At 45.8% G+C, this 144179-nt stretch overlaps 3 protein-coding genes across 4 annotated transcripts; 1 reads left to right on the plus strand and 2 right to left on the minus strand.

The window, feature by feature from the left end:
* Nucleotides 1-1121: 1121 nt before the first annotated feature.
* On the plus strand, nt 1122-18245 carry LOC122922980. The gene is made up of 9 exons (XM_044273767.1): nt 1122-1271; nt 1398-1533; nt 1735-1877; nt 8380-8553; nt 8772-8883; nt 9529-9679; nt 10083-10183; nt 15487-15655; nt 16775-18245. The coding sequence occupies exons 1-9, from the start codon at nt 1122-1124 to the stop codon at nt 17745-17747; spliced, it is 2109 nt and encodes a 702-aa protein (XP_044129702.1). The 3' UTR covers nt 17748-18245.
* A 3662-nt stretch (nt 18246-21907) lies between these two features.
* Nucleotides 21908-26866, minus strand: LOC122922977 (caseinolytic mitochondrial matrix peptidase proteolytic subunit). The gene is made up of 7 exons (XM_044273762.1): nt 26702-26866; nt 26107-26208; nt 24566-24637; nt 24393-24489; nt 23248-23435; nt 22724-22829; nt 21908-22384 (listed from the first exon to the last, which is right to left on the minus strand). The coding sequence occupies exons 1-7, from the start codon at nt 26723-26725 to the stop codon at nt 22221-22223; spliced, it is 753 nt and encodes a 250-aa protein (XP_044129697.1). The 5' UTR covers nt 26726-26866; the 3' UTR covers nt 21908-22220.
* A 14156-nt stretch (nt 26867-41022) lies between these two features.
* Nucleotides 41023-74747, minus strand: MISP3 (MISP family member 3). 2 transcript variants are annotated; one of them, XM_044273766.1, is made up of 7 exons: nt 74624-74747; nt 61950-61977; nt 57517-59768; nt 50776-51339; nt 46829-46902; nt 45820-45848; nt 41023-41350 (listed from the first exon to the last, which is right to left on the minus strand). In XM_044273766.1, exons 3-6 carry the CDS (start codon nt 59747-59749, stop codon nt 45846-45848), a joined length of 2874 nt encoding a protein of 957 aa, XP_044129701.1. In that variant the 5' UTR covers nt 59750-59768; nt 61950-61977; nt 74624-74747; the 3' UTR covers nt 41023-41350; nt 45820-45845. The 2 variants fall into 2 exon arrangements, with proteins under 2 accessions (XP_044129701.1, XP_044129699.1); XM_044273764.1 differs by lacking the exon at nt 45820-45848.
* Nucleotides 74748-144179: the final 69432 nt, after the last annotated feature.

A 144179-nucleotide genomic window follows, 5' to 3' on the forward strand; every position in this document is an offset into this window, starting at 1 on the left:
GGTAATAGGATCAGGAGCCGGGTTACTGTAATAAGATGTTACAGGGTAATAGGATCAGGAGCTGGGTTACTGTAATAAGATGTTACAGGGTAATAGGATCAGGAGCCGGGTTACTGTAATAAGATGTTACAGGGTAATAGGATCAGGAGCCGGGTTACTGTAATAAGATGTTACAGGGTAATAAGAGGATCAGGAGCCGGGTTACTGTAATAAGATGTTACAGGGTAATAGGATCAGGAGCCGGGTTACTGTAATAAGATGTTACAGGGTAATAAGAGGATCAGGAGCCGGGTTACTGTAATAAGATGTTACAGGGGTAATAAGAGGATCAGGAGCCGGGTTACTGTAATAAGATGTTACGGGTATAAGAGGATAAGGAGCCGGGTTACTGTAATAAGATGTTACAGGGTAATAAGAGGATCAGGAGCCGGGTTACTGTAATAAGATGTTACAGGGTAATAGGAGGATCAGGAGCCGGGTTATTGTAATAAGGTGTTACAGGGTAATAGGAGGATCAGGAGCCGGGTTACTGTAATAAGATGTTACAGGGGTAATAGGAGGATCAGGAGCCGGGTTACTGTAATAAGATGTTACAGGGGTAATAAGAGGATCAGGAGCCGGGTTACTGTAATAAGATGTTACAGGGGTAATAAGAGGATCAGGAGCCGGGTTACTGTAATAAGATGTTACAGGGGTAATAAGAGGATCAGGAGCCGGGTTACTGTAATAAGATGTTACTGGGGTAATAGGATCAGGAGCCGGGTTACTGTAATAAGATGTTACTGGGGTAATAGGATCAGGAGCCGGGTTACTGTAATGAGATGTTACAGGGGTAATAAGAGGATCAGGAGCCGGGTTACTGTAATAAGATGTTACTGGGGTAATAGGATCAGGAGCCGGGTTACTGTAATAAGGTGTTACAGGGTAATAAGAGGATCAGGAGCTGGGTTACTGTAATGAGATGTTACAGGGGTAATAAGAGGATCAGGAGCCGGGTTACTGTAATAAGATGGGTTACTAAGATGTTACATGGATATTGTACTTGTTAGTAACATACATCCATATTGTTTTTTCCTCCTCTGGGTGATTAAGTTCTGCCCCTATAGGGGCAATCTCGAATCATGCTCCGCTCATCAGGGACGTCAGAGAGAAATGTCCGTGATGTTCTGTCAGAGAATGCTGACTTGAAGAAATTCTGTGAACAGATGAGGAGAGAGGTGCGGGCCGTTCTCAGCAGACATGAAGGCATACTCGGCAGGGTGACTACAGAAGTAAGTCGGATGCTGTCCTTTTCCCCCATAACATCCTCCTGTGAAGGTGCTTACCTATACATGTGTCATTGTAAGCAATCATTATCTTTTGTGTATGTTAAGTTTCACCTTGTGTCTTTTCTTCAGGATTCTCCCATAGTAAACAAGCGGGTTGGTGGTGGACGCACAAGGCCCAACCGTGTTGGAGATGTTGGGTTAACAGGAATCCTAAGGAAGCAATGGAACAGCCTCAAGCAGCTGGTGGAGATACTGGAAGCCCGAGGTGAGGGAGATTATTTCAATAAGTGAATCATCATATTCTGTATGGGAGCAATCAGCAGTCATGTAATCTGGCACCATGAATTGCTTCCTAGTCATACCACCCTTACCCCAACTGGTGTGAAGACTCTCCTGGAGAAGATTAATCGCATAGATGAGAAAACGCGCTTTCATCTAACCTTATTTTTCTGTATGTTCTCTACAGCCGCACAATCCGATGTGACTCATGTGATAAGTGTGACTGATCATGAGAAGGAACTAACCCAGCTGAAGAAGGAGGTGGAAGAGCTTAAAGAAGAGCTAGAACAGAGCCGGGAGCTTATAAGTCAACAGCAGCAGCTCCTACAGGTATATGGGGTGGTGTATGGATGGAGCTCTACAACCTGAGGGGCAGAGTTATGAGTGGGGTGATGCGGGATGATGGGAAAGTGATAGATGTTATAGTTTCTGGTAAGATGGCCATGGCCTACACATATAAGACACTTAAGTTAATTGGCAAGGCGTCAAACTAAAGGAACCATAGTTGTATAGTTCATGGCGGAGAAGTACAGCATTGGGCAGTCCTGGGAGGGACATAGAGATCTTAGTACATAATTCAAGCTTGGCTATATGAGGTTGTGGTAAACATGAGGCCAAGGAGATGGTTTCTCAGGACTTGCACATACAAGGTGCCGCCTCTAAGGCCCCATTCAGTCATCCGCAATTCCGTTCCGCATTTTGCGGAACGGAATTGTGGACCCATTCATTTCTCACTATGTGCGGCCCGGATCCGGAATTGCGTACCCGCACTTCCGGGTCCGCAATTCCGATCCTGAAAAAAATAGGACATGTCCAAAACAGTGGACAAGAATAGACATATTCTATTAGTGCTGGCGATGTGTGGTCCGCGAAATGCAGAACGCACATTGCCAGTTTCAGTGTTTTGCGGAACTGCAAAACACACATGGATTAGTGAATGGACCCTAACTTGTGAGGAAACCATGGGTAGACTATAGTTGGGTGACTCCGGGGACAGAGCTAAGCAAGGCATGTGAATAGACGCACGGCTGCCGAGCTCCTCTGCACCATCGGCTAATTCATCCTGAAAGCGGGCGTGCTCCAACAGCTCTAGATTTACCCCTTGGCCACCTGTAACCTCTCCGGTGCACAGTGGGGCCGAGAAATCGCGGCCATGAAACAGAAAAAGGATGCTAAAGGAGTCGAGAGGGAAATCCAAAATGGCAGGACAGCAACTCCGGGTCGGCAGGGCCGCGTGGCGGAGGTACAGAGACATTGCAGCAAGGCTGGAGAAGTATGCCAGGACGCCGATGGCCCAAACCACCAGGGAGATAAATAAAAGGCAAGTGCAACTGCAGGACGAAGCGCTGGCAGACTGAGGCTGCAGGGTTACACATTAATACATCTAACGGATCTGGCGCCCTGCGGGCAGAAGATGACATGGCAACAGGGGCGCAGGACTCTGACGAACCGACCCTGAAAGATGTTATGCACGCCATTACAAAATGCAGCAAATCATTGAATACCCTCACTGTACAAGTGGGAGCCATAAAGGAGGATGTAACTATAGCCATGATCTGAAAAAATTGGCAGAACGCACCTCTGTTTTGGATGGGAGCAGTAGAAGATGCCACGCCACCATGAAACGAGATTTTAAAGAATATGCACGGTGGTTAGACGTTATTGCGGACAAACAGGATGACCTAGAAAACCGGTCACACCGAAATAATATCGGATTGGTAGGAGTGCCCGAAAAATCTGAAAGGGCTTAATCCTACGGACTCTTTTGAGACCTGGTTAAAAGAAAAGTTTGGGGAGGTTGCGCTGACGCCGCTCTTTGCGGTAGAACGAGCTCACAGGATTCCGACTCGTCAACTGCCGCCGGGTGTACCCCCAAGACCAGTGTTAATGAAAATACTACATTACAAAGAGCGTGATATTCTCCTGAGGAAAGCCAGAGAGATGCCAGATCTTACCATTAATGGGCAGAAGGTGGTGCTTTTCCCAGACTTCTCCCAGGAAATACAAAAAAGAGCGAAATTTGAGGACCTCAAGCATCGCCTTAGGGCGTTAAATATATCCTACTGTATGATCTATCCAGCCAAGCTGAGGATAGTCGCATTGGGGAAAATACAACATTCTACGATGATCCAAAGGAGGCGCTGAGGTAGTTGGATCGTCATGAACGACAGAAGCTGAAGCCATCTGAGATGATAAAGAATATGTTCTTACGTTGATATAGCCTCTGCAAACAGTATGGCGATATGTATGTATGTGAGCATGATTGGAAGGTATTAATGCCAGGATGCGGCATAACAGTTGTCACAAGTCAGGAGTGAGCAATCGAGGGTTTAAAGGGATTATGTCACCAGTTTTTGACCCCCCCCCCCCCCCCACATTCAAAAATATGGTTGTGCATGGAGCCCTTGTGATTCCTAATGTGGTCTTATAAGCTAAATCTGTAGGCTCATTTAGTTTAAAAAACGTTTTATCTAACCTGTCATTCATCTCACTAAGGTGCCCAGGGGGATGCTCATGTCTTCCAGATGCCGCCCGCACCCGCCGCCGTTCGTGCCCAGCTCCTCCTTTGCTGTCATCAGCGCCGCCTGAGAATACTTTGCAACGCCTCCGGCTCTCCCTCACTCCCCCCTCCTTCTCTAAGATCCCACGCGTGCGCACAGGCCTGTGCCTGATGCGCCCGTGCGGACTTCTCCGTTCAGCTTCATTGAGCGAAGTGCGCATGCGCCGGCACTTCGCTCAACCTCCCGATGACCTGAACGCCTGCTCGATGGGCCTATAACTTTAAGGGAGTTATACGTTATCTGTTCAGGCATTGCAACCATGGTAGTCCAGACTAAAAGTGATAGAGCTAAGATTGAATACTATCTATAAGGGGTCCTACATGATAAATACATATAAAATGTATAGATATGGCGGGGACAATTACGTTTTTAAGTTGGAATGTCAGAGGGGTAAAAGACAACAATAAAAGGAAGGTAATATTGGATAGCGTAAAACAATACCAATGATGTTTGCAAGAAACACATTTATCGAAAGACCAGACCTTGCTACTTAGTCCTCGTTGGGCAGGACACTGTTTTCATGCTACTTACTCCACGTATGCGAGAGGAGTGAGCATCCTCCTTCACAGGAATATAACATTTACGTGCCTATCCAGATAAATAGATGCAGACGGGAGATTTGTTTACAATGTACTATATTCAATACCCAATGTGTCTTCATAGGTATATATGTACCACCACCATACTCTCCACGTGTGCTTGGAATCGTCCTAGGTTTTGTAACGGAATTACCGGACGTTCCAGTTATACTATTGGGGGATTTCAATACTGTGATACATGCTGAGATAGAATGAGTGTGGGTTCACAATCTACCGGGGTGTACTCGCCTCATTTGGTAAATTACTCCAAGAGGTCTCCCTGCTAGATTACTAGAGGATGAAACATCCGCAAGCTAAACAGTACTCATGTTACTCTAACACTAACCCTGGTTTCACACCTAAGCGTTTCTCAAATGCGCGTTTCTATGCGCGTTTTTTGTAATAGTAAACGCGCGTTTGACGCGCGTTTGGGTGATTGACAGCAGTGTTGTCCAAAGAGTCTATGGCCCAAACGCGCGTCAAACGCGCCAAAAAAAGCTCCTGTACTTGTTTGAGCGTCGGGCGTTTTACAGCGCGTTCAAACGCGCTGTAAAACGCGAAAATGTGAACCAGCCCCATAGGGAAGCATTGGTTTTCATGTGTTGTGCGTTTTACAGCGCGTAGGAACGCGCTGTAAAACGCTCAAGTGTGAACTTGGGGTTAAGGATCTCTGTCAAGCAGAGGCGGCTCTAGACTTTGTGAGCTGTGTCAACCACTGCACGGAGCGGTGGTGTGGTCAACACTCCCCCTCCATGTATCTCTAATGGAAGACTCAGAGAAGCACAAGAGCTGTATCTGCGGCTCTCCCATAGAAACATGGAGGGGGAGTGTTGACCACCGCAATCATTACCTTGCCGATTTTGAGTAAAAAACAATCGTAGAATATAACGAATATTTGACTAATATTCTACAAAATATTCGTGAAATATCGCAAATTCAAATATGACCCCTGCCGCTCATCACTACATTTGAATACCTTCTCTGAAGAACAAAGAAACCTGCTCGATGGGCCTATAACTATAAAAGAAATGGAAGTAGCTTTAAGTGATATGTCCAATAATAAAGCCCCAGGTAAAGATGGGATACCGGTAGAAATATACATATCTTATGCTTTAACACTTCTGCCTCAGTTGGAGGTCTGTGAGGAAGCTAGAGATTCGGGCAGATTACCGCCATCCATTAACGTGGCCATAATTGTACGACTACCAAAACCAGATAAAGACCTTTTGGAAGCAGACTCTTATAGGCCTTTAGCTTTGCTTCCAGTAGACGTTAAGATATTGGCAAAAGTATTGACGAATCGTCTACATATGGTAATAGTCTCTCATACATACTGACCAAGCTGGCCTTATGCCAAATATGTCCACAGCTGTGAATATTAGGCGTCTGTACTTAAATATTTAGGCGGGCCAGGTCCACACCTCGAATGCGGCAGTAGCATCTCTTGATGCGGCCAAAGCATTTGACAGTGTGGAATGGCGATACCTGTGGTCTGTACTTAAGAAAATAGGCTTTGGCCCTGAGTTCATAAAGTGGATACAATTATTATATGCCAGTCCAAGAGCGTCGGTGAGAGTAAATGGCAATCTTTCATATTCATTTCAGATTTATAGGGGGACTAGACGGGGGTGCCCGTTGTCACAGCTATTATTTGTGGTGGCGATGGAACCGCTGGCTGACGCCCTGGGAACTGGAGGCCCAGTTAAAGGCTTTTAATATGGGAATCTCACGGAAAGTCGCACTATATGCGGATGACTTGCTGCTATTTTTAGAGGATTGGGAAACGTCCCGTCCACAAGCTATTAAGGTCATAAATTACTTTGGCCAGCCATAAATTGGTCAAAATTTGTCATAATGCCCCTGTCTAACAAAGGGAACTCAACCCCGGTAGGTATACCAGACCTCAAAGTCGTTACTCTCACTTCTAAGTATTTAAAAGATATATCTGCTGATACACGAGAATTTGGAGACCTAAACCTGGTACCTCTAGTTGATGGGTTCAGAAGTAAAATGCAAGCGTGGACCAAGTTACCTCTTACTATGATCGACAGAGCCAACCTTATCAAAATGATTCTTGTGCCCCAGTTGTTGTATCTTATCCACAATGCACCAACATGGATTCTTTTATAAGGTTAATGCAATCTTTAGATATGGAAACGAGGTGCCCCGCGCATAAACCTAGCTACATTAGAGACCCAAAACACATGGGGGATTAGCTATACCAAACCCTTGGTTGTATTATATCGCGACCCAATTACAACATATCGGGGGCTGGGGAGATGGTGAAAACCTAAAGAAGGCAGGGAGGATTGTGAAGCCTCTTATAGGAAGACAATGTCTACTATCAGCCTTAGAAGATGGTACTTTCTATAGTAGAAGTAAACCATATCAAATACTAGGTGTGATACATAAAATCTGCTGGAAAGCCAGGTCTATGGCTAAAGTAACTGGATATACGGTATATACGCCAATATGGCCGAACTATATGTATAAAGAAATGGGCAAAGTATCGGAAAAGAGGATGTGGGAGCGGTATGGTCTTAATAAGATGGCTCATTTATTTTCTAATACTACTCTAAAAGAATTCACACAACTAAAACTATAATTTAATATACAAGTCCTTTTATTTATAGTTACAGCTTAGACATGCAATACAATCACAAGGAACACAAAGCATTGCTCCGGCACCAAAACATAGTATTATAGACCTTGCCACAAGTCAGGGGAGCACAAGTGGTGTGATATCCCTCCATTATGGAAATGCAACACAAAAATAGGCCATTAGGATTGTATGGAAAATGGAAGCCTGATATAGGAGATCTGACTGAGGACTTATGGGATGGAGTAATGCAGAGTTTTCTAATAGCGGTGAGTGAAGCGCAGAGGGTGTCACAATTATACTAGATGCACAGGGTATACAGAACCCCGGTATTGTTAAAAAAATAAATAAAAAATGGCATACAGAACTGATGACTGCTGCCCAAGATGTAATCGGCAAAATGCAGACTTAATTCATCGGCAAAACTTAGGAGATATTGGATAGAAATTGTGGAATTAATAAATAACGGGTTTGAAGCAAATATAGATGCTACGCCACTAACGTGTGTTCTAGGATGCGTTACGGTACTGCCAGGTATAGCGAAGAAAAAAACGGCCATTATGCGCATTTTATACCAAGCGAGGAAAAGTGTTGCACAACACTGGATTGATCCACAACCGCCAACAATACAAGAGCTAGTAAATGGGGTGCATACCTTGATAAGGTTAGAAAGATATGTCTACCAGAAGAGAGGCTTGATTTAAAAAGTTTGAGATAATATGGTTCTCGTGGTTAAAATACTAGAACATTATTTGAGTACAATAGTAAGATGAACCAGGTATGGATGATAACTGTACGACTGGTGTGAGAAATGTGACTGAGGCCAGATAATGACAAATTGGAGACCTGTGATTGTATGGGACATGCGGGAGGAGATGTGTAACTGATGTATGGTATCAAAGATTCACCGTGGAGATAAATTCTGGACTTTAAATGGTTGCAGGACTGAAGGGGCGATGGAAGGGAGAGGGCGGGTGAAGGGATATGTTATTAGAACACTAAAATGTTCTTTACAAAACCTTAATAAAAATTATCTGACTTAAAAATAGTTGAGCGACTCCTGTTGAAGGTTGTTTTATCCATGTCTTGCACAGGACCACTTGGTTCCTCAGCCGGGTGAGGGTCAGCAATCCCCTCTGTGGGATGCCTACTTTTTAGAAGAACAGCTGAGATTAGAACAAGACCGGGAGGCCTTTGAGGAGCAGAAGATGGCCTTTCAGGATGAGCGGGAGAAGTTCACGGAGGCAGCTATCCGACTGGGTAGAGAGGTAACTGCAGCATTATTACTCCTGTAACGCTACGGATAAGGGGACGGAGCTAGGACACTGGTCTCTAAACTTTACTTCACGTCATATTGTGATAAGCTAGTCTTATGATGGAAGGTAAGTAAACAATCCCACAAAAACTACGTGATGTGGTGGGTTTTGGTAGGTCTTCCACATACCAGCAAGTCTATGCATTCACTAGTGACTAATGTCTTGCACAGCGTCTCCAGTTCGAGGCCAATCAGGCTCTTTTCATGAAGCAGCAATTTTTGAATATGACTCCTGGTCTTGGGACTCCTCCATGGAAGAAGACTCCACCATGGTCTGCGCTTTGTAAGTACCTTTTTATTTTCTGTGTTCTTTTAGAGCCTAGGAATTAAAAATTTTAGCACATTTTCTAATATACATTGGGTAACCTAGGGCCCCCTGATGTCCTGCTACAAGCGCCGGTCATACTGTGCCTCCAGCTTGGTTCAAACAAAGAAGGGAAGCTTCTCGGCACGCGCCTCTAGTGACTTGCCTGAAGGGGGCAGGCTGTGTGGCTAGGTGCAATTCCATCAGTCATAATAGAAAACGGGTCCGGCTAAGCAGAGATGCAGAAGGGGGGCTGGCTTAGCTATTACACTGATTTTTAAGTTACTTGGGCTTTACTCCATTCACATCCAAAGCTGCTTTGAGTTCTGTGCAATTTTAATAGAAACAGACAGCAGTTTATCTCCACCTGGTGTCAGACATGTGACCTAATGGCTTAGCTCTGAGTAATTTCCCACAATGCACTTCTCCCTAGTAGGAGGAACCAGCAACTTTCCCCAGACTTTGCTTTAGACCTGAATGGAGAAGAAACCTGCAACTCAGTCAGTACAATTAAAATAAAGCACAGTATTTTCAAAGTTACTTCAGAAGCTCTGGTGTGACTACCAGCAGATCATAACATTTTCTATAATGGGTCCACTGATTATGTATTCTCTGTATCCATAGCTGCGGACAAGCCAAAAGGCACCTCCCATAACGCCAAACAGTTTACGCCCAGTCAGTCCCGTGCCAGCAAACTGCACAAAGGGTCTGCAGATCTTATGAGCCCAAGCACTGCAGAGCTGTACAGAGTCCTGAGGCTGGCGCCTCCCAGCAGGTAATAAAATGAGTGTCATGTGTAGTTACATAGAAATGTCAAACACTTGCAAATAGTTTTCTACCATGTTGTGTGAACAGTTCCTCTGCTAACCTATGTGTTTCCATGGTCACAGACTACAAACTAACACATGTAGTCTGAATGTAGTCTGATCCTACTTGTTACCGCACTGCAATATTGCTAACATACAAAGGCTTAGAATCCATACAGATGTAATACCGTACGTCTCATATCTGAGCGTTTGTAGGATTGCATTATGTCTACTCAATAATAGGCAAGACTGATGCTCTGTAGAATACATTGCATTCAGAATTAGATTTATTCTGCTGCTATTGTATTATAGCTTAGTGACTAGTTCTATTTTTGTTTAATTTTGTATACCTATCTTATGGATTTTTCCCAGGACCATGATGTCTCATAGATGTGACAGCAGCAGCCAGCTAGACACTGAGTCAGAAGATACTAGCCAGAGATGGAGTGACAGCCTGTCACCGAGAAGCGATTGTAAGTAGTTTCTAGTTCTACTACAATTAATATAATACTGCCCCCTATGTGCAAGAATATAACTACTATAATACTGCTCCTATGTACAAGAATATAGTGTCAGACGTTTCCGTGGCAGGTACCAGGAGATCGGAGACACTGGCAACTCGTGGGTTAAATTGAAGTTCACTGTGGGTCTTATTGTGTCTGTGTTCTGGTGAATGCCACACCCCTTGCTTCAGGTGTTGCTTACTGGTAAATTACCTTCCCCATAAGTAGCCGCTTCTCACTCTTGGAGGTGCGGTTTATAGATTTTCTTCCTGTCTTCTAACTACCTGGTCGGTTGTACTCTGTGGTGCTTCTGGAGTTGCCAGTAGTTTTCTACTTTCAGATAAGTCTTTTCTTATTATTTTTGTGTTTGTTATATTCCTTGTTTGTTTGTATCTGGACCTGAGACAGACTTCCATTCGTCCATCTGGGGAGGAATGGGTTGTCTCTGCTCCTAACCTCATTCCAGGGCCTTATAGGGATATAAGAGCCTAGGTATCCTGCTTATGAATATTCCTACCTTCAAGGTCTAATCATATTGATAGGTAGTTAGGGCCCGGATTAGGGTTGTGTAGCAGGTCACCTATTCCTTCCCTAGTTTCCAGGCCCAGTTACTGTTCCCCTTTCCTCCTGTTTAAGGCTGCATTCGCACATCCGCAATTCCGTTCCGCATTTTGTGGAACGTAATTGTGGACCAATTCATGTGGAACGATGTGCGGCCCCCGATCCAGAACTGCGGACCCGCACTTCCGTTCCCGAAAAAAATAGAACATGCCCTATTCTTGTCTGCAATTGCGGACAAGAATAGGCATATTCTATTAGTGTCAGCGATGTGTGGTCCGCAAAATGCGGAACGCACATTGCCAGTGTCAGTGTTTTGTGGATCCGCAAAAAACACACGGATGTGTGAATGGACCCTTAGTGTGGAGTTTTTTGCCCACACTGATCGTGACATATAACTACTATAATACTGCCTCCCATGTACAATGTGCGACAACACCCAAGTGTTAATTTATTCATAGGTTTCTAGGTTTGGCACTTTGCTGGTTTCTAAAGAATCATGCTGCGGAATTGTCTTATGGACCATACAAATCTTGGTGATTTATGACGAAAATCCACACTTTGAAGATGGCGCCGGACATGTTGAAAAGCCACTGTCAGAAATGTACCAAAAAGATTGTCTAATATCTGAGGAAGTGAGCTCCACTATTGAAGCAAAAATTGTGGTTTTCCCTCAAAAACCCTCTACCTCAAGATCTAATCCTGAACCGCACTTTGATATGGATTTTGACCTGGATGACGGTGAAATTACATCAGAATCGGACTCTGCTTCTTCCACAGAACACAAGGGTCTACCAGACTTGTCAGAAGAAACAATCTTTGTGTCCTATCAGGGCTACCATAAATATTGAAGAATCCAGAGAAACCCATTCCATTCCGGACCAAATGTTGAGGTCTTGGTGATGCAGATGAGTGGAGAGTCCAGAAAAGAGATCAGGAGTCTCGAGAGTTTTTTTTTAAACCAAATAGCCCTTTATTGAATCAAATTCTGTCCACTGGGATAAAACTCAGAGGGTTGATGCCCCTATAGCAAGAATCTCTAAGAAGTCCTCCTTACCTTTTGAAGATGTAGGTCTTATGAGAGATTCTATGGATAAAAAATGTGAATCTCTTCTTAAAAGATCTTGGGAGACCTGCACATCCATGTTGAGACCCAGCATTGCAGCCACTTACACTGCCAGGACCCTTTCCTTATGGTTATCTCAACTAGAAGATTGTTTCAGGAACACCCAGAGAAGATATTTTATCCTCCCTGCCAGTTCTAAAACGGGCTACAAATTTTCACTCAGATGCTTTGGCAGCTGTAGTGAAACTCTGCCAGTTCTGTGGCCCTTTCAAATTCCGCCAGAAGATCTACTTGAGATCGTGATCAGGGGGCAATACTTCTAAAAGCAAACTGTGTAGTATTCCCTGTGAAGGCGACTGACTCTTTGGGTCAGTACTAGATGATATTTTAGATAAAGTATCTGATCGAAAGAAAGGTTTCCCAGGAGAGTTTAGGTTTTTCCACCAACACCAGTGCTTTCATAACCAAAAAAAGGTAGGCCGGATCAGAAAAAGAGTTCAGGCTCCTGGAAGCCCACAAAAGGCAGAGGTTTCCTGTTTAACCAGGACAAGTCTTCAAAACAGCCTTATCAATGATGCCAGGGGAAAACATTTCAAAATCCCCCCCCCCTGGATTCTAGATTTAATTTATCATGGCTACAGACTAGAATTCGCCCCACACCCCTTCGAAAAGGTTCCTGTTAAAAAAAATATATATTAAAAAAAATAAAAGAAGAAAGACCATATCTTCTAGTCACAAATTCTGACATTACTAGAAAAATAAGTCATTGGTCCAGTACCACTAGACCAAAGAGGGAAAATATTTTACTCCCCAATTTTCCCAATAAAAAAAAAACTAATGGTACATTCGGAGCCATAATAAATCTGAAGGGTCTCAACAAACCTATCACTTACAAAAAAATCAAGATGGAGACGGTCAAGTCAACAATCTGCCTACTACCCCAGGACTATTATATGGTAACGCTAGACTTGGCGGACACTTACTACAATGTCCCCAAACACAAAGATAATCAGAAGTATCTACATTTGGCAGTCTACCTAAAAAATTGCCTGGTTCACTTACAATTTCAAGCCCTCCCTTTTTGGTGTGTCATCTGCTCCCAGAGTTTTTACGAAGCTCATGGTGGAGTATTTAGGATTTCTTCATCAAAAAAGATCCTGTTCATTCCATATCTGGACAATTTTTCTTATTGCAGACGATTCTCCGGAAATTCTACTCAAGAATTTACAAATGGTCAGAGACATCCTTCAGTCCCTAGGTTGGAAACTAAATCTAGAGAAGTCTGATTTGTCCCCCAGCTACAGGAAGATTATTATTTATTTATTTTTTTCCTAGAAATTCTTTGGACTCTCACCTTTTTATGAAGTATTTTCTTCTGGATGAGAAGAGTCAGGTAATAATGAGGGATATCAACTTTTTGGTCACATCTGAAAGTGTCCTTCAGGGACATAATGGTAGTTTTGGGCCTAATGACCTCAACCATACCTGCAGTCAGGTGGGCTCCATTTCAGAGAAGAGTTTTGCAGTATTTTCTCTTAACCGCCTGGAACAAGAGCCAATTCTCTACAGTGGTGGTTAGATCCAGACGATCTGAACCAGTGAGTTCAATGGAGATGGGCAGATCAAATGATCATAACAATAGACGCAAGTGGGTCAGGCTGGGGGCCCATTGTGGGGATCAGCTAGTCCAGGGAGTCTGGAGTCCAAGTCTCCTCCTGCTATCCTTAAACTCCTAAGGAACTTTTACGGGTTTTTTTTTTTTTATCTAGCCCCGAGAGCCTTTCTTCCAATCATCCGTTGGAGGGACGTCAAAATTCTGTCGGACAACAGGGCCACAGTAGCCTATATAAACAAGCAGGGGGGCACAAGGAGCCGGAATCTGTCAGATGGCATTTCAGCTATTTTTATGGGCTCAAACACACAAATTCAATCTCAGCAGTTGATCAAAAGGAAGAGAGAATACCCTGGCAGATTTTCTGAGCAGGAGAAGTCTAAAGTCAGGAGAGTGGTCTTTAAACAAGAAGATATTTCTCGAGTTATGCAACAGATGGGAGACCCCAATCTTGGACCTCTTTGCCTCAAGAGCAAACAGGCAAGTGGATCAGTTCTAATTCCTATCCTACAGGGACAATCCAGTCAGAGTAGATGCATTTTCGGGTCCGTGGCCAGTGTGGATGTTGTATGCCTTTCCCCCAATATCCCTGATTCCCAGGGTTCTGACAAAGGTAATAGAAGACAATTGTTGCTTGATTCTGATAGATCCTTATTGGCCCAAAAGGACATGGTTGCCAACAAGAAATCGCTTTACCCTTTCTTTGTCGGACTTAGCCTGTGGCCAGAAAGATTAGATTCCACAACTTAGACTGTCAGGAGATGTCTTGGCCTACCTGGAAGCTACTAGACCAATAAGAAAGTCGGATCGCCTTCTAATTCAATATGCAGGGCAGAACGAAGGTCAGGGGGCTTTAAAAATGGCTATCTCCCGTTGGTTTAAAATGACTATTGCCATGGCTTACAGGGAAAAGGGTGTCCCTCCTCCTTTGGATCTGAAAGCTCATTCAACAAGAGCAATATCAACCTCCTGGGCAGAAGGTGCCTCTGCTTCCTTTTCCCAGATATGTCAGGGTCCCTCCATATTACTGTGGTCCCTCCCTAATTGTTTTCCTTGTTATTTCCTCCTGCTTGGTGCTGTTGGGGAGGCATATGGAAAAGGGGATGATTACACTTACCGGTAATTGGATTTTCCATTTAGCCTCCACAACGGCACTGGGAGTTCCCACCCTAAGTTGTGTTGCATATTTTGATATTTTTGTTTTTGTTAATGATGTATACCTTCTCATCAGAAATATATATTCCTACTCGGCATCACTTATGTTTCCTTGGATACTTACTGGACAAGGTAAAGGAGAGGAGGCTTGTAAACCTTTGTTTCTCCACGTTGTTTCCTGTCCCTGGGAGGCGGGGTACCCTCCTGCTTAGTGCCGTTGTGGAGGCTAAATGAAGAATCCAATTACCGGTAAGGGTAATTATCATCTTTTTAGACTATAAGATTAATCAGACTATAAAACACACCTAGGATTTGGAGGAGGAAATTTTAAATTTTTTTTTTTTCCATAATGAAAGCGGTCATTAGCATCCAAAATAGACGCACTCTTCACCGCGCCCCCCCCCCCCCCCCTCACTCTTCTTCTTTTTTTTTTTTTTGGGGAGGTAGGGAAAGAGACAGTGCATCTTGTTTTGGATGCTAATGACCGCTTTCATTATGGGAAAAAAAACACACATGGGTTCAGAATTAGGCAATGCAAAGTTAATTTTTTCATTTTTACTTGTTTTTATATTAAAACGCAAGAAAAACAATATAAATGTGGGAGTAGCAGGTCAGTTTTACCGCATAGGGAACACTTTAATAATGAGATCTATAAAACTGACAATGTCCTTGGCACCCCATTGTATGCTGTGATAAATAGTGCCAAAGTGCAACTCTTCTTAAAAAAAAAAAAAAAAAAAAAAAAATCCTACTTAAATGGAAAAATAAGTTGTGGCTCTGGGAAGGAAGACTGTGAAAAACGTTATAATAAAAAAACAAATAATTGGGTTACATTTTTTTTTTGTTTTAAATTTTTTATTTTATTTTTAATTTTTTTTTTAGCTCCAGAGTTACAACCCCTTCCTCAATATGTGATTCCATTCAAACTGAGCATGACACCGTATCTTCGCCCCAGGGCTACTCCAGTAAGCTTGCCTCGCAATCACGTAGAACCTCGCACGCCCACTACTGCGGAGCTGTTCAGAGCGTTGCACCTTACTCCTGCTGAAAGGTAAGAAATCGAATGTAAAATTTAAAAAGGGGTAACCACGAGTTTAGAACTTTTTTTTTTTTTTTTTTTTTTTCACTCGCGTATATGGAGGACTCTTCCCGTTCTGTGGGTCGGCGGCAGCTCATGTAGCACCCGCTTCTCTCAAGATTACTTGCAATTGGCTCTTGTTAACCCTTCCTCCCCCTGCATTTAAAAAGTCCCTCACATATAGCCCCAGAAGATACATATGGTATGTAATAAACCCTAATGCTTTCCTTCTGCATGGTCTAGAGAACAATATATTTCTATGAAATTAGAAATGGGAAGGAATGAATTAAAGGGTTCTGGGACACTTCTGAGACCACTACCCTGGCACTTAGAGGAGGAAGGGAGCAGGAAAGCTACTAAGCATGTCTGTCCACTGCTGAATGCAGGAGAAGGTGGACCAGATGAAGAAACAGCAGGGGGAGCTACTAGAGAAGAATATGTAATGTCCATAAAAAAAGGAATACTCCATTTGAAATGTTTGATTCATGGTGTGGTAATACTTTATCATGGGATAACCTTATTTAAATGACTGGTCTCAGTGGTTACAGGTCTCCAGGTGGCACATCACTGCTGGGTCACGTGCCGCTTGAGGACATGCCTCGGCTGAGGCCAGTCATGGTCTACAACAGCAGACATGACATGAAAAGTTTATAGGATGGGGACAGGGAGACCACTGGAGAGCAGGTTGGTATTTGCTTAAGTGCCACACAATACTTTTTTTTTTTTTTTTCCCAAGGGGTTGTCCAGGAGTGAAAAACATGGCTGCCTTCTCTATGGAAGTCAATGGGACACAGCTGCAGTACTGCACACATCCTGTGGACAGGGGTAGGGCTGTTTTTTTGGGAAGAAAGGACATGTTTTTTTTTTTTAATCCCAGACAACCCCTTCAAAGTTATGTGCAACTTTTTTTTTACATTCAACTTCTCTGCTTCAATCAGTGAGGGTCTGTTAGTTGGGACCTCAGTTGACCTCTAGAATGTCTACCTTTTTGTATGACGAATGTACAGCAGAAAATGCATGGAGACCAGTGAGAATCAACTTTTTATTATGGTTGAATAGCTTTGCTGACTTCTCTCTTCTCTGGTCTTATAGCATACCATCCGGAAAGAGAAGACGTGGCGATGAGTTAAGAAGGTCCATCCTCCATCATTGCCACCGTAGAGCCAGCATCTCCAAGGCTGCGGACTCTCCTTGTTGCAGGGAGAATGCCGGGAGAAGCGAGGAAGCACCACCATGTCCTTATGGTTTGGCCAGGGCAGATTTCGAGATGGATTCTCTGTCTTCTGAAGATAGCCAGCAGGCACATGAAGAAGCGGACATTCCCAACAGTGAAATACTGTCCTCAACTAAAGAGAACTCTGAATGTTTTGACAATGACTCTTTGTATAGAGTGACTCCTCTCCATGATGCCACCCATGTTCACTATGAGGAGAAGGTGCCTCATCTGAAGGTCGACAGCCACTATTGCAATCAAGACAATGATGAAAGATTGTGGCATTGTCAAGAGGTGGATGAAGACAAGTATTCCAACAGGGTCTATTCTAAAGGCATCCTTAAAAGCAAGCCAAAAGAGACCCTCCGTGCTAAAGACCACTGTAGGAGTAGATCTCGAGAGACCCTTCATCCTCAGGATGCGTGTATAAGAGCAAGCAGAAGCAGATCACAAGAGAGACTACCGTCTAAAGACCAGCGTAAAGCTAGATCCAAGGAAGAGCTTTACCACAGAAGTCACCCCTGCCACCAACCCAAAGCTCATTTTGAAGATGACTGTACCGCTGAAAGAAATGAGGGACCTTCCCACTGTACTTCCAACAGGAGAAGGTCTCTGGACTCTCTTCACCACAAACATGGCCCCAAGATCCAGCCAAGAGAGTGCCATTCTCTCCATAAAAGGTCATCCCGTCACCGCAGAGACTCCTTGTATACCTCAGGCCCAGGACGTTCACCCCTCCATTTCCGGCGCTCTTGTCCATCTGTCAGAAATGCTACACCTTGGGCTTCCAGACATGTGGAATCAAACTTTTGTGCGGACCTGTTGACCCAGTTTCTGGATAGCTCCTTTTAAAGAACTGGAAGAGATTATTGGAACTTGTGTTGGAAAATTACTTAATCACTTTATTGCAGGATGAATGCCTTTAATTGAATGAACCCCTTTATTTACAAAGACTTGTCACCTTTTTTCTTAATTTTTGGTGTCTAGGAAAGCACTTTTTGCGTTGGGATTCCCTACCTAAAGGTGCCCAACATTAAACTTGTTAGAAGACCTACATCCATAATGGTCTGACAACTGGAACCCCACGAATTACATGATGGAACAGTTGTCGGCAGTTTTCCACGAGAGATCCTACCTATGCCTCCCCTTGTGCTCCCATTGATGTCATATGAGAGGGCATTGCCCATGGGTGTCCTTTGTACGATTGGTAGAGGAACCCACAGGTACTCTACCTAGTGGTCTGATCATAGTGGGGGGTGAGGGATTGTATGGAACACGTTTTATAGAGCACTTGCCACATTTTGCACCTTTGAGCACATAGTAATTGGTTTGCTTTTGTGTGTCAATAAATCACTGATCCTTTGGGGTTTTTTGTATTTTATATTTTAATATAGTGAACCCTGGTTGTGGTGGGCAAAATCTAGCATGATCATGGGTCCCTAATGGGCCTGTCAGAAGCTCACTTGGGCACTACTGCTGAGCAGGAATAGGTACATGTTCAGAGAGTAATATCCTTTCATGATGGGATGAGTGATTACATATCAAGGAGGTGTGAGATGGCACATGATGGGGGAACGCTCCCTTAACCTCCAGATGTCCAAGGTCACCACAATAAAAATAAAGGCGTCCACTTTTGGACAGTTCATTCATAAGAGAGGTCCTACAAGATCAGCAGAGGGACCTTTAGAAATCAACATGTGTTCAATTCCCCCTGCAGCACCACCACAGGTAAAAAGAAGTATTGCACGCTAACGAACATGCATGGTCCTCCACTGTGAGACTCCTTTTGGGTCTTGAACAAGGTGGCTCCTCTACTGAAGGGGTTATCCAGGATTAGAAAAACATGGCTGCTTTCATTGTCTGCATCACACCTGGCCACAGGTTGCTTTTAGCTACTCGAGCTGAGCTGCAATACCAGATGCAACCCGTGGAGAAATGTGGTTCTTGAAACTTTTATTTTCTGAGCATACAAGATAATAAAATTCTCAATCCTTTAATAAAATGGCTAATATTTTACAGAATGGATGCAGATCTGTACATACAGCTGTCTGGCTCCTTAAAGTGAGCTGAGGCTAGGATGAAGGGCCCTGTGGTGCATACATGGCAATCTGAAGGACTGTAAAGTGCATGCAGAAAAGCATTGAGGCCCACTGTCCCTGTGAACAGTAGGGGTCCCATCTGACAGACCCCCTCACTGCCAATAATTTGGAGGCTGTGTTCACACGGATTAAATTCCCTGCAGGAAAACAATTTTTCATGGCATAATCTGCATTCACTGCTGCCAACTGATTCCTATTGACCCTGGTCCACGCAACCACGTGAACAGCTGTTTAAAAAAAAAAAAAAAGTAGCGTTCCTCATTAAAATCTATGGGGATGGGCTAAAATAGCGATTGGTGCGGCTGAGGCTACATGACTATTGTGCAGCATTGCATCTAAGGATCGTCAGTGGTGTCGCAGTGCAATATGCGATGACTGCAGAAGGTCACGTTTGCCATTTTGGTTGCACAAGACTATGCCATCGTAGACCACAAGACAAGTCATGTGACTTTGCTGCAATTTTGTTGCCTTTTTAGAGCTTTCAAAGTCACATGACAGCAATTTGCAGACTAGTTGCAAATTTTTTTTTTTTGTTATGCAATGTTCCTTGTCGCCGTGTAGCCCGCCTATTCTGTGCATTTGTCGGCAGTGTTTCCGTCAGCCAACGAATCCACCGTTATTTTTGCTAACTCCGCCTGCACACGTGAACGTATATGAAGTGGATTTTGCTGCATTTCTGTGACCAATCCGTATCAAAATCCCCAAAATTGTGTAGCGGATCTGCCCCAAGCATCGCAAAGGATGAAATCTGCACAAAGAATTGATGTGCTGTAGATTAAAAGATTTTTGACCGCAGGTCAATTTCTCCTCTGAGATGATCTGCCCTGTATGGACAGGATCTGAACGCACCGCATCGTAGAGGGCGTTTGTGGCTGTAATTCGGAGCTAAGGCCTCGTTCGCATCTGTTTGCAGATCCGGCAGCCGTTTCTGGCACAGAGCAATCACACCGCCGGATTCCTGTTGACTGCAATGGGGTCTGGCAGTGATATGGCCAATTTACAGCAAACATGGTAAAAAAATAAAATAAATGCTGTACTTTATGTCCAGCTGAAATATTGCATTTTTGCAGAAAATCTGTCAGCACACCATCGGACCCCATTGCAGTTAACAGGGATCCAGTGGTGAAGTAAAGGATCTGGCAGTCTGCGCTGTGCTGGACGGCCTGGCAGATCCACAGACTAAGATGTGAAAGGGGCCGAAAATGCTCCCACGATACAGCAGTCTGCTAAGGCCTATGGGGAGCATCACATCACCCATTGCAGCGGCTGAAGCCCCGCTCACACATCATTTTACAGCTATAAGAATGTCTGAGAACCTCCGCCGATGTACTTATTTCACCTCTTACGGACGTGTGACTGGACCCTAAGTGTTCTGCAAAACATGGACACCGGCAATGTGCATTCTGTTCTGTAATTTGTGGACCGCACATCGCTGGCACTATAATAGAAAATGCCTATTCTTGTCCGCAATTTATTTCATTTTTTTGCGGAAACGGAAGCGCGGATCTGCAAATACGGACAGCACATTCCAGCTACATTGAAAATAAATAGGTCTCCACCCGTTCCGCAAAATTGCGGACGTGTGAATGGACCTTTTTATACCGAGCAGCTATCACTGTTCTCCAACCCATTGTGAATTCAGTCTCATGTCCTTAAAGGGGATCCCCTGAGATTTTCATGTTGCTGACCTATCCTCAGGATATGTCATCGATATCAAATCTGTGGGGGTCCGACTCCCTGCACCCCTCACGCTGATCAGCTGTGGCCTCCTTGCCGTCCATTATATAGCGGCTGTGCTTGGTATTGCAGCTCAGCCTCATTCACTTGAACAGGACTGAGCTGTGCCTAGGCCATGTGAGCAATGAACGTGACGTCACTGACCAAAGAGGAGTCTGAGTGCACAGCCTCTTCATACAGCTGATCGGCGGGGGTGCCGGACCTCTACCAGTCTGATATTGATGACCTATCCTGAGGGTAGGTCATCAAGATCAAAAACCCAGAGAACCCTTTTAACTGTTCTGTTTCCCTGCAGCGCCACCACAGGAGAAACACAGAATTACAGTTATCACTGAAACCAATAGGCTGTGACGCATGGATTTAGGTCCTGACAGGGCTCTAATGTCCCTGCATGAATAAAGCTTTGGGTAATTGGGGTCTGCAGGCGAAACTGGATCAGAGGGAAACCTGTGGAAAGAACCTCACATCCAATCCTGATCTAGGGAAGAAAAAACTAAATTGATATTAACGTGGACCCAAAATATGTGAGATCTTAAAGGGACAATCTGTAGCCCACTTATTCCTTTAAATACAGAGTAGTTTACTTCTACTCTAACAGTAGCTATGCTCAATGTGTATCCCCTTTAGGGCCTCATGCACACGACCGTTGGGTCCGTGGAAAACTCGGCTAATGCACTGTTTGTCGTCCGTGAAAAAAATATGACCTGTCCTATTTTTTTCACGGACAACGGTTCGCGGACCCATTCTAGTCAATGGGTCCGTGAAAAAACACGGAGGCACACAAGATTGTCATCCGCGTCAGTTTTTTTCCTATCACTTGCATGGCAAACTTGACTTAGATTTTTTTTTTTTTACTTTCCTTCATGTCTGGAGATCCTCCAAAAATAAAGGAAGACACACGGAAACAAAAACTGACATGGATCACGGAACCCCTTTTTGCGGACCGCAAAAAAATACTGTCGTGTGCATGAGGCCTTAAAGGCAGTGTCCAGGATTAGAAAAACATGGCTGATTTCTTCCAAAAACAGCCCCTCCCCTGTCCATGGGCAGTGTCTGGTATTGCAGAGTCAATAGGGCAGAGCTGTACTACTGCAGACAACCAGTGGACAGCTGTGATGCTGATTTTGGAAGAAAGCAGCCATGTTTTTTTTCTGTACAATCACCAAATCCAGCAGATTTATGTGGAAATAATTTTATTTTCAGCTTTAATTTTATAATCCACCTGTGACATACAGGCTACAGCCGGGAACGTGAAACTGGAGGAGGATCCCTCTGCACAATTTCACTGTACTGGTGGTAGAAAAGTGGCCGCCTCTTCTCTGCCACCAGAGGGCAGTGTAATGTAGTACACTATTCCCAGGAGACTTGCTGCACCCCTAAATTTTTGGGGGGGCCACATAACTAAAGTAATAATGGTGTCTCCTGTGTGTGAGGGCACGGTCTCCGCTTCAGTGTGATCCAGGGTTGCACAGTCCTGCTGCTCGTCTATCTAAGGCTCAGATGGCGGTGGCAGCGGCGGTTGCGCCTCTGTTTTTCGGACAAGTTCTGGTTCGTCTTCTCCATTTTGAGGGGGGTGCACCAATACCTTGTCCAGGATACCAAACTCCTGAGCTTCGGTGGGGCTCATGTAGCGGTCTCTCTCCATCACGGACTCTGGGGAAGGACACATTAGCGTTATACGGGGAGCAGACAGGAACACTCGTCACATACTGGGCGACATGGAAGCCAAGGAAAAAATCTTCTAGCAAGGTAAGTACTGTACACTGTGTTGCCAGCTAGTTCTAGGAGTGGGAGACCCACCAATCTAATATCCATGACCCATCCTAAGGATACACTGTCCATTTTGAAAGGCTGGATAATCCTACTGACTAGCGAGTGATGAATTCACCAGTCAGTTGACTTCTGTGAAATGTGTACTTTTCGGGATCTTCCACCTCCACTGCTGACTGTACACTTCCACCTACAAGCACATGGCACGGAGTATGTACCCACCGATCAGGGACAGCGGCTGGCGCGTGTGTTTGGCATAGATTTCATTAATCTGTTTCTTCAGCTTCATGATCTCCTCGGCCTGTATGGCGATGTCCGTAGCCTGACCCTAAGCAGGATATGAAGAGACCATATATTCAGCACAACATGCAATGTGGGCCCCACAGCAAAAAAGGGCCCCCCCGCCCGGTGCATTTTATAATATTTCCTGTGGCAAAACAGACTTTGGGACCCTTGCGGGCACCAGGACCTCTGGATGAGTGATAACTCTGCCCCTCTATACGAGGTCTAAGCGATCACCTCACAGTCAGTATATTCTACACCAGGGATCAGCAACTTCTGGCACTCCAGCTGTTGTGAAACTACAACTCCCAGCATGCTCCATTCACTTCTGTAGGAGTTAAGAGAGCAGCTAAGCAAGTGTGCATGCTGGGAGATGTAGTTTGACAACATCTGGAGTGCTGGAGGTTTCTGAACCCTGTTCTATACCACGTCTACCCCAATATACACCCAGGCATGCGACTTACCCTGGCACCTCCTGACGGCTGATGGAGCATAATTCTGGAGTTTGGCAAAGAATGTCTCATTCCGGGGGATCCGGCTGCTAGGAGGAGGGACCCCATACTGGCTGCTTGTCCCACACACCACGTACAGATGGGATTCAGTATATACTGCATGGTGTCATAGATTGCAAGGCCAGAAGTCACCGAGCCCCCTGCAGACAGATAGTGTATAGTTTTATAGTCCCTCAAACAAGAGGCGCGCTGTAATCTGCCTGCGCCGATCAGCTGCCGGCATCACCCACCACCGGTTTGACCATTGATGGACGTTGTGTAGATTACACCTATTGAAGCTTAGAAACTTCATGATATACTTTGTGTTTAAATTCATCACCACATGCACCAACTGCTTGCTGTCAGTAAATAGAAACGGTTTCATTTCCACACAGCCCCACCCTGACCCAATACTTCTGGCAATGGAGGGATTGGTGGAGATGAATAATGCTTTTTTTTTTTTTTTTTTTTTTTAACACTTTCTGACCAATTTTTTTAAAAAATGTATTGACCTGGAAGACCCCTTTAAAGAGATTGACTGGTTTCATGAGGGGTGTGCCTGAAAAAAACCCAGACCATTACTTACCTAGCAGAGCGCCGTGTCACGACTCCGGTTCTCCTGGCAGGGCTCTGAATTTCCCGGTTGCAGTGGTGTCGTCACGGTGACAACTGCAGTCAATCACTGGCCTCTTCGGTGCACTGCTTGAGGCCAATGATTGGCTGCAGTGGTCACATGCTGTCGACATGACGTCACCCGAGCAGCCGGGTCAACAGAGCCCGGCCGGGAGAACTGGAGCAGCGGCGGCAGTGCAGGGCATGCTGGGTAGGTAATGGTCTATTATTTATTTCAGGCACGCCCTAAGTGTTGCACGGTTTCTTCTTGAAACCAGACAACCCCCTTTAAGAGGGGTTTTGTAAAGACCAGATACAACTGCAGCAAACCCTCAGGTGTGAGAAGCATCATTTCTGAACAAGTTTTCAGTCTTTGAGTTTTTGTATTTTTTTAACAAGAATGATTCCATTCACTAACAGCAAGCAGAAATCTTGAAAGTAATGCAAAACGGAACCACAAAATAGGACATTCTTCATAGGACTGGTATATCTGGCGAGCCGGTTACCTGGGCTGTTGATGTACATGTGAATGGGCTTCTTATTACTCTCGGACTGCAGGAACAGGAGCTGAGCAATCACCAGGCTGGATAAGGAGTCATCGATCTGAAAGAAGAAATGCATGGAAGTAAGAAGACGGCGTGCGCTGGAGCGGGGCAGGGGCAGCAATCAGGAGGCTCACCGGTCCCATGACGCAGATAATACGCTCCCGCAGTAACCTGGAGAAAATATCATAAGCTCTCTCCCCGCGACCCTGCAACAGAAATAATATATTACTGTCAGTGCAACCAGCAAATGTTTCCCCATTAAAGGGGTATTCCCATATCAGACGATGGGGGCATATAGTTAGGATACACCCCCATTGTCTGATAGGAGCAGGTCCCCCCTAACTCTAAAACAAAGCCGGCAAAGTTCCTATTGTCCCGCCAAAAATAGCAGAGCGGTGCGCTTGGCTATTTTCAGAATAACTATATAAATGAATGGGAGTGCACTGCGCTTGTGCAGCCACCGCTTCCATTCACTTCTATGGGGCTGAAGGAAATTTTTGGGCGGCCCCATAGAAATAAATGGAGGGCAGGTTCACTTTGCCGGCTGGGCTTACCAGAGGTTGGACTCCATTGTCTGTCAGATGGGAATACACCTTTAAAGGGGTTTTCTGGGATTTTTATACCTCTACATTGTATAGCGGCTGTGCTTGGTATCGCAGCTCAGCCTCATTCACTTCAATGGGGTTGAGCCGCGCCTAGGCCATGTGACCGATAAATGTGATGTCACATGTCCCAAGAAAAGCTGCGAGAAGGCCACTGTGCGCCACTGGTCGTCTGGGACCCGGAACACCCCTTTAAAGAGGTTGTATAAGAGTTATTTCCATAAAACAGCGCCTCGCTTGTCCATGGCCAGTGTGTGGTATTGTAGGCCCTAGAAGTGAAGGGACGTATGGACACCAACTGCACCACAGGGCATCCTTTCCTAGTTGCCTCCATGTGCACTGCAGTCAGTGGCCGCTGCCCACAACTGCCATGCCTATGTGATCGCTGTGCTGGTAACATATTATGCCAGACCCAATTTTAGACACCATTTTATAGCGGCTCTAATTTTGCCAGGATCGGAGGCCACCAGGGTCCCCCTATGATGGCATATGTTGAAGGAAAGAAGGATTGGGCGTGTTGGATTTCAACATGTCCGATCTTTTGCTCCTGCAGGAGAGGTGTCTGGCAGCACCCTATTCCCTCCTTGCCATTGAAAACACTTGCACGCTTGGTCGAGCCAAGCATGCTTGTGCAGGGTAGGGGGGTTGGTAGGGCTAGCTGTCAGATATCAAAAGTGGGCGGCTTAAAGGAATTCCGTTGTCGAAAATTAGAAAAACATGGCCGCAATCAGTGCCTTACCCGTTCATGGGCTGCAGCTTGGATCCACTGAAATTAGTGGGTCTGGTTTGCAAAACCACACACAACCTATCTGACTTGCAAGGATCCAACACCCTGCACCCTCGCTGATCAGCTGTTCTGCAGTAGCTCAGGCACAACAGCGCCATCCATTGTGTAGTGGATGGAGCTGGTTACTGCAGCACTGCTTCCACAGAAGTGAACGTGGGGCGGATACTGATGGACAGAGCTGTAGTTCCAGCTGATCGGTGGGGGTGCGAGGGGTCCGTCAGATCGATCAGATATTAAGGGGGGGGGGGGAGGAAATCAGACAGAACATACACATTTATATACTGACCGTCTGCTCCACAACAATAGGGATGAGCGGGGCGAGCCGCGGAGGAGCTCGATGCAGGGTTCTGACTTGCTGGAGGGCACATACCCCCTTCAGTGCCGGCCTCTAGGGAGAAAATACAAAACAGACAAGTCAGCGGGTATCACCCCCAAAACTATAATCTGCGGTTCACATCTTGGGACTCCCCTCTTTTAGTCTATGGTGGAAAACCATAAACCGCCAAGTTTGGACATGAAGGGCACTATGGCGATGGGGGTGTGGTCACCGTATTTAAGGGCGGAGATTATGTTTGAACAATCCACTATGTAAAAGTGGCCACGTGTATCAATGGACATGGCGAAACCAACCGCCACAAGACAGAACCACGGAAATGGCCACAGCAACTCTAGCACTCATCATATCCTGCCGCAAAGAGTCCCTGCTGGCTCAAGAGAATGCGTGGAACCACAAGTCCCAGCACACTGCTGCTGCTGAGACCTGTAGTTCCACCACTGCCATGCAGTTTTATGTTAGTTATGCCTAGAGGTTACACCTCCTGTCATCATGAGAAACCTATAGCATGCAATGCTCTCCAAGACCCCGGGCTGCCGCCACTCACCACCCCTCTGATAAGCAGCTCCATGCCGTCTTGGTGTCACTGGATGCTTCTTCACAAAGTTACAAAAGCCCAAATGTCACCGAAAAATAAGCGACGAAAAAACATGTATTCAATTATACACGGCAAAATCAACCAAGGCGGCCATGTTTTTGGAGACCGACTGATTAGAAGAAGCAGCGCGTGACCCCGGGAACATGGCTCCTGTGACAGAGACACAAACGTGAGAAGAGAGGTTCGGAGTAAGGAAGTGACGTCCGGAAGTGACGCTGTGAAGCTCACTAGCGCGCCGCCATCAGAGTTGCTTGCCAGTTTGAGTCATGTGATCTAGGGGAGGCGTGTTACTGTGGTAACGGGAGCTGTATACTAAACACCTGTGTGTTTCCATAGGAAGGCATTGTACAGATTACAGTGCAGCACACTTGGGCTATGTTCACACCTGTATTCTGCAAAAAAAAAAAAAAAACGAAGATTAGTTTATTGAACTTCAATCCAGTGGAAACCCTGCGTTTCAGCTGCAGTTTATCCTCAAAATCCATTGTGACTTTTCCTAGAGCAAATCCTGACTGTGAACCTGCCTTTACCCGTGTGGACCCTTATAGTAGATATGTACAGATATACGGCTTCCATATATTGTTACATTACAAAACCATAATATCCATACATTACCAGTGACCAGTACAGCACACATACACTTTCCATACGTGACCAGTACAGCACACATACGCTTTCCATACGTGACCAGTACAGCACACATACGCTTTCCATACGTGACCAGTACAGCACACATACGCTTTCCATACGTGACCACTACAGCACACATGCACTTTACATATGTGACCAGTACAGCACACATACACTATCCATACGTGACCAGTACAGCACACATACACTTTCCATACGTGACCAGTACAGCACACATACACTATCCATACGTGACCAGTACAGCACACATACACTTTACATACGTGACCAGTACAGCACACATACACTTTACATACGTGACCAGTACAGCACACATACACTTTACATATGTGACCACTACAGCACACATACACTTTACATACGTGACCACTACAGCACACATACACTTTACATACGTGACCAGTACAGCACACATACACTTTCCATACGTGACCAGTACAGCACACATACACTTTCCATACGTGACCACTACAGCACATATACACTTTCCATACGTGACCAGTACAGCACGCATACACTTTCCATATGTGACCAGTACAGCACACATACACTTACCATACGTGACCAGTACAGCGCATACACTTTCCATATGTGACCAGTACAGCACACATACACTTTCCATATGTGACCAGTACAGCACACATACACTTTCCATACGTGACCAGTACAGCACACATACACTTTCCATACGTGACCAGTACAGCACACATACACTTTCCATATGTGACCAGTACAGCACACATACACTGTCCATACGTGACCAGTACAGCACACATACACTTTCCATACGTGACCAGTACAGCACACATACACTTTCCATAAGTGACCAGTACAGCACACATACACTTTCCATACGTGACCAGTACAGCACACATACACTTTCCATATGTGAGTGACCAGTACAGCACACATACACTGTCCATACGTGACCAGTACAGCACACATACACTGTCCATACGTGACCAGTACAGCACACATACACTATCCATACGTGACCAGTACAGCACACATACACTATCCATACGTGACCAGTACAGCACACATACACTATCCATACGTGACCAGTACAGCACACATACACTGTCCATACGTGACCAGTACAGCACACATACACTTTCCATACGTGACCAGTACAGCACACATACACTATCCATACGTGACCAGTACAGCACACACTCGGCGTGCTCCCATGACGTGTGGTCTGTATCTCCAGGTGTGTGATGTCAGGAGGTGGATGGAGGAGGGAGCGACCGAGGCGGCAAACAAAACCCTAAAATATGTCCCAGCAATAACAGCACAACAATACTCGGCGCGGCACTGCACACAACCCACGGGGCGGAGGCCCCGAGATAACAGCCACCGAGTCATCGTGTGCTATAAATACCTGATGATGTCATCATAATATAATGTGGATGTCCAGCGTCTCTCCAGTCACATCCAAAGCTGCGGTCAGAACTCTGCTGGTTTGCCTTTAGAGACAGGAATTATCTGTGCGCCCCTTGGTTAATTACTGATGTAAAGGCAGCAGTTTTGCTCTATGCCGTTTGGTGTAGTCCGCATGCTGCAGGCCTATGTGTCTCTATGGTTACGGAATGCGTGTAGTCTGATCCTGCAATCAAGCGTGACACTCATCTGTGTATTGATTAGAAGTAGCGTAAGTGCAGGATCTGACTACACAGGGTCTGTTTGTAGTCTGTTACCATGGAGACACCTTGGTTGCTTTGGATAACACCACTCTAAACCACAATGTAGTGACCTTCTGATAATCTCTGCTGAGCCCGAGCTCACATCCAGACTATACTGCCCCATCTTATAGCTGTGACAACCACTCTGCTCATCAGCTGTTCTGGCCGGTTGTCAGAGCTTCCACCCGTTACTCAGTCCTTTCCTGTGACAATGGTTCAGAAGAAGAAGAAGATGGGGCGGACGTGTATGTTATCTTAGTTCTCCTGGTAACCTTGGCCCTCTACATGGGGCCCCCGAATAGCATAAAACCTATATCACATTTATTTTTATTTATCACTCTTCTTGTATACGTGTCAGTCTGCACTGCAGCTCTGGAGTTCTGTTCATGAACATAGCTTATGGATCCTCCTGGAATAGCCCTTTAAATAATGTTCCCACCATGTATTGGCAGGCATGGCTGGGATTTGTAGTCTCAGGGGGTTATCACATAGTATCTGAGAAAACCTCTCCCTGTGTAAACAGTGACATATAAGGCCCGGGCAGCAGCTGATTCCTAGGTGATAAAGGTCATAGTTAGCAGGGTAATCGCTCTTCTGCAGCAGGACACGTGTCTCCCTCCTGTAGGCGCCATCAGACCCGGCTCCAGTCTAGGACAGTAGAATAGGTGCCGGATTATCAGAGATACAGAATGTACCATCAGATCTGATGAACCCTATTCACGTAGCAGTGAAATGGCCGCCATATACTGTATGTCCCGGGATGTCGTTATGTGCCCACCAGAGTGATGGTCTCTCTGACCAATATTTATTGATATATGGATGCGCGATAGGCGGCGCTGGACACATATCATATAGGGATGCGGGATAAGCGGCGCTGGACACATATGACATAGGGATGTGGGATAAGCAGTGCTGGACACATATGATATAGGGATGCGGGATAAGCGGCGCTGGACACATATGATATAGGGATGCGGGATAAGCGGTGCTGGACACATGATATAGGGATGCGGGATTAGCGGCGCTGGACACATATGATATAGGGATGCGGGATTAGCGGCGCTGGACACATATGATATAGGGATGCGGGATTAGCGGCGCTGGACACATATGATATAGGGATGCGGGATTAGCGGCGCTGGACACATATGATATAGGGATGCGGGATTAGCGGCGCTGGACACATATGATATAGGGATGCGGGATAAGCGGTGCTGGACACATATCATATAGGGATGCGGGATAAGCAGTGCTGGACACATATGATATAGGGATGCGGGATAAGCGGCGCTGGACACATATGATATAGGGATGCGGGATACGCGGCGAAGGTTGAGTGGATTAGGAATATTTGCTTTACTGCTTGCTGTGCATTTCTTTTCCTCATCCATATACAAGTATGTGGTAGCCTGAGGTATACCGGGGGTCTAAGGAATTCCCCCACAAAGAGGTTTGTTTCTCATTATTCTCCTATTAGTGGAGGCTGGGGGGATTCCTCCCCAAAGACACCACACCATGTAGCATTAGTACATGGTATTTGGTAGCACACACACCATGAAATCTCCTGTATGAGTCTGGTCTGGGGTCCTAATAATTTATATTAATTCGCTCTAGTAGATAGAGTAAGCGGACGCAGTACAGAGGCAAAAGACAAGTTCTTAACGCAAAACTTCAGTGTTTATTCACACTTGAGGCAAATGCACAAAACAATGCGTCACTTTGCAGTCTTGGTGTTACTTCACACAATTTGGAAAGTACATATAAGACAAGTCACCTTGATGTCAGTTCTGCCTCCAGCAGTCCACAGGCTTTAGGGGACCTGTTTCCTCGGCCCATGGGTCTCTGCCCTCCAACCTGGCACCAAGCCTCAGATCCCAACACAGAGATCCTGCTGCTGAGCCCAGCTGCCTAATTAAGGACAGCCAGGTGCTGCAAAAAACCCGGAATGGCAATTAAAATCTAGTCCGGTATTTGACCCCACCTGGCTGCAAATCAGCCCAGCAGCACACGCTGGGAGGAAAATACCTGTTTTCCCAGACCATTCCCCTCACTGTGTCACACTGGTCTGGGGTCCTAATAATTTATATTTATCTGGTCTGGGGTCCGAATAATTTACCTATACATGTTCTTGGGGTCTGAATTTAGAGGACTGGGGTAAGAGTTAATTTAGGGGTACTGGTCTAAGTTCCAAATTTAGGAGTCTAGTCTGGGGTTCTGATTTTATTTAGGATCTCGTCTGGGCCTAGACTAATTTAAGGGTCTAATCTGGGGTCTGAATATAAGGGTCTGAATTTAGGGTGTAATTTGGTGTTTCCATTTATTTAGGTAGTCTGCAGGCAGAATTTATTTTCTGTAGAGGGTGGGAGCAACTACAGAAATGAGGAGCCAAAGATGTCTGGGAAGCAAACTTTGCATTCGTCAGGAGAAGTCATCATGACACACTGGGGCGGATGGAGAAGAAAAGGAAAAAGAATGATTACAATTAGAGAAAACATCACTTGTGAGTCACTTTATGTAACTGATGTGTATGCTGCATGTTTTAGAGTGGTGTAGCGGTGCAGCGCAATTATATTATTAGGACCTGGTATCTAACAAAAGACAACAGCAAGATGGACTAAAGTCAGAGAGATGGCTGGAGTCAGGGAGAGGCAAGATGTACAGGCTAAAGTAAGAGGGGGTCATTTACAAAGACCAACATTTTACGTTGCTCTTTGTTTCCCCCCTACACTGGCAAGTAAGGACCTAATTTATGACAATGTCTTGTCCCCCACCACTGCCAAGTAGGGAGGATGGCCCAAAAAAACTGGTTCTTGCGACTTTTTTAATGCCTAAAACTGGCGTGGCACACTTAGTAAATTACCCACATAGTCTGTAAATAGGGAGAAGTGTAGAAGTGGTGGGTGCAGCTGCAGTCTCTGTCAGTGTGTCTGTGAAGCTGCATGCTGTGAGAGGGGAGAGAGGGGCTTTGGTTCAGATCGCACAGCATACCTCTGTCATCACACTAGTATGAACGCACACAGCCAGGAGCACGGAGCAACAATCCTCCGCTAGGACAGATGGAGAAAGCCCAGCTCCATGCATATGGTACTGGGTGAATACACAGGGCCTTTCTGTCACTCATTCACTCTCCATCTTCCATTATTGTTGTGCTTTTGAGTCAGAAGTCAGAAGAGCCTGAGGACATGAGCTGCATCTTCACTCCTAAATTCTACTAAATACCCTGAGCTCCCAGGGGTGAAATATCTCCATTCTTGTCATCACATGATATATTTTTTAAAAGAAATAACAGTCTTTAATGTTTCAATTTTAAGAAGTGTGACCATTGAGAAGACAATGCCAGAGTAGTAACTCTACTAGTGTTACAATGGCAGTTTATGTTCTCCGCTGTCCAATGTGCACAGGCGCCGACTTCCTGTGTGTGAATTAGGCATTTAGGCAATTTAGCACTGCTAGGGTTAATCTTCTCCTACTCTGTGAGCTGCTGCATGGATGTGTCCAATTGCTAATCAGCCTTCTATATATTCGTGGCTCTGTCCTTCAGTCCTTGCCTGTGCAGTTGGTCTCTACAGATCTTGCTAGGTCTCCCTAGCTAGAACCTGTATTAGAGGTATTATGCGTTTGTCTGTCTGGTTCCTGACCTGCGCCTGTTCACCATACTGATCCTGTGCCGCCTGGTCTGACCTTTGGATTGTTTCACGGATTTTCACAAACTCTGCCAGCTCTGACCTCTGCCTGTTCCTGATTATGTATACTGCCTGACCTCTCTGTGCCTTGCACTGGTGTCTTTGATCCCCGTGGGTCAGCTGCCAAGTACATCAGGACTATTCCAAGAGGTAACGGGCTGGTGGCTCACCTGCCATAAAGTCCAGATGCCTGTATAGAGGTTAAAGGATGTAGAAAACTTCTTTCCTATAGATGTAATGGATGTGCCCTTGTCATGGTCACAGCCCTGGGTATATATAGATCATGGGAGAGATCTCTGTATTGCCCCACGCCTGCCGCCGTCCCACTATCTGGGGTGGGCACGAGCGCCGCATTTCTCGGCTATCCTGGTGGCCGCTATACTCCTGTCTTCTATGTTGGAGGCCACAGCTAGGCCTCTTCTTGTCTGCTTTAGGGTGTGCATGCATCTTCCTGCTCTTAAAGGGCCAGTGTGCAATTGTTTCAAATCTTTGACAGCCAATGACTTGTCACCATTTGCTATTTAAGGCACCTTCCCCTAGTGGAGGGTGCCTGAGCTTTAGGTTCCTAGCTTGCTTGTTTCCAGTTGAGGTAAGCTTTTCTGTTAGTTTGCCCATGTAACTAATTCTGCCTGTTTATCGGCTCTGAGTCTCCGATGTCTGACTTCATTTCTGCCTGATTATTCTATTGAGTCTGTGATGACTGCCCTGACTTCTGATTGTTTTATGGATACACACAAACTCTGCCTGCCCTGACCTTGGCCTGTTTCCTGAAATAAGTATTGTCTGATCCCTTGGTGCCTGAACCCAGTGGGTCTGCTGCCAACTACACCAGGACTATTCCAAGAGGTAGTGGCCTCGTGGCTCGTGGTTAAGGGTGAAGACCAGGGGACTTCCAGGATAACACCCTTATAAATGGTCCAAAGCCAAACCAGTTAGTTGGCTCAGTGAGTCCACTCCCACCCTCAGTTGTCTTTTTTCTAAATTAAATAACCCTTAATTTTCTGGTTCTTGTAGTCCACCCATTCCATTTATTATTCCAGTTGCTCTCATTTAAACCCACACACGCCTTGCCATAAATTAGGAGAATGCTCTGGCAGCACAGAGGGGAAACAAAGAGCGGTGTAAAAATCCAGTCTTTGTAAATGACTCTCGTAGGATCTGAGTAGAAGAGTAGGTTGAAAACCAAATAGATTGCTAGAGGAGAGTATGATTGAAAGCAGTGGTTGGCACTCTGGAGTGGTACACATGGTCTAGTGTAACGAGTCTCGACTTGCTCTGCTCAACTCTCCCGGCACTCCCCAATTTCAGACCATAATGTCTGATTGTTTAGTTGTCGGTGATCCGGACCTGAACGACAGATACGTGTTGTCTTAATTCTTCCAGAACAAACACCAGGCAGGCTGTATGTGAGTTCAAACGGAAAATCACTTTATTGAATGCGCACATCATACTGTTATATTCAACAGTTTAAGCACCTCCCCCAAACAACCACTCCCTATTGGTCCCTTGTAAAACTCCCTCTAATTGGCCATGTAAATGAGGGCTTGGAACAGGGTAAGCAGGGATTGGTCCGAAAGATTGGCTGGAAGGCGGATGGGTGTGGCCATGCAAATGAGGGTTTTCCACAATCACAGAGATTCAAGCCTAGGGCAGGACAGAGGACCATTACAACCGTTGAGGCATGTGAAGTAAAGTTTTGCAGATATCAGTGGTTGGTACTCTTGAGGAGGCACTCAGGAGGAGTGGTGAGGGTTAAGGTAGGGAATCCAACTAAGAATTGAAAAAATACCAAGAACACAATATCAAAGGGTATGTACAACCGAGCAATGAGCACCATGAAGGTCTCATTTTAATCAGAGACTTCTGTATCCTAGCCATGGTTTTCTCCTGCAGGTCAAGTAGTGCAGGTTAAAGAAGAGTTGAGTTGTGAGACAAGTTCAAGAAGAGCTAGACATTCTTCACCTTTGGAGTAGCTCTGGTCATTAGTGAGCTCCAGGTCTATTCACTCTTTAAAGGGGTTATCGAAGCTTAGTATTAGGTGTCGTACTATGACCACCAGCATTTGTAGCATGCCAAACACTGGGTGCTTTGGGTCAATCTTCTACAGTACGTGGTACAGCGCAAGGAGACTGGACGGAACGTAAAAGGGGTTGTCCAGGATTGGAAAGATCATGGCTGCCTTCTTCCAGAAACAGCACCGCCCCTGTCCACAGGATGTATGCAGTATTGCAGCTCTGCCTCATTGACTCCAGTGGAACCGAGCTGCCATACCAGACACAACCCATAGACAAGGGTGGTGCTGTTTTTGTAAGAAAGGTGCCATGGTCTTTCTAGTCCTGGACAACCCCTTTTACATTCCTTCCAGACTCGTTTCCCTGTACCACATACTGCAGAACATTGACCCAAAGCACTCAGTGTTTGGCATGCTACAGACGTTGGTGGTCATAGTACGATACCCAATACTAACATTTTGTTGGATTGTTTTTAGTCATTGATGGTTCTGTTTTACCGTCAACCAGATGAGATTCCCATGTAGAAACTAGTAATTCATAGCATGTGCCATCGCTGCCCAGATACTGTCCTTGCGTGCTGTAAGTGATCCTGACCTGTTTGGCCACATTTGAGAAGATCAATGGTTCTGTAGAAAGGGCAAATGGAGGAGGCAAGTATTGAAAGCAAAAACAGGGAGTGTCCCGTAAGATACATACAGCAGGGTTGGCACAGGAATGGGACAATCATTCTTTGCTGTCACAACCTATATATGAGCTGTCAGACCGGGCGGAGGCTGTAGTGCATGTGAGTAATGAGGATATAAGCCTCTCCACCTGCTATATATACTGCACTTCTCAGTAATGTCCTCTACAAATACATCGCTCCTTCCTGGGGACCTCGCCCTCTCAGCACACTTATCTCTCTGTGAAAACAAGATGCTAGGTGGACCCAGAGGTGGAATTGGGCATTATGATCCAGTGAACCTGCTGTGTTTGATCCAGTCGCCTTTGTTCTTGGCTTAGGCTCCTGGCTCTCGGGGCGGAGAGTCATCTGTTTGACATGAGATTAGGGAATGGTGACTGAACACTTCTGAAAAGCCCAGAGAAAGGAAACCGTGGAAGAGAAATTGGGTCAGAGGAACAAGTGATGTCACTTAAAGGAGCATTCCACCTCACGTTATCTTGTGATATGTTATAGGCCTGGGGCTGGGGCCAGGAACATGTCTGATCCTCCATTTGCCTGAGCTGACTAGATGAATGATCTCCAACCTCTTCTTTCTAGCACAACTGTTACTTCTCTTTCACACATTAGTGAATCGCGGATGTCTGCTGTCCATGAACCGTTTACGTATCCACTAACTTGAATATGTTTATTCCACTGACTGTGGATCGGTGGTGACACCACAGAATCCCTGCCCTATTTTTGTCCATGATTATGGTTCCCTCACACACATTGTAGTCTATGGGTCAGTGAAAACCATAGACATAACACAATTGCCATCCGTGCTTGGTCCATAGCTAGAAGATGATCTGGAAATTAGTTTTCAGCCGAGCAGAATATGGATGAAACACTGAGGGCAAAAAACGGACACACGGACCAAACACCGATCCTACACGGATATCTACTGACCATCTTGTCACATGTCATCATGGACATAGAGTTGTTAAAGGGGCCTTACATGTTGTAGTCTTTGGTAACATTCCTTCCACCATCTATATCTGTTATTACATGATCGGTCCTGTATATATAACCAATCTGTTATCAAATGTCTACTTCATCTTATTATATAACCCCTTCATCCTATTCATATCCTGCATCTATCACTGACCTGTATTATATGACTCCTCTATCCTATTCAAGTCCTGTATCTATCACTGACCTGTATTATATGACCCTCATGTCCTGTATCTATCACTGACCTGTTACCATGGTCATAACCCCTCCATCCTATTTATGTCCTGTATCTATAAGTGACCTGTATTATATGACCCTCATGTCCTGTATCTATCACTGACCTGTATTATATGACTCCTCCATCCTATTCATGTCCTGTATCTATCACTGACCTGTTATTATATGACTCCTCTATCCTATTCATGTCCTGTATCTATCACTGACCTGTATCATATGACCCTCATGTCCTGTATCTATCACTGACCTGTTACCATGGTCATTACCCCTCCATCCTATTTATGTCCTATATCTATAAGTGACCTGTATTATATGACCCTCATGTCCTATATCTATCACTGACCTGTATTATATGACCCCTCCATCCTATTTATGCCCTGTATCTATAAGTGACCTGTATTATATGACCGTCATGTCCTGTATCTATCACTGGAATGTTATTGTATGACCCTTCATTCTATTACTATCTTGTATGCATCACATCTGTTATTATATGATACCTTATACTATAACTATCCTATGTCTATCACTGATCTGTTACTGCTTAACCCCTTCCTACAATTTTCCTGTATTTCTCCCTCATCTAATATTGCATGACCCTGTCATCCTATAACTGCCCTGTATGTCTTACTGCTATATTACTGCATGACTCCCCAATCCTACTATTGCTCTGTATCTATTACTGAGCTGTTTTTACATGGCTTTTCATCCTATATTTGTCCTGTATATATTCCTGATTTAATATCTGTTATGCAAGCGGGTGTGGACCCACTGCGCCACTGACCGGCTATACCCTGGAGGGGCGTGACTAAGCAACTACATGGTCTTCACTAGAGCCTCTGATGGTGAGGATAGGCTTGGGCCGTTAGGGTAGTTGCCAGGTGCCACTCCAGAGCAGTCCCCGAGTCAGTGGCAGCTGACTAGGGGTTCAGAGATACCGGTGCAAGCACCAAGGGGAAGTACGTGGTCAGGAAGTCCGGGGTCAGGACTGGCAGCGATCAAGCAAGGTCCGTAAACAAAGTCCGAGGTCAGAGGCAGACGGCAAACAAGCAAAATCCGAAAGCAGGGTCCGGTACACAGCAAAGCATAACTTGAAAACGTACAGAATAGATTAGTAATATTCCTGGTGGCTCTACTATACCTCAGTGTGGAATAGGTGCACACTCCTGAAGACACACGCAATGTCAAAGAAAAAACTGGAGTGTAATAGTAAAAGTGAAAATAGGCTGGCACTCTCTATCTGGCTCTGTGTGGATACATCACGCAACTATGTGATACAATAAAGAGATTCCATTATTGAAATCACACATAAAACACAAATGCTAAAAGTAAAAAAAATAAAAATATATATATAGAATACATGAATTTAAAACTTAAATTAATTACATGACATACGCAAATGATGTATGAGGCATCACAATACTGTATATGTGGTAAATGTTCTCCCTTCAAGCAAAAGTGGTTCAAAGGGTTAATCTGCGCTCTTAATGGTAGTAAACAATGGCATAGCTTTTCAATGAAGATTTATTGAATAGTTCATCAGTAGAAGGTTTGTATACTATGTTGCCAGCAGATCGCCAAGATACTTTATGTTGTACAAATGTTATGCCACTTGCAAAGTGACTGTATATCCAATTACTGTTAAAACATATACTTTACCGCCCGTAGAGACCGCACTGGACTATGCACATCCGTCCGCTGTCTCTGCCGGACAGGTTCAGAGCGCGTCCCTCGTGGCGTCAAGCAGTGGACTTTCATACGTTTTTAATTCATGTATTCTATATGTTTTATATATTTTTACTTTTAGCATTTGTGTTTTATGTGTGATTTCAATAATAGAATCTCTTTCTTGCATCACATAGTTGCGTGATGGAACTTGAAAAACACCTTCACACTTGGAACTAGACAAGCTAGTGACCATGAGTTGCTCAGGCGCCTTCCTGGGGCAGGAAGTGCCTTTAAATACTTCCTGCAATCCAGCCATAGGCTGGTGAGACAGAGGGCGTGCACATGCTGCCTCACAAGGGAGGAGGGACACACCCATACAGTACAGGTCCAGCAGGAAGTAAACTCTGGCATGGAGCAACGGTTAAGCTACCTGCTGCACGGCGCATGGCAGCAGGAGGGAAAGAGGGAGCCCGGCGGCCGTGACCACGGGTATGGGCAACAGCGCCGGCACAGACTGCTGGGCTAACAGTATCACACAATTCTGTATCCTGTAACATAATTAATACTGACTACAAAAATAGTAAAACAAAATTTGACATCTTCTCGGTTTCCCCGTTATTGCCCATTATTGCCCATTATTGTTCACATTTACTGGCTTTTGAATTATTTATAAATCTATGTTTTCCAGCATCCATATCACCCATTGTAAGAACTAACTTCCAACACCCATATCACCCACTGTAAAAAATTACTTTGAGCACCCATATCACCCATTGTAAAAACTATCAGCACCAATATCACCTACTATAAAAACTAACTTCCAGCACCCATATCACCCATTGTAAGAACCAACTTCCAGCACCCATATCACCCATTGTAAGAACTAACTTCCAGCACCCATATCACCCATTGTAAGAACTAACTTCCAGCACCCATATCACCCATTGTAAGAACCAACTTCCAACACCCATATCACCCATTGTAAGAACCAACTTCCAACACCCATATCACCCATTGTAAGAACTAACTTCCAGCACCCATATCACCCATTGTAAGAACTAACTTCCAGCACCCATATCACCCATTGTAAGAACCAACTTCCAACACCCATATCACCCATTGTAAGAACCAACTTCCAACACCCATATCACCCATTGTAAGAACTAACTTCCAGCACCCATATCACCCATTGTAAGAACTAACTTCCAGCACCCATATCACTTATTGTAAGAACTAACTTCCAGCACCCATATCACCTATTTTAAGAACTAACTCCCAGCACCCATATCACCCATTGTCAGAACGAACTTCCAGCACCCATATCACCCATTGTCAGAACGAACTTCCAGCACCCATATCACCCATTGTAAGAACTAACTTCCAGCACCCATATCACCCATTGTAAGAACTAACTCCCAGAACCCATATCACCCATTGTAAGAACCAACTTCCAGCACCCATATCACCCATTGTAAGAACCAACTTCCAGCACCCATATCACCCATTGTAAGAACTAACTCCCAGCACCCATATCACCCATTGTAAGAACTAACTTCCAGCACCCATATCACCGATTGTAAAAACCTAACTCCCAGCACCCATATAACCCATTGAAGAAACAAAAAAAAAACTAACTCCCAGCACCCATATCACCCATTGTAAGAACTAACTTCCAGCACCCATATCACCCATTGTAAGAACTAACTTCCAGCACCCACATCACCCATTGTAAGAATTAACTTCCAGCACCCATATGACCCATTGTTAAAACTTACTGACACCCTCATTCAGTCAGCTGAATGGATGCAAACAGTCCACCATGATGGATCCATGCCTTGGCCTTTCTTTGGTCAAGGAATTTCAATAAAAATTGTTTATTGTTCCGACAGAGCAGACAATTATCTGGAGGGGCCGCTCCTTCCTGATGCCTGCTCATCAGTGGAGGAAAGAGTTGTATTTACCTCCACTGCCTTATGGAATGTCCAGTATTTTGTCCCACGATTAGCCTTTTTTACTTCCAGTGAGTCGTCAAGATTATTTAGCTCCACAGAACCACAATGATCTCCATATCAAGAATACCTGAGCCAGTGGGGGATCTTATCAGGAAGACTGACCTTCCAGAGTTACTCCAAGAGCAGAAAGTCTCAAAGCATCTCAGTAGAGCATCCAAGAAACTGAACCTTCTCCAGTGCTCCAGACTCCACAGTAAGGAAGAAAGGCTTTTATGGGAGAGTAGTTGGACACCATTACTGGGCAAAAGTAGCATCAATACTCCTCCATAATATGAATACCATGCCAGTGCTGTTAGTGTGATGTTGTTGTGATTCTTTGCCATCTCAGGACCTGGACAACTAACCATCTAGGAACCATGAGTTCTGTTCCAGTTATTTGTCCTTAAGTGGACTCTGTGGGTGGATTGTACAAGAGTAGTCCAACACACAAAATTCAAGCAAAGTAGTGCTCTGAACCCCATGGAGATGTTGTAGACCTCATGCCCATGTAAAGCAGGCAACTACTTCATTTTGATGGACCCTGTGTAATGTTTAATTTCCCCTGTGGGGCACTGTAGAACAGGTTTCTTCACAAATTACAGCTCTGGAGGTCCCAGCAATGTCTAACGAGTATGCATTGTCCTGTATACAGTATTTCTTGTTACCTAGAACATATGCAGAACATTGAACATTTTCTATCATTTATTACAAATAATTTTTTACAGGTTACAAAAGCTTGATTGGCAGATTAGATACTGATCATGTGATGCAGGAGGCATAGTCAGTTGTTAAGGTGACATCTGATGCACTAAAATGGGAGTTGAGGAGGAGGACGGCAGTCTGATATCTCATGTGTAAGAGGAGAGGTAAGGAAGTATCATCCACATATCCCAAGTTTTGTTTACTAAGTCCTCTCCTAACCTCTCCTTATTCATCATCCTTGGGATTGGGGTTTCCAGATTCCCAGCTCTGGATGAGAGCGCTGCGCTGCCGCCGGTTGCGTGGACTGTTCAAAACCTGACAGAGGAAACATAAAATACTTATTATAAATATGTCATAAGACCCCTCATGAAATAGAACAAATATCTATACTACTAGTGACATAACTAGGCTCTGATACTCAGGGCCTGTCCCATGGGTCTCCCCAAACCAGGAATATTAATATTATTATGTCACTAAACATCAGGATCATCATTATTAAAGGGGTTGTGCCACTAATAAATGTATCCCGCCCAACAGATATTCCCCAAATACCGCCATTTATCAAATCTGCCTTATTCTAAGTTATTAGCCTATCATTGCACCCTGTGGCAAATCAGTTTCTATTTCAGTTGCTGTTGGTTACATCCTGTAGTGGAGCCTTGTAATACGTCCTGATTGGACATGTCAAACCAGGAAGTAGGATTCAAGCATGGGGGATAAGAGAAAACGGCAAATGAGGTAAATGTGAAAAATTTGTAAAAAAAAATCCAAGGAGGAATGGGAGCTAGAGAACTTGATGAAAAAAAACTTTACAGTGAAAAGTAGTTTATGGCACAACCCCTTCAATGCTAGTATTTACTAGACCAACAGAAACCAGAAACATTATTAGCAAGCCACTAGACACCAGGGATATTATTAATAATAGGCGTGAGCGAATCAACTTCGGATGAAACATCTGAAGTGGATTCGCATAAAACTTTGTTTAAATACTGTACGGAGCGATTGCTCCGTACAATATTAGAATGTATTGGCTAAGATGAGACTTTGTGAGACTTTGGGTAATTACTTCAAAAATTAATATCTACTGTTAAAAACCCTTTCCCGAACTCAGTTTCAATTCCAAGTGGTACCTCCAGGACTGTTAGTAATAACCCAGTAGACACCAAGGCTGTTAGTAATAACCCAGTAGACACCAAGGCTGTTAGTAATAACCCAGTAGACACCAGGGCTGTTAGTAATAACCCAGTAGACACCAGGGCTGTTAGTAATAACCCAGTAGACACCAGGGCTGTTAGTAATAACCCAGTAGACACCAGGGCTGTTAGTAATAACCCAGTAGACACCAGGGCTGTTAGTAATAACCCAGTAGACACCAGGGCTGTTAGTAATAACCCAGTAGACACCAGGGCTGTTAGTAATAACCCAGTAGACACCCGGGCTGTTAGTAATAACCCAGTAGACACCCGGGCTGTTAGTAATAACCCAGTAGACACCAGGGCTGTTAGTAATAACCCAGTAGACACCAGGGATGTTAGTAATAACCCAGTAGACACCAGGGATTTTAGTAATAACCCAGTAGACACCAGGGATGTTAGTAATAACCCAGTAGACACCAGGGATGTTAGTAATAACCCAGTAGACACCAGGGATGTTAGTAATAACCCAGTAGACACCAGGGATGTTAGTAATAACCCAGTAGACACCAGGGATGTTAGTAATAGCCCAGTAGACACCAGGGATGTTAGTAATAACCCAGTAGACACCAGTGATATTAGTAATAATCCAGTAGACATCAGGGATGTTGGTAATACCCCAGTAGACACCAGGGATGTTGGTAATACCCCAGTAGACACCAGGGATGTTGGTAATACCCCAGTAGACACCAGGGATGTTAGTAATAACCCAGTAGACACTAGGGATTTTAGTAATAACCCATAGACACCAGGGATGTTAGTAATAACCCAGTAGACACCAGGGATGTTAGTAATAATCCAGTAGACACCAGGGATGTTAGTAATAACCCAGTAGACACCAGTGATATTAGTAATAATTCAGTAGACACCAGGGATGTTGGTAATAACCTAGCAGACACCAGGGATGTTAGTAATAACCCAGTAGACACCAGGGATGTTAGTAATAACCCAGTAGACACCAGGGATGTTAGTAATAACCCAGTAGACACCAGGGATGTTAGTAATAACCCAGTAGACAGCAGTGATATTAGTAATAACCCAGTAGACACCAGGGATGTTAGTAATAACTCAGTAGACAGCAGTGATATTAGTAATAACCCAGTAGACACCAGGGATGTTAGTAATAACCCAGTAGACAGCAGTGATATTAGTAATAACCCAGTAGACACCAGGGATGTTAGTAATAACTCAGTAGACAGCAGTGATATTAGTAATAACCCAGTAGACACCAGGGATGTTAGTAATAACCCAGTAGACACCAGGGATATTAGTAATAACCCAGTAGACACCAGGGAAGTTAGTAATAACCCAGTAGACACCAGGGATGTTAGTAATAACCCAGTAAACACCAGGGATGTTAGTAATAACCCAGTAGACAGCAGTGATATTAGTAATAACCCAGTAGACACCAGGGATGTTAGTAATAACTCAGTAGACAGCAGTGATATTAGTAATAACCCAGTAGACACCAGGGATGTTAGTAATAACCCAGTAGACAGCAGTGATATTAGTAATAACCCAGTAGACACCAGGGATGTTAGTAATAACTCAGTAGACAGCAGTGATATTAGTAATAACCCAGTAGACACCAGGGATGTCAGTAATAACCCAGTAGACCCCAGGGATATTAGTAATAACCCAGTAGACACCAGGGAAGTTAGTAATAACCCAGTAGACACCAGGGATGTTAGTAATAACCCAGTAAACACCAGGGATGTTAGTAATAACCCAGTAGACACCAGGGATGTTAGTAATAACCCAGTAGACACCAGGGATATTAGTAATAACCCAGTAGACACCAGGGAAGTTAGTAATAACCCAGTAGACACCAGGGATGTTAGTAATAACCTAGTAGACACCAGGGATGTTAGTAATAACCCAGTAGACAGCAGTGATATTAGTAATAACCCAGTAGACACCAGGGATGTTAGTAATAACCCAGTAGACACCAGGGATGTTAGTAATAACCCAGTAGACACCAGGGCTGTTAGTAATAACCCAGTAGACACCAAGGCTGTTAGTAATAACCCAGTAGACACCAGGGATTTTAGTAATAACCCAGTAGACACCAGGGATGTTAGTAATAACCCAGTAGACACCAGGGATGTTAGTAATAACCCAGTAGACACCAGGGATGTTAGTAATAACCCAGTAGACACCAGGGATGTTAGTAATAACCCAGTAGACACCAGGGATGTTAGTAATAACCCAGTAGACACCGGGGATGTTAGTAATAGCCCAGTAGACACCAGGGATGTTAGTAATAACCCAGTAGACACCAGTGATATTAGTAATAATCCAGTAGACATCAGGGATGTTGGTAATACCCCAGTAGACACCAGGGATGTTGGTAATACCCCAGTAGACACCAGGGATGTTGGTAATACCCCAGTAGACACCAGGGATGTTAGTAATAACCCAGTAGACACTAGGGATTTTAGTAATAACCCATAGACACCAGGGATGTTAGTAATAACCCAGTAGACACCAGGGATGTTAGTAATAATCCAGTAGACACCAGGGATGTTAGTAATAACCCAGTAGACACCAGTGATATTAGTAATAATTCAGTAGACACCAGGGATGTTGGTAATAACCTAGCAGACACCAGGGATGTTAGTAATAACCCAGTAGACACCAGGCATGTTAGTAATAACCCAGTAGACACCAGGGATGTTAGTAATAACCCAGTAGACACCAGGGATGGTAGTAATAACCCAGTAGACACCAGGGATGTTAGTAATAACCCAGTAGACAGCAGTGATATTAGTAATAACCCAGTAGACACCAGGGATGTTAGTAATAACTCAGTAGACAGCAGTGATATTAGTAATAACCCAGTAGACACCAGGGATGTTAGTAATAACCCAGTAGACAGCAGTGATATTAGTAATAACCCAGTAGACACCAGGGATGTTAGTAATAACTCAGTAGACAGCAGTGATATTAGTAATAACCCAGTAGACACCAGGGATGTTAGTAATAACCCAGTAGACACCAGGGATGTCAGTAATAACCCAGTAGACACCAGGGATATTAGTAATAACCCAGTAGACACCAGGGAAGTTAGTAATAACCCAGTAGACACCAGGGATGTTAGTAATAACCCAGTAAACACCAGGGATGTTAGTAATAACCCAGTAGACACCAGGGATGTTAGTAATAACCCAGTAGACACCAGGGATATTAGTAATAACCCAGTAGACACCAGGGAAGTTAGTAATAACCCAGTAGACACCAGGGATGTTAGTAATAACCTAGTAGACACCAGGGATGTTAGTAATAACCCAGTAGACAGCAGTGATATTAGTAATAACCCAGTAGACACCAGGGATGTTAGTAATAACCCAGTAGACACCAGGGATGTTAGTAATAACCCAGTAGACACCAGGGATGTCAGTAATAACCCAGTAGACACCAGGGATATTAGTAATAACCCAGTAGACACCAGGGAAGTTAGTAATAACCCAGTAGACACCAGGGATGTTAGTAATAACCCAGTAAACACCAGGGATGTTAGTAATAACCCAGTAGACACCAGGGATATTAGTAATAATTCAGTAGACACTGGGGATATTAATAATAACTCACCAGATTCCAGGGATATCAGTAATAAATCACTAGACAACAGGGATAATAGTAATAACTCAGTATACACCAGGGATGTTAGTAATAATTCAGTAGAAACAAAGAATGTTATAAATGACCGCCAAACAAAAGGGATTCTAACAACCTTCTACTCAGTGGGTTTATTAGTAATGCTCTAGTAGTCGCTAGGGATATTAATAATAGCCCATTAGATACTAGGGAGATTTATAATAATCCAGTAGACACCAGGGGTACTATTAGTACCCCACTAGACCTCCAGGGTATTATTCAGTAACCTGCTACACTACAACAATATTCAGTTATGACCCGTAACACACCGTGGATGTTGCGCATTAGCTCACTAGACGCCAGGGCTGTTTTTACCAAACCAGTAAAGATCTAGAGACCGATCAAAGATCTCACCAGGAACCACTTCACCACCGAAGATATTATTTGTTCGAGGTGTTGGCTCATCTCACACATTGGTGGCGTAGGATATGTGTCCAATGTCAGATAGGTGTGGGTCCCACCTCAAGCATGGTCACCCTCCATTCACTTCTATGGGACTGCCAAAAATAGCCAAACGCCTGCTCGATTATTTCCAGAAATCCCATAGAGATGAACTGAGAAGTGGCCACACTTGTGCTGTGCTCCTCAATTCACTTCTATAGGAGTGCTGAAAATAGCAAAACGTCGGCTCGGCTATTTCCAGAAATCCCATAGGGGTGAATGGAGAGGTGGCCACGCTTGTGCTCCTCCATTCACTTAGCCACGATATGTCACCAATGTGTGAGATGGGCAACCGCCACTAGACTACCAGCCATATGATTAAGTACAAAGGCCAACCATAGAGGTTCAATACAATGCATGGGATGAGAAGCATGGTATACCAAGGGGCTTGCCTTAGAGGGTAACACTAACAATGTACTGGGCCCAGGCCTCTGATATTTTAAGACCCTAAGAATGGCTCTTCTGCCCCATCATAAGTCTACATTGCCCTGGCCTGCATTACCTGCTGCTGTCCATTCATTTCAGCCTCTTTGTTCGGCGGCCAGTTAACCTCTAGCCTCCTCCAGTTTGGACGCTCTGAAACAGAGAACATGGGTCATGCAGTTGAGTCAGTGACCTTTACAATAACATCCCCTCCTCCCTGGTTGCACAACTAAATTCAGCAAACACTCCACTTAATATTAAACTATATGCACCCTTTACTGTGATGGCAATTTCTAGCTGCAAATTATACAAAAATCTGTATTTTATGGGGTTCTGATCCAGGATTATGACTCATTTTAGCAAAGTGTCACATTCAAACCACCCAGAACCGATTGCCACTGATTATCCCAAACTCATCCCTGACTGCCGAGGAAGCCAATCTATAGTAATGGCCGGACTGGGAAGCGGTAGTCTTTAGGGGAGGCTATCATGACGGGGGGTTGGTTTAAGGGAGACCGGCGGGGGTGGTGATTGGGTAATTCAAGTTAAGGGGCGGGAATTAGGGGGTTAAATAGCTGTAGTTGGAGAAGAAAGGAGCCATTTTGCTTGGAAACGTGAGCTGATAGCAGCGTTGTTACAAGGCACTTACTGTGATGGAGCTGGGGGCAATGTCAGGAGAGCTGAGGGCGGCAGCAGCGGTACGTGGAGACGGCTGGCTGCAGGAGCAGATCCAACTGTTGCTAAGGGGGAGGCTGAGGCATCTACCTCGCCTCAGCCACCTTTATTACGGCCGGGGCGGGCCCGCCCGCCGGCGCGCCTCAGTCCAGAGTTGCCCCCCCCTCAGGCTCAGCGCCGCAGACAGAGCCCTTCGCAGGACCTTTCGCGCCTGCAGGCCGCGGGTACAGCTTCAGCCTGCGCGCCCAGGCGTAGAAGGAATCCGTCCAGTAGGCGGAGCCCACACGCAGGCCATGTCAGGTCTTCCTGGCCAGCGGAGAGCGCCGGCAGGGGATCTGGAGGAGGAACGGTGGGCCCCCTCCAGGAATGTGGTGAGGAAGGGACCCCTCGTCGCGACCAATATGATGGAGGGAACGTGGCTGTGGCAGGTCACGTGGCAGGAGGCAGCAGGCCCTCAGCTTATTTACAACAGGAGATGGCGGGCTCCGCCTCCTCTGAGGCAGTGAGTGAAGCTCTGGGTTTCCACATCCCTGGTTTCATCCCAGCCAGGGGACATCCATTGCATTTCGCTTTGCCTGGATCAGCGCAGAGGATCGGACCTCAGGAGGCAGGATCTACGGTTGATGGGGTCAGAGCACCCAGGCAGCCAGGTGAGATGCTATGGGGACCTTTAGTTCAGTTGGTGGCTAGTTCGACTAGTGGGGGGGTTGGGGGACCCCAGAAGGATGTGAGTAGAAGATTAGGGCAGTTGTTGGGGGGTTTAGCGGGATTGTTGGCAAATTGGAGCATGGGGGGGCCACCCCATTACCAGCGTTGGGAGTAGGGGGAAGCCCTAGTGGGTCCGGGGGACACGGCGTCTGTTCAAATGCAGGCGGGGGTTCGGTAGAGGAGGAAGTGGTACGGGTAGATGATAAAGCGAAGGGAGAAGTCTGTATTTGTTTTGAGGGTCCATTGGGGCACATTTAAAACAGGAGGGAGCGGATTTGGAAAGGGGAGTATTTGGATATATCTTCCCTTCTCCCCTTGGAAAAGTTCAACCTGGACAGAGCAAGGAAGGATGAAGGGAAGAAAGAAGATGAAGAAAAGCGTAGGCACCGCTTAATACCATGTAGGTTTCCAAATTGGTTACAGGCGTTAGCGATATTAGCAAGCGTGATAGGGGAAAAATCGTCGGAGTGTTGCTTGGTGCTTTTTTGTTTTTTTAGACGCCATTGGCAAGGCTAACCGGGTGTATGGGGGACTAGCATGGCTGATGATGAGCAGTTTAGGCAGCGGAAGGCAGTTCGCCCGAATATTAGATGGGATCACAAAGACATCGCTTTGTGGTTGAACGTAACGGCGCCAGTTAGGGCAGGTCAGTCCTTTCGGGGTGAATCAGGAGGCGGGGGGCAATCTGGTTTTGCGGCAGCATCCGCAAAGGGATTGTGCTTCCTATTTAATGAAGGGGGGTGCAAATTTGGAGCCAAGTGCAAGTTCAAACACGATTGCTCTACTTGCGGTGGGTCCCCTGGAGCCACGCGGTGCTTAAAGGGAGGCAGGCAGAGAAGCGGCAAAGGTAATAGCAAAGGGGGAGACGCTAGTCCGTCTGGAAAGGATGGAACCGTTCTTCAATAGATACCCAGATGAGAAGGCTGCGGATTTGTTACGGGAAGGGTTTTCATAGGGTTTTCGGATTCCGTTTGTTCCGTTGGGAGCGATGTTAGTTAAAAAAAAAAATTCGGTCGGCAATGGAACACCCAGGTGTAGTTACGAAAAAATTGGAAATAGAGGTTAAGGTAGGAAGAATGGCTGGCCCCTTTTGTGGAACCACCACTGGTGGATTTGTGTTTGTCGCCATTGGGGGTGGTTCCAAAAAAGGTGGTGAATAAGTTTCGCCTTATTCATCATCTGTCTTTTCCGAAGGGATCGTCGGTCAATGATGGTATTGATCCGGGCTTATGTTCAGTAGTCTATACCTTATTTGATGCGGCAGTGGAGTGGGTTAAGAAGTTCGGGGAAGGGGCGTTAATGGGGAAAACGGATATTGAGGCAGCGTTCAGGTTATTGCCAGTGCATCCGGATAGTTTGCATTTGTTGGGGTGTTTTTGGGACGGGGTTTTTACGTGGATCGTTGTTTGCCGATGGGTTGTTCCTTGTCATGCACGTATTTTGAGACGTTCAGCTCATTTCTGGAATGGGCGGTAATGGACTCGTCTGGATGTGAATCTATCATTCACTATTTGGGTGATTTCCTGTCTATTGGTCCCCTGGATTCGCGCCTTTGTTCTTTGTTGCTGCATACGCTGGGAGTGCTGTTTGATTCGCTTGGAGTTCCCCTGGCGGTGGAAAAGATGGTGGGACCGACAACGGAATTTAGTTTTCTAGGAATAGTAATGGATTCGCTGCGGATGGAATGCAGGCTCCCCCTGGATAAGCTGGAGGAAGGATTTAAAAGGGGAAGTTGCAAGGGCGCGGCGTTTGCGGAAGATTAAGTTGCACGAGCTCCAGTCCTTTGGGAAAACGTAATTTTTGCATGTCGGATTATGCCCACGGGAAGGATTTATAGTAGGAGGTTGGTGGGGGCGATGGCGGGTATAGTGGCACCGCATCATTATATTAGGTTGGGTCGAGTATTGAGGGCGGATTAGCAGGTTTGGCGTGCATTTTTGGAGAGTTATGATCCTCCAAAGCTGAGAACTCCTAATAGAGCGGTGTCTCCAGCAGGGAACTCCTCTCTTATTTAAAGAGGATAATAAAAAAAATAGGGCACAGTTTAGAAGCATGATGTAATAGATGCATGTGCACAGTATAATAATTATACTAACCGTGCTCCTCCCTCATATAGGTTATGAATAAAAGCTCTGTGATATGTACATAAGTTAATATTTGGAGAAGCCTGCCCCACCACAGTACGTGACATCATGCTCCTTAAGACAGGACATCACAAGTTAGCATTTAGTGATGGAGTTAGAACTAACCTTGTATAAAGAAGTATTATTGATGCTTGTATGGACACTACATTACCTACAAGAACATTAAAGGGATTATCCCATCAAGACTTCCGTCTATAATGTCTGCATGCCCTGGGTCCTGCACTGTGAGGGATTATCTTCCTAGCTGCTCTAGCTCAGAACTCCCTATTGGAGCAGTGTTCCTCAACTCCAGTCCTCAGAGTCCACCTGCCGATAATGATTTGAGAGTATCCCACAGAATGAACACCTGTGGTAAGTCCTGATGCATAGACATTAATTACATCACCTGCCCAATATTAAGGAAATCCTGAAAATATGACCGGCAGGTGGGTCCTGAGGACTGGTGTTGAGGAACATTGTATTAGAGTATTTGAAGTTAGACCTTCTTCAATGATCTCACCTGGTTGGTAAAAGCTTTGGATGTCGGAGGTGATCTCTTGTGTTTTCTGAGTGTTCTCCACAACGCCGTCATCTTTCCCATATATGCTACTTCTCTGCCTCTGGAGTTCCTTCTCTCTCTCCTTCACCTCTTCTATTTCTCTCTCTAGCAGGGAACGTGGACTTGGTGAACGGAGGAGCTGAAAAGGGCTTCCAGGAGGAATAGCAGAGTCATCAGAGTTGGGCAGAGGAGATCCCGATGAGTTTGTATGGGTGATCTCAGCAGGTATTGATCGTCGGGAATCCTTGGGGGCGGAGCGATGGGAATCAGCAGGGGCTGACCAACGGGAATCAGCAGGGGCGGAGCTGAAGGTATTCCCTGGAGCAGACATTCGGAGCAGAGAGCTGTGCTCTATGATGATAACATTGCTGCCATTGGCTTCGGCATACGAAGGCCCCTTCTTGGTCTCTTTTGCAGGAGCCACATAGTTGTTTGATACTAGGACAGTTGATGGAGGAGCCTCCTCGGGCACTGACTGCTGCTGGGGCTCACTTTGTTTCTTCTTGATGGGAGCATCGGATGGCTCTGTGAAGAATACAGGAAATGATGTGTTAAAGAAACTTTAAGGTTTTTTTAAGTCATTTTTAAAAGTATCACTGAATATTACAGAATGTTTTACATCTGCCTGATGTCCATGTTGTACATAGATTTAAGCAGTGCAATTGCAGATTGGCCTTGACCCATCTAGGGAATTCTTGGAATAGGCAATTGCTATAAAGACATAGATATAGGTGAGAAGATGAAGTTGGTGAAGTCTGTGATCTTAACCATCTGATGTCCAGAATGAAGTACAGGGGGTGCACAGTGTGCGGCTTTGGAGCCCAAAGTCATAAAGTCTCTCTACCCGATATATTGAGAGTAGTGCTTTGATAGGTGAGGGTCTGGTTACAGATTCCCCTAAAACATTGTTCTTGCTGTGATGGCAACCAAAAATACACAGACCATAGCACCATCTCTGGCAGCTCTAGTAAAGGGCTCAGGATACCACTAGGTGTACACCCCCCTAACACTGAACTGCACTTGTATGGGGCAGTCAGGAGGAACGGCTGTTGTATGTGCAAGGCCAGCTTAAGGATCAGTTCACAGTACGCAGTCTGAACTGACTCTTAAAGAGGACCTCTCACCACTCCTTACATGCCTGGTTTAATAGCTTCATGTGTTCCCCATGTAACAACAATTCTGGAACATCTATTCTAAGGAATGGCACAACGTAGAGCCATAAGAATAGAGGTTCCAGAATGATTATTACATGGGGAAGGCATGAAGCTATAAAGCCAGGCATGTCAGGAGTGGTGAAAGGTCCTCTTTAAGCTTGCCTTACACATACAACAGCTGTTCCTCATCATACAAGTACACCCTTGGTACGCTGAGCATGCGTGTGTAGAAAGGACGTGGCCACCGGCGCCAAAGTTCCAAATAAGCCATGTGAGCTAGAACCATAGCAAAGCTTATCTCTATTATCTTCACAACATAGAGATATCAACAAGGCAAAGGTGGAAGAAGGGCCCTGAGCAATCAATCGGATGGAAATGTTTCTGTGTAAAACAGTAGGTGGGAGAGGGGGATGCAGCTGCAGCATCGCGGATGGAGGGGAGCAGCAAGACATAAGATTGTCTCAGAGCAATCGGCACATTTCTGTGGTCTTTGATCCAATACAAAGCTACAGCTATCTAAGGAGATTTGTACATGATGATATGGTGGTCAGCAAGGCAGGAAGAAGTTGTTGAGTAACTTGAGGTACTCCAGCATGAAAAGTACACTGACTACACGGTGGGGAAATGGTGTGATACTTATACTATGTGTATGAAGCTACTGAAATGGAGTATACATAAGGCCGGGGTTGTCTTAAGATGGAGAGGCAGTGTCATGTAATGTCTACTCTGCAGCATGATATTAATACCCTTATAACGCTACACCCTCAGTTGCAGGCTTCCTTTTACAGTCCTGCCATTATTGTCTTGGGCAGGACAGGTGATAGCGGGCACAATATATTGCAGGAAAGGTCCGTGGGGTAAGGTTTCATCTGCTAGAAGCATACCAATTGTCGGCTGGGACTGGACGCTGTGGACCACCCCTGTGTATAACATAACTACGATTTGTTTGGCCGTTATTATCCTGATCCCCCATTATTATGTGTATGGTCGGCTCTGACGGGAGCAAATAATAGGTTTGGGTGGGAAAACTTAATTTTGGCTTTCCCACTCCAAGAACTGAAGTTCACAGGCATCTAGTAGGCTTCATATAAACAGCGTTATGCCAAGTGGAGGACCAAGGGGTTGGAGCATGACACAGGGATTCTCTCATTGGCATTCCTGGTCAAGGTCCACCCGCTCAGGCTCTGCAGTAGGCCTAACATAAGTCTACCATCTTTGCCTGGAGTGTTCCTTCAACATCCATGGCTTGTCTGGTACCTTGAAGAACAGAAAATCGAAGAATTACTCATCAGGTGGCCAGTCGCTGGTCATACATAGCCTCAGGTTGGTGACACACATTAGACGAGCGGATCCTGAGGATTTCTATGGGATCTACCTACAGTGAAATGTGTACGAGCAAGAAGGATCAGACAGGTTGGACGTTAACCAGTCCTGTTCTTTATTCCTTGGGGATAAATGGCACAGTTCTGTCTTCTCTCCCTTCTGCTACTGAAATAACATATATCCCTAGGCACCATACACACGTAGCTGGGCCAATGTTATTGGGATGTTGGCTGAACGATCATTCTCCTCACTGCACCCTCAGTCTGGTCCTCCATCTCACCATCATACATCTTCCCTATGGCTACTTTGCACTTTATGGCTGGCTATCTCTTGGTCGAAGATCTGGCAATTGCGACTCATAATTTTTTTTCCAGTAGGTTTATATTCCATTCTTAATGGGACTAAAACAGAGCGAAACCAGTGGAAAGCTTTTCAATCTGTGTATGATCTCTGGAGATTCCATCTCTGGAATCCCCAGCAATCATTAGAATGGGGGTCCCAAGCCCTGTTCCAGAGGAGATTGAATGGAGGGGTGTTGGCAGGTTCCAACTTCTGCTCTAGAGATCGTTGGGGGGCCTCAATGATCATACATTTATCACCTATTCTGTGGACAACCTCTTTGAATTGCTTGTCCTAACTGGAGGAGCCCTATAAATATGCTTGATCAGATTGTTCACTCAACGGGGTCCATCAAGGCAGAGGGCAAACTTGGAAAACGATTCACAGTCTTCCAGAGTAAAATATATTGGAGCCTTTAGTGTGGAACCATCTTATTTTTGGTTATGGATGTTGACTTGTAAGGGAGTCACCTATGGGTGACATCAGAGAAACAGGTTGAGCTGTTTTGCATACTTCTTTTTCCTCAGGGAGCATTGCCGGTAAACTCCCTACACAAGCGATGTCTCCACAAGAAGTTAGTCCACTGAAATAGCCTTACTTCCGGTAACATTTCCTTGTCCTAAATCTAAGCTCGTTTCACCCGGTAAGCATCATGGGTTGGGTATCAAGGTATAGTTTTTTATCAGTATTGTGCACCAGCAGGATCCCTAGGTCTATGCCCTCTCTAGATGGTATCCTTTGCATGGGTGTGCCATCAACTATTCACTACCTTCTAGTCATGATGATGGATGATGACTTTACTGCTCCTGTCTTGGCACTAGTTTTGGTTTGCAGAGAGGTACACGTACACCCTGTGCCAGGCATCCTGACCATGAAATGTAACGTCTAGTAGTCTCATTATTTTAGAGTATGGCAGGAACAATTATGAGAAGTATATTAATGCCAGGCAAAGAATAAAAGGACTGAGCTTCGAGAGAAGTGGCAAGTATAAAGACACAGGTGCCCAGGGTACATTATAGAGGACACTTCAAGTGAGATTACAGACTGGTAAAGAACAGGTTAATAAAAAAGCAAAGGTCGAGAGTTAAGATCAGGGTTGGACTGGGCACACCAGCAGACAAGGTTCTCCTAAAGTCCTAGGTCTTGCCAGACCCAACAGGGCCCATGAGGGCCATCAGTTTGTTGTGTAATTAATGAAGCATGCCACGGTATAACTGGGTGGCAGGTCTTCAGTCTTATCTTCTGGGGTGGGCTCATGTCTCATATGGGAAATCAGTTTTAGAGGAGTTGTCGGCTTTACCTCTCAGCATGCGTTATCAGGGCATATGGACAATGAAGTCCCTCAATCAAGTACTTCCATTATTAGCTAAATAAGAGATGTCCTGTGTCATGCCTCAATGTAATCAGTCACTGACTGATAGCTGATGAGCTATATCCTATATTATACTCCAGAGCAGTACTCACTATTCTGCTGGTGCAGTCAGTGTACATACATTACATTACTGATCCTGAGTTACATCTTGTATTATACTCCAGAGCTGCACTCACTATTCTGCTGTTGTAGTCACTGTGTACATACATTACTTATCCTGTACTGATCCTGAGTTACATCCTGTATTATACTCCAGAGCTACACTCACTATTCTGCTGGTGCAGTCATTGTGTACATATATTACATTACTTTTATCCTGTACTGATCGTGAGTTACATCCTGCATTATACTCCAGAGCTGCACTCACTATTCTGCTGGTGGAGTTACTGTGTACAGACATTACATTGCTTATCCTGTACTGATCCTGAGTTACATCCTGTATTATACTCCAGAGCTGCACTCACTATTCTGCTGGTGCAGTCACTGTGTACATACACTACTTATCCTGTACTGATCCTGAGTTACATCTTGTATTATACTCCAGAGCTGCACTCACTATTCTGCTGGTGGAGTCACTGTGTACATACATTACATTACTTATCCTGTACTGATTCTGAGTTGCATCCTGTCTTATACTCCAGAGCTGCACTCACTATTCTGCTGGTGGAGTCACTGTGTACATACATTACTTATCCTGTACTGATCCTGAGTAACATCCTGTATTATACTCCCGAGCTGCACTCACTATTCTGCTGGTGCAGTCACTGTGTACATACATTACTTATCCTGTACTGATCCTGAGTTACATCCTGTATTATACTCCAGAGCTGCACTCACTATTCTGCTGGTGGAGTCACTGTGTACATACATTACTTATCATGTACTGATCCTGAGTTACATCCTGTATTATACTCCAGAGCTGCACTCACTATTCTGCTGGTGGAGTCACTGTGTACATACATTACTTATCCTGGACTGATCCTGAGTAACATCCTGTATTATACTCCCGAGCTGCACTCACTATTCTGCTGGTGCAGTCACTGTGTACATACATTACTTATCCTGTACTGATCCTGAGTTACATCCTGTATTATACTCCAGAGCTGCACTCACTATTCTGCTGGTGGAGTCACTGTGTACATACATTACTTATCCTGTACTGATCCTGAGTTACATCCTGCATTATACTCCAGAGCTGCACTCACTATTCTGCTGGTGCAGTCACTGTGTACATACATTACTTATCCTGTACTGATCCTGAGTTACATCCTGTATTATACTCCAGAGCTGCACTCACTATTCTGCTGGTGGAGTCACTGTGTACATACATTTCACTGCTTATACCATTATAGGAGCTCAGTTAAACTGAGGGGGTTTTTGTTTACAAGCTTGCTGACGATTTCCAATGGCATCCATAAGAATTGTAAATGCAGCTCCTGAGTATAATACAGAGTTGGTACTCAGGATAATTTTATTTGTGGGTGTAAATGATAAACCTCCAGTGGATCACGATAATGATTAATATTAGACTGTTCATCTCCTGGGAAGATCTTTGTTTTCTGGGTGGTGGCCATAACAGGTGATAGTAAGGTTCAGATATCTGCAATGCGGCCACATTATCAGACATAAAACGGATGTAGCGCCGCTGAGCCGAGCTTATCTTACCGTAGGTAATATGTACAGCAAGATGTGACCTTATTATGGAGATCTGAAACCACCAAGATGTCCAGAAGCAAGGCTCAGTATTGGAGGTGCTGACGATGTACACCTATCTAACTCTAGGCCAACAGCTATTCCTCCCGAATTCCCCACAGATATGCTCGGCTCAGCCGAGGGTGCATGTGTTTTCACTGGGAAAAGGGAGAGGAGTCGGACAGTGGCTTATCTCCGGCTATAACAAAGGATTGGGCATGTTGGTATTGAACATGCTCAATTCTTCTTTCTTCTATTGTAAGTAATCTTTCCAAAAGACCTCCTCTTTAAGAAGACCACCAGACAGGTTTTTCTACCATTTATTCTGCATGCTAGCCATCTCCCTTGAGGAGACCACTCCCTAGAAGACCACTGTTAACTGCAATTCTGGGTTTGGCTGACATATCTATTGTGTATGGGCACGTGGGTGGTTTAGATTAAATAGGTGATAGGTTGGGAAAAAAAACAGGTTTGAACAGAATAACAAGTCCCCATTGAGGAGGACAATGTAATGGGCAGGTGGTCAGGAATGTAGCAACTGGTCTGGACACAAAAACCAGAGTGAAACTGATACTGGAAATGGTCTTCTCGTCTATTTTTGTGGGCCAAGGACATGGAGGCACATGAAGATGATGGCAACCCCTGGTGGATCCCATCAGTAGAGCAGAGGACCTCTCTCATGTGACTGGATCTCCTATTAAATGGTACTATCCGGTGTGATTCTGCCCAGACACCTACCTACTGAGTAGGGCACACCTATTTGGTACTGGGGTCATAAATTATGACACGTTCTACATAAAATACATGGAGAGAACCACTTACCTGTGTTCATGCTCTCAAAGATCAACTTCATTTCCTGGAGCTCCTGCTGATGTCCACGGTCATAGGTGCCCATTACTTTGCCCAGCTCCACCAAGTCTTGCTCTCTTTGCGTCTCCAGCTGGATCTCCCTCTGCATCTGTGCCCCCGCCAGCTGACGTTCTTTGCCAGGAACCGCCATCGGCTCCACCGATATTGTCCTTCTGCGCACCTCTACCAACTCTGGCTGCGCAATAGGGGAGCTAATGCCCCTTTCTTGACGTAGAGACATCTCTCTTGCCATGGCCAGGCGGATCTCACGCTCTATGGGGGTTTCTTCTGTCGGAGAAGGCCCATCTTCTAAGACTTCTCTTTCCTTCATCTCAGGTGTCTTGTCAGAAGGTTCCTTTGGTGTATCTGACCCTCGCTGTATGTCTCCCTGCCCTGCTGTGACTGTTCTTACCTCACTGGCAGTGCAAATATGAGACGGCCACTCCTTCTCCCGGCATGCTACTGGCCGGTCTTGGTCTGCTGTCCCCTCCCTGCTGGGGAGTGCTTCCACATCAGGTGTCACTTCCCTGTCTGTTTCCTCCACTGAGGCGATCACCTGTCCACCTTCTTCCTCGTGAACTTCCTCCCCTATCACCTGGGCACCTGCTGAGTCTTCCCTGCGTGTGGCTGCCTCCTCCACCTGCGTGTCTACACCTGTTGGTTCTTCATTTAGCTGTTCTGGTGTACCTTTCACTTCGGTCCTGACCTGCATCCCCGCCTTCTCGTCTGACTCATGTGCAGCTATGTCTGTGCTGTCAATAGACACCTGTCTGTCACTCACCTGTGCGGCTGCACCTGCTCCCTGCAATGTCACCTTGTCACCTGTCATTGTTTCCGTTCCCGTCAGTTGCGTGTTGGAATGTTCTTCCCCCTCTGAGATGACTGCATTGGTATTTGAAGTCTCTGCAGACACCTGGGCTTCTGTAGAAACCCCCTCACCTGTCACCTCTGTCACTATATTGTGGACCAGCATGTCTATCCACTTCTCCCCTGCATTTGACACCTGTGCACCTGTCTCCTCACCTGTTCCTACATTTTCTCCTATCTCGGGAATGGTGGCTGGTGGAGCACGGTCATCATCTGTCTCCTCACTTGTACTTTGAGGACAGGTCTCTTCCAATTTAGCCTGGGCATCCTTTTCATCATTTGTTCCTTGCACCCCGGTCACTTCTTCTGTCACCTGTGCCTCAGTCTCTTTACCAGTCACCTGTGGCCCTGTCTCTTCATCTGTCACCTGTGCCTCAGTCTCTATACCAGTCACCTGTGGTCCTGTCTCTTTACCAGTCACCTGTGGCCCTGTCTCTTCACCTGTCACCTGTGCCTCAGTCTCTTTACCGGTCACCTGTGGTCCTGTCTCTTTACCAGTCACCTGTGGTCCTGTCTCTTCACCTGTCACCTGTACCTCAGTCTCGTCACCTGTCACCTGTACCACTTTCTCTTCATCTGTCACCTGTGGTCCTTTCCCTTCAACCGTCACATGTGGTCCTTTCCCTTCAACCGTCACCTCTGGCCCTGTCTCTTCACATGTCACCTGTGGCCCTGTCTCTTCACATGTCACCTGTGGCCCTGTCTCTTCACCTGTCACCTGTGGCCTTGTCTCTTCACCTCTTCCTTGCATATCTGTCTCTTCACCTACCTCCTGTGGCCCTGTCTCTTCACGTGTCCTCAGTAGACCTGTACCTCTTCCTTGTACATCTGTCTCATCGCTTGTTACCTGTGGCCTTGTTGCCTCTGGCGCTGTCTCTTCACCTGTCACCTGCGGCCCTGTCTCTTCACCCGTCCCCTGTGGCCCTTGGTCTGCTCTTTCCTCAGCTGATGGACCATTTTCATCCAGTGACACCAATAACCCTACAGGGACCTCCTCTCTATTCTCTGAATCCTCTGCCTTGGTCACCTGGTGAGAGGTTTCTTCCTCGGTCGCCTTCTCTTCTTCCTCCTTTTTCCTCTCCTCTGTCCCTGCTCCCTCTCCTCCTTCGCGCTGCCCTCCTGTAACTACCCCATGCCCCTCGTTCACTGTTGTCCCCTCTACCTGTTCCCTCCTGTCCTCAGGTGGAGCTGTGAATAGATGCACCACTGGCTCCCCCTTGTGGCCAGAGTCGGGAGCACAGCAGCCGGCCATTTGGCTGTCACATGGAGGGTTTATGGCAGTGCTGACATTTGACATTTGCGTTTCATCAGTGCTCTGTAGTTTCTGCTCTGACGCCATTGGATGTCGCGCTGAATTCCTGCATTAATGAAAGCTTTATCAGTGATCTTATGCTCCTTCCTTATATAACTTCTGTTTAGGACATTATATGATGAGCGGTTCCAGCCTAGCAGCAATACCTGATGGGAGTCTCCCATAATCTGAAACCCACCTACAGTAGGTTGCTGTTCTGTCCACCATGCATTACACTGCAGCTCTGCTTGTTCAAACTGGATGCTGTGTATAAGCAAAGACCCAGAACAAGCTCAGACAGCAGAGACACAATGATTACAGCCCCCTATGTTATAGCTAGGTCATACTTCCCAACTCTCCCAAAAGTATGGGAGGCTCCTGGAAGAAGGGGGGACCTCCTGGACTCTGTGGCGCTGGTAACTGTATGTGGCACTGGGATACTGCAGCCTCGGCGCCCATTTTTGGCATATCACTTCTCAAAAGGGGCTATGTAGGAAAGGGACGGGGTATTAATGGGGGGCACATAGCCTGTATTTATGGGGTCCCAAAGCACAGCTCATCACAAGTCTCCCTGAAATCAGTTCTTAAATAGAAGCCACTATGAGTAACCGTCATTGGACACCCTAAAGAATTGTAAGCCAACACCAATGCGCAGACACAATGAATATAATTCTAGGGGTCCACATACTTTTGGCCACATTGGCATCCTGCGCTAGGTTTTGCTCTTGGGCTCCCCCTGCTGCCTAGTTTTATAACTGTAAGTGACACATCGGCCATTGACCTAGGAATCAATAGGTGACCACTGGAACTTCAGCTATCTGACAAGATCCTATTAACTCTTCCTCCCCCGGAGACATGAAGAGCGCCCCCCTCTGGTGCACATAGCCACAACATCCCAGAAGCCGCTTTCCATTGTATCCTAGCTGTAGAGGTCCTACAACACAGATGCAGCCATCAGGGTCAAATTTTATGTATAGTTTTGGGTGGAAGTGACAGTTTCTGTCTGTGAGTGACGACCAATATGGCCTCCATCACAGATGAGTTGTCACCCAGCTTTCCCAGAAACAGATCAACAGATTTATTAAATTGCGGGCTCATGCGCACCGTATAACGGATGCGGAGTGGAAGGCCACGGAAGCACTACGGAGCGCTTTTGTGGCATTTCAGTTTGTGCCTCCGCACCGCAAAAAATAGAACATACTCTTTTTTGGGGGGGCGGTACGGATGGATCGCAGACCCATTCAAATTGGCATCCGCCAGCATCAGCCGCGCGGATGCAATTTGCAGTACCCAATTCACGGGTGGCACACGTTTGTGTGCATGAGCCCTTATGGGGGAAAGCTTCCAATCCTCCATGTATCTTCCAAAATTATTGTATTGCACATTGTATAATCACTTTCAGGTAGTTAAAAACAATAGGAAAAGTGTATCTAAGCTCATTAGATGTGATACCTTCTGCTGAGCTGGTGTATCCAAGCATATCATATGTGATACTGTCTGCTGAGCTGTGTATCTAAGCCTATCATGTGTGATACTGTCTGCTGAGCTGTGTATCTAAGCCTATCATGTGTGATACTGTCTGCTGAACAACTGTATCTAAGCCTATCATATGTGATCATGTCTGCTGAGCTGTGTATCTAAGCCTATCCTGTGTGATACAGAATGCTGAGCTGTGTATCTAAGCCTATCCTGTGTGATACAGAATGCTGAGCTGTGTATCTAAGCCTATCCTGTGTGATACAGAATGCTGAGCTGTGTATCTAAGCCTGTCATGTGTGATACAGAATGATCAGCTGTGTATCTAAGCCTATCCTGTGATAGTGTTGCTGAGCTGTGTATCTAAGCCTGCCATGTGTGATACAGAATGCTCAGCTGTGTATCTAAGCCTATCTTGTGACAGTGTTGCTGAGCTGTGTATCTAAGCCTGCCATGTGTGATACAGAATGCTGAGCTGTGTATCTAAGCCTGCCATGTGTGATACAGAATGCTGAGCTGTGTATCTAAGCCTGCCATGTGTGATACAGAATGCTGAGCTGTGTATCTAAGCCTGCCATGTGTGATACAGAATGCTGAGCTGTGTATCTAAGCCTGCCATGTGTGATACAGAATGCTGAGCTGTGTATCTAAGCCTGCCATGTGTGATACAGAATGCTGAGCTGTGTATCTAAGCCTGCCATGTGTGATACAGAATGCTGAGCTGTGTATCTAAGCCTGTCATGTGTGATACGGTCTCTGGATACACACTTACCTCTGGATTCGCTGGAGTTCTCTGGTTTCTGTAGAACAAGATGAGGGAGATAATAACTGAGAGGTAGAGGACAGAGACAGTGCTGGTACGAGACAGTCACCGAGCGAGCGAGAGAGAGTACTGATTAACCAGAATCCACAAATACAGCACTGTGAACCTGCACCGGGGGTCACACTGCCACAGTGGGTGGGACTACAAGTCCCAGCCTGCACTGGGGAGGGGGACCACTGACCTCTCACTGGCTCCCCCAAATGGTCGCTCTAACACCCTGGTGGGCCCAGTGCAATGGACTCATGAGCGCCCCCTGCGTCTTCTGTCTGACCGGTATAGGTCTGTATACGGGACAGCATATCCAGCCCCCCTAAATAAATACAGACTCTCCCCAGTCCCTAAAATAATTCCACACCCTACACCAGGTGCTTTAACCCCTTCCTGACATGTAACATACATGCGCATCACATGTATCCATAAACAGCGGATGTTAAAAGCTTAATATAAAATTAATTAACATTTAAAAAAAAATTGTTATATTATTTAAAGGGGCTGTCCACTAGTGACTTTTTTTTTTCCAACCAATCTCCCCTGCCAGATCTGCGAAGTACCTGCTCCCCACCACTTGGTTCTGGCCTCCAACTCATCTTCCAATCCCCGCATTGAAACTTCCTGCATGGATGGGGTCACAGCTGCAGCCAGTGACTGGCCTCAGCGGTGATGTGGCCCAGCCCAGATCAGCCCCACTAAACAAATACAGACCCTCTCAGTAAATGCCCCTAGATGCAGCCCCTGCCAGACCAAATCCTCTAAATACAGAACTACTAAAACAAGATAGGTACACGGCGGCTTAGCTTCTGAGCGGCTCCTTCTATGTGTACTTGAGGACCTGCACAGATCTGGTCAAGTGACCTTATCTGGCAGGTCCTTCAGCAGTAAGGAGACTTCCAGAGAGGAAGGGGGGGACTGCCGGGCTGTGTCCATCTCCCTGACTTTTACTAGTAAAATGGGAGGTGGCCCAGTACAGGTGCACTGTTTGTCCTATAATTACATGTCTACACACGACATGTTTACACTACATATACAACGTTCCCCTCCCCCACCCGATCGTTCACTGGCATTTTCCATTTACAGGGGTTTGCACTGCATAGCTAAACGCTCCGTCCTAGGTAATGACATAAATATACCCCTGACCCAAATACTCTACCCCCCTAAAAGCATTAAATAATACACATAAAATAAATACATTTTACAATGAAAAAAGAGCGCCCCCTATAGTCAGCAACTTCACTACACTGCACTACCCCACTCCACACTCTCGGCACCCTGTCACTGTACTCCACACACACTCGGCACCCTGTCACTGTACTCCACACACACTCGGCACCCTGTCACTGTACTCCACACACTCGGCACCCTGTCACTGTACTCCACACACACTCGGCACCCTGTCACTGTACTCCACATACACTCGGCACCCTGTCACTGTACTCCACACACACTCGGCACCCTGTCACTGTACTCCACACACTCGGCACCCTGTCACTGTACTCCACACACACTCGGCACCCTGTCACTGTACTCCACACACACTCGGCACCCTGTCACTGTACTCCACATACCTGGCACCCTGTCACTGTACTCCACACACCTCGCACCCTGTCACTGTACTCCACACACCTCGCACCCTGTCACTGTACTCCACATACCTGGCACCCTGTCACTGTGCTCCACACACCTCGCACCCTGTCACTGTACTCCACACACCTCGCACCCTGTCACTGTACTCCACACACCTCGCACCCTGTCACTGTACTCCACACACCTCGCACCCTGTCACTGTACTCCACACACACTCGGCACCCTGTCACTGTACTGCACACACCTCGCACCCTGTCACTATACTCCACACACCTCGCACCCTGTCACTGTACTCCACACACACTCGGCACCCTGTCACTGTACTGCACACACCTCGCACCCTGTCACTGTACTCCACACACCTCGCACCCTGTCACTGTACTCCACACACCTCGCACCCTGTCACTGTACTCCACACACTTGGCACCCTGTCACTGTACTCCACACACTTGGCACCCTGTCACTGTACTCCACATACCTATCACCCTGTCCCTGTACTCCACATACCTGGCACCCTGTCACTGTACTCCACACACTCGGCACCCTGTCACTGTACTTCACACACCTTGCACCCTGTCACTGTGCGCCACACACCTCGCACCCTGTCACTGTACTCCACACACACTCGGCACCCTGTCACTGTACTCCACACACACTCGGCACCCTGTCACTGTACTCCACACACTCGGCACCCTGTCACTGTACTCCTCACACTCGGCACCCTGTCACTGTACTCCACACACACTCCACACACACTTGGCACCCTGTCACTGTACTCCACACACTCGGCACCCTGTCACTGTACTCCACACACTCGGCACCCTGTCACTGTACTCCACACACTCGGCACCCTGTCACTGTACTCCACACACTTGGCACCCTGGCACTGTACTCCACACACCTGGCACCCTGGCACTGTACTCCACACACTTGGCACCCTGTCACTGTACTCCACACACCTGGCACCCTGTCACTGTACTCCACACACACTTGGCACCCTGTCACTGTACTCCACACACTTGGCACCCTGTCACTGTACTCCACATACCTGGCACCCTGTCACTGTACTCCACACACTCGGCACCCTGTCACTGTACTCCATACACTCGGCACCCTGTCACTGTACTCCACACACCTCGCACCCTGTTACTGTGCTCCACACACCTTGCACCCTGTCACTGTACTCCACACACTCGGCACCCTGTCACTGTACTCCACACACTCGGCACCCTGTCACTGTGCTCCACACACTCGGCACCCTGTCACTGTACTCCACACACACTCGGCACCCTGTCACTGTACTCCACACACTTGGCACCCTGTCACTGTACTCCACATACCTGGCACCCTGTCACTGTACTCCACATACCTGGCACCCTGTCACTGTACTCCACACACTCGGCACCCTGTCACTGTACTCCATACACTCGGCACCCTGTCACTGTACTCCACACACCTCGCACCCTGTTACTGTGCTCCACACACCTCGCACCCTGTCACTGTACTCCACACACTCGGCACCCTGTCGCTGTGCTCCACACACTCGGCACCCTGTCACTGTACTCCACACACTCGGCACCCTATCACTGTGCTCCACACACTCGGCACCCTGTCACTGTACTCCACACACACTTGGCACCCTGTCACTGTACTCCACACACTTGGCACCCTGTCACTGTACTCCACACACTTGGCACCCTGTCACTGTACTCCACATACCTGGCACCCTGTCACTGTACTCCACACACTCGGCACCCTGTCACTGTACTCCACACACTCGGCACCCTGTCACTGTACTCCACAAACTCAGCACCCTGTCACTGTACTCCACACACCTGGCACCCTGTCACTGTACTCCACACACACTTGGCACCCTGTCACTGTACTCCACACACTTGGCATCCTGTCACTGTACTCCACACACACTCCACACACACTTGGCACCCTGTTACTGTACTCTACACACTCGGCACCCTGTCACTGTACTCCACACACTTGGCACCCTGTCACTGTACTCCACACACTCGGCACCCTGTCACTGTACTCCACAAACTTGGCACCCTGGCACTGTACTCCACACACCTGGCACCCTGGCACTGTACTCCACACACTCGGCACCCTGTCACTGTACTCCACACACCTGGCACCCTGTCACTGTACTCCACACACACTTGGCACCCTGTCACTGTACTCCACACACTTGGCACCCTGTCACTGTACTCCACACACTTGGCACCCTGTCACCGTACTCCACATACCTGGCACCCTGTCACTGTACTCCACACACTCGGCACCCTGTCACTGTACTCCACACACTCGGCACCCTGTCACTGTACTCCACAAACTCGGCACCCTGTCACTGTACTCCACACACCTGGCACCCTGTCACTGTACTCCACACACACTTGGCACCCTGTCACTGTACTCCACACACTTGGCATCCTGTCACTGTACTCCACACACACTTGGCACCCTGTCACTGTACTCCACACACACTTGGCACCCTGTCACTGTACTCCACACACTTGGCACCCTGTCACTGTACTCCACATACCTGGCACCCTGTCACTGTACTCCACACACTCGGCACCCTGTCACTGTACTCCACACACCTGGCACCCTGGCACTGTACTCCACACACACTTGGCACCCTGTCACTGTACTCCACATACCTGGCACCCTGTCACTGTACTCCACACACTCGGCACCCTGTCACTGTACTCCACATACCTGGCACCCTGTCACTGTACTCCACACACTCGGCACCCTGTCACTGTACTCCATACACTCGGCACCCTGTCACTGTACTCCACACACCTCGCACCCTGTTACTGTGCTCCACACACCTTGCACCCTGTCACTGTACTCCACACACTCGGCACCCTGTCACTGTACTCCACACACTCGGCACCCTGTCACTGTGCTCCACACACTCGGCACCCTGTCACTGTACTCAACACACACTCGGCACCCTGTCACTGTACTCCACACACTTGGCACCCTGTCACTGTACTCCACATACCTGGCACCCTGTCACTGTACTCCACATACCTCGGCACCCTGTCACTGTACTCCATACACTCGGCACCCTGTCACTGTACTCCATACACCTCGGCACCCTGTTCACTGTACTCCACACACCTCGCACCCTGTTCACTGTACTCCACACACTCTGCACCCTGTCAGCTGTACTCCACACACTCGCACCCTGTCACTGTACTCCACACACTCGGCACCCTATCACTGTGCTCCACACACTCGGCACCCTGTCACTGTACTCCACACACTCGGCACCCTGTCACTGTACTCCACACCACACTCGGCACCCTGTCACTGTACTCCACACACACTCGGCACCCTGTCACTGTACTCCACACACTCTGCACCCTGTCACTGTACTCCACACACTCGGCACCCTGTCACTGTACTCCACAAACTCGGCACCCTGTCACTGTACTCCACACACCTGGCACCCTGTCACTGTACTCCACACACACTCCACACACACTTGGCACCCTGTCACTGTACTCCACACACACTCCACACACACTTGGCACCCTGTCACTGTACTCCACACACTCGGCACCCTGTCACTGTACTCCACACACTTGGCACCCTGTCACTGTACTCCACACACTCGGCACCCTGTCACTGTACTCCACAAACTTGGCACCCTGGCACTGTACTCCACACACCTGGCACCCTGGCACTGTACTCCACACACTCGGCACCCTGTCACTGTACTCCACACACACTAGGCACCCTGTCACTGTACTCCACACACTTGGCACCCTGTCACTGTACTCCACACACTTGGCACCCTGTCACTGTACTCCACATACCTGGCACCCTGTCACTGTACTCCACACACTCGGCACCCTGTCACTGTACTCCACACACTCGGCACCCTGTCACTGTACTCCACAAACTCGGCACCCTGTCACTGTACTCCACACACACTCGGCACCCTGTCACTGTACTCCACACACCTGGCACCCTGTCACTGTACTCCACACACACTCCACACACACTCGGCACCCTGTCACTGTACTCCACACACCTGGCACCCTGTCACTGTACTCCACACACACTCCACACACACTTGGCACCCTGTCACTGTACTCCACACACTTGGCATCCTGTCACTGTACTCCACACACACTCCACACACACTTGGCACCCTGTCACTGTACTCTACACACTCGGCACCCTGTCACTGTACTCCACACACTTGGCACCCTGTCACTGTACTCCACACACTCGGCACCCTGTCACTGTACTCCACAAACTTGGCACCCTGGCACTGTACTCCACACACCTGGCACCCTGGCACTGTACTCCACACACTCGGCACCCTGTCACTGTACTCCACACACCTGGCACCCTGTCACTGTACTCCACACACACCTGGCACCCTGGCACTGTACTCCACACACTCGGCACCCTGTCACTGTACTCCACACACCTGGCACCCTGTCACTGTACTCCACACACACTTGGCACCCTGTCACTGTACTCCACACACTTGGCACCCTGTCACTGTACTCCACACACTTGGCACCCTGTCACTGTACTCCACATACCTGGCACCCTGTCACTGTACTCCACACACTCGGCACCCTGTCACTGTACTCCACACACCTGGCACCCTGGCACTGTACTCCACACACACTTGGCACCCTGTCACTGTACTCCACACACTTGGCACCCTGTCACTGTACTCCACACACCTGGCACCCTGGCACTGTACTCCACACACACTCGGCACCCTGTCACTGTACTCCACACACTCGGCACCCTGTCACTGTACTCCACACACTTGGCACCCTGTCACTGTACTCCACATACCTGGCACCCTGTCACTGTACTCCACACACTTGGCACCCTGTCACTGTACTCCACACACTCGGCACCCTGTCACTGTACTCCACACACTTGGCACCCTGTCACTGTACTCCACATACCTGGCACCCTGTCACTGTACTCCACACACTCGGCACCCTGTCACTGTACTCCACACACCTGGCACCCTGGCACTGTACTCCACACACACTTGGCACCCTGTCACTGTACTCCACACACTTGGCACCCTGTCATTGTACTCCGCACATTCGGCACCCTGTACTTTTATCGAAACCAGACCCTTATCACTGCACCAGACACACACACCCAAGGTTGTCACTGCACCATAATCTCCAACCACCCTGTCACTCCCCCCATACACCTATCACCCAACTAAGGCCCCTTTACACGGGCCGAGCATGAGCCAGATACGGGAACGCTCATTAGCGATTATCTGCCGGTGTAAAGGCGCCGCTGATTACCCGATGAACCAACAAAATGCTAGTTCATTGAGTAATATGATTGTGCTGTCACCTAAGTCATCGTTTGCCGGCAGCAGATCATTTAAACAGCCTCTGCCGGCAAACAATGATTCTGTATGGGGACAAGTGATGGCCGTAGTGATCACTCCTCCCCGTACTGTGGAGGAGATCACTGCATGTAATAGCAGCACTTCACCTCCACGGACGAGCAGGCGATTGCTGGGAAGGAACGCTTCTCTCCTCACAATCACCTGCCGAATTGTTCAGTCGGGGCGTCGCTAGGTTAAAACATTCGGGGCCTGGGCCCCGGATGTTTTGTCCCATGCCCCGAATGTCCTGCCTGCCTGCTAGATGCAACTGTATTGCCGTACACAGAACGGCAAATACAATTGAATCTTATACTAGTAGGAGGCGAAGGACCTTTGGTGACATCACAGGTCATGTGATCAGCAAAACAGGCTGTGATAGGATGACCTGGATGATGTCACCATCCAGGTCATCCTATCACAGCCTGTTTTGCTGATCACATGACCTGTGATGTCACCAAAGGTCCTTCGCCTCTTCCCAGTTCAGGATTGGACCCGAGTCAAGAGGAGAAGGAGCCTAATGGTGATGTCTGTACAGGAGAGGTAAGTGAAGGGAGAGGCAGAGAAATGCTGGGAGTTGTAGTTATTTAACTGGGATGTATTTTAGGGCTGAAGGGAGGGATGTTATTGACATGGAACTGTGTGCTTGAGGTGGCTGGGGGAGGGAGGGATGTTATTTACATGGGACTGTATGTTGAAAGTGGATGGTGGGGGGGGAATGATGTTTATGTACATGGGACTTAATGTTTAGGGTAGGCTACGTTCACACTTGCGTTTGGTGATCCGCTTGTGAGATCCGTTTCAGGTCTCTCACAAGCAGCCCCAAATGCATCAGTTTAACCCCAATGCATTCTGAATGGATGCGGATCCATTCAGAATGCATTCGTTCGGCTCCGTGCGGTCCCCCGTTCCATTTTGGAGGCGGACCTCAAAATGCTGCAAGCAGCGTTTTTTGTGTCCGCATGGCCTTGCAGGGCCAAACGCATCCGTCCTGACAATGAAAGTCAATAGGGACGGATCCCTTTGCATTGACACAAAATGGTGCAATTGTAAACGGATCCGTCCCCCATTGACTTTTAATGTAAGTCAGGACGGATCCGTATTGGGACTTAGAAATTCAAATCTAATACAAACGAATTGGTCCTGAACGGATGCATTCGTTTGTATTATATCGGTGCGGATCCGTCCTGTACAAGTACATGACAGATCCGCACGAACGCAAGTGTGAAAGTAGCCTTAGGGGGTGATGTTTACATGGGATTGTGCGTTGGAGGCGGCTGGGGAAGAGGTGATGTTATTTACATGGGACTGTATGGTGGAGGGAGGATTATAACTGCAGGGGGCACTGCAAATCCAGGGGACATTATAGGCGGTCTTATTACTACTGGGGGCTCTATAGGAGGGTCTTGTAGATCTGCCTTATTTCTACTAAGCGCACTATGGGGGCCTTATTACTACTGTGGGGTCTGTAGGGGGCTTTACTACCACTGGGGGAACAATAGGGGGCCTTATTTCTACTAGGGACTCTGTGAAGGTATTATTAATATGGGAGGGCATTGTTGAGGAGCATTATCACGGTTGGGGCAGTGTTACTAATAAGGGCATTCTAGAAGGGAATTACTATTGGTGGGACTATGAGGAGCACTATTACTATGGGGGGCAGTAATGTTTCTTTAGGATAGTATTTGGGGGTATGAGGGGGGGGGGGGTTGAGGTTTTGGCATAGCAAGCAGCAGGATAACACTGTGGGGACTCCAGTTGGGGGATAATGATAGAAAGTGAGGAAGCTAAGATGTCTGTGTGTCACACTCTGCAGAGACGAGGCGGCTGAGAGAAGTTGTCCAGACCGAGAAGATGATGACAGAGAGGAGACGTCACCTGGAGGCCCTGGATGTGACAGGTAAGTGCCGCTGTATAGCAAGTACAGCATAGTGTGGGGGGGGGCATATTTATTGGGGCTTGTGCCCCGGATCTTTTGAGACCCTAGCAACGCCCCTGGTTCAGTGTAAAGGGGCCTTTAGTCAACACAATGATACTGCACCCCTCACATCCAGCACCCTATTACTGCACCCTTCACAGCCAGCACCCTATTACTGCACCCCTCACATCCAGCACCCTATTACTGCACCCTTCACAGTTAGCACCCTATTACTGCACCCTTCACAGCCAGCACCCTATTACTGCACCCCTCACATCCAGCACCCTATTACTGCACCCCTCACATCCAGCACAATGATACTGCACCCCTCACATCCAGCACCCTATTACTGCACCCCTCACATCCAGCACCCTATTACTGCACCCCTCACATCCAGCACCCTATTACTGCACCCCTCACATCCAGCACCCTATTACTGCACCCCTCACATCCAGCACCCTATTACTGCACCCCTCACATCCAGCACCCTGTCACTGCACCCCTCACATCCAGCACCCTATTACTGCACCCCTCACATCCAGCACCCTATTACTGCACACTTCACATCCAGCACCCTATTACTGCACCCCTCACATCCAGCACGCCATTACTGCACCCCTCACATCCAGCACCCTATTACTGCACCCCTCACATCCAGCACAATGATACTGCACCCTCACATCCAGCACCCTATTACTGCACCCTTCACAGTTAGAACCCTATTACTGCACCCTTCACAGCCAGCACCCTATTACTGCACCCTTCACAGCCAGCACTCTATTACTGCACCCTTCACAGCCAGCACCCTATTACTGCACCCTTCACATCCAGCACCCTATTACTGCACCCTTCACAGTTAGAACCCTATTACTGCACCCTTCACAGCCAGCACCCTATTACTGCACCCTTCACAGCCAGCACCCTATTACTGCACCCTTCACAGCCAGCACCCTATTACTGCACCCTTCACAGTTAGTACCCTATTACTGCACCCTTGACAGCCAGCACCCTATTAATGCACCCTTCACAGCCAGCACCCTATTACTGCACCCTTCACAGCACCTTACCACTGCATTAATCACAGCCAGCTCCCTGTTACTGCACCCCTCACAGCCAGCACCCTATTACTGCACCCCTCACAGCCAGCACCCTGTCACTTCACCATACCCAAGCTCCTGTCAATGCATATAACATACCTTGCATCCTATCCAGTCACTGTGCTGCTTCAGCCCACACACCCAGGTCCTTATCATAGCACGATACACACTTACCGTTTCTACACCTCACATATCTAGCACCCTGTAACTACACCCCACACATCTAGCACCCTCTCACTACACCCACATATCTAGAACCCTGTCACTACACTCCACACACTCAGCACTCTGTGAATGCACTCCTGTCCCTGGTCCATAAACTCCAAGCTCCCTGTCGGTCGGTCGACCTCACGCACCCAGCACCCTGTCACTGCACCCCTCACACACCCAGCACCCTGTCACTGCACCCCTCACACACGCAGCACCCTGTCACTGCACCCCTCACGCACCCAGCACCCTGTCACTGCACCCCTCACACACCAGCACCCTGTCACTGCACCCCTCACACACGCAGCACCCTGTCACTGCACCCCTCACACACCCAGCACCCTGTCACTGCACCCCATACACACCAGCACCCTGTCACTGCACCCCTCACACACCCAGCACCCTGTCACTGCACCCCTCACACACGCAGCACCCTGTCACTGCACCCCTCACACACCAGCACCCTGTCACTGCACCCCTCACACACCCAGCACCCTGTCACTGCAACCCCTCACACACCCAGCACCCTGTCACTGCATCCCATACACACCAGCACCCTGTCACTGCACCCCTCACACACCCAGCACCCTGTCACTGCACCCCTCACACACCAGCACCCTGTCACTGCACCCCTCACACACCCAGCACCCTGTCACTGCACCCCTCACACACCAGCACCCTGTCACTGCACCCCTCACACACCCAGCACCCTGTCACTGCACCCCTCACACACCCAGCACCCTGTCACTGCACCCCATACACACCCAGCACCCTGTCACTGCACCCCTCACACACCCAGCACCCTGTCACTGCACCCCTCACACACCCAGCACCCTGTCACTGCACCCCTCACACACCCAGCACCCTGTCACTGCACCCCTCACACACCAGCACCTGTCACTGCACCCCTCACACACCAGCACCCTGTCACTGCACCCCTCACACACCCAGCACCCTGTCACTGCACCCCTCACACACCCAGCACCCTGTCACTGCACCCCATACACACCAGCACCCTGTCACTGCACCCCTCACACACCCAGCACCCTGTCCCTGCATCATTCACACCCAGCATCCTATCACTGCACCCCTCTCAGACAGCACCCTGTTGCTGCACCCCTCAGACATCCAGCCGTCTGTCACTACACCCCATACCCTATGCTCCCAAGACCCTTGTACCTAACGCCATACACCCAACTCTGCTCATCAGACCCCTCACACACCCAGCACCCTGTCACTGCACCCCATACACACCAGCACCCTGTCACTGCACCCCTCACATACCCAGCATCCTATCACTGCACCCCTCACACACCCAGCACCCTGTCACTGCACCCCATACACACCAGCACCCTGTCACTGCACCCCTCACACACCCAGCACCCTGTCACTGCACCCCTCACACACCCAGCACCCTGTCACTGCACCCCTCACACACCCAGCACCCTGTCACTGCACCCCTCACACACCCAGCACCCTGTCACTGCACCCCATACACACCAGCACCCTGTCACTGCACCCCTCACACACCCAGCACCCTGTCACTGCACCCCTCACACACCCAGCACCCTGTCACTGCACCCCTCACGCACCCAGCACCCTGTCACTGCACCCCTCACACACCAGCACCCTGTCACTGCACCCCTCACACACCAGCACCCTGTCACTGCACCCCTCACACACCCAGCACCCTGTCACTGCACCCCTCACACACCCAGCACCCTGTCACTGCACCCCATACACACCAGCACCCTGTCACTGCACCCCTCACACACCCAGCACCCTGTCCCTGCATCATTCACACCCAGCATCCTATCACTGCACCCCTCACACACCCAGCACCCTGTCACTGCACCCCTCACGCACCCAGCACCCTGTCACTGCACCCCTCACACACCAGCACCCTGTCACTGCACCCCTCACACACCAGCACCCTGTCACTGCACCCCTCACACACCCAGCACCCTGTCACTGCACCCCTCACACACCCAGCACCCTGTCACTGCACCCCATACACACCAGCACCCTGTCACTGCACCCCTCACACACCCAGCACCCTGTCCCTGCATCATTCACACCCAGCATCCTATCACTGCACCCCTCTCAGACAGCACCCTGTTGCTGCACCCCTCAGACATCCAGCCGTCTGTCACTGCACCCCATACCCTATGCTCCCAAGACCCTTGTACCTAACGCCATACACCCAACTCTGCTCATCAGACCCCTCGCACACCGAGCACCGTCACAACACCCCTAACACACTCAGCACCCTGTCTCTATACTCCTTGCACACCCAGCACCCTGTTACTGCTTTAAACAATACCAGAGCCCTGTCACTGTCCCCTCCCACACCTAGCCCCCTATCTGTTCACCCCAAACACCCGAGCACCCTGTCTTTGTGAGCGCTCACCTGGCTGTCTCTCGCACTCTCTGGAGCACCCGTCTCTCTCCCTCTTTCACCTTGAGCGTGTCCTGTATTACTCAGTGGCACAATGAGCTGATTGTGTCATTAGGTGACTGGTTGTGACTGCCTGGTACCGAGGACACAAAAGGACACACATGAGGTATGAGCTCTCCCAAATCACTTACCTGTGCTGTACATACCTGCATGTCACCTGCTTGCAAAAACCCCCAACATATCCTGGTAATTCAGAATTAGAGAAGTAGCCTTCATGTACTGGGTAGCATGCACCTACTGACACTTACCTGTGGGTACAAACCTGTGCTAAAGGATGGGGTTAGTAGCAAACTGCGTCCTGGGCATTAGATTAGACTGCTGATATTTTGGCTGCATTTATTGACCTAATCCTGTAACTCCTATTCCTTAAAATGGAGAAGAACCAAAGAGAGTCATCTCCAGTATTAGTAGTGGTTCCAGATCCAATTACATGATTCTTACGCTGTAAGTCGTTTATCAAAAAGTTGCAATTTTTTGTACTTTTTTATTGAAGAGATCTGTGCCCCCACCCAACTAGTTGAGCTGGAATCTTCCATGGGTAGAACACTAGAGAAGGTTGAACAGTACAATCTGAATGTGGTATAAGGGCGTTGTTATTACTGTAATCATACAAGGATACGGCTGTGGCGCATAGAACAACTGGTAGGGAGTGGTCTAGATATGGGGAACTGGGAAAGGAGTGGTCTACATGTGGGGAACTGGCACATAGGAAAACTGCAGACAAAGTGGTCTGGACCATGGGAGAACTGGGGAAGGACTTAACCGTCACACAGGGGCATAGAGAAGAAGCAGGTGAGCAAATCAGAAAATAGGAGATAGCGATCTGGCCCATGGGAGACCTGGTGAGGGAGTGGATGGTAAACTGCAGAAGAAATGGTCTGGACCATGGGAGAACTGAAGAAGGAATGGTCAGGACCATGGGAGACCTGGTGAGGGAGTGGATAGTAAACTGCAGAAGAAATGGTCTGGACCATGGGAGAACTGAAGAAGGAATGGTCAGGACCATGGGAGACCTGGTGAGGGAGTGGATAGTAAACTGCAGAAGAAATGGTCTGGACCATGGGAGAACTGAAGAAGGAATGGTCAGGACCATAGGAGACCTGGTGAGGGAGTGGATAGTAAACTGAACTGCAGAAGAAATGGTCTGGACCATGGGAGAACTGAAGAAGGAATGGTCAGAATCATGGGAGAACTGGTGAGGGAGTGGATGGTAAACTGCAGAAGAAATGGTCTGGACCATGGGAGAACTGAAGAAGGAATGGTCAGGACCATAGGAGACCTGGTGAGGGAGTGGATAGTAAACTGCAGAAGAAATGGTCTGGACCATGGGAGAACTGAAGAAGGAATGGTCAGAACCATGGGAGAACTGGGGAGGGAGTGGATGGTAAACGGCAGAAGAAGTGGTCAGGACCATAGGAGAACTGTGGAAGGAATTAACTGGCACATAGAAACGTTGCAGAAGAAGTGGTCTGAACCATGGGAGAACCAGGAAAGGACTAGTCTAGCAAACAGGAAGATTGGAGAAGGAATGGTCTGGACCATGGGATAACTGGTGAAGGTGTTGTCAGTAAACTGCAGATGAAGTAGTCTGAACAGTAGGAAAAATGGAGTAGTCAGAACCATGGGAGAACCAGGAATGGACCATGGGATAACTGGGGAAGGAGTGGTCTGGTACATAGGAGAACTGCAAATGAAGTGGTCTGGACAAATGGCTCAGTTGTTATCACTGGTGCCTTGCAGCGCCGGGGTCCTTAGGTTCAAACTCAACCAAGGTCAACATCTGCATATAGTTTGTATGTTCTCCCCGGGGTTTGTATAGGTTTCCTCCTGGTACCCTGGTTTTCCCCCACACTCCAAAAACATAGGGAACTTAGATTGTGAGCTCCACTGGAGACAGCAAGTAATTATAATGTCTGTAAACTGCTGTGAAATATGTCAGCACTATGTAAGTGATTCAAATAAATAAATTGAGAAATCAGAAAATGGGAGAGAGTGGTCTGGACCATGGGAAAAGTGGTTTGGCATATAGGAGAATAAGTGGTCTGGACCATGGGAAAACTGGGGAAGGAGTGGACTGGCACATATAAATAGGAAAGGAATGGTCTGGAGCATTGGAGAATTACAGTATGGGTGCTTTGGGTGGCTGTTCATGGTAAGTGTGATCTGCATAATAGAATGTGTAGGGGTTCTGGGGTTTATATTAGTTCAGGGTGGTTTGTATTTGGGGGGGGGTCTGAATTTATGTGAGGGCTCTGGTCGGGGTTTCTTCTAGGGTCTTTATTTGTTTTGGGGGGTTTCTGGTCTATGGACTGTAATAGTTTGTATTTATTCTGGGGTCTGAATTTATTATTATTATTGTGTTGTTTTAGAGGCTGAGGATGGCTGCAGAAGTGAAGTGCCAAAGACTTCTTGGCAGAAAACTCTGCAGCCATCAGTAGAAGTCGTCATGGCTGTTTAGGTTGGATGGCGAAGAAAAGAGAACTTCTACAATCATGAAATATGTCACCTATGGGTCACTGGATTTATAAAGGATCTGTCACCACTCCTGACATGTGTGTTATAGGAAATCCCTGTATTTCCCCAAAAGTCTATGTCTAGACTCTAGACCAGGGGTGCACAACGTTTCCTGGTTGGGGGCCACATTGCCAGACTGAACCAATGACGAGGGCCGCAATTAAAATTTAAAGCTGTATTAACAACTGAAATATTGTATTTGTGGCATTATATACCATTAATGTCTAGTTACACTTCTAGGACTCCCACCTAATGGGAGAAATACATGAAAAATACATGTGAGCAGCCACAAGACATAGGCATACATGTCGGTTACCAGATGGTTGGGGGCCGCACAGAATGGTATCAAGGGCCGCATGTGGCCCCCGGGCCGCAGGTTGTGCACCCCTGCTCTAGACCAAGCACAACAGACAACTAGGCGTTACAATTACCACTGTCTATAGCAGTGATGGCTAACCTTGGCACTCCAGCTGTGGTAAAACTACAACTCCCAAGATGCCCCCTTTACTTGGTTGCTCTCAGAACTCTATAGAAATAAATGGAGCATGCTGGGAGTTGTAGTTTCACCACAGCTGGAGTGCCAAGGTTAGCCATCACTGGTCTATAGGATGAGTCCCTACACAGTCTGATACTGTAAGTGATGATGGATACTGTCAGAAGGGAATGGTAATGCCTAGTTATCAATGTTAATACAGAAATGTTGTGATGTCTATAGACAAAGTGCATCAGGGAGGTGGTGGAGAAGAAGGCGAGACAAGTTTTGGGAACAGCCCAGGCCCTATTATCTATTTAATCTGCCCCTAGTCCGGACTATGGGAGAAGGGGTGATCTGAACGAAGAAAAAACTGTAGAAGGAATGGTCTGGGCTATGGGAGAACTGGAAAAGGAGTTGCCTGGACTGTGGGAGAACTGGAGAAGTGGTCTGGACTATGGGAGAACTGGAGAAGAAGTGGTCTAGGCTATGGGAGAACTGGAGAAGGAGTGATCTGGACTGTGGGAGAACTGGAGAAGGAGTGGTCTGGATGATGGGAGAAGTGGTCTGGTACAGAGGAAAACTAGGTGTGGTATGAATCAGTGGAGAACTTTAAGGAGTGGTCTGAATCAATGTAGAACTGCAGAAGGAGTGGTCTGAATCAATGGAGAACTGGAGATGAAGGGGTCTGAGCCAATGGAGAACTGGAGAAGGAGTGGTCCGAGTCAATGAAGAACTGGGGAAGGAGTGGTCTGAGTAAATCGAGAACTGGAGGAGTGGTTTGAGTGAATGGAGAATTGGAGAAGGAGTGGGTTGAGTAAATGGAGAACTGAGGAAGTAGTGGTCTGAGTCAATGGAGAACTGGAGAAGGAGTGGTCTGAGTCAATGGATAACTGGAGAAGGAGTGGTCTGAGTCAATGAAGAACTGGAGAAGGAATCGTCCGAGTCTTTGGAGAACTGAAGATGCAGTGGTCTGAGTCAATGGAGAACTGGGGAAGGAGTGGTCTGATCCAATGGAGAACTGGAGGAGTGGTCTTAATCAATGGAGGAGAACTGGAGAAGGAGTAGTCTGAGTCTATGGAGAACTGAAGACGCAGTGGTCTGAGTCAATAGAGAACTGGGGAAGGAGTGGTCCGAGTAAATGGAGAACTGGAGAAGAAGTGGTCTGAGTCAATGGAGAACTGGAGAAGGAGTAGTCTGAGTCTATGGAGAACTGAAGACGCAGTGGTCTGAGTCAATAGAGAACTGGGGAAGGAGTGGTCTGAGTAAATGGAGAACTGGAGAAGAAGTGGTCTGAGTCTATGGAGAACTGAAGACGGAGTGGTCTGGTTTCATGGAGAACTGAAGATGGAGTAGTCTGAGTCAATGGAGAACTGGAGAAGGGGTGGTCTGAGTCAATAGAGAACTGGAGAAGGAGTGGTCTGAGTCAATGGAGAACTGGAAAAGAAGTAGTCTGAGTCTATGGAGAGCTGAAGACGGAGTAGTCTGATTCAATGGAGAACTGAAGACAGAGTAGTCTGTCAATGGAGAACTGGAGAAGGAGTGGTCTGAGTCAATGGATAACTGTAGAAAGAGAGGTCTTAGTCAATGGAGAACTGGAGAAGGAGTGGTCTGAGTCAATGGAGAACTGGAGAAGGAGTGGTTTGAGTCAATGGAGAACTGGAAAAGGAGTGGTCTGGCGCCGTTTCAATTTTTACCTCAGGCAGCAGAGAACCTAGAAACAGCCCTGGATTCTGCAGCAGATTTTTCCAATGGAAAAATGAAAAATGGAAACATGAGCACATGTCCATAACGTGAGGCCTGGAAAAACAGAGTGACGTTGTCTATGGTTGTAGCAGCAACATGACTGAGAAACCAAGGTTTTAATCTGGTGGCCAGTGCTACCGCTTTCCCTAACTCTGAAGTACCCTCGGCTTTCCGCCATGAGCGCTTCGCAACTTCTGCCTTCATTTAGAAACAGAGAGAAGAGGTTGTGGGGGGTTTACTGCTACCATTTAGTGGTACCATTGGTAATATTGTCCTTTGTACAGTGTGTTTTGTTCATTTTCACTATGGAGGTTGGACTAAATGGACCCTTGTCTTTTTTTCACCATATCAAATATGTAACTATGTATTTATTTATATTTAATGACTGTATGGTGCTAATATTTGGTCCATGTATAGTGCTAATATTCAACAAACATATACGTATATTGGGAGAGGGGAGCCTGGAGGCTTTTGCTCCTGATCATTCAAGACCTTAGCAATACTCTTAACATACCACCATTTGAACTGACTAAATGTGTGTTACAATATTTCATTTGGGGCCCCACTTAAAAATTTGCCCAGAGCCACATATTAAAGCCGGCCCTGAGAACTAGAAACTGTATGGTCTGGACCTCTAGAGAAGGAATTGCATGGACTGTTGGAGAACTGGAGAAAGAGTGGTATGAACCATGGGAGAACTAGAGAAGGAATAGTTTACTACATTGGAGAACAGAAGAAGTAGTTGTCGGCCACATTGAAGAACAGAAGAAGTAGTTGTCTGCCACATTAGAAAACTGGTGAAGGAGTGGTCTGCCACATTGGAGAACAGAAGAAGTAGTTGTCTGCCACATTGAAGAACAGAAGAAGTAGTTGTCTGCCACATTGGAGAACAGAAGAAGTAGTTGTCGGCCACACTGGAGAACAGAAGAAGTAGTTGTCTGCCACATTGGAGAACAGAAGAAGTAGTTGTCTGCCACATTGAAGAACAGAAGAAGTAGTTGTCTGCCACATTGGAGAACAGTAGAAGTAGTTGTCGGCCACATTGGAGAACAGAAGAAGTAGTTGTCTGCCACATTAGAAAACTGGTGAAGGAGCGGTCTGCCACATTGTAGAACTGGTAAAGGTGTGGTCTCCCACACTGGAGAACTGGTAAAGGTGTGGTCTCCCACATTGGAGAACTAGTAAAAGGAGGGGTCTGCCACATTGGAGAACTGGTGAAGGAGTGGTCTGCCACATAGGAGAACTGGTAAAGGTGTGGTCTGCCACATTGGGGAACTGGTAAAGGTGTGGTCTGCCACATTGGAGAATTGTTAAAGGTGTGGTCTCCCACATTGGAGAACTGGTGAAGGAGTGGTCTGCCACATTGGAGAACAGAAGAAGTAGTTGTCTGCCACATTGGAGAACAGAAGAAGTAGTTGTCGGCCACATTGGAGAACAGAAGAAGTAGTTGTCGGCCACATTGGAGAACAGAAGAAGTAGTTGTCGGCCACATTGGAGAACAGAAGAAGTAGTTGTCTGCCACATTGGAGAACTGGTGAAGGAGCGGTCTGCCACATTGGAGAACAGAAGAAGTAGTTGTCTGCCACATTAGAGAACTGGTGAAGGAGTGGTCTGCCACATAGGAGAACTGGTAAAGGTGTGGTCTGCCACATTGGGGAACTGGTAAAGGTGTGGTCTACCACATTGGAGACTGTTAAAGGTGTGGGCTCTCACATTGGAGAACTGGTGAAGGAGTGGTCTGCCACATTGGAGAACTGGTAAAGGAGTGGTCTGCCACATTGGAGAACTGGTTCAGGTGTGGTCTGCCACATTAGAGAACTGATAAAGGTGTGGTCTGCCACATTAGAGAACTGATAAAGGTTTGGTCTGCCACATAGCACTAGGGAATAAGAGCTTTGAACCATGAGAGAACAGGAGGACTAGACTGGAACATAGGGTAACTGAAGAAGGAGTGGTCTGAACCATTAGAGAACAGGAGAAGGAGTCAGTCAGACTATTAGAGAACAGGAGAAGACATGCTCGAAACATTGGGAGAACAGAAGAAGGCATGGTCTGGATCTTGGAAGAACATGAGACAAAGTGGTAAACCATATGGACCATCAGAGAACTGAAGGAGTGGTCTGTTATATAGGAGGACTGGAGATCTAAAAGAGGCATGGTCTGCCATATTGGAGAACTTGGAAAGGAGTGGTCTGACACATATAAGTTTGGAAAAAGAGATCTGGACCACGACAGACTGGATTATGAGAGGACTGGATGAACAGTGGTCTAGCACATGGGACAACTAGGGAATGAGTGGTTTGACAGTGCAATTGCTAGTATTCTATATTGAGGCAATACACACACAAAAATCTGCATCCTATGTGAAAACTTACCAACACTTCATAGCAGGGGTGGACTGGGAACTTAAAGTGGACCTGGAAAAAATACTAAAAGTGGCCCCGTTTTGTAGTTGGTCCAAATTGAAGGAAGTTAGGGCCAGCAATACCATATTGTGGCACATTATACCGCCCCAACAGAGTCAAATACCACAGTCCATCACAAAATACATCCCTAAAAACTTCCTCTGGCCGGCCATGAGAGGGCTCAGGCAGCCCCCTGGGAAATTTCCCTGTAAGATCTATGGCAATCCACCCCTGCATCATACAGGGAGTGCAGAATTATTAGGCAAGTTGTATTTTTGAGGATTAATTTTATTATTGAACAACAACCATGTTCTCAATGAACCCAAAAAACTCATTAATATCAAAGCTGAATATTTTTGGAAGTAGTTTTTAGTTTGTTTTTAGTTTTAGCTATTTTAGGGGGATATCTGTGTGTGCAGGTGACTATTACTGTGCATAATTAGGGATTTTACTAAGTCATGACGTAAAGTCATGATTTTATGAAAGACACGGAGGCGAGTATTTGCTTAACTCTTTCTTTACTGGAATTTAGCAGCAAAGACAATTGAAGAAAAAATCATAAGAGTAACCATGGTAACAAGTCCACTCCCCCACAACCCCTATATAAGGAGCCTCTCTGGCTGGACACTTCCTCTTTCTTTGCAGTCTTCAAACGGCGAAAACCTGAACCCTGGAACGGATAACGACAGCCGGAACCTCAGCCGCGGAACAGTCAAACGGAACCTCTGGAAGGTAAGTATCAGATGATAGACGAACAAGGTGCATCAACCTGTAGGGAAGAGAGAAAACAAATATCATGGTAGTAAACTACCCAACTGAGTTGTTGTACGAACAACCACACCAGCCTAACTATTCTCCGTGCATGAAAACAGGCAGATAAATCATATCATACAGTACACAACACTACAAACCAGCAGGGAGGGAGAAGCAATGCAACGGGCGGGAAATACTCGCCTCCGTGTCTTTCATAAAATCATGACTTTACGTCATGACTTAGTAAAATCCCTAATTTTATTTCAAGACACGGAGGCTCATATTTGCAAGTTTAAAGCTGAGCAATCACGGAGGTAAAAACGTGCGGATCCGGTCTAAAATAGAATTCCCGAAAGGTAGAGACTCGGGACCAATCCGCCAACTTCATGACATCCTCCAAACGGGCCCCTGCCAGCGACATTGAGGTAGCCGCCGCACCCCGCACCGAATGCGCGGTGAAAATGGAGGTATCAATACCGGAAAGAGAAAGGATCCACTTAACCCACCGGGAAAGCGTAACGCTGGTAACCGGGGAAAAAAGGGCGACGAAAAGATATGAACAATTGCGGGGAATCCCGCGAGCGAAAAGATAACGTGCGAGACTCGTACTCCCGTAAACAAGCCACGGGACACAGTTGCAGAGAAGAAGGAAAAGACGGATAAGTGACCGACTTAATGCCAGTCTTAGTGCGACGAGAAATATTGAACATAACCCCTTGCGGTGTAAAATAACGCGCGTCAATGTCCAAAGCCCGGACGTCCGAAACGCGTTTACAAGACACCAAACAAAGAAGGGTCACCAACTTGGCTGAGAGTTGTCGAAGAGACAACAAAGAATTGAGGGGCCAAGCTTCCAGAAATCGGAGAACAGTCGCGACATCCCAAGTGGTAGAAAAACGCGGTCTAGGAGGACGCGACAAACGAGACCCACGTAACAGCCTACAAATCAAAGGGTGTTGACCGGCGGGGCAACCATCAAACCCGGAATGTCTAGCAGAAATAGCTGAGCGGTATACATTTAAGGTACGGTATGCTTTACCCGCCTCAAAGAGAGAAGTGAGAAACTGAAGAATAGCGCCTACAGGGGCTTGCAGGGAATCCAAGTCCCGTGGATCGCACCAACGAACCCATACGTTCCAAGCCGCCTGATAGGCCCGTCTAGTGCCTGGAGCCCAAGCTGACTCCAAAAGCTGTCTGGTTGCCGCTGAAAATTCTGAAGGGTCCCAGGGACCCCTGAGACCCGACAGGCTAGGAGCTGTAGAGATCCGTCTAGCAAAAGCGGGTGATGGCGACCATAAGGGTCGAGCAAAAGCTGCGGGAAAGACGGCAGAATCCGAGGTTCCTCCGTGAGAAGGTTCAGTAACTGAGGAAACCACGATTGTGTTTGCCAGAAGGGAACTAACAGTACCAACTGTGCCTGCTGGCGACGAACCTGAGCGAGTACACGAGGGATGAGAGCGAATGGGGGAAAAGCATAGTGGAGGGAGCCCCCCCAGTTCTGGAGGAAAGCGTCTACGGCCTCTGCTTGTGGGTCCGGACGCCAACTGAAGTACCTGGGCAGTTGTGCGTTCAGGCGTGATGCGAACAAATCGATGCAACATGGGCCCCAAAGAGATAAAATATCTCGGAAGACCCTCGTATCCAACTTCCAATCGCTGGAGTCCGAAATGCAACGAGAACTCCAGTCGGCCAACGTGTTGTGGAGACCTGGAATGTATTCCGCTACCACCGAAATTCCCCTGGAAAGACAAAACTCCCAGAAGTCTTTGGCCAGATAAGACAAAACCCTGGATCGAGTCCCCCCTAGGCAGTTCACGTACCGGACAGCCGATACATTGTCCATACGTAGGCGAATACACGCCCGAACAGAACCCTGTGCAAAGCTGCGGATCGCGAAAGACCCTGCCAAGAGCTCGAGGGCATTGATGTGCAGATGAGCCTCTTCTTGAGACCACGCTCCACCCGTGGATATTCCCTGACAGTGTGCTCCCCACCCCATCAGACTGGCATCGGACTCGATAACCAGATCCGGATGTGGGCCGAATATAGCCCGGCCATTCCATACCGACAAATTGTGAATCCACCACACTAATTCGTCTCTGGTCTCCGTATCTAAGACCAGCGTGTCTGAGTATGAAGCCCCTGCTCTCAGGTGAGCAATTTTCAGTCTCTGTAGAGCACGATAATGAAGGGGAGCTGGGAATATCGCCTGAATGGAGGAAGTGAGAAGACCGATCAGGCGAGCCAGGTGCCGGAGCGATAACTGTGGGAGCAAAAGAGCATGACGAATCTCCTTGCGGATCGATTTGACCTTGGCTAAGGGCAGACTGAGTGATTGGTCCAAAGAATTTATGGTAAAACCTAGAAACTCTATGGTGGTGGCTGGTACCAGACAGGACTTCTCTAGATTGAGAAGGAATCCCAACCCCTGAAGAAGGGATTTGGCCATTTCTAAATGATATAACAGAATGGGAGGATTCTGGGCCATGATCAGGATGTCGTCCAAATAAATAATTAGACGCACCCCTCTCGCCCTGAGCCAAGCCACTACTGGTTTCATGATCTTCGTAAAACACCACGGGGCGGATGATAGGCCAAACGGAAGGCACGTAAACTGCCATGTTTGGCCTTTCCATAAGAACTGAAGGAGATTTCGAGACGGAGGAGCTATTGGGACCGTTAGGTATGCATCCTTCAAATCCAGTTTGACGAACCAGTCTCCTGGAAGTAGCAAATCCCTGAGAAGATGGATGCCCTCCATTTTGAAATGTCTGTACCGAACGAAGACATTCAAATGTTTGAGATTTATGACAGGCCGGTACTGGCCACCCTTCTTCTGTACTAGGAATATACTGCTTAGTACCCCTGAGAGAGGATCGGGAGATAATTCTATGGCTCCTTTGAATAGAAGGGATGACAGTTCTGTATTTAAGAGTGTTTGGTCCGAGATCGGACCCCATGCAATAGTGGGAAGGTCCTTTGGGGTGGAAACCAGCTCGATGGTAAAACCCCGGACCGTAGAAAGGACCCACTGGTCTGAGGTGATCCTTGACCACACATGGGAAAAGTGACGGAGTCTTCCCCCAACCTGCTGGGACATCGGATACGACACACAAGGAAGACTTACCATATGGGCGTCGTGACCCAGGAGTGCCTCGGAAACTTCTGGAACGGGAAGGACCTCCGCGGGACGGAAAGAAGGTAGGTTGGTACCTGGAGTCCTGCAGCGACTGTCGGTAATTAAAGAAGCCACGGCCCGTACCTCTGGGCTGAAAGTTGGAGCGGCCGGACAATCGGCCCCTAGGATTGCCGGCCCTGGAGGAAAAACGCGTCTGAAAGACGCGGCGCATGGAGTTCTGCGCCTTATCGAGAGCCGTAAAGGCGCCAACATACTTCCCCAACTCCTTTATGAAGGGATCTCCAAATAGGAGGCCTTGCGCCTCTTTCCCGGATTCTGACAGGGATAGATTTGCTAATTTAGGTTCAATTTTCATTAGAATTGCCTTCCTCCTTTCAATAGCAATTGAGGTATTGACATTGCCTGCCAAACAAATAGCCCTTTGGGCCCAACCACTGAGGTCTTCAGGGTCCACCTGTGTGCCCGCTGCTTTAGCCGACTCGGCTAAGTCAAAAATTTTGGCCAGTGGCCCGGTCATATCTAGCAACTTGTCTTGACAAGCCTTCAATGCTGAATCCAACCCCTTACGCGGGTTGAACCCTGTTTTAGCCAAAAATTGAACCACCTTAGGGTCTACGCTAGGCGTTTCACAAATCCTGTGGGGAATCAGGGGTCGTGGGCATTCCGCCCGAAGCTTGCTGCGAGCTTCTTTGGAGAGGGGAGTACGGATCCTTGCTTCCAGATACTGCGCCACGTGAGTGGCGGGAAGCCATTCAGAGGATCTAGGATGGTGTAACTGGTCCGGATTAAACAGGGGGTCACCCATGGGATCCAGAATGGTGTCCTTGCCGGACTCTAGAGGGTCTACATCGGTCCCCGTTAATTTAGACGGGTCCTCCTCAATAGCAGGATCAACTGCCACATCTATCAAATCATCCTCCCCAGAATGGTGGGGGTAATCATCATAAGCCTCCTCAACAGACTCTGCGTCTGAATCAGAAACCAGCTCCGGTAAAGACCGGGCGGTTTTCCATGATCGTGCCCTTTCTGCCGGGCGCGGATTAGCTCTTTTACGCGGTCTGAGCGCGCATTCATTGGATGGGCCAGAGCCCACATTCACATGTGTTCTGGAGGCAGGAGGAGGCATTACAGGATTAGTTTGAGCCCTTATAGCCTGGGATATAGTTTCAGATAGGGACACCGAAACAGATCCCATAGCAGCTACTATAGCATCAGATATAGACTGTTGCAGGTTAGCAGCCTGCATCTCCTGAACTGGGACATCATTAACCCTCTGAGGGGGGGAAGGTGAAATCTGACTAGGGCGTCTCACCTGAACAGAGCTGGCCGGGGACACAGGGACCATAGACATGATAGAAATACCTGAGGAGTAGGTCACCCCAACAGATGGAAAAAGCACTGGGACTGAAGACGACTGTAAAGAAGAATCGCACAACTAGACAGAGCGCACCACTACACAGATCTGACGATGAGCGCAGGGATAAGACACCTCCCCTTCACCCTGAGGCTCCAATGAGGAGACAGGGAGGAGAAAGATGGCGTCCGAGAATCTCGCTAAGCAGCGCGAGATCTCGGCGCCTGAAGTAAAAATCTAAGATGGCGCCCGAGAATCTCGTCAGACGAGATCCGAGACGCCGAAGCCCGGGAAAACGAAGCGGGAAGGTACAGGTAAGGAAGAAGGAATGGGGGGGAAAGAAGGGGACCAGACAAAATGGCCGAGAGACCACTAGTAACGCTAGTGAAAACGGGACACCGGAACAGCGGGAAACTAGCCGGGCGTCCGCAGGCGTGAACGGGGAAAACAATAAAAAGGAACCATTAACCCTTACAAGTGGGAAACAGAATAAACAAAAGATAGAAGTGAATATGGCACAGAATATAAAAAAGGGGAAAAAACCAAACCACCCCAAGAAGGAACTGGGGCAGAAATAAATATCTAATAAGAAATCTCAATATACAACCCTCAAAACATATAAGGAGAAAAACTAAGAAGCCAATCAGTATAAAAATTTTAACCACTTATCTGAGCTGGAGCAGCAAAGAAAGAGGGAGTGTCCAGCCAGAGAGGCTCCTTATATAGGGGTTGTGGGGGAGTGGACTTGTTACCATGGTTACTCTTATGATTTTTTCTTCAATTGTCTTTGCTGCTAAATTCCAGTAAAGAAAGAGTTAAGCAAATATGAGCCTCCGTGTCTTGAAATAAAATTATTAGGCAACTTAACAAAAAACAAATATATACCCATTTCAATTATTTATTTTTACCAGTGAAACCAATATAACATCTCAACATTCACAAATATACATTTCTGACATTCAAAAACAAAACAAAAACAAATCAGTGACCAATATAGCCACCTTTCTTTGCAAGGACACTCAAAAGCCTGCCATCCATGGATTCTGTCAGTGTTTTGATCTGTTCACCATCAACATTGCGTGCAGCAGCAACCACAGCCTCCCAGACACTGTTCAGAGAGGTGTACTGTTTTCCCTCCTTGTAAATCTCACATTTGATGATGGACCACAGGTTCTCAATGGGGTTCAGATCAGGTGAACAAGGAGGCCATGTCATTAGATTTTCTTCTTTTATACCCTTTCTTGCCAGCCACACTGTGGAGTACTTGGACGCGTGTGATGGAGCATTGTCCTGCATGAAAATCATGTTTTTCTTGAAGGATGCAGACTTCTTCCTGTACCACTGCTTGAAGAAGGTGTCTTCCAGAAACTGGCAGTAGGACTGGGAGTTGAGCTTAACTCCATCCTCAACCCGAAAAGGCCCCACAAGCTCATCTTTGATGATACCAGCCCAAACCAGTACTCCACCTCCACCTTGCTGGCATCTGAGTCGAACTGGAGCTCTCTGCCCTTTACCAATCCAGCCACGGGCCCATCCATCTGGCCCATCAAGACTCACTCTCATTTCATCAGTCCATAAAACCTTAGAAAAATCAGTCTTGAGATATTTCTTGGCCCAGTCTTGACGTTTCAGCTTGTGTGTCTTGTTCAGTGGTGGTCAGTCTTTCAGCCTTTCTTACCTTGGCCATGTCTCTGAGTATTGCACACCTTGTGCTTTTGGGCACTCCAGTGATGTTGCAGCTCTGAAATATGGCCAAACTGGTGGCAAGTGGCATCTTGGCAGCTGCACGCTTGACTTTTCTCAGTTCATGGGCAGTTATTTTGCGCCTTGGTTTTTCCACACGCTTCTTGCGACCCTGTTGACTATTTTGAATGAAACGCTTGATTGTTCGATGATCACGCTTCAGAAGCTTTGCAATTTTAAGAGTGCTGCATCCCTCTGCAAGATATCTCACTATTTTTGACTTTTCTGAGCCTGTCAAGTCCTTCTTTTGACCCATTTTGCCAAAGGAAAGGAAGTTGCCTAATAATTATGCACACCTGATATAGGGTGTTGATGTCATTAGACCACACCCCTTCTCATTACAGAGATGCACATCACCTAATATGCTTAATTGGTAGTAGGCTTTCGAGCCTATACAGCTTGGAGTAAGACAACATGCATAAAGAGGATGATGTGGTCAAAATACTCATTTGCCTAATAATTCTGCACTCCCTGTAGTCACACCACATCTTGTCCAGCTCCAGAATCCTGCAGTTTCCCGTCCTGGTTCAACTGCCAATGATAAAGTAAACTTTTTTTTTTTTTTTTTTTTACAGATCTGTGCGTCCAATCTAAGAATCTCACTGCAGGGCCTATTCTTTCCTGCTTGTTCTTCAGACAAGAGTAGCCCTTTCTATTGATGAGACCTCTGACAGTATGGCGCAAGCTCACGAGCACCCTCTAGTGGTAGCTATCAGCAGTCAAAGGGCCAGATTTATCACGACTGACAGCTCACTCCACTTTCACATATGGCTAAAGTCAGTTTTAGCCAAGTCAGATTTATGAACGGCCCTTTAAGACTGTAATAAATGTGGTTTGACGGTAGCAGTTTATCCGTCAGTAAGCAGCTTTACAAAAGTCGCACATCTTTACGAAAAAGTCGCACGTCTTTACGAAAAAGTCGCATGTTCTATTAAAAAGTCTCATAAGATAAGCATGGTCCTCACTGGAGTAAAATTGCGCAATTTTTTGCGACTTTTTAAATAGTCTCAATAGTAAATCTGTTTAGAGATTCATTTACATAAGAAAACACGCCCACTTTCAGAAAACTGGCAAGCATAGTGCAAAGCAGAAAAAAGTCGCAAATTTTTGCGCAGTTTTAGTGATTGCGCAAAAATTTGCGGCTTTTTCACTCCATTATTCTGACTTGAGCTAATGATAAATCTGGCCCAAAATGTTAGAGAATTTCAGGGAAAACTGGATATATGGTAAATAAAGGTGTATATGTGTCTGTGTGTGTGGAAGGGGTGCACCGTGCGCTCACATATCCGGTTTTCTGTTTTTTATCAATATATCTATAGCAGTAAAGGAACAAGTATCATGTAAAGCCTGTTTATCTCCTACGTCACCTCCATGGTGTTCTCCATGAAACCCAGATGAGTGGAGGAGATACTGGTGCAGATCTTGTATATCTGAGCCGTCAGCCAATCAGAGGACAGGTCTACGGATGTGAAATACTCTGCATTATGCAATCTTGTGCACTCAAATGTCATATTGTAATCTGAGGGGTCAAATACCAGTGAATTCAGCCATGCATCAGCGAGCAGGTTGTGCAATGCCGCCATCATCAATTACCTTGTGCTTCAGACTTCTGCTTTCATAAAAACAAGAGACAACCCCATTCCTCTCCACAATGACATAATTATTATAATACTACCACTATGCACTGTTATATTCTTATACATATAGAATAGTATGATAGTAGTTATATTCTTGTACATAGGAGCAGTATTATAGTAGTTATATTCCTGTACATAGGAGCAGTATTATAGTAGTTATATTCTTGTACATAGGAGTAGTATTATAGTAGTTATATTCTTGTACATAGAAGCAGTATTATAGTAGTTATATTCTTGTACATAGGAGCAGTATTATAGTAGTTATATTCCTGTACATAGGAGCAGTATTATAGTAGTTATATTCTTGTACATAGGAGTAGTATTATAGTAGTTATATTCTTGTACATAGAAGCAGTATTATAGTAGTTATATTTTTGTACATAGGAGGCAGTATTATAGTAGTTATATTCTTGTACATAGGAGACAGTATTATAGTAGTTATATTCTTGTACATAGGAGCAGTATTATAGTAGTTATATTCTTGTACATAGGAGGCAGTATTATAGTAGTTATATTCCTGTACATAGGAACAGTATTATAGTAGTTATATACTTGTACATAGGAGGCAGTATTATAGTAGTTATATTCTTGTATATAGGAGCAGTATTACAGTAGTTATATTCTTGTACATAGGAGGCAGTATTATAGTAGTTATATTCCTGTACATAGGAACAGTATTATAGTAGTTATATACTTGTACATAGGAGGCAGTATTATAGTAGTTATATTCTTGTATATAGGAGCAGTATTACAGTAGTTATATTCTTGTACATAGGAGGCAGTATTATAGTAGTTATATTCCTGTACATAGCAGGCAGTATTATAGTAGTTATATTCCTGTACATAGGAGCAGTATTATAGTAGTTATATTCTTGTACATAGGAGCAGTATTATAGTAGTTATATTCTTGTACATAGGGGCAGCATTATAGTAGTTATATTCCTGTACATAGGAGCAGTATTATAGTACTTATATTCTTGTACATAGGAGCAGTATTATAGTAGTTATATTCTTGTACATAGGAGGCAGTATTATAGTAGTTATATTCCTGTACATAGGAGCAGTATTATAGTACTTATATTCTTGTATATAGGAGCAGTATTACAGTACTTATATTCTTGTACATAGGGGCAGCATTATAGTAGTTATATTCCTGTACATAGGAGCAGTATTATAGTACTTATATTCTTGTACATAGGAGCAGTATTATAGTAGTTATATTCTTGTACATAGGAGGCAGTATTATAGTAGTTATATTCTTTGAAAATTTTCTTTTTATTGAGAATATAGCAGAAATGACGTATTGCTACGTCCTGCCGTAACATATAAAATGACAATCAAAATGACAATCAAAAGACAATCAAAAGCGTACATCGCTTAAAACATACATATCTGGTCCCGGACACAGGCCTGAACATAGTTCCATGCATAAATAACAGTACATTAAAGATGCTCAACGCACAGGTACCGACAGTATAATCACATCACATTATGGTAGTACGATATGGCAAATACTTGATAACCCTTAAAATGTACACTAGTCTTGCAGCATGTCTATTGAATCAAATAACACAAGAATGTAGGGACAGGAGGGAGGGTAAGGAAGGAGGGGGGGGGGGGAAGAAGGGGAAAGGGAGGAGAAATTAAGGGGGAAAAACTAAGAAACAACAATCCATCCATGACACTTGTACATACGTAGCTCGTCAATCAAAGGAAGTACATGACGCAGATTTAGGCATATAAGCAGGTACTAAATATCTTCAGCACAGACACACTCCAGGCTATCTGGCAACAATGCGCAAGTATTACTCCGCCTAACGTTCTTCTTGGTTAAATGCATCTAGGAGGCACAGACGAATCGTCCCTAAATAGAAACCATGGTGACCACAGCTTGACATACTTATTGTGGTTCCTGTCCTCCCAACTCGCAAGCTCCTCCATACGACATATATGGTCTACTTTTTTCAGCCATGCCTCCACTGAGGGGGGTTCCGTACTCAACCAGTGCTGTGGGATAAGTACTCTCGCGGCCTGGAGTAATTGGGTGGTCAAGCATCTCTTTGAGGGAGATATAGTAGTTATATTCTTGTACATAGGAGGCAGTATTATAGTAGTTATATTCTTGTACATAGGAGGCAGTATTATAGTAGTTATATTCTTGTACATAGGAGGCAGTATTATAGTAGTTATATTCTTGTACATAGGAGCAGTATTATAGTAGTTATATTCTTGTACATAGGAGGCAGTATTATAGTAGTTATATTCTTGTATATAGGAGGTAGTATTATAGTAGTTATATTCTTGTACATAGGAGCAGTATTATAGTAGTTATATTCTTGTACATAGGAGGCAGTATTATAGTAGTTATATTCTTGTACATAGGAGGCAGTATTATAGTAGTTATATTCCTGTACATAGGAGGCAGTGTTATAGTAGTTATATTCTTGTACATAGGAGGCAGTATTATAGTAGTTATATTCTTGTACATAGGAGGCAGTATTATAGTAGTTATATTCTTGTACATAGGAGCAGTATTATAGTAGTTATATTCTTGTACATAGGAACAGTATTATAGTAGTTATATTCTTGTACATAGGAGCAGTATTATAGTAGTTATATTCTTGTACATAGGGGCAGTATTATAGTAGTTATATTCTTGTACATAGGAGCAGTATTATAGTAGTTATATTCTTGTACATAGGAGGTAGTATTATAGTAGTTATATTCTTGTACATAGGAGCAGTATTATAGTAGTTATATTCTTGTACATAGAACATAGAAGCAGTATTATAGTCGTTATATTCTTGTACATAGGGGCAGCATTATAGTATTTATATTCCTGTACTTAGGAGCAGTATTATAGTACTTATATTCTTGTACATAGGAGGCAGTATTATAGTAGTTATATTCCTGTACATAGAAGGCAGTATTATAGTAGTTATATTCTTGTACATAGGAGGCAGTATTATAGTAGTTATATTCTTGTACATAGGAGCAGTATTATAGTAGTTATATTCTTGTACATAGGAGCAGTATTATAGTAGTTATATTCTTGTACATAGGAGCAGTATTGTAGTAGTTATATTCCTGTACATAGGAGGCAGTATTATAGTAGTTATATTCTTGTACATAGGGGCAGCATTATAGTAGTTATATTTTTGTACATAGGGGCAGCATTATAGTAGTTATATTCCTGTACATAGGAGCAGTATTATAGTACTTATATTCTTGTACATAGGAGGCAGTATTATAGTAGTTATATTCTTGTACATAGGAGGCAGTATTATGGTAGTTATATTCTTGTACATAGGAGGCAGTATTATAGTAGTTATATTCTTGTACATAGGAGGCAGTATTATAGTAGTTATATTCTTGTACATAGGAGCAGTATTATAGTAATTATATTCTTGTACATAGGAGCAGTATTATAGTAATTATATTCTTGTACATAGGAGCAGTATTATAGTAATTATATTCTTGTACATAGGAGGCAATTTTTATTGTGAAAACAAACAAACAAAAAAATACAATAGAAATACATTCTTACAATACAAAACCCCAAAAATAACAGGCATTGTACACACAATGACTACTCAGCTAGAATGCCTATAGAATTATATTAAACTGATAAAGTCCACATTTGCTGGGGAGGAAAAAGAAGAGGGGGGGGGGGGGAACAAAAAACAAAACAAACACAAAATAACATATTTTCTGTTTTAAACCAAAGACACATTCCTCCATAATTTCCTATTATTCAGGTTACTCCTTATCTCTAATGACTTAACCCACAGGAGCCCGGACATTATTTGGCTTACGGCTGTGGTGTGGTGGAATGGCTCATTGTGTATAGACACGCGGGTTCTCATGTGCCAATGGTAGTATTTTATGACAGAAATGATCAGGTACATTGTCCCCCTGTCTACATTACTATTTCTGGATGGAACAGCATAGATTATATCAGGATAAGTCAGGGACTGCAGTAATGGGATGTTTAGCTTTTGTGACACCTCTTCCCTTATTCTCCTCCCAACCCTGCAGTCAGATATGAAGTGCTCCATCGTCTCCTCCTGCTAACAACCGAGAGGACAGTTCCTATCTGAAACACTTAAAAATTTTAAGTTACCCCTAACAAACAGCTTTCCATGTAATGACAACCAAGCTATGTCAAAGAATTTGGCGGGGAGACGTTTCCCATTGAGGAGCTTCAGACTTTCTTGTAAAGTGCTAGTCACACAATCCCTCAAGACTAGTGGAGAACAAAAGAAAGCCCTACAGATCCTCACATATAGATCTTTCCTTAGCTTACCCTCAATGTAGGACTTCTCTATCTTCCACCTTCTCACACACTTCAGCCCATAGTCCAGGTACTGGGGGAGGTAGTCACTCGTCCATCGACCCCTCTTGAGACTGCCGCCTCGCACCCAAGATTCTGCAAAAGGCAATATCCAGTCCCTGACACTGTTCACCCACAGGGAGCTGTTCTCTGAGTCCAGGCAACCAAAATTAACTTTTAGAAACATGGAGTCAAAGAACACCCTTGGATTCAGCATATCCAACCCACCCTCTCTCCTCTGTAGGTAGGTGATCCCTCTTTTTATCAGGTTCAACCTGTTCCCCCACAACAGTTGGAAGAACAGGCTAAAGAGCCTAGCGGAGAAAGATTCCGGCAAAGGAAAAACGACAGAGACATACAAGAAGACAGGGACCAGGTAAGTCTTCAACATTTTAACCCTTTCTCTATAGGTCAGCCTCCAGTTCTTCCATCGCTGAACCTTTGCATTTCCGGCTTCCAACTTCTCTTCCCAATTTAGTTTGCCGTTATCATCCCTCCCAAATTTGACCCCTAGGATTTTAATATAGGTGGAGGCTCTCACAAATTGTGGCAGATCAAAATCTGGATCACTGTCTGATATCCAAAGAGCTTGACTCTTCTCAAGGTTGACCAGAGACCCTGAGGCCTCCGAGTAACTTCTGATGGCTGTAGACAACATCTCCACCTCACGAGGCTCAGATATCACTACAGTCACATCATCCGCATAGGCAACAACACTCAGGGGCAGGCAATGGGGGACCGGCACCCCCTGAAAACTACACTCCTGCAGTGACCTCAGGAATGGGTCTAGGGCAAATACATACAGCAGTGGACTCAGTGGGCAACCTTGTCTCACCCCTGCCTCAACCCTGAAGGTATCACCCTGCCAACCATTGACCAGAGGAAAGCTCTCAGCCTCGCAATACAAAGTCTTCAGCCAATCGATGAATTGCCCAGGAATACCGTACTTTGACAAAGTGGCCCATAGATACTCATGATCTACTCTGTCAAAGGCTTTAGCCTGGTCAAGACTCACGACATATCTCCCACACCTCAGAGCTTTACATCTCTCAAACATCTCCCTTATCGAGAGGACTGCTCCAGAGATGTTCCGCCCTTTTACTGTGCCAAACTGACAGCCTGACAACAGTGCTGAGGACAGACAAACTAATCTAGAAAACAGAATTTTTGCCAGAATCTTTCTGTCGACATTCAAGAGGGCAATCGGCCTCCAGTTCTTGATGTCACTCGGCTCTTTACCTTTGGACAGCAGAATCAGCGAGGACACTCTCATGGATGGAGGCATCAGGTGACTTTCTAGACAATTTGTATATACATCCACGAGGATTGGGGCCAAGAGGTCTCTGAATGTCTTATAGAATTCTGCTGTTATCCCATCTGGACCTGGTGCCTTCTTCAGATGTAACTTATCAATGGCCTCTTTTACCTCCGCCACCGTCAAATCTGCTGTCAAAGGAGAAAAGTCCAAATCATTAGTATCAGGAAGCGGAGTTGCCTCCAAGAATTGGGTCATCTTGTCACTATCCAAAACCTTCCTCTGAAACAAGTCAGCATAGTAAGATCTCACCACCCCCAGGATACCCTCCCGAGATTCTTGCAAAACACCCTGGGGGTCAGTGAGACCGGTGACAGATTTATTTGCCACTCGCTCCCGGCAATTCTCAAAGGGATCAGGAGACCCTAAGGTCCCATAATCCCGTTCAAGAACCAGGGAGGTATACCTGCTGTACTGATACTGCCTCATCTCAGATTTCAGCCGGTCAATCCTTTGTTGGTCACCCCCTCCCGCCGAATAGAGTGACTCCAATTCTTTCCGCAGCTTGAGATACTGGCCATACTTACTCTTCCCCTTTATAACTGACAGTCTCTTTAAGAGGGATCTGATCTCATCCTTGACATCCTCCCACCAGTCGGCCATATTGCCATAAAAGTCCACTCTCTCTAGCTGACTCTGTATAAGAGAGTGAACATGACTCTGAACCGAAGGGTCTTCTAATAGACTGGAATTAAGTCTCCATAACCCTCTACCTGTCCCAGAACACTTTGTGACACCCAAACAGAAATATAAGGCCAGATGGTCTGAATAAGGGACGATCTTCTCATCTTTCTCACCAATGGTCTCTGTAGGACTCACCAAAGCTAAATCTATCCGACTTCTTTCACCACAAAAATAAGTAAATTTTGGTTTCCGACCACCCTGCACAAACACATCTGACAACCCGGCCTGTTGAATGATTCTGTTTAGGACCTTGGAGTCTCTGGTAAGAGGCCTATTAGAGGTCCTGTCACTAGATGCCCTGGCGGCATTAAAATCTCCAGCCATGATGATAGGGATAGATGTGAAGAGATATGGCTTCACTTCATTATAAAGGTTAATCCTTTCAGTCACTGTCTGCGAACCATAGATATTGATGAGACGGAGCCTCCTACCCCGAATAGTAACTTCCAGAATTAGGCACCTTCCCATCAATACCTCTGTCAACCTATGTATAGTTACATCATTGGTGTTAAAGAGGATAGAGACCCCGGCACTTGGTTCTACAGCCAGTGACCAAAAGGATGGACCAGACCGCCATTCACGCTCGGCTTCCCGTAAGAGTCCTAACGTATTTAAACGTGTCTCTTGTAGGAAGAATATATCAGCATCAAGAGACCTTAGATGTTCATAAACCGCATGCCTGGTCCTCCTCACTCTGACACTGTTCACATTACTGGAGAACACTTTAAGGTTGAAGTCAGCCATCAAAGCAAAGCAAAGCACAAGTAGCAGAGATATTACCCCCATCATCATAAATCTGAGTCTGAGCCCACCTGCCGACCACCTGTCTCCATGTCTGATCCGGACAGACGTTTAGCTCGCGGGGGTTTCCTTTTTGTGGGGGGGGGTCGCCCTCTTGGTCCTCATTAAATTCATCTACCACCCTCTTTAACTCTCTCTCCATCTCTTCCTCAGCGTCTGACTCTGATAGGACACCGTACCTATTTGTTATGGTCATGACACCTGACCCGGGGTCTACTTTCTTTTTGGAAGGTTTTTGGACAGTGGTCCATTCCCCCTCAGGCTTACGGGTGGTTTTGTCCTTCTTCCGTCTCTTCTGTGGATTTATTGATGCTGGGGCAGAAGACGACGTGCCCACAACCTGCTCAGTGACCTCCCCGTTCCCCTCAGTGGCTCCTGGCTGGGACTGGTCAGGCACTATGTCACCCATATTGTGCTGAGGCTCGGGCGGTGTCACTGCTGACCCTGACAACAACATCTCCTCCTCTAGGTCATCTGCCCCTTCCAGCAAGTCCTCATCAGGGAAGTCCTTACAAACATTATGCCAGGCGTCTGGACAGTCCCTGTGGGAGTGACCGATCCTACCACAGAGGTTGCACCGGATGTTCTGGCAGGTGGCGCTGACATGGCCGACCTCCCCACATAAATTACATTTTACCAGGGTGCACACACTCGCAATATGACCGGCCTTTCCGCATTTAAAACATTTTCCAGGCTGACCCGCATAGAAGCATACCCCTTTCTCCCGGCCAATAAAGAATGAGTTGGGCAGATGTTGGGTAATGTTGTTAACCTGCCGTAACTTTACCAGGACCTTCCACCCCCCAGTCCATATGCCATCCTCGTCCCTAGTCTTGGTGAGATCTGACATTAGGTCACAGTGTCTTTTTAGCCATACAACAATATCCTGGTAGGGTACCGACTCGTTCCAGAATATTATGGTGACGCTTGCTGTGTCTGGTCTAGAGATGGGGATGAGGCTGAACCTATTCCAGCCATCAGCATCTCTCACCCGGGCGAAATGAGCCCAGAAGCGGTCCAGGTCAGACATGAGTTTAAAGCTGACGTCATACCCCTGCCTGTCAGGAAGGTTTATCACTGCCAGGATGTTAGATGGCAGGAAACCCATTTGGTGGCACAGAAGTTCACGGACCACGTTCCTCCTGTCAGGCAACTCCTCCTTGGCCCCTCTATGTCTGAACCTGACCACGTTCCTCCTCTTAAAAGCCTGACCTGTATAGTTCACATTAGATGTGAAGGATGGTGACCCACGGCTCCAGGCATTACCAGAGGAGACACCACCAGTTCCACCCTCCTGCTGAACTTGGGGGCGCTGCGGTGGCTGCTGACCGCCTGCACTATGGGGGTCTGACACTTCTGGTGTAACTAAAGAGGGGAAGTGCTGTGCATCAGACTGTACAGCCCCCTCCCCACCACCATCCTTTATACTCTGCGGGTCACAAGCCTCTGAAGGCTGACCCAATGGTGGACCCGAGTCTAGAGATGACCCCAAATCCCACACAGACTGTGAAGCGCTCCCCTCTGCAGAAACATCATCAGAAATATCACATACAGTCATATCAATGCAGTCACTGGCAGTATGATCCTGCTCTACAGAGCCCCGACAGTCCTGCTGAGCCATGACCTGCGAGCTCTCTGCTGCACTGCTGCCTTCAGGCGAGAGTCCACAGTCCTGCTGCTCTCTACTGCCCCCCAGGCCTTGTGGTGACTGCACTGCTACTGCAGAGTTACCTTCAGACGAGAGTTTACAGTCCTGCTGCTCTCTACTGCCCCCCAGGCCTTGTGGTGACTGCACTGCTACTGCAGAGTTACCTTCAGGTTTCAGTCCACAGTCCTGCTGCTCTCTACTGCCCCCCAGCGCTTGTGGTGACTGCACTGCTACTGCAGAGTTACCTTCTGGTTGGAGTCCATAGTCCTGCTTCACAGTACAAACTGCTGGAACTTGTGGTACCTTTTGAGGAGTCTCTGCAGGTCTTTGCTGGTGCTGGACACTTTCTCCCACTTCTCTGTACAAATTCCCTTTCTCAAAAGGGAAGCTGGCTGGTCTGAGGACTGGTCTTGCACAGGCCTGCTGGGTGTCATCTGGACAGGTTGGAGACCTGGGTTTAGATGGAGATGGTTCTGGCGCAGGTCTTTCCTCATGTCCCTCATATCTTTGCTGGTTCCTGAAGGATTCAGCGACTGGTCCCATCTGCTCCAATACAGCCTCCATGTCCTGCACAGTGTCAGCGAGCTGCACAGCGAGGGAGCTCAGCTTCTTGTCAGCCTGATTGTTGGGGTTTGCTGCCTTTAGCTTATACACACAATCTATCTGTTTCTGTAGCTGGAGTTTAGTCTTTTTTAAAGTCTCTAGTCTCTTGACCAGAGCTGGGATCCGCTCGGCCAGACATAGTTCTGGTGCACGCTGAGTATTGGGGGGCTGTGTCGGCAGTGTACTCACAGAATGGCTCCTTGCAGGCGTCCCTCTGCTTGGTCCTTGCACTGGGCTTGGTGCAGCCGTGGTCACTGCTGCAAGGTCACTATCTCCAGATTGGTGACTGGGCCCCTGGTTCTTCCCAGTGACCGCACTTGTGGCCCCATGAAGCCTTCCTGCAGTACTCCCTCTGGTCTCATCTGTCGTGTTGGCGACTTTTGCGCTGTTCCCACTTCCATAACGTGTGCGGTCAGACCGCATCAGGACAGACTGTTGCAGATTCTCCTGCATGGTCTGCTTCTCCAGGGACGTTCTCCTCTGTCTGACTGCGGGTGGGGTGGATTGCACACCTGCAGCCATGCTCTTACTCAGGGACGTCTCCTTCTTTACTTCCAACATTTTCTTTTCATCTTTGCTTCCTGCTGCACTGGGACTGGCAGCACTCGGAACATTCCTTCCTTCCAAAGAAACTTTTGGATAATTATCCATGGAGTGAGAGATCTGGGAATTATTTCCCAGAATAGGCCTTGAAGCCTGGGCCTTGCTTGGGGAGCGTCCCCACCCAGAGTGGCCCCGCCCTGGGCTTTCTCCAGACATCCAAAGCCTCAGGAGAGCTACTGACACACGTCCTCACAGCTAGGAGGCAGTATTATAGTAGTTATATTCTTGTACATAGGAGCAGTATTATAGTAGTTATATTCTTGTACATAGGAGCAGTATTATAGTAGTTATATTCTTGTATATAGGAGCAGTATTATAGTAGTTATATTCTTGTACATAGGAGCAGTATTATAGTAGTTATATTCTTGTACATAGGAGCAGTATTATAGTAGTTATATTCTTGTACATAGGAGCAGTATTATAGTAGTTATATTCTGTACATAGGAGGCAGTATTATAGTAGTTATATTCTTGTACATAGGAGCAGTATTATAGTAGTTATATTCTTGTACATAGGAGCAGTATTATAGTAGTTATATTCTTGTACATAGGGCAGTATTTAGTAGTTATATTCTTGTACATAGGATCAGTATTATAGTAGTTATATTCTTGTACATAGGAGCAGTATTATAGTAGTTATATTCCTTGTACATAGGAGCAGTATTATTAGTAGTTATATTCTTGTACATAGGAGGCAGTATTATATTAGTTTATATTCTTGTACATAGGAGGCAGTATTATAGTAGTATATTCTTGTACATAGGAGGCAGTATTATAGTAGTTATATTCTTGTACATAGGAGCAGTATTATAGTAGTTATATTCTTGTACATAGGAGGCAGTATTATAGTAGTTATATTCTTGTACATAGGATGCAGTATTATAGTAGTTATATTCTTGTACATAGGAGCAGTATTATAGTAGTTATATTCTTGTACATAGGAGGCAGTATTATAGTAGTTATATTCTTGTACATAGGAGCAGTATTATAGTAGTTATATTCTTGTACATAGGAGGCAGTATTATAGTAGTATATTCTTGTACATAGGAGCAGTATTATAGTAGTTATATTCTTGTACATAGGAGGCAGTATTATAGTAGTATATATTCTTGTACATAGGAGGCAGTATTATAGTAGTATATTTCTTGTACATAGGAGGCAGTATTATAGTAGTTATATCTTGTACATAGGAGGCAGTATATATAGTTATATTCTTGTACATAGGAGGCAGTATTATAGTAGTTATATTCTTGTACATAGGAGGCAGTATTATAGTAGTTAAATTCTTGTACATAGGAGGTAGTATTATAGTAGATATATTCTTGTACATAGGAGCAGTATTATAGTAGTTATATTCTTGTACATAGGAGGCAGTATTATAGTAGCTATATTCTTGTACATAGGAGGCAGTATTATAGTAGTTATATTCTTGTACATAGGAGCAGTATTATAGTAGTTATATTCTTGTACATAGGAGGCAGTATTATAGTAGTTATATTCTTGTACATAGGAGCAGTATTATAGTAGTTATATTCTTGTACACTGGTCAGTCACTGGGATATATCTGGAGCAGTGTAAGACTTTCTAACTTTCCGCCATCTTACTGTTAGCCAGCCTTAGCTGTCTCCTCAGTTAGTGACAAAAATACCACAGTTCTGAAACTCAACAAAAAACAAATTTTGGCACAAGGGCAAATTTTTGGCTCATGGAGAAAATTCTGTCATAAATTCATATTTTTATTCTTAGACATTGCAAAGTGCGACGGTATTAGTAAATCGCCCTTGTGTGTGCAAGAAACACCAGAAAGACCAGCAAAAAATGTGGCAACAACTGCAGGTGGCCACAAATTCATATGTGTCGGGACCCTTGCGTGTATTTCTGCATACAGGCATTTGCTCTTTATTGATGGATGTTAAATTTTTGCTGGTACATTAGATTAACCCCTTAAAGAGGTTATCCAACCCTTAGAATGACCCCCCTTCCCAATGCCCGGGCCCCTCATATATGTTATACTTACACCGCTCCCCGGCACCCATGTCGCTACAGATGCCCGCACGGCTGCCGCTGTATCTCCCCGTCGCGCGGATCAAAACATCTGGGGGCGTGTAGATAGCCAATAGCAGGCGACAGGCTCACCTTTCTAGCATCGCGGGTGACGCTAGGGAGGCTCATTCCCGTTGCGGCCTGCTATTAGCTATCTACACGCTTGCCCAACGCCACCCCTTGTCGCCGGAAGTTTTGATGTGCACGACTGAGAGAATTAGCGGCAGATTTGCGGGCATCAGGAGCAACGTGGGTGGCAGGCAACGGGGTAAGTATAACCTATACGAGGGGCCTGTGTATTAATGCAGAATGGCACCGATAATAGATAATTCTCTAAAAAAAATGTCACCTATCTGAACCAGAAAACATAAATACTAAGCAGAAATCTGGGTGACAGTATACAGCTGTGCCGTATACATCTAGGTGCAGATGTTACTGGATTGCCCAGTAGAGGGCAGTGTAACACACGACAGAGCCATATGAAGGAATCAGTACAGGGGTCTGGGGCTCAGGGGGGTCCGTCTCTTTTAGACATCAGTGCCCCCTGACGGTGAAGTTGATTGCTGGGTGCCCCACATCTTAATCTCATCCTATGTATAAGTCGCTCTTGAAATATTCCCCTCGGCAGTTTTTCGCATGGACGTATATTTCAAGGTCAGATCTGTGAGAAATGAGTGCGACGTCCGGTATGAACCAGTGGGGCCCGGCGTACAGTGACTGCGCAGCGATGTGACCTCTGCCCGTAGCCGGGGGTCACCGCCCCTTTAACGCCGCAGTCATGTGATGTAATAATAATTAGCCTGTTAATAAATGAATCGCTGATCTAAATGGCAGAACCTGACGAGGGTAATAGGTGAAACTTTCCAGAAATGAGTAGGCCGGTAACTGCCCTCCTGCCTGCAGGGGGCGGTATATTATTGCTTATACTCTTGGATGGTGAGAGTACGCGCTGTCCTAAGTCTCGTCAGTGCCAATGTAATAGTGCCATACCATCCTTTGCAGTCCGTGCCCATTTAATGGAGCCAGTCATAGTGCCCGCGTTATAATAGTTCCTATCATACTATACACCAGTGTTACCCCATCAGAGTACCCGCTTCAGTCCCCCATAATATTGCCTGCCACAATGTGAAATCTGTAACCTTCAATGTGCCATTGGGGCCTTCGGACCCCCGCAGGTACCATGGCCCTGGTACCTCGGGCCTTGTGAGAATTTTTGAGGGCAGCAATGGTGGCTTCCCTAACAGGGGTGCACCTAGCCTTTCTGCTGCCTGTGGCGAAAACTGAAACCCTCCAATGCCAATTTCTTAACCTAACCCCTCAAAGACATACTGGGTAATACAGCGCCACATACTGTGCCCACTACCCAATACTATACTGCAGAACCAGATAATCCCCCCACCTGGTGCTGCCTGAGGTGGTCGCCTCACCTCGCCTCATTGGTGGTGCCCCCCTGCTCCCTTGTCACTATGCTCCGGGGGTTCAAACTTCAGACCCAACCAGGTCAACACCCATATTGGGTTTATATGTTCTCCACGTTCACGAGGGTTTCCTCCAGCATTCCATACACACACTAAAGGGTTAAATGTCTTCCTATGACACTGGATCCAGTGGGAGAGAGATGGGGAGATGCTGGTATCCACTGGGGAAGGGGGGCTTGGTGGTATAAGAAATGGTTAACCAGAGCAAGAGATGGACTCTCTGGTGAGTATTTTCATATTGGCTTCCACTCAAGCCTAGGGAGATAGCAGCTCGCAGCCATAACAGGTATGGAGGTAGAAGTGGCCCCCGAGGCCTCTCAGCTGTATAAGAAGACACAGCACTTGGGGCCCTGATACTGATTTTTGCACTGGTGCCCAGGAGCTTCAAATTGCCCTCCTGGGAGTAGGAGACATTCGTGGTCCTGCCTGTGGATTTTTCCATCACCCAAGCCTGTGGAGATGTCTTCAAGGATACTGCATGTAATATGTGAAGTGATAAGAGATATAACGCCATTACTTCTCCCAGTGTCTTCTCCAGGACGGTCACCAGGTCATCACAAGATGTCACCAACCACCAAGCTGAGGAATGTGAGAACTTTGACCTTCCTGTGTAAACGCTCTCCAGTTTACATATAAATGATGACTTGTTCTGTTCTCCTAGATGATGATGATGATGAGTGGATGAAAGATCTTCAGAGGCAGAAATCATTTCCTGACAGGGTTTGGAGATGGGAATGTGTTTCTTGGAGGGCCGCTATGGGAACCTGCCACAACCTGTGCCCCAAGGATGAAGAATGTGACATAGTGATGTGTCCTGAGGAGCTAGACAGGACTTGTGGAGGAATCTGAGAAGGTCCCATGCCTGCCAGCTCTTCTGTCCGATGGCCCTGAGGGACCCACTCCTGTGTTCCCTAGGACAGAGCGGAATTCATCACTTCACCTCTGATAGGAGCTCACAATCATAGGATAGAGACACGTAAAAGTGAGAAAGCTGTCATGTCGGATGACTGCTACAAGGTGAGGGCGGAATCGCCATATAGTGCTCAACTACAGTGCACGAATACCAGTGCTAAACCCTAATAATATCGCCATATAGTGCTCAACTACAGTGCACGAATACCAGTGCTAAACCCTAATAATATCGCCATATAGTGCTCAACTACAGTGCACGAATACCAGTGCTAAACCCTAATAATATCGCCATATAGTGCTCAACTACAGTGCACGAATACCAGTGCTAAACCCTAATAATATCGCCATATAGTGCTCAACTACAGTGCACGAATACCAGTGCTATATCCTAATAATATCGCCATATAGTGCTCAACTACAGTGCACAAATACCAGTGCTAAACCCTAATAATATCGCCATATAGTGCTCAACTACAGTGCACAAATACCAGTGCTAAACCCTAATAATATCGCCATATAGTGCTCAACTACAGTGCACGAATACCAGTGCTATATCCTAATAATATCGCCATATAGTGCTCAACTACAGTACACGAATACCAGTGCTAAACCCTAATAATATCGCCATATAGTGCTCAACTACAGTGCACAAATACCAGCGCTAAACCCTAATAATATCGCCATATAGTGCTCAACTACAGTGCACGAATACCAGTGCTATATCCTAATAATATCGCCATATAGTGCTCAACTACAGTACACGAATACCAGTGCTAAACCCTAATAATATCGCCATATAGTGCTCAACTACAGTGCACGAATACCAGTGCTATATCCTAATAATATTGCCATATAGTGCTCAACTACAGTGCACGAATACCAGTGCTAAACCCTAATAATATCGCCATATAGTGCTCAACTACAGTGCACGAATACCAGTGCTATATCCTAATAATATCGCCATATAATGCTCAACTACAGTGCACGAATACCAGTGCTAAACCCTAATAATATCGCCATATAGTGCTCAACTACAGTGCACGAATACCAGTGATATATCCTAATAATATCGCCATATAGTGCTCAACTACAGTGCACGAATACCAGTGCTATATCCTAATAATATCGCCATATAGTGCTCAACTACAGTGCACGAATACCAGTGCTATATCCTAATAATATCGCCATATAGTGCTCAACTACAGTGCACGAATACCAGTGCTATATCCTAATAATATTGCCATATAGTGCTCAACTACAGTGCACGAATACCAGTGCTAAACCCTAATAATATCGCCATATAGTGCTCAACTACAGTGCACGAATACCAGTGCTATATCCTAATAATATTGCCATATAGTGCTCAACTACAGCACATGAATACCAGTGCTATATCCTAATAATATCGCCATATAGTGCTCAACTACAGTGCACGAATACCAGTGCTATATCCTAATAATATTGCCATATAGTGCTCAACTACAGTGCACGAATACCAGTGCTAAACCCTAATAATATCGCCATATAGTGCTCAACTACAGTGCACGAATACCAGTGCTAAACCCTAATAATATCGCCATATAGTGCTCAACTACAGCACATGAATACCAGTGCTATATCCTAAAAATATCACCATATAGTGCTCAACTACAGTGCACGAATACCTGTTCTAAGCCCTAATAATATCGCCATATAGTGCTCAACTACATTGCACGAATACCAGTGCTATATCCTAATAATATCGCCATATAGTGCTCAACTACAGTACATGAATACCAGTGCTAAACCCTAATAATATCACCATATAGTGCTCAACTACAGTGCATGAATACCAAATTTATATCCAAATAATATCGCCATATAGTGATGAAATACATGTAAAAATACCAGTACTATATCCTAATATCGCCATATAGTGCTCAATTACATGTATAAATACCAGTGCTATATCCTAATAATATCGCAATATAGTGCTCAATTACATGTATAAATACCAGTGCTATATCCTAATAATATCGCCATATAGTGCTCAACTACAGTGCACGAATACCAGTGCTATATCCTAATAATATCGCTATATAGTGCTCAACTACAGTACATGAATACCAGTGCTAAACCCTAATAATATCACCATATAGTGCTCAACTACAGTGCATGAATACCAAATCTATATCCAAATAATATTGCCATATAGTGATGAAATACATGTAAAAATACCAATACTATATCCTAATATCGCCATATAGTGCTCAATTACATGCATAAATACCAGTGCTATATCCTAATAATATCGCCATATAGTGCTCAACTACAGTGCACGAATACCAGTGCTAAACCCTAATAATATCGCCATATAGTGCTCAACTACAGTACATGAATACCAGTGCTAAACCCTAATAATATCGCCATATAGTGCTCAACTACAGTGCACGAATACCAGTGATATATCCTAATAATATCGCCATATAGTGCTCAACTACAGTACATGAATACCAGTGCTAAACCCTAATAATATCACCATATAGTGCTCAACTACAGTGCATGAATACCAAATCTATATCCAAATAATATCGCCATATAGTGATGAAATACATGTAAAAATACCAGTACTATATCCTAATATCGCCATATAGTGCTCAATTACATGTATAAATACCAGTGCTATATCCTAATAATATCGCCATATAGTGCTCAACTACAGTGCACGAATACCAGTGCTATATCCTAATAATATCGCCATATAGTGCTCAACTACAGTACATGAATACCAGTGCTAAACCCTAATAATATCACCATATAGTGCTCAACTACAGTGCATGAATACCAAATCTATATCCAAATAATATTGCCATATAGTGATGAAATACATGTAAAAATACCAGTAATATATCCTAATATCGCCATATAGTGCTCAATTACATGTATAAATACCAGTGCTATATCCTAATAATATCGCCATATAGTGCTCAATTACATGAATAAATACCAGTGCTATATCCTAATAATATCACCATGTAGTGCTCAATTACTTGGATAAATACCAGTGCTATATCCTAATAATATCGCCATATAGTGCTCAACTACAGTGCACGAATACCAGTGCTAAACCCTAATAATATCGCCATATAGTGCTCAACTACAGTGCACGAATACCAGTGCTAAACCCTAATAATATCGCCATATAGTGCTCAACTACAGCACATGAATACCAGTGCTATATCCTAATAATATCGCCATATAGTGCTCAACTACAGTGCACGAATACCTGTGCTAAGCCCTAATAATATCGCCATATAGTGCTCAACTACATTGCACGAATACCAGTGCTATATCCTAATAATATCGCCATATAGTGCTCAACTACAGTGCATGAATACCAAATTTATATCCAAATAATATCGCCATATAGTGATGAAATACATGTAAAAATACCAGTACTATATCCTAATATCGCCATATAGTGCTCAATTACATGTATAAATACCAGTGCTATATCCTAATAATATCGCAATATAGTGCTCAATTACATGTATAAATACCAGTGCTATATCCTAATATCGCCATATAGTGCTCAATTACATGCATAAATACCAGTGCTATATCCTAATATCGCCATATAGTGCTCAATTACATGTATAAATACCAGTGCTATATCCTAATAATATCGCCATATAGTGCTCAATTACATGTATAAATACCAGTGCTATATCCTAATATCGCCATATAGTGCTCAATTACATGCATAAATACCAGTGCTATATCCTAATAATATCGCCATATAGTGCTCAACTACAGTGCACGAATACCAGTGCTAAACCCTAATAATATCGCCATATAGTGCTCAACTACAGTGCACGAATACCAGTGCTATATCCTAATATCGCCATATAGTGCTCAACTACAGTACATGAATACCAGTGCTAAACCCTAATAATATCGCCATATAGTGCTCAACTACAGTGCACGAATACCAGTGATATATCCTAATAATATCGCCATATAGTGCTCAACTACAGTACATGAATACCAGTGCTAAACCCTAATAATATCACCATATAGTGCTCAACTACAGTGCATGAATACCAAATCTATATCCAAATAATATCGCCATATAGTGATGAAATACATGTAAAAATACCAGTACTATATCCTAATATCGCCATATAGTGCTCAATTACATGTATAAATACCAGTGCTATATCCTAATAATATCGCCATATAGTGCTCAATTACATGAATAAATACCAGTGCTATATCCTAATAATATCACCATGTAGTGCTCAATTACTTGGATAAATACCAGTGCTATATCCTAATAATATCGCCATATAGTGCTCAACTACAGTGCACGAATACCAGTGCTAAACCCTAATAATATCGCCATATAGTGCTCAACTACAGTGCACGAATACCAGTGCTAAACCCTAATAATATCGCCATATAGTGCTCAACTACAGCACATGAATACCAGTGCTATATCCTAATAATATCGCCATATAGTGCTCAACTACAGTGCACGAATACCTGTGCTAAGCCCTAATAATATCGCCATATAGTGCTCAACTACATTGCACGAATACCAGTGCTATATCCTAATAATATCGCCATATAGTGCTCAACTACAGTACATGAATACCAGTGCTAAACCCTAATAATATCACCATATAGTGCTCAACTACAGTGCATGAATACCAAATCTATATCCAAATAATACTGCCATATAGTGATGAAATACATGTAAAAATACCAATACTATATCCTAATATCGCCATATAGTGCTCAATTACATGCATAAATACCAGTGCTATATCCTAATAATATCGCCATATAGTGCTCAATTACATGAATAAATACCAGTGCTATACACTAATAATATCGCCATATAGTGCTCAATTACATGCATAAATACCAGTGCTATATCCTAATAATATCGCCATATAGTGCTCAACTACAGTGCATAAATACCAGTGCTATATCCTAATAATATCGCCATATAGTGCTCATTTACATGAATAAATACCAGTGCTATATCCTAATAATATCACCATATAGTGCTCAATTACATGCATAAATACCAGTGCTATACACTAATAATATCGCCATATAGTGCTCATTTACATGAATAAATACCAGTGCCATATCCTAATAATATCACCATATAGTGCTCAATTACATGTATAAATACCAGTGCTATATCCTAATAATATCGCCATATAGTGCTCAACTACAGTGCACGAATACCAGTGCTATATCCTAATAATATCGCCATATAGTGCTCAACTACAGTACATGAATACCAGTGCTAAACCCTAATAATATCGCCATATAGTGCTCAACTACAGTGCACGAATACCAGTGATATATCCTAATAATATCGCCATATAGTGATGAAATACATGTAAAAATACCAGTACTATATCCTAATATCGCCATATAGTGCTCAATTACATGTATAAATACCAGTGCTATATCCTAATAATATCGCCATATAGTGCTCAACTACAGTGCATGAATACCAGTCTTAAACCCTAATAATATCACCATATAGTGCTCAACTACAGTGCATGAATACCAAATCTATATCCAAATAATATTGCCATATAGTGATGAAATACATGTAAAAATACCAGTAATATATCCTAATATCGCCATATAGTGCTCAATTACATGTATAAATACCAGTGCTATATCCTAATAATATCGCCATATAGTGCTCAACTACAGTGCACGAATACCAGTGCTATATCCTAATAATATCGCCATATAGTGCTCAACTACAGTGCACGAATACCAGTGCTATATCCTAATAATATCGCCATATAGTGCTCAACTACAGTACATGAATACCAGTGCTAAACCCTAATAATATCGCCATATAGTGCTCAACTACAGCACATGAATACCAGTGCTATATCCTAATAATATCGCCATATAGTGCTCAACTACAGTGCACGAATACCTGTGCTATATCCTAATAATATCGCCATATAGTGCTCAACTACAGTACATGAATACCAGTGCTAAACCCTAATAATATCACCATATAGTGCTCAACTACAGTGCACAAATACCAGTGCTATATCCTAATAATATCGCCATATAGTGATGAAATACATGTAAAAATACCAGTACTATATCCTAATATCGCCATATAGTGCTCAATTACATGTATAAATACCAGTGCTATATCCTAATAATATCGCCATATAGTGCTCAACTACAGTACATGAATACCAGTGCTAAACCCTAATAATATCACCATATAGTGCTCAACTACAGTGCACGAATACCAGTGCTAAACCCTAATAATATCGCCATATAGTGCTCAACTACAGTGCACGAATACCAGTGCTATATCCTAATAATATTGCCATATAGTGCTCAACTACAGTGCACGAATACCAGTGCTAAACCCTAATAATATCGCCATATAGTGCTCAACTACAGTGCATGAATACCAAATCTATATCCAAATAATATTGCCATATAGTGATGAAATACATGTAAAAATACCAGTAATATATCCTAATATCGCCATATAGTGCTCAATTACATGTATAAATACCAGTGATATATCCTAATAATATCGCCATATAGTGCTCAACTACAGTGCACGAATACCAGTGCTAAACCCTAATAATATCGCCATATAGTGCTCAACTACAGTGCACGAATACCAGTGCTATATCCTAATAATATCGCCATATAGTGCTCAACTACAGTACATGAATACCAGTGCTAAACCCTAATAATATCGCCATATAGTGCTCAATTACATGAATAAATACCAGTGCTATATCCTAATAATATCGCCATGTAGTGCTCAATTACTTGGATAAATACCAGTGCTATATCCTAATAATATCGCCATATAGTGCTCAACTACAGTGCACGAATACCAGTGCTAAACCCTAATAATATCGCCATATAGTGCTCAACTACAGTACATGAATACCAGTGCTAAACCCTAATAATATCGCCATATAGTGCTCAACTACAGCACATGAATACCAGTGCTATATCCTAATAATATCGCCATGTAGTGCTCAACTACAGTGCACGAATACCAGTGCTAAACCCTACTAATATCGCCATATAGTGCTCAACTACGGCACATGAATACCAGTGCTATATCCTAATAATATCGCCATGTAGTGCTCAATTACTTGGATAAATACCAGTGCTATACACTAATAATATCGCCATAGAGTGCTCCATTACAAGTATAAATACCAGAACTATACACTAATAATATTGCCATATAGTACTCAATCAACAGTGAAATACGTCATATCAGTACCATATTAGACATTACCATATAATACCCACGTAACAGTACAATACAGTGCCATAGAGCGTCCCAATCCAATGCACTACATAGTGTGCAATATAGTGGCCATATAGCTCTGCACTCAAATGTCCAAATAATGGTACCATATTGTGTCCAGTACCAGTGTATACAGCGCCCAAACCACAGTGCCACAGAACCAACGCCTGCGCCGCACATTGTCCGTGGCTACTTTCACACTAGCGTTCGATCGGATCCGTCTGCATTATTTTAGCATATAAAAGCTAAGTGTGAAAATAGCCTCGTACGGATCCGTTCAGACTTTCAATGTAAAGTCAATGGGGGACGGATCCGCTTGAGCCATATTGTGGCATCTTCAAACGGATCCGTCCCCATTGACTTACATTGTAAGTCTGGACGGATCCGCACGCCTCCGCACGGCCAGGCGGACACCCGAACGCTGCAAGCAGCGTTCAGCTGTCCGCCTGTCCGTGCGGAGGCGAGCGGAGCGGAGGCTGAACGCCGCCAGACTGATGCAGTCTGAGCGGATCCGCTCCATTCAGACTGCATCAGGGCTGGACGGCTGCGTTCGGGTCCGCTCGTGAGCTCCTTCAAACGGAGCTCACGAGCGGACACCCGAACGCTAGTGTGAAAGCAGCCTAAGGGTCCATTCACACGTCCGCAACCTGTTTTGCGGATACACGGAGCCACGGATCCGCAAAACACGGAAAGCGGCAATGTGCGTTCCGCATTTTGCGGACCGCACATTGCCGACACTAATAGAATATGCCTGTTCTTGTCTGCAATTGCGGACAAGAATAGGACATGTTCTATTTTTTTGCGGAAACGGAAGCACGGATGCGGAAGTGTGGATCCGCAAATGTGGATGCGGACAGCACATTCCGGCCCCATTGAAAATGAATGGGTCTGCACCCGTTCCCCAAAATTGCGGAACGGAGGCGGATCCATTTTGCGGACGTGTGAATGGACCCTAACACCGCTATACGCAGTGGTGTCCAAATGACAGCTGTCATTGATTTTATCCCATTACGAGTAACAAAAGCGGCCAGCAGGGGGCAGTACTGCAGGAGCTGTAGTGGGCTCCAGTGTACTGTGTGTGTACATCACCCCCTATGCCTCCAGTAAGGCACCTTGGGACGTCCCATAATAGGGCGAGCAGTCCTTGCCTCCTTCCCTGGGGATCTGAGGCTGCAGAGTCAGGAAGAGGTGGGGGGATCAATACCCAGCAAGACATGAATAATGTAGAGGAACTTAATACCGGCCGGCCGGCCAGCGCCTGTGCTGCGCCTCCCTGCCCGCGCACTCATTTCTCTGCTGTCTGCAGTATGTGGCGGCATAAAATACCGTATAATAAGAATCTCCTGCTTAGATCACACATTAAAGGCCTTAATCCCTGGGTTAACAGCTCTCTGGCATTTTTTTTCTGTTCCTTGACATTTACAAAATCTATGCTTGCTGTCAGTGACTAGACTAAGGCCTCTTTCACACGAATATGTGCGCTCCGTGGCCGCATTTGCAGATCTGCAATACATGGGTGCCGTTCCGTTGGGCATTCCGTGAATGGGTCCAGAAATGCGGAATAGAAGCACGGAACGGAACCCTACGGAAGGACTACGGGGTGCTTCTGTGGGGTTTCGTCAGGTACTTCCGTTCCGCAAAAAGATAGAACATGTCCTATCTTTTTGCGAAACGGGCTGATCGCGGACCCATTAAAGTGAATGGGTCCGCGATCCGCTGCGGCTGCGCCATGGTCGGTGTTCGTGCATTGCGGCCCTCAATTTGCGGGGAGCAGCACGGCCACGGGGCGCACACATGTTCGTGTGCAGGAGGCCTAAGGAGTACAAGCGGGTGGTGGTCATGATGGGTAAGGGCTCTTTCACACCTGCGTTCTTGTCTTCCGGCATAGAGTTCCGTCGTCGGGGCTCTATGTCGGAAGAATCCTGATCAGTTTTATCCTAATGCATTCTGAATGGAGAGAAATCCGTTCAGGATGCATCAGGATGTCTTCAGTTCCGGAACGGAACGTTTTTTGGCCGGAGAAAATACCGCAGCATGCTGCGCTTTTTGCTTCGGCCAAAAATCCTGAAGACTTGCCGCAAGGCCGGATCCGGAATGAATGCCCATTGAAAGGTATTGATCGGATCCGGCCTTAAGCTAAACGTCGTTTCGGCGCATTGCCGGATCCGACGTTTAGCTTATTCTGAATGGTTACCATGGCTGCCGGGACGCTAAAGTCCTGGCAGCCATGGTAAAGTGTAGTGGGGAGCAGCATACTTACCGTCCGTGCGGCTCCCGGGGCGCTCCAGAGTGACGTCACTCTGGAGCGCCCGGGAGCCGCACGGACTGTAAGTATACCGCTCCCCCGCTCCCCCGCTCCTACTATGGCAACCAGGACTTTAATAGCGTCCTGGCTGCCATAGTAACACTGAAAGCATTTTGAAGACAGATCCGTCCTCAAATGCTTTCAGTTCACTTGCGTTTTTCCGGATCCGGCGTGTAATTCCGGCAAGTGGAGTACACGCCGGATCCTGACAACGCAAGTGTGAAAGAGGCCTAAGGCGGCTGCACAGTATATCTATCATGGAAGTATAAAGTATTTACAGTGGGGTGCGGAAGTTTGGGCGACCTTGTTAATCGCCATGATTTCCCGTATAAATCGCTGGTTGTTACGTATATCTATCATCTAGGAGACGCACACAGGGATATCTGAGGGGTGACATGAGGGCTATTGGATTTACAGAACGTGCGCTGTAACTGCTCTCAGGTGCTACATGTGGTCTCTGCTGTCATTTTATTGATTCCAAAACCTTTAGAACTAATTATTGGAACTCAGATTGGCTTGGTAAGCTCAGTGACCCCTGACCTACATACACAGGTGAGTCCGATTAGGAGAAAGAGTATTTAAGGGGGTCAATTGTAAGTTTCCCTCCTCTTTTAATTTTCTCTGAAGAGTAGCAACATGGGGGTCTCAAAACAACTCTCAAATGACCTGAAGACACAGATTGCTCACCATCATGGTTTAGGCTGGGTTCACACCTGAGCGTTTCTCAAACGCGCGTTTTACGCGCGTTTTTGTCGCGCGTTTTTATGCGCGGTTTTTTGCAATAGTAAACGCGCGTTTGACGCGCGTTTGTGTGATTGACTGCAGTGTCCTATGGCCACAAACGCGCGTCAAAACGCCCCAAAGAAGCTCAAGTACTTGATTATGCGTCGGGCGTTTTACAGCGCGTTCGTACGCGCTGTAAAACGCCCAGGTGAGAACCATTCCCATAGGGAATCATTGGTTTTCATGTGTTGAGCGTTTTACAGCGCGTTTGAACGCGCTGTAAAACGCTCAGGTGTGAACCCAGCCTTAGGGGAAGGACACAGAAAGCGTCTCGGAGATTTCCGCCGTCTGTTTCCACAGTTAGGAACATATTGAGGAAATGGCAGACCACAGGCTCAGCTCAAGGTAAGGGGCTTCTGTCACCCCCAAAAGTCATTTTTCATTTTTAGGCTAATTAAAATCCTTACACTGCGATTATTCACTATATAGGGCTCTTACCCCTTTCTGTTCTCTAGTTTCTTTAAAAACCGCACTTTTATAATATGTAAATGACCTCTCTACCAGCAAGTATGGCGGTTACGTGCTGGTAGCCGCCGCATCCCCCTTTCAAATAAACGCCCCCTCCTCCTGCTGATTGACAGGGCCAGCGAGCGCTCTCCTCCTCCGGCTGGCCCTGTCTGCGTTCTAAATCTCGCACCAGTCTTTAATCGGCGCAGGCGCACTGAGGAAGGAGCGGCCGAGAGAGGTCTTCCCCTCAGTGCGCCTGTGCCGACTGAAGACCGGTACGGTGCGGGCGCAAGATTTGGAACGCAGACAGAGTCAGCCAAGGGACGAGAGCGCTCGCTGGCCCTGTCAACCAACAGGAGGAGGGGGCGTTTATTTGAAAGGGGGATGCGGCGGCTACCAGCACGTAACCGCCATACTTGCTGGTAGAGAGGTAATTTACATATTATAAAAGTGCGGTTTTTAAAGAAACTAGAGAACAGAAAGGGGTAAGAGCCCTATATAGTGAAACATCGCACTATAAGGATTTTAATTAGCCCAAAAATGAAAAATGACTTTTGGGGGGGGTGACAGAAGCCCTTTAAGGCTCGAAGTGGCAGAACAAGAAACATCTCGGATAGACAGAAGCGACGAATGGTGAGAACAGTCAGAGTCAACCCACAGACCAGCACCAAAGCCCTACAACATCATCTTGCTGCAGATGGAGTCACTGTGCATCGTCCAACCATTCGGGGCACTTTACACAAGGAGATGCTGTATGTGAGAGGGATGCAGAGGAAGACTTTTCTCTCTTGAGGTGGACTAAAGCCCATTTGGACAAGCCAGCTTCATTTTGGAATAAGGTGCTGTGGACTGATGAAACTAAAATTGAGTTATTTGGCCATAACAAGGGGCGTTATGCATGGAGGAAAAAGAACACAGCATTCCAAGAAAAACACCTGCTACCTACAGTAAAATATGGTGGTGGTTCCATCATGCTGTGGGGCTGTGTGGCCAGTGCAGGGACTGGGAATCTTGTCAAAGTTGAGGGACGCATGGATTCCACTCAGTATCAGCAGATTCTGGAGACCAATGTCCAGGAATCAGTGACAAAGCTAAAGCTGCGCCGGGGCTGGATCTTTCAACAAGACAACGACCCTAAACACTGCTCAAAATCCACTAATGCATTTATGCAGAGGAACAAGTACAACGTTCTGGAATGGCCATCTCAGTCCCCAGACCTGAATATAATGGAAAATCTGTGGTGTGACTTACAGAGAGCTGTCCATGCTCGGAAGCCATCAAACCTGAATGAACTAAAGAGGAATGGTCCAAAATACCTTCAACCAGAATCCAGACTCTCATTGGAACCTACAGGAAGCGTTTAGATGCTGCAATTTCTGCAAAAGGAGGATCTACTAAATATTGATTTCATTTCTTTTTTCTGGTGCCCAAATGTATGCACCTGCCTAATTTTGTTTAAACAATTATATCACACTTTGTGTAAATCCAATAAACGTCATGTCACTCCTCAGATATCACTGTGTGTGTCTCCTATATGACAGATTTAACTGACATTTTTTATCGTAACAACCAACGATTTATACAGGAAAATCATGACGATTAACAAGGTTGCCCAAACTTTCACATCCCACTGTATATACTGTGCGGTGGTATACTGTATACTGTAGATGATTCACTAGGAGGCGGTGATGAATACGATCGGCAGGGCCGGCCTTTGGGGTGTGCGGGCTGTGCGGCCGCACAGGGCGCCATAGCAACAGGGGCGCCGGGCGGCCGACAGCCCGCAATGTAATATGGGCAGGCGAGCCCCCCCCCCCCCCCCCCCCTCCTGTACTCAGCAGGGGGCGCCCGGCGCCCGTTGCGGTAAAAAAAAAAGTTGCTTATATAAGTTGGGGGCGGCTGGCGGCGCCCCTCATTCTGCGCCGCCTGAGTGGCTTGCCGCTCTAAAGAATCCTGCCTGCGCCTGTTAGTGTAGCGTGGCCGAGCTCTGTTAGGTCCGCGGTACAGGAGCTTTTGTTTCCTGTACCCGGCCGGACTGACAGGAAGTGCTCACTTAGTGTGCACTTCCTGTCAGTCCGGCCGGGTACAGGAAACAAATGCTCCTGTACCGCGGATCGAACAGAGCTCGGCCACGCTACACTAGAGGTACACTAGAGTGACAAGGGGGGAGGAAAGAAAGAGAGAGTGACGAGGGGGGAGGAAAGAAAGAGAGAGAGTGACAAGGGGGGAGGGAAGAGAGAGAGTGACAAGGGGGGAGGGGGGAGGAAATAATGAGAGTGATGGGGGGGGGAGGAGGAAATAATGAGTGATGGGGGGGGGGAAATAATGAGAGTGATGGGGGGGGGGAATAATGAGAGTGATGGGGGGGGGGAATAATGAGAGTGATGGGGGGGGGGGGGGAAATAATGAGAGTGATGGGGGGGGGGGGGAAATAATGAGAGTGATGGGGGGGGAATAGTGAGAGTGATGGGGGGGGGAATAATGAGAGTGATGGGGGGGGAAATAATGAGAGTGATGGGGGGGGGGAATAATGAGAGTGATGGGGGGGGGGAATAATGAGAGTGATGGGGGAGGGAAATAATGAGAGTGATGGGGGGGGGGAATAGTGAGAGTGATGGGGGGGGGAATAATGAGAGTGATGGGGGGGGGGGGATAATGAGCGTGACAAGGGAGGGCGGGTGGAATAATGAGTGACAAGGGAGAGGGGGGATAATGAGAGTGACAAGGGAAGGGGGGGGGGGGGGGGGAGAGAATGACAATGGAGTCCCCAGAGCCAGACTGCAGCCAGAGTCCAGATCATCTTATTGTCCTGGTGGTAAGTAGACAATGCAATATGTTTATTATTTAATTGTTTAGTTATTAATACTACATTGGAAACAAATTTTCTCAGCTGGACACCGGCCGACACTGTGCATGCGCTGGGAGCCTCACCAGCGTTTAGGGTAGGGAAAAAGCACTGGCCCGTACGTAATTTTTCCCTTCCCTAACCGCTGGTGAGGCTCCCGGTGCATGCGCAGTGTCGGCCGGTGTTCAGCTGAAAACATCCATCCGATCACTGCGCATTGGCCCATAGTTTTTCCCTACCCTAACCGCCGGCGAGGCTCCTGGCGCATGCGCACTCTGCTGTGAAATTTCCCTAACCTGTCGTTGTGCGCCTGCGCGGCGCTGCACACCTCCTCACGTCATGTCCGGTGCGACCGGAAGTGACGAGGGTAGGGAAATCTCACGAACTAGGGAAGTATAACATTACACCGGCCTTTGGGGTGTGAGGGCTGGTAACTACTTGGTTGGATAGTCAGCCAGCCTATGCCATGATGCCAGCAACAAGCAGTGTTTTTTTTTTTTTTTTTTGGGGGGGGGGGGGGGGGGCGCCACAAGGTTAGCTCGCACAGGGCGCCTGAACACCTAAGGCCGGCCCTGACGATCGGTATAGGGAGGTTATATACTGGATAGTTATGACGGGGTGTGTATGGAGGTGATGGTGTATGAGGCGGTGGTGAATATGATGGACGGTGATATTTATATATTATGGGGTGATGTATATGATCGAGATGGAGGGATATATATAATGTACTGATGCATATTACTGGGCATGAGAAGGTGATGTATATAATAGGATATATATATATAGCGGGTAATACAGATGTATGACCAAGTTTGTATATATTGGGGTATACAGGGTGGTACATGATGGGGTCAGTATGAATATATTGGGGTATACAGGGTGGTACATGATGGGGTCAGTATGAATATATTGGGGTATACAGGGTGGTACATGATGGGGTCAGTATGAATATATTGGGGTATGCAGGGTGGTACATGATGGGGTCAGTATGTATATATTGGGGTATGCAGGGTGGTACATGATGGGTCAGTATGTATATATTGGGGTATACAGGGTGGTACATGATGAGGTCAGTATGTATATATTGGGGTATGCAGGGGGTACATGATGAGGTCAGTATGTATATATTGGGGTATGCAGGGGGTACATGATGGGTCAGTATGTAAATATTGGGGTATACAGGGTGGTACATGATGGGTCAGTATGTATATATTGGGGTATGCAGGGGGTACATGATGAGGTCAGTATGTATATATTGGGGTATGCAGGGTGGTACATGATGGGTCAGTATGTATATATTGGGGTATACAGGGTGGTACATGATGGGGTCAGTATGTATATATTGGGGTATACAGGGTGGTACATGATGGGTCAGTATGTATATATTGGGGTATGCAGGGTGGTACATGATGAGGTCAGTATGTATATATTGGGGTATACAGGGTGGTACATGATGGGGGTCAGTATGTATATATTGGGGTATGCAGGGTGGTACATGATGGGTCAGTATGTAAATATTGGGGTATGCAGGGTGGTACATGATGGGTCAGTATGTATATATTGGGGTATGCAGGGGGGTACATGATGGGGGTCAGTATGTATATATTGGGGTATGCAGGGGGTACATGATGAGGTCAGTATGTATATATTGGGGTATGCAGGGTGGTACATGATGGGTCAGTATGTATATATTGGGGTATACAGGGTGGTACATGATGGGGTCAGTATGAATATATTGGGGTATGCAGGGTGGTACATGATGGGTCAGTATGTATATATTGGGGTATACAGGGTGGTACATGATGGGGTCAGTATGTATATATTGGGGTATGCAGGGTAGTACATGATGGGTCAGTATGTATATATTGGGGTATACAGGGTGGTACATGATGGGGTCAGTATGTATATATTGGGGTATACAGGGTGGTACATGATGGGGTCAGTATGAATATATTGGGGTATGCAGGGTGGTACATGATGGGTCAGTATGTAAATATTGGGGTATACAGGGTGGTACATGATGGGTCAGTATGTATATATTGGGGTATGCAGGGTGGTACATGATGGGTCAGTATGTATATATTGGGGTATACAGGGTGGTACATGATGGGGTCAGTATGAATATATTGGGGTATACAGGGTGGTACATGATGGGGTCAGTATGAATATATTGGGGTATGCAGGGTGGTACATGATGGGTCAGTATGTATATATTGGGGTATACAGGGTGGTACATGATGGGTCAGTATGTGTATATTGGGGTATGCAGGGTGGTACATGATGGGTCAGTATGTGTATATTGGGGTATGCAGGGTGGTACATGATGGGTCAGTATGTATATATTGGGGTATACAGGGTGGTACATGATGAGGTCAGTATGTATATATTGGGGTATGCAGGGGGGTACATGATGGGTCAGTATGTATATATTGGGGTGTGCAGGGTGGTACATGATGGGTCAGTATGTATATATTGGGCTGTGCAGGGGGGTACATGATGGGTCAGTATGTATATATTGGGCTGTGCAGGGGGGTACATGATGGGTCAGTATGTATATATTGGGGTATGCAGGGTGGTACATGATGGGGTCAGTATGTATATATTGGGGTATGCAGGGTGGTACATGATGAGGTCAGTATGTATATATTGGGGTATGCAGGGAGGTACATGATGGGTCAGTATGTATATATTGGGGTATGCAGGGGGGTACATGATGGGTCAGTATGTAAATATTGGGGTATACAGGGTGGTACATGATGGGGTCAGTATGTATATATTGGGGTGTACAGGGTGGTACATGATGGGGTCAGTATGTATATATTGGGGTATACAGGGTGGTACATGATGGGTCAGTATGTATATATTGGGGTATGCAGGGTGGTACATGATGAGGTCAGTATGTATATATTGGGGTATACAGGGTGGTACATGATGGGTCAGTATGTATATATTGGGGTATGCAGGGTGGTACATGATGGGTCAGTATGTAAATATTGGGGTATGCAGGGTGGTACATATTGAGGTCAGTATGTGTATATTGGGGTATGCAGGGGGGTACATGATGGGTCAGTATGTATATATTGGGGTATGCAGGGTGGTACATATTGAGGTCAGTATGTGTATATTGGGGTATGCAGGGGGGTACATGATGGGTCAGTATGTATATATTGGGGTGTGCAGGGTGGTACATGATGGGTCAGTATGTATATTATTGGGCTGTGCAGGGGGGTACATGATGGGTCAGTATGTATATATTGGGGTATGCAGGGGGGGTACATGATGGGTCAGTATGTAATATTGGGGTATGCAGGGTGGTACATGATGGGGTCGTATGTATATATTGGGGTATGCAGGGTGGTACATGATGGGGTCAGTATGTATATATTGGGGTATGCAGGGGGGGTACATGATGGGTCAGTATGTGTATATTGGGGTATGCAGGGTGGTACATGATGGGTCAGTATGTAATATTGGGGTATACAGGGTGGTACATGATGGATCAGTATGTATATATTGGGGTATGCAGGGTGGTACATGATGGGGTCAGTATGTATATATTGGGGTATGCAGGGGGGTACATGATGGGTCAGTATGTATATATTGGGGTATGTAGGGGGGTACATGATGGGGTCAGTATGTATATATTGGGTATGCAGGGTGGTACATGATGGGGTCAGTATGTGTATATTGGGGTATACAGGGTGGTACATGATGGGGTCAGTATGTATATATGGGGTATGCAGGGGGGTACATGATGGGGTCAGTATGTATATATTGGGGTATGCAGGGTGGTACATGATGGGGTCAGTATGTATATATTGGGGTATACAGGGTGGTACATGATGGGTCAGTATGTATATATTGGGGTATGCAGGGGGGTACATGATGGGGTCAGTATGTATATATTGGGGTATGCAGGGTGGTACATGATGGGGTCAGTATTTATATATTGGGGTATACAGGGTGGTACATGATGGGTCAGTATGTATATATTGGGGTATGCAGGGTGGTACATGATGGGGTCAGTATGTATATATTGGGGGTATACAGGGTGGTACATGATGGGGTCAGTATGTATATATTGGGGTATACAGGGTGGTACATGATGGGTCAGTATGTGTATATTGGAGTATGCAGGGGGGTACATGATGGGGTCAGTATGTATATATTGGGGTATGCAGGGGGGTACATGATGGGTCAGTATGTATATATTGGGGTATACAGGGTGGTACATGATGGGGTCAGTATGTATATATTGGGGTATGCAGGGGGGTACATGATGGGGTCAGTATGTATATATTGGGGTATGCAGGGTGGTACATGATGGGTCAGTATGTATATATTGGGGTATGCAGGGGGGTACATGATGGGGTCAGTATGTATATATTGGGGTATGCAGGGTGGTACATGATGGGGTCAGTATGTATATATTGGGGTATGCAGGGTGGTACATGATGGGGTCAGTATGTATATATTGGGGTATGCAGGGTGGTACATGATGGGTCAGTATGTATATATTGGGGTTATGCAGGGGGGTACATGATGGGTCAGTATGTATATATTGGGGTATGTAGGGGGGGTACATGATGGGGTCAGTATGTATATATTGGGGTATGCAGGGTGGTACATGATGGGGTCAGTATGTATATATTGGGGTATGCAGGGGGGTACATGATGGGTCAGTATGTATATATTGGGGTATGCAGGGGGGTACATGATGGGTCAGTATGTATATATTGGGGTATGCAGGGGGGTACATGATGGGTCAGTATGTATATATTGGGGTATGCAGGGTGGTACATGATGGGGTCAGTATGTGTATATTGGGGTATGTAGGGGGGTACATGATGGGGTCAGTATGTATATATTGGGGTATGCAGGGGGGTACATGATGGGTCAGTATGTATATATTGGGGTATGTAGGGGGGTACATGATGGGGTCAGTATGTATATATTGGGGTATGCAGGGTGGTACATGATGGGGTCAGTATGTATATATTGGGGTATGCAGGGGGGTACATGATGGGTCAGTATGTATATATTGGGGTATGCAGGGGGGTACATGATGGGTCAGTATGTATATATTGGGGTATGCAGGGGGGTACATGATGGGTCAGTATGTATATATTGGGGTATGCAGGGTGGTACATGATGGGGTCAGTATGTGTATATTGGGGTATGTAGGGGGGTACATGATGGGGTCAGTATGTATATATTGGGGTATGCAGGGTGGTACATGATGGGGTCAGTATGTATATATTGGGGTGTACAGGGTGGTACATGATGGGTCAGTATGTATATATTGGGGTATGCAGGGTGGTACATGATGGGGTCAGTATGTATATATTGGGGTATGCAGGGTGGTACATGATGGGGTCAGTATGTATATATTGGGGTGTACAGGGTGGTACATAATGGGTCAGTATGTATATATTGGGGTATACAGGGTGGTACATGATGGGGTCAGTATGTATATATTGGGGTATGCAGGGTGGTACATGATGGGGTCAGTATGTATATATTGGGGTGTACAGGGTGGTACATGATGGGTCAGTATGTATATATTGGGGTATGCAGGGTGGTACATGATAGGGTCAGTATGTATATATTGGGGTGTACAGGGTGGTACATGATGGGGGTCAGTATGCAGATGATGGGAGAGTTGTTGGTGGCCTCCCCTCCTCCTGGCTGTAGAACCGGTGAGACCAGCTCAGGTGTCGCCTCCCCCTGTCACTCCCTCCCCCTCCCCCCGTCACTCCCCCCGCCCCTGTCACTCCCCCCGCCCCCTGTCACTCCCTCCGCCTTCCCCTATCACTCCCCCCGCCTTCCCCTATCACTCCCCCCGCCCCCTGTCACTCCCTCCGCCTTCCCCTGTCACTCCCCCCGCCCCCTGTCACTCCCCCCGCCTTCCCCTGTCACTCCCTCCGCCTCCCCCTGTCACTCCCCCCTCCTCTCCTGTCCGGTCCTCACTCTCCAATGTGACCGGGGAGCAGCAGCTGTCAGCGGCCGGAGCAGAGGCGAGGAGGTGGGTGAGGGGGCAGCTGTGATCCGGGGGCTGTTATCAGGCAGGTGTCATCAGTTGGGGCAGGAGCTACATGGGGGCAGTGGCAGGAACATGGGGCACTGAGGGAAAGGGTGCAGGGAGATGGGTGCATGTGAAATATGGGGTATAATACAGGTAGGATACAGAGGGAGTGGAGGATAGTTCACAGAAATCTGGGGATAGGTATTATATAGTATAGTGATGGGGATAGGTATTATATGGTATAGTGATGGGGGCTGGTATTATATGGTGTAGTGATGGGGACTGATATTATATGGTGTAGTGATGGGGGGCTGGTATTATATGGTATAGTGATGGGGGCTGGTATTATATGGTATAGTGATGGTGGCTGGTATTATGTGGTATAGTGATGGGGGCTGGTATTATATGGTATAGTGATGGGGGCTGATATTATATGGTGTAGTGATGGGGGCTGGTATTATATAGTATAGTGATGGGGGGCTGGTATTATATGGTATAGTGATGGGGGGCTGGTATTATATGGTATAGTGATGGGGGGCTGGTATTATACGGTGTAGTGATGGGGGCTGGTATTATACGGTATAGTGATGGGGGCTGGTATTATACGGTATAGTGATGGGGGCTGGTATTATACGGTATAGTGATGGGGGCTGGTATTATATGGTATAGTGATAAGGGGTGGTATTATACGGTAGTGATGGGGGCTGGTATTATACGGTATAGTGATGGGGGCTGGTATTATATGGTATAGTGATGGGGGCTGGTATTATATGGTGTAGTGATGGCGGCTGGTATTATATGGTGTAGTGATGGGGGCTGGTATTATATGGTGTAGTGATGGGGGCTGGTATTATATGGTGTAGTGATGTGGGCTGGTATTATATGGTGTAGTGATGTGGGGCTGGTATTATATGGTGTAGTGATGTGGGGCTGGTATTATATGGTATAGTGATGGGGGCTGGTATTATATGGTATAGTGATGGGGGGGCTGGTATTATATGGTGTAGTGATGGGGGCTGGTATTATATGGTGTAGTGATGGGGGCTAGTATTATATGGTGTAGTGATGGGGGCTGGTATTATATGGTGTAGTGATGGGGGGCTGGTATTATATGGTGTAGTGATGGCGGCTGGTATTATATGGTGTAGTGATGGGGGCTGGTATTATATGGTGTAGTGATGGGGGCTGGTATTATATGGTGTAGTGATGGGGGCTGGTATTATATGGTGTAGTGATGTGGGGCTGGTATTATACGGTATAGTGATGGGGGCTGGTATTATATGGTATAGTGATGGGGGCTGGTATTATATGGTGTAGTGATGGGGGGCTAGTATTATATGGTGTAGTGATGTGGGGCTGGTATTATATGGTATAGTGATGGGGGCTGGTATTATATGGTATAGTGATGGGGGCTGGTATTATATGGTGTAGTGATGGGGGGCTAGTATTATATGGTGTAGTGATGTGGGGCTGGTATTATATGGTATAGTGATGGGGGCTGGTATTATATGGTGTAGTGATGGGGGGCTAGTATTATATGGTGTAGTGATGGGGGCTAGTATTATATGTGTAGTGATGGGGGCTGGTATTATATGGTGTAGTGACTGTGGGGCTGGTATTATACGGTATAGTGATGGGGGCTGGTATTATATGGTATAGTGATGGGGGCTGGTATTATATGGTGTAGTGATGGGGGGCTGGTATTATATGGTGTAGTGATGGGGGCTTGTATTATATGGTATAGTGATGGGGGGCTGGTATTATATGGTGTAGTGATGGGGGCTGGTATTATATGGTGTAGTGATGGGGGCTAGTATTATATGGGTAGTGATGGGGGCTGGTATTATATGGTGTAGTGATGGGGGGCTGGTATTATATGGTGTAGTGATTGGCGGCTGGTATTATATGGTGTAGTGATGGGGCTGGTATTATATGGTGTAGTGAGTGGGGCTGGTATTATATGGTGTAGTGATGTGGCTGGTATTATATGGTGTAGTGATGTGGGCTGGTATTATATGGTGTAGTGATGGGGGCTGGTATATACGGTATAGTGATGGGGGCGTGGTATTATACGGTATAAGTGATGGGGCTGGTATTATACGGTATAGTGATTGGGGCTGGTATTATAGTGGTATAGTGATAAGGGGTGTGGTATTATACGGTAGTGATGGGGGCTGGTCTTATACGGTATAGTGATGGGGGCTGGTATTATATGGTTAGTGATGGGGGCTGGTATTATATGGTGTAGTGATGGGGGCTGGTATTATATGGTGTAGTGATGGGGGGCTAGTATTATATGGTATAGTGATGGGGGGCTGGTATTATATGGTGTAGTGATGTGGGCTGGTATTATATGGTGTAGTGATGTGGGGCTGGTATTATATGGTGTAGTGATGTGGGGCTGGTATTATATGGTATAGTGAGGGGGCTGGTATTATATGGTATAGTGATGGGGGGCTGGTATTATATGGTGTAGTGATGGGGGCTGGTATTATATGGTGTAGTGATGGGGGCTAGTATTATATGGTGTAGTGATGGGGGCTGGTATATTGGTTGTAGTGATGGGGGCTGGTATTATATGGTGTAGTGATGGCGGCTGGTATTATATGGTGTAGTGATGGGGCTGGTTTATATGGTGTAGTGATGGGGGCTGGTATTATATGGTGTAGTGACTGGGGGCTGGTATTATATGGTTGTAGTGATGTGGGGCTGGTATTATACTGGTATAGTGATGGGCTGGTATTATATGGTAGTGATGGGGGCTGGTATTATATGGTGTAGTGATGTGGAGTATTATATGGTTAGTGATGTGGGGCTGGTATTATATGGTATAGTGATGGGGGCTGGTATTATATGGTATAGTGATGGGGGCTGGTATTATATGGTGTAGTGATGGGGGGCTAGTATTATATGGTGTAGTGATGTGGGGCTGGTATTATATGGTATAGTGATGGGGGCTGGTATTATATGGTGTAGTGATGGGGGGCTAGTATTATATGGTGTAGTGAGGGGGGCTAGTATTATATGGTGTAGTGATGGGGGCTGGTATTATATGGTGTAGTGATGTGGGGCTGGTATTATACGGTATAGTGATGGGGGCTGGTATTATATGGTATAGTGATGGGGGCTGGTATTATATGGTGTAGTGATGGGGGGCTGGTATTATATGGTGTAGTGATGGGGCTTGTATTATATGGTCTAGTGATGGGGGGCTGGTATATATGGTGTAGTGATGGGGGCTGGTATTATATGGTGTAGTGATGGGGGCTAGTATTATATGGTGTAGTGATGGGGGCTGGTATTATATGGTGTAGTGATGGGGGGCTGGTATTATATGGTGTAGTGATGGCGGCTGGTATTATATGGTGTAGTGATGGGGGCTGGTATTATATGGTGTAGTGATGGGGGCTGGTATTATATGGTGTAGTGATGTGGGCTGGTATTATATGGTGTAGTGATGTGGGGCTGGTATTATATGGTATAGTGATGGGGGCTGGTATTATATGGTGTAGTGATGGGGGGCTAGTATTATATGGTGTAGTGATGGGGGCTAGTATTATATGGTGTAGTGATGGGGGCTGGTATTATATGGTGTAGTGATGGGGGCTGGTATTATATGGTGTAGTGATGTGGGGCTGGTATTATACGGTATAGTGATGGGGGCTGGTATTATATGGTATAGTGATGGGGGCTGGTATTATATGGTGTAGTGATGGGGCTGGTATTATATGGTGTAGTGATGGGGGGCTGGTATTATATGGTATAGTGAGGGGGGCTGGTATTATATGGTATAGTGATGGGGGCTGGTATTATGTGGTATAGTGATGGGGGCTGGTATTATATGGTGTAGTGATGGGGGCTGGTATTATACGGTATAGTGATGGGGGCTGGTATTATACGGTATAGTGATGGGGGCTGGTATTATATGGTATAGTGATGGGGGCTGTTATTATACGGTATAGTGATGGGGGCTGGTAATATACGGTATAGTGATGGGGGCTGGTATTATATGGTATAGTGATAAGGGGTGGTATTATACGGTATAGTGATGGGGGCTGGTATTATATGGTATAGTGATGGGGGCTGGTATTATATGGTGTAGTGATGGGGGGCTGGTATTATATGGTGTAGTGATGGGGGCTGGTATTATGTGGTATAGTGATGGGGGCTGGTAGTATATGGTATAGTGATGGGGGCTGGTATTATATGGTGTAGTGATGGGGGGCTGGTATTATATGGTATAGTGATGGGGGGCTGGTATTATATGGTGTAGTGATGGGGGCTGGTATTATATGGTATAGTGATGGGGGGCTGGTATTATATGGTATAGTGATGGGGGCTGGTATTATATGGTGTAGTGATGGGGGCTGGTATTATATGGTATAGTGATGGGGGCTGGTATATATGGTGTAGTGATGGGGGCTGGTATTATACGGTATAGTGATGGGGGCTGGTATTATATGGTATAGTGATGGGGGCTGGTATTATATGGTGTAGTGATGGGGGCTGGTATTATACGGTATAGTGATGGGGGCTGGTATTATATGGTATAGTGATGGGGGCTGGTATTATATGGTGTAGTGATGGGGGGCTGGTATTATATGGTGTAGTGATGGGGGCTGGTATTATATGGTGTAGTGATGGGGGGCTGGTATTATGTGGTATAGTGATGGGGGCTGGTATTATACGGTATAGTGATGGGGGCTGGTAATATATGGTATAGTGATGGGGGCTGGTATTGGTGAGGAGGCCGGTGCCATTATTGGGGGTACACAGGACATAGTTGTTATGTCACTGACATGTCACACGCCTTGGAATAAACATGTCCGGGTGGAGGAGGGGGCAGTCACATGTCTAATATGTATGTAGATGTCCCGCACGCCCTGTATACATGTAGACACCTGCGCTCATAATTACTCCTGTCCCAGCCCATGCATTATTCATGAGACTGATGGGCTCTGGGATTACCCTGAGTAGTGGGGGTAGTAGTGTCTGTGGTACAGATGCAGCAGAGCTGAGCTGATCAGCTTCTCACATGTAGCAGACAAAGCTTTTGTGATGTAGCAGATCTGTGTTTGTCAGAGATAGCAGAGCTGGGCTTCCTGCTGAGCTTGCCTTGTAATCCTATAGCTGATCTCAGATATAGGAGAGCTGAGCCTGTGCAGTGTAGTAGAGCTGTGGTCAGATGTGGCACCACTGCATTAGTCACAGACAGCGGAGCTTCCCTCAGGTTGTGTTTTGTGCTTGTGTGATGTGTCTATAGATGAACACTTCAGATGTAGCAGATCTGATCTTGTACAATAGCTGTTGTAGGACAGAGCATGCAGCAGGGCTGTGTTTGTCAGTGGTAAGAGAGCAGAGCTTTCCAATCTACAGCTGAGCCAGTCTGACGCTCTTGTAGCTGAGCGCACAAGCAGTAGCTGTCTGATGTAGTGAAGATGAGTTTGTCAGTGCAACAGGGCTGAGTTGGATCATTTTCAGCTCTGCTATATCTGTATTAGCGGGGTGTCACTGAATGAAACATGTCGTGTTGCTCTGTGGGGTGGAGTAGTATCGGTTTACAGGATGTATCATTAGAACATATTTTTGCTCATTTATAAGTGATATAAGTAATATGTATGGCACTATGTACATGCGTGGTTACTACTTACCTCTGGGCACGCAGCACCCACCTACTGTATGACAGACGGGTGCTGCTGGAGGTATTGGAGAAATGTGCAGCATTTGGGAGAGATGTTTTTCTTAGTGAGGTCAATGATAACATTCCTGCCATTCCCCAGTAATTGCCTCGGCCCTGTCACTTACCTCCCCCTGTCACTTACCTCCCCCTCAATATCACTCCCTGTATCCAGAATCTGTCCTTACCTGCGCTCTCCAGGTGTTCAGCCCTCACGTCTTCTATCACCATCACCAGCGGCTAATCCCAGGGTTTTATCTCTTTTCAAGATCTATTCTTGCTGTCAGTGAATGAAGCACTGCCTTGGCCCCTGCTCATACAGCATCAGGGTTTATTACATTGTATCAGTGTGCTACAATTGTATCAAGTCTGAACTTTGGGGCTAAAGATTCACCCTGTAGTGGTAAACTGGAAGCCCTTCATTCACTGACAACAAGCAGAGTACAGTGAGTGGCTAAGAACATGGGATGGGGGGGTCTTCCCATCTATAGGTGTCACCCTATTACTTCATATATGGCCAGTATATGAGAACACTTGGCCTTGTTCTACGCATTGTGTTATTCTCAGCTTGGGGGTAAATATAAAATATAGGTGCCCTTCACTATAACTCCACTCTAAACAAGAGTAAGTAGACATGGCCCTGTCTCCTGTCCCTATGTTGGCAGGTAGCGGCGCGAAGACAGTTCTGTCACCGCTGAAGACATTAGAATGTGTCACTAAACAGTCAAAGACTCAGGGCTTTTCCAGAATTTCCCTTTTAGAGAAAAAAAATAAAAAAAGGGGACCGCAATGGGGTCTCAATACACGCCTGTACTATAATCCAGCCAAACGTTTGTGTTTAAAGTTTATTTTTTTCTCTTCACACATCGCTAGGACCCTCTGAGACCTCTGGGCCCCTGAAAGTGAAGGAAAGTGCACCATGCATTCATTTCTATGGGAGTTCTCAAAATAGTTGTGCAAGAACATAGACATGAATGGAGAGTGCACCGGGCAACCGCCACTCCATTCTACTCTATGGGAGTACAAGAATTTTCAGAACTCCCACAGAAATGAGGGTGGCTGCACATGTGTGGCTGCCCTCCGTTCACTTTGGGGGTCCCGTTTTGGAGATAGAAGCGGGATCTGCCCCTATTTGACATTGGTGGCTTATGATAGTGATATGCCGCCACCAATGTCTGAGGGGAGAACACCCCTTCAATGATTATTTATTGTATTAAACGTCACCTGACAAATCCTTCCTAGAGAGGTCCTACAGCTCCAGGTAACACAGCCCTTCATATGCTTGTAGTACAGATGCCTAATATGTTGCTGTTCCTCCTGGGCGGTCCTAGGGGGGAGAGTAGGGTGCCTCATGGGTAGTGAATATTAATAGTAACGTAATAATAGTTCTGAGGTTGACCCTGGCGGATGATCCTGGATCCAGTTTGATCGGTTGATCTAGAATATAGACGAGGCATTCCTCTGAGTCAGGGCGTAGTCATTTGTCAAGTGAAGTTCCTAATTGGCCCCTGTGACTACAAAGGGCCCGATGGAATGTGACCATGATGACTATTTGTTACATATCAGTATCATAGCTTGTTATGGGTTTGCAGTACAAACTATATCTGGTATGCTGCGTATTCTGCGCTACGTGGAAAGGGTTGTTCCCAGTGCTGCAGTGAATGGTTACTAGTACATAACTGGAATTACTGGTTTGCCCTGCATTCCTCACACTGGCGCCATTGTGTTAAGTTACTGGGAAAGCTGGAGGTTGTAGTTCTTCTGCAGAAGGACCAAGTCATTAGGGGTACTGTTGCGCCCATGAGAGTAGCACGCCAGGTGCATTGGCAGTGCTGGGCAGGAAGGTCGCCAGGTGTCCCGGGCAGGCACTGTGCAGGCGATCTCCCCTCCCTGCACCTGCTCAGGTTTCACTCTCCTCACAATGGACGCCCAGGTGAATGCTGGGAGCCGAGTGCTTGTTTACAGCAGGAATGTGCCCCCCCCCTGTATACCTGGTGGCAGGATGGCACCGCTGCCAGCCAGAGGGACAGATATTTGGGCGACGGCTGCAGAGCTGGGATTAGCTTGGTGCTGGTTTTGCTGCTCTGTCACCTCTTTGTGTGTCTGGGGCGGCCAGAGGCGAGGGAGGGCCCCGTCCATCATCACATGGCTATTTACCTCTGCTACCAGGCTGGGAATGCTCTGCAGGTAGCTCGATGTCTCTCCAGGACTGTGTCAATAAAGTTCATTGAAAAGAAAGCTCTGTGATGTCATCAGAGAAGGTGACATCTGCAGCAACGTACGATGGGTCTCAATTTTAGGGAATGAAAATGCGTTTATTGGTGGAATTGGCCTTCTTGCCGTGTCTACACGTGACCGCGAATACAGCCGTGTATAAATAGGATAGAGATAGAGATGCCCTTTAACTTCTCAGAGCCTAAGCTGAAAAGTTGTGCTCTTCTGTCATGTCCTTCTGTTTTAGGGAAAGTTGGGTGACCGACAATATAACAGCCACCACAGCTCAGTCAGATTACTGCAGGGGGGCACTTGGCTGCACAGGGCCCCGGTCGGCGAGGGGGCCCTTAGTAGCCTGAACCGGGGGCCCCAGAAATACCAACTGTACCCATGATTGTATATGGGGAGCCCCCGACTCCTCTGACAGATGATGTCCATGTTGAGTTTCAATGCCCAATCCTTTTGTTCTCCATGGAATACACATGCATGCTCGGCAAGACCCAGCGTGTATGGGGGAGTGGGGAGAGGAAGCCGTATTCTCTGGGGTCCAGGGTGTGGGTGATAGTGATGCCCCGGTGGCGCCCATGCTCAGTGCTGAAGCCCCTTTGCCTTACTTTCCTGTTAATTACATGTGGTGTAACGTGTGGGCACAGTCACATGACCTGCATATCACACATTCCTGGGGGATATGGACCGTGCAGAAACAAATGGGCTGTGCACTCCTCTCAGCATTAACCCCTTTGGTGTCGCACTCAGCGCTATTCTTTCTCCTTTTATAGCAGTGTCCATGCACGACCATCAGGGTTTTCTCTTCTGCCCCCCAGAGCCGCTCTGGAACATGGTGACCATTCCTCGAAATTACCAGCTGTGTCCCTTGGGCAAGGACTGGGCATGAATATGCAGATCTGCAGTTTATCGAGGCATCCCTGTCATTGGCAGTGGTTATTAGAATGAGGGTCCGGCGCTGACAAAACTGCTGATATCATAGACTATCTCCGCGTTATACACAGGGACATGCTGGAAGGGCTGTACGCACAAAAAACCATCCCCCGCTAACAGGCATATTGGTGGTGTCCCCATTTGGCACCGCTTATCTCTGGGGGGAATTGAAGCTCAAACAGTCTCATCCCTGTTTCCTGTAATGAGTTGGGGGACTGTCCCTCTAGACATGACATCGAGTCCCCGATATATAGGGACACCTTGATAATTTAACACAAAAAGAAAATATTTAAAAAAACTGGGCCTTGGTGGCGCCATGCAAGATGCCAGGCTCCCACGGGACAAATATTGCATCAGAAATAATTCCCATTATAGCAATGGACTGGTAGGAAGTTGTTCTCTTTGGGTGAAAAGGAGAATTTTGCTGAAGAAAACTCCAACTCAATGCTGCATGGAAGCCGTGTGATCTGTCTGTCTGTCTGTCTGCTGCTTGTGTAAAAAGTGCAGGAATTGTGATATTATGTTACAATAAAATACAAACATAAACAGTCCTGGTAAAGAACAAATAGCATGTATATTACATATAAAACCCTAGTAGGCTAGGCAATGCAAGATGTATATCGAGACCTGCAGGCGATGCAGATCGCAATGTGTGCACTAGGACCTGCGACAGTCTAGCAATGGGACTGAAACTTGCAGAAATGTGAAGATTTAGGGGACTTTCACACTTGTGTTTTTCTTTTCCGGCACTGAGTTCCGTCCTAGGGGCTCTATACCGGAAAAGAACTGATCAGGCATATCCCCATGCATTCTGAATGGAGAGCAATCCGTTCAGCATGCATCAGGATGTCTTCAGTTCAGTCGTTTTGACTGATCAGGCAAAAGAGAAAACCGCAGCATGCTACTGTGTTATCTCCGGCAAAAAAAACGAAAGATATGCCTGAATGCCAGATCTGGCTTTCCGGTCTGCGCATGCGCAGACTGAAAAAAAGGTGAAAAAAAATAAATGCCGGATCCGTTTTGCCGGATGACACAATGCATTTTTTTCAACTGATCAGGCATTTTTAAGACTGATAAAGATCCTGATAAGTCTTAGGCCTCATGCACGCGACAGTTGTTTTTTGCGTCTGCAAATTGTGCGTCCACTAAAAAAGACGGATGCGGCATCCGTTTTTTTGGGAGGATCCTTTTTTTTCCACAGATCCCTTGTAATAAATGCCTAACCTTGTCTGCAAATGTGAAAAAAGTAGGACATGCACTATTTTTTTGCTGAAGGGAAACGCAGAACACAAACCGATGAACTATTAGCATTTTTTTGCTGACCTATTGAAATGAATGGGTCCCCATTCTATCCACAGAAAAAACGGAACGGAGGCTGAGAAAACAACTGACATGTGCATGAGGCCTTACTAATGCCATCAGTTGGCATACGTTTTGCCTGATCCGGCAGGCAGTTCCGGCGACGGATCTCTCTGCCACAAGTGTGAAAGTAGCCTAAGTTGCTTGAGACATCCAGTCAGTGAGGACCAGTCTGAGTGAATGCTATCCCAATGTCTCTAGTCATAGTGGTATAATGTGACCCAATGTCTGGTAATAAGTGCAAGGCTAAACAGCCATCAAAGGAATTCCAGCCTATATGTAGGTAGATGTGAGAGGGAGTGTAACAGCTTGGTAGCTTCCAATATCTAATACACGGACATAGAGGCGAGTCCACTGTACCGCCGATGCGGGACGCCGCACAGGAAGATATCGGTACGTAAGCTGTTAAACTCCCTCTCACATCTACCTACATATAGTCTGGCTATGTGATCCATACGGGATTTCATCCAGAAGGAATTCCTTTAATGGCTGTTTAGCCTTGCACGTATTACCAGAGACATTGGGTCACATTATACCACTGCTGAACTCTATGCCCTTGAGCCGTCCCTTTTTTTGGATCCATTAATTGTGATATTATACTGCCTCTTATGTACAAAAATATAACTACTATAATACTGCCTCCTATGTACAAGAATATAATTACTATAATACTGCCTCTTATGTACAAAAATATAACTACTATAATACTGCCTCCTATGTACAAGAATATAACTACTATAATACTGCCTCCTATGTACAAGAATATAATTACTATAATACTGCCTCCTATGTACAAAAATATAACTACTATAATACTGCCTCCTATGTACAAAAATATAACTACTATAATACTGCCCCTATGTACAAAAATATAACTACTATAATACTGCTCCTATGTACAAAAATATAACTACTATAATACTGCTCCTATGTACAAAAATATAACTACTATAATACTGCTCCTATGTACAAGAATATAACTACTATAATACTGCTCCTATATATAAGAATATAACTACTATAATACTGCCCCTATGTACAAGAATATAACTACTATAATACTGCCTCCTATGTACAAGACTATATCTACTATAATACTGCCTCCTATGTACAAGAATATAACTTCTATAATACTGCTCCTATGTACAGGAATATAACTACTATAATACTGCTCCTATGTACAAGAATATAACTACTATAATACTACTCCTATGTACAATAGTATAACTACTATAATACTGCCTCCTATGTACAAGACTATAACTACTATAATACTGCCTTCTATGTACAAGAATATAACTACTATAATACTGCCTCCTATGTACAAGAATATAACTACTATAATACTGCTCCTATGTACAAAAATATAACTACTATAATACTGCCTCCTATGTACAAGAATATAACTACTATAATACTGCTCCTATGTACAAGAATATATCTACTATAATACTGCTCCTATGTACAAGAATATAACTACTATAATACTGCCTCCTATGTACAAGAATATAACTACTATAATACTGCTCCTATGTACAAGAATATAACTACTATAATACTGCTCTTATGTACAGGAATATAACTACTATAATACTGCTCCTATGTACAAGAATATAACTACTATAATACTGCCTCCTATGTACAGGAATATAACTACTATAATACTGCTCCTATGTACAAGAATATAACTACTATAATACTGCCTCCTATGTACAAGAATATAACTACTATAATACTGCCTCCTATGTACAAGAATATAACTACTATAATACTGCTCCTATGTACAAGAATATAACTACTATAATACTGCTCCTATGTACAAGAATATAACTACTATAATACTGCTCTTATGTACAAGAATATAACTACTATAATACTGCCTCCTATGTACAAGAATATAACTACTATAATACTGCTCCTATGTACAAGAATATAACTACTATAATACTGCTCTTATGTACAAGAATATAACTACTATAATACTGCCTCCTATGTACAAGAATATAACTACTATAATACTGCCTGCTATGTACAAGAATATAACTACTATAATACTGCTCCTATATACAAGAATATAACTACTATAATACTGCTCCTATGTACAAGAATATAACTACTATAATACTGCCTCCTATGTACAAGAATATAACTACTATAATACTGCCTGCTATGTACAAGAATATAACTACTATAATACTGCCTCCTATGTACAAGAATATAACTACTATAATACTATCTCATATGTACAGGAATATAACTACTATAATACCGCCTCCTATGTACAAGAATATAACTACTATAATACTGCCTGCTATGTACAAGAATATAACTACTATAATACTGCTCCTATATACAAGAATATAACTACTATAATACTGCTCCTATGTACAAGAATATAACTACTATAATACTGCCTCCTATGTACAAGAATATAACTACTATAATACTGCCTGCTATGTACAAGAATATAACTACTATAATACTGCCTCCTATGTACAAGAATATAACTACTATAATACTATCTCATATGTACAGGAATATAACTACTATAATACTGCTCCTATATACAAGAATATAACTACTATAATACTGCTCTTATGTACAAGAATATAACTACTATAATACTATCTCATACAGACGTGGACAAAATTGTTGGTACCCTTTGGTCAATGAAAGAAAAAGTCACAATGGTCACAGAAATAACTTTAATCTGACAAAAGTAATAATAAATTAAAATTCTATAAATGTTAACCAATGAAAGTCAGACATTGTTTTTCAACCATGCTTCAACAGAATTATGTAAAAAAATAAACTCATGAAACAGGCATGGACAAAAATGATGGTACCCCTAGAAAACACAGAACATAATGTGACCAAAGGGACATGTTAATTCAAGGTGTGTCCACTAATTAGCATCACAGGTGTCTACAACCTTGTAATCAGCCATTGGGCCTATATATATGGCTCCAGGTAATCACTGTGTTGTTTGGTGATATGGTGTGTACCACACTCGACATGGACCAGAGGAAGCAAAGGAAAGAGCTGTCTCAAGAGATCAGAAAGAAAATTATAGACAAGCATGTTAAAGGTAAAGGCTATAAGACCATCTCCAAGCAACTAGATGTTCCTGTGAGTACAGTTGCACATATTATTCATAAGTTTAAGATCCATGGGACTGTAGCCAACCTCCCTGGACGTGGCCGCAGGAGGAAAATTGATGACAAATCTAAGAGACGGATAATCCGAATGGTAACAAAAGAGCCTAGAAAGACTTCTAAAGAGATTCAAGGTGAACTTCATGCTCAAGGAACATCAGTGTCAGATCGCACCATCCGTCGTTGTTTGAGCCAAAGTGGACTACATGGGAGACGACCAAGGAGGACACCATTGTTGAAAACGAATCATAAAAAAGCAAGACTGGAATATGCCAAACTACATGTTGACAAGCCACAAAGCTTCTGGGAGAATGTCCTGTGGACAGATGAGACAAAAATCGAAGTTTTTGCCAAGGCACATCAGCTGTATGTTCACAGACGAAAAAATGAAGCATATCAAGAAAAGAACACTGTCCCTACTGTGAAACATGGAGGAGGCTCTGTTATGTTCTGGGGCTGCTTTGCTGCGTCTGGCACAGGGTGTCTTGAATCTGTGCAGGGTACAATGAAATCTCAAGACTATCAAGGAATTCTAGAGAGAAATGTACTAGCCAGTGTCAGAAAGCTTGGTCTCAGTCGCAGGTCATGGGTCTTGCAACAGGACAATGACCCAAAACACACCGCTAAAAACACCCAAGAATGGCTAAGAGGAAAAAATTGGACTATTCTAAAGTGGCCTTCTATGAGCCCTGACCTCAATCCTATTGAGCATCTTTGGAAGGAGCTGAAACATGCAGTCTGGAAAAGGCACCCTTCAAACCGGACACAACTGGAGCAGTTTGCTCATGAGGAGTGGGCCAAAATACCTGCTGAGAGGTGCAGATGTCTCATTGACAGTTACAGGAAGCGTTTGATTGCAGTGATTGCCTCAAAAGGTTGCGCAACAAAATATTAAGTTAGGGGTACCATCATTTTTGTCCATGCCTGTTTCATGAGTTTATTTTTTTACATAATTCTGTTGAAGCATGGTTGAAAAACAATGTCTGACTTTCATTGGTTAACATTTATAGAATTTTAATTTATTATTACTTTTGTCAGATTAAAGTTATTTCTGTGACCATTGTGACTTTTTCTTTCATTGACCAAAGGGTACCAACAATTTTGTCCACGTCTGTATGTACAGGAATATAACTACTATAATACTGCCTTTAAGTGAATTGAAGCGGGGCTGTAGTTTGTCGGCACGGCCACTACACAATGGATGGAGATTCCTTCTCTGTCCACTATTTAGTTTCTGGCACAGCTGATTGGCGGGGGCGCCGGGTGTCAGACCCCACTGAAAAGATATTGATGATATATGGACAGAGGATTGGTCATCGTTATCTAGAAGCTTGGATACTCATTATGGTTGTGAGCTTGTGTTGTGCAGGACAAATTGTATTATTTAATGACGCCATTTTAATTGGGGAAAAAAGCTATTTCTGCATTGTTTGTTTAAATTTACGATGATCACTCCGTGGCATAACTAGCGTGTTACTTTTAAGGCTCATGCACCCGACTGTATGTATTTTGTGGTCTGCAAAAACGGACTCGCAAAAAATACGTATGGCGTGTGTGTGCATTCTGTATTTTACAGAACGGAACAGCCGGCCCCTGATAGAACAGTCCTATCCTCGTCTATAATGCGGACAATAATAGGACATCTTCTATTACTGTGCGGAACAGACATACGGAAACGGACTGCACACAGAGTATCTTCAGTTTATTTTTTGTGGACCCATTGAAATGAATGGTTCCGCAATACGGTCCACAACAAAAAAAACTGAACTGACACGGAAAAAAAATACGTTCGTGTGCATGAGCCCATATTCTGTGGGTCAGTACAGTTACCGTGATACCAGATATCTATAGTTTTGTGGGTATTTTTTTACTACATCTGCCTGATAATAGCACGTCCCATGCTATACTTTTAGTTTTTTATGTCGTCTTTTATGTTTTCCACTGATGTCGCCATATAAGGACTTTTTGGGGTACATGGCAAATTTTTTTGATTAACAATTATTATTACTACTTTTTTTCAAGTGTTTTTTTTTTTCCTGGCTGAATGCCAGCACTCCTGCCAGATCCCCGCAGGATCCTACCCCCATTATAGTCGATGGGCAGTATCCGGCTTTGCTGCATGTGGGCTCCGTCAGGCTGCTCCTCTTCGGGAGGAATTTAGCGCTAGTGTGAAACTAGCCTTACATGTTTTATCTTGTTCCTCGGCAGTTTACCGTGGGTCGTGACAGATGCGGTGATACCATATATAAGGCGGTTTTCACACCGCGGTCAAAGGCGCTGTACTAAGCCTCCTTCAGATTTGACAGAGAGATTAGAGCAGAGTTAATCTTCCCGTCAAAAGGACAGACACCACATTAGGATCCATGATGGATGACTATTACTATTTAAATGACATACCGCACTACCAAACCTACATGCTCGGGTCTCGCTAAACCTTTCCCCTTTTTCCCCACCGTTGAATAACAGCTCGGATTAATTAGGCCACAGCAGCAGCAAAGATAATAACATCACATTAGCCCCCAAAACGGAATAAATGACGAGGGGGGGTCCTAGAAGCCCCAATAAAATAACTTTACCAAAATAAACTGGCAACCCCATCTTGCCCCCAGCCGTTGAATGCCAGCTCGGAGGCACCAGCTGATGGACGCCTAATTCCTCAACTCCATGAGAGTCCAGCTCCACCCATGAGGTCCTTCCATTCTCGACTGCCACCATATCCATCAACTTCAAGGACCTCCCCACCGCTACGACTGCCGCGACAATTTCCCCCAAAACTACACTCACTTAACAAAAATCCCCCTTTTTTTGTTGTAAGAAAATGAGTGCACCGGCACCTGCCCCATCCTTCTACCAGGCGGGCGGGAGTTTATTAGAATACCTAAAATGGCGTCTTGTTACCCCTCACACCCCCATTTTATAAATCCTCCCTGCCACACCCCCAGTCACCAAAGTAACCCCCCCCCCCCACCTAACAGCTCCTGTGCCATTAACCCTCTAAATGCTGCCCCTCGCCAACCAAACCAGCCTCATACTGGCCTCCCCTCAGCTTTTGCCCCAGTCCGGCCACACACGAGAAAACAGCACCACATACCTGTTAAATCCAGTGTTGTCTCTTTTTCCTTATCTTCTCCATTCGGACCAGACCACCATGACTTTTTTTTTTACAGCCGAATATCATTTCTACAGATTTTATCACGCATCTTAGTTTCCGATTTTTTTCATCATCCTGCCACCCCCAATACTATACCGCAGAAACAAATAATCTCCCTGAAAATACTAGTACCACAAAGACAGTGCCCCCCCCCCTTCAAGCACAGTAATATTGATCCCAAAAGTCTCACCAATAGTAATAATTCTCTTCTAGAAGGCCCTTAGTAGTAGTAGTGCCCCTACAGGTCCGCCAATAGTAATAATGGCCACCATTGTACCCTAGAAGTAATAATGCCCCCAATGTAGTTATAATGTTCGCCATAATCCCCCAGTAGTAATAAAGCCCACCATAAGTAATAATTCCCTTCTATAGTGCCCCTATAGTACTAATGCCCTACTAATGTGTCCCAGTAGTAATAAAGCCTACACTAGTGTCCCAGTAGAAATAATTCCCCCTATAGTGCCCCTAGGAGTAATGGAGCCCACCATAATGCCTTGTAAGTAATAATGCACGCCTATAGTGCACCAATAGTACTAATGGCCCCTATAGTGTCCCAGTAGCAATAGAGCCCAATAGTATCCCTCAAACGTGATAATGCCCACCTCTAGTGCCACCAGTAGTAATAAAGCTAATCCCTGTACCCTTCAGTAGTTATAAGACCACTATAATGCCCCCAGTAGTATCAAAGCCCCCTGAGGACCCCCTCCATCTTTATAACTGGCTAGATGCACTATTGACCACAGCATCTAGGGGGTATATGGCCGGGATCAGAGTTATCTTTCCATTTTCGTGTGTTTGGACATGTACCCCTGATGGAAAGCCCTGCAGAGGGCCTGAGTCCCTAACCCTGCACTAGTTCGGGATGGGTGTGATGGAGATGTAGGCGCTGGTCGGCGGTGCTCGTCATGTGACAGTTGTGTAATTATCTTTGCCTCCAGGACACGATGGCTTCACGTAAGAGATGAGTCAGGGTGCCAGACCAGTTACTCCATTATTGTAGGGTTACTGGATGAACTGGTGACAGGTTAATTAATAGGACCATAATTTGTAAGACTGAAAAACACATCATCCAGTTCCGCCTATAATCCAGAGGGAGGCAGAGAACCCTCATGAGGTAGAAGACAATTGTCCTCATTTTAGGGAAAATCAGAATAACTCCCTGGAACAACGACCCCTCTCTAGTAGCTATAGCCTGTAATATTATTACGCTCCAGAAATACCTCCAGGCCCCTCCTGAATTCCTGTATTGTACTCACCATCACCACCTCCCCAGGCAGAGAGCTCCATAGTCTCACTGCTCTTACCGTAAAGAATCCTCTTCTATGTTTGTGTACAAACCTTCTTTCCTCCAGACGCAGAGGATGTCCCCTCGTCACAGTCACCGTCCTGGGGATAAACAGATGATGGGAGAGATCTCTGTACTGACCCCTGATATATTTATACATAGTAATTAGATCTCCCCTCAGTCGTCTTTTTTCTAAAGTGAATAACCCTAATTTTGATAATCTTTCAGGGTACTGTAGTTGCCCCATTCCAGTTATTACTTTAGTTGCCCTCCTCTGGACCTTCTCCAGCTCTGCTATGTCTGCCTTGTTTACAGGAGCCCAGAACTGTACACAGTCCTCCATGTGTGGTCTGACCAGTGATGTGTAAAGTGGTAGGACTATGTTCTCATCACGGGCATCTATGCCCCTTCTGATGCAACCCATTATCTTATTGGCCTTGGCAGCAGCTGCCTGACACTGGTTTTTGCAGATTAGTTTGCTGTTCACTAAAATTCCTAGATCTTTTTCCATGTCAGTGTTACCGAGTGTTTTACCATTTAGTATGTACTGGTGACATGTGTTATGTAGTGGTGACATGTAGTATGTACTTGTCACATTTAGAATGTAGTATTGAGTGGTGACATGTAGTATGTACTGGTGACATGTAGTATGTACTGGTGACATGTAGAGTATACTGGTGACATGTAGAATATACTGGTAACATGTAGTTTGTACTGGTGACATGTATGTACTGGTGACATGTAGGATGTAGTGTGGAGTGGTGACATGTAGTATGTACTGGTGACATGTAGAATATACTGGTGACATGTAGTATGTACTGGTGACATAGAATGTAGTGTTGAGTGGTGACATGTAGTATGTACTGGTGACATGTAGAATATACTGGTAACATGTAGTATGTACTGGTGACATGTAGAATGTAGTGTTGAGTGGTGACATGTAGTATGTACTGGTGACATGTATAATATACTGGTGACATGTATAATATACTGGTGACATGTAGAATGTAGTGTTGAGTGGTGACATGTAGAATGTACTGGTGACATGTAGTATGTACTGGTGACATGTATGTACTGGTGACATGTAGGATGTAGTGTGGAGTGGTGACATGTAGAATATACTGGTAACATGTAGGATGTACTGGTGACATGTAGAATGTAGTGTTGAGTGGTGACATGTAGTATGTACTGGTGACATGTAGGATGTACTGGTGACATGTAGGATGTACTGGTGACATGTAGAATGTAGTGTTGAGTGGTGACATGTAGTATGTACTGGTGACATGTATAATATACTGGTGACATGTATAATATACTGGTGACATGTAGAATGTAGTGTTGAGTGGTGACATGTAGAATATACTGGTGACATGTAGTATGTACTGGTGACATGTATGTACTGGTGACATGTAGGATGTAGTGTGGAGTGGTGACATGTAGAATATACTGGTAACATGTAGGATGTACTGGTGACATGTAGAATGTAGTGTTGAGTGGTGACATGTAGTATGTACTGGTGACATGTAGGATGTACTGGTGACATGTAGGATGTACTGGTGACATGTAGAATGTAGTGTTGAGTGGTGACATGTAGTATGTACTGGTGACATGTATAATATACTGGTGACATGTAGAATGTAGTGTTGAGTGGTGACATGTAGAATATACTAGTGACATGTAGTATGTACTGGTGACATGTATGTACTGGTGACATGTAGGATGTAGTGTGGAGTGGTGACATGTAGAATATACTGGTAACATGTAGTATGTACTGGTGACATGTAGAATGTAGTGTTGAGTGGTGACATGTAGAG

The sequence above is a fragment of the Bufo gargarizans genome, unplaced genomic scaffold (assembly GCF_014858855.1).
Source record: "Bufo gargarizans isolate SCDJY-AF-19 unplaced genomic scaffold, ASM1485885v1 original_scaffold_1098_pilon, whole genome shotgun sequence".
NCBI classification, from domain to species: Eukaryota; Metazoa; Chordata; class Amphibia; order Anura; family Bufonidae; genus Bufo; species Bufo gargarizans.

Coding starts and splice junctions, on each gene's coding strand:
- LOC122922980 (XM_044273767.1), top strand. CDS start 1,122: ATGCTCCGCTCATCAGGGACGTCAGAGAGAAATGTCCGTGATGTTCTG. Junction 9,680..10,082: donor AGGCTGGCGCCTCCCAGCAG/GTAATAAAATGA, acceptor GATTTTTCCCAG/GACCATGATGTCTCATAGAT. Junction 10,184..15,486: donor CCTGTCACCGAGAAGCGATT/GTAAGTAGTTTC, acceptor TTTTTTTTTTAG/CTCCAGAGTTACAACCCCTT.
- LOC122922977 (XM_044273762.1), bottom strand. CDS start 26,725: ATGGAGCTGCTTATCAGAGGGGTG. Junction 24,490..24,565: donor TTATCTGCGTCATGGGACCG/GTGAGCCTCCTG, acceptor TTCTTCTTTCAG/ATCGATGACTCCTTATCCAG. Junction 22,385..22,723: donor CCAGCCGCTGTCCCTGATCG/GTGGGTACATAC, acceptor GTCCTTCCCCAG/AGTCCGTGATGGAGAGAGAC.
- MISP3 (XM_044273764.1), bottom strand. CDS start 59,749: ATGGCGTCAGAGCAGAAACTACAGAGCACTGATGAAACGCAAATGTCA. Junction 51,340..57,516: donor CTTTGAGAGCATGAACACAG/GTAAGTGGTTCT, acceptor TATTCTTCACAG/AGCCATCCGATGCTCCCATC. Junction 41,351..46,828: donor AAATGAATGGACAGCAGCAG/GTAATGCAGGCC, acceptor TTCCTCTGTCAG/GTTTTGAACAGTCCACGCAA.